The sequence below is a fragment of the Coloeus monedula genome (genome assembly GCF_965178545.1).
Source record: "Coloeus monedula genome assembly, chromosome: 3".
Classification (NCBI taxonomy): Eukaryota; Metazoa; Chordata; class Aves; order Passeriformes; family Corvidae; genus Coloeus; species Coloeus monedula.
In genome coordinates this window covers 47481934-47626112 of record NC_138783.1, presented here as the reverse complement: position 1 = coordinate 47626112, position 144179 = coordinate 47481934, and the positions used below count along the sequence as shown (strand labels likewise).

Genomic DNA, 144179 nt, shown 5'->3' with positions numbered 1-144179 from the left:
GCTGCACTATGTTCTTTATATTGCTGTCAGAGAACTGTAAAAAGTAATTTCTTCATATTAAATTATGTATAAATGCACAGGTTTTTTTACTATAAAGAAAATGCATGAATGATGTTAAGCAACAGAGTTCTTTAAGAAGCCTTTTTGAATGCCAGAAGAGTAAACAAGGATTCCTAAATGATATTTAACCCATTATGTCATCAAATCCAAAAGCATTCAGAAAAGAGAGAAAATACTGTAATCTCCTCTTCACGCACCTTTCAAAATCTCCACACCACTTGGACGGTTCTGAATATAAAATGGCGACTTCATTTGCAACTGGCTATTTATTATTTAGTATACAGTCTATATAGCTGTGCATTCCTTTATAATACATGAAGGAAGCTTTTAATTAGTAAAGTAGGGAAGATTTGGCCCTTTAGACAGCCGTGCTTGAGGGCATTTGAAGAGCCTTGTGGAACTGCAGTTTCTGAAGCCTTGCGGATGCTATTCGCAGCTACCACTTAGGGATTGTTCCTCAGAGAGAGCAGTTACCCCTGAACACAGTAAAGTGTTTGTGTACAAATGGAAATGACATACTGGAGCATTCCATGCTGGTGACAGTGCAGGTCATTCCCTTTGTTAAAAAGATTAAATAAAAATCACTTTCCAGCTGCCTTACACAAGTCCTGGTGCACTCTTCCAGCTTCCAAAGAGAAGATAAATGGACCATCTTTTCAAAACAATGTCTTCGAAATTATGTGTAACACCTGATATCATCAGTTTTGCAGCTATCTTTGGAAGCTTCTCTGGTTAGCAGCAAACTAAAGAGATAAGCAAACACGTACTAGGATCTGCGTCGTTGCTTGGAAACAATCAGTTTGGGAATGGCATAATCCTATTAGTCTGAGGAAGACCAAAATTTTAATAGACTTCATGCAATTCAGATGCAAACTCTTCCTCTCAAATCAAATTTTACTACACATGTAACAGCTTTCCCCTTTTTTTCCCCCCTCCCTACTAAAGGGCATACAAAATGCCTCATAGCATTGCAGCAATGAATAACGATGTGCTAAACCTTTATTGATTTGCTTGGCCTTCTCATAGACTCCCCACTCCCAAAACATATGCACTGAATTACACACTCATGTTTGCAGTATTAAAAATGCATTACATTCAAAAGAGAAGACTGGAGAACTTAAAGGACTGCTAATGGAATACAGAGGTCCATATTATTCAAGCTGGGCTTGGCGCAAGAGCACATCTGGGTGCACAGGAGGGATGCTGACACCACAGTTTTAGGCAAGACAATCAGTTGGCACGTCTGATTAGAGTCCTGCTATTGGGAATGGCGAAACACAGGGATCTTCTGTGACTGAGACAGAGCAGGGGCTCACTTACTGTCCTACTCTTTCTCTGCTGAGTACGGAAGGAGCCTCACTACCTGAAAAGATCATTGAAGTTGAGCAGAGCCTCAGGCCTACTCTGATGTAGTTTCAGCTGTCTCAGGAGTCAAATTGATACCCTGGGACTGCTGCAGCTCAGGGAAGCCCCGTGCTCATGCTGTGGTGCCAGCATGGAGGGTCCTGACTCCTTTCCTCAGCTCCAGGATGTAGACAGTTCTAGTGATGACTCATGAAGACAACTTTCCAAATTCTAAGTGATGCAGAGCATCAAGAAAGAAATAGAGGTTGAAGTCTATAGTCTTGCATAGCTACATTTCCAATTTCAGGAGTACAGAACTAGGCATCGAAATCCATCTTTATTCAGAGGAGTTCTCATTTATATGCTGAACTACCTTCCACTTCAGTGGAGCAGAAACTTGTGTAAAGTGTACCATTACACACAATGCTTTCCCAGTGAAATTACTGCCTGCCTCATGGTGGTGGCTGCTGGCTTCAACCCAGCCAAGAAGGAGAGTTATCTAACCTTAGTGTGCCAGTGTGAAATTCACCTATTGGCTGTAGGCAGCTCCTCAACAGATACCAGGATCAGAGCCACTACAACCACCCAGATTCATCCACACAAAGGATGGGAGCAGCCTTACCAACAGACCTGCTTTTTCACCCCAAAACACTTTTCTCTGAGGCAGGGTTGAGACTTGCAGGGCAGGAATAATGCTGAGATACTACTGATGTTGCCTGGACTGAACTCCATTATCTCAGGCTGTCAAGCAATCTTGCACTTTTGATATTAAAAGCATGAATTGCAAAAGTACAAATGGGAGATGATTCTCAAAAGGCATTTTTATAGCCAGCAGAAAGCTTCATGCCAATTGCTTAAAAAGGCTTTGAAAGTTTTCCAAGACAGCACAACGCAGGCCCAGATCACTCCTACTGGTTTAGCTTCATAATTGCCTTCTCTTTCAATACTTATTTTTGTCTTCAGCTGAGTGTCTCCTACCCTGCTGCCCGAGTCCTCTCTCACTGCCAGTATCCTTCAGAAAGGGATGAACAGAGCTTCCTTTCCCACACCACAAATGTGGCCTGGCTGTGCTGCAGATTGCCATGGGCAGAAGCACAAGGTGCACTTACCCAGCTGTGCCCAAAAATATTTCCAAAATTGCCAGCATGAAGTATGAGGAAGAAAGTCCAGCTCTAAGGTGCAGCACAGCTGACTGCCAACTCCTAAAACCTGGAGTGATCCCGCAGCATCTGGCAGTTTCTACTTGGCCAACACAACACTCACAAAGCTTAACCTATTCTGTCACCAAGAATTACACAACCAGCTGAGAAGTGGAACTGTTTGTGTTTCAGCCAGCCCCTCCAAGTACTGAGTTTTACTGAGACAGGTTTCTGCAAGTAACTTGAATAAAAGGTCATACTCTAAGCTCTAACACTCATTCAGTGTGGAGGTTCCCAGGAGCCTTTCTTCACCTGCATAATGTCTGTCTTCAGCCAGCCCTGGAGGTCCCATGAATTTTAAATGCAGCTTTTGGATCAGAATTTTTCTAACCTTCTTTGCTGCCATTTCAGCACATGTTGCAGAAGAGCTAGTCTGACCTGAGCTCTCTGAGACTATCCTAGACTGTTCTGCTGGTCTATACCTCCTGGGCACTTTCCACCTTGAGATCTCCAGTGGTGCTGTCCTCCCTCCTACATCCAGGCACTGAGAAAATTTTGAGCTAGCTGCTTCAGAAATGCAAATCAATGGATAGTAACCTTTTCTCACTTGTGTTCCTTAACTACTTTTTATGTTAGTAAGAAATCTTTCTTTTTTCTTGTATTTTCTACACTTTCAGCACTTTAATGATTAGCCCACTTCTTATTTCTTGCTCTTTGGATTTTTTAATATATTGTTAATGATCAAGTTTTTATCTTGGAAAGATTTCTTGGGTTCTTCAGTGTATAGCCACAAGATTCCTCCTTATTAATATGTTATTGTTAGCTGTCTGTTATGTATGTGGGGTAGAGCTGTTTGTGCAGCTGGCTGATCTTGATGGTCGTCTTTTGCTGGGAAGACATCAACACGAGAGTGATGGTGTCAAAGTAGCTCAGCCCCCATTTTTATTTTCTTCTCTAAATTTCCTGGCCACAATCTGCAACAGCCTTTCTACTCTGCAGTGTTCCCCCCCCCCCCACCCTTCCAGTCCCCACCCCATAACTGCATGGAGTAAGGGGGGTCTTTCAACTCCACATGTGATCTGAGCTCTTTCTACTTTTCTTGACCCTGCAGGAAGCCTGGGTTTGGGATGGCTGTGGATGCTGTTCATATGGAAATGACTTCAGCAATCACAGAAGGTTCTTTGGGGTATCAGGGGCCACCATGGGGAGCAGAGGCTGACATCAGCAAGGGGAGGTGGGTGAGCCAGTGGCATGGAGTCAGCCAGGTGAAAAGGGGGACAGCCAGGGAGGTGAGCTTCGTAGTACCAAAGGAATAACGTGTCCAGTAAGGCTGGAGGCAGCAGATCGTGGCAGAAGGCGAATGTGCACGTGCTGAGGGGTGAAGAGCTTGCCCTATTTGTCACAAAGCACGACAGACGGGATGAAGGATGAGTCACAAGTGCTAAGCTTCGCTGAGAGGCTTAAACATTTCAAGCACGAGCACCCATAACCCTGTAACCACAGCACTGCCGCTGCTCATAATGGGCCCTTACGTGCAGTGCTGAGTTTCCAAGGTCTCAGGGCTGAGGTTCACTAGCCCTTTTTTGTCTGAACTTTCCTTCATCTGCCTAGAGCTTCCTTTCAAACACGGTTAGCTGTATCTGCTTTTTTTTTTTTTTTATTTTCCCCCCTAATGACCAGGCGGCTATGCTTGATTAGTTTTCCTTTTGCTTGTCTTTGCAGCTATAACCATAATGTTTACATTGACAGTAGCAACAAAGAGCTCTTCCATGCAGAATGAAGCTTTCATGTCTAAACACAGTGAAGTGGTGTAGAGGAAGGCAGGATGATAAGAAAAAGGGCAGAGTCTGACATGGAAGAGCCCAGGGCTGTAAACAACTCACCAATGGTCAGTTACAGAAATGATCTGGGAGCTGCACATTTCAGGGGTAGCAAACAGCGAAGAACAAGTATCTAACATAAGTAAGATACAGTTGCAATGTAGAGCAGCAAATCAAGGTGTGAACCAAATCAGCAAATTTACAGAAATAATCCCAACTGGCTCCTAAGAGGAGGAGGAAGACACTATCAACCTGACATGTACATAGGGGTGCTGTTGCCCCTTATCCCCTTGGTATGAAGCCATCAATCTGAGCACCCAGAAGGGCAGTGGGAGGGGTTGCAAAACACTGGAAGAAGGACCAGACACTAGGAGTGGATATAACCATTTTAGCTGTCCATAACAAGATTTTGAGCTTAACACGTTCAATAAATCCCCGATACTTTGGGGACTGAGGGAATTACTGATTTCTCTCTCTGTTAACAGCTACACACACCAGGCACCTGAAGGCACTAATATTCTCACCATTTTCCCAGAGCAATGTGAGTAAGAGTGGGAAAGAGATGCTCAGCAGTTGCAGAGCATCCATTATGGTCGCTCAGCTGGAGTAGCAGTTTCACTGAGGCCCTACAAAACCTCCCTCCTACAAAGGATTTCTAATTCCTGTAAGAAACCTTACTTTTTCCCATGGCTCTGCAGTGCATGCAGATAATTCCCATCAGCTCCTAACAGCTCTATGCTATGTGTTTTAATGTGCTTTTCTGAGTATGACAGAACAAGGTCCTGAAAACTGTGAGATCATCCCCAGTACCTTTGGTTTTGCACTGTAGCAAAGGTAACACTGTATTGAGATGGTTTTTAGCCAAGCACCACAGAGCAGAAGAAATTCCCAGCTGAATGGGCTGTGTAGGATCCATTATCCCTGTTCCTTGCCCACAGAGGCAGACTCAGCTCTTAACTGTTCTGGTTTTATGGTCATTTTGCCTGAGGAGAGCAATTTAAAGCAGGTGCAGCATCACCAAGAAATGAGGCCAGTGACCTGGAGTTTCAAAAGGATTTGAGCATCTAGATACAAGTATAACCTTGCTGAAAATACCCCACACTCCTCGTGATACTCCTCCCTCTACTACTGGCTACTTGGAATAGTTTTTCCCCTGGTTATTTCAGCCCTTCCAACATTTGATAAAAATTTCGAGATCTCTGATGAAATTGATTAATTTAGGAGACAAAATGCCAGCATTTCCTTCTATAATCACTGAGATAATCCACTGAATTTCCAAAGCTGCTACCTGAAAATCTCACTCAATATCAGCAGCTCCAGTGGGAATTCAGTGCCTCTGCGAGTCCAAAAATGAACAAAACCAGAGGCTAAAGACAAACTGCAGAGGGTATTGGTGAAAGAAATGGAAGAATAATTTTCTGAGAGATGTGACATTCCCTGGAGAAAAAGCTGTCCAATCTGGCTGCTGTATAGGTTTTTAGGTTGCTTTTGAGAAACAAAAATTCTAATTATGAATATGTACAAAAAAAAGTTTTCATTGGCAAATTATTCTAAATTTATGCTAAAGGATTTATGCTAAATCCTTTGCAGAAAAAGTGAATTAAAAAGGAATCTGAGTGGGAAAAGGACTGTGCTTGGGTCAGGAGATCAATCCCCTATGCACAGTGTATATGCCTTTACAATGTGCATGCATTTTCCCTGTGTTTTCCAACTTTCTTTCTGCCCTTTAATTTAAGGTTGCCTGTTCTGATAGTAAATGTCTCACAGCTGCAGAAAGGAAGTCGCAGACAGCCTGTAATTTACTGCCAAGCATCACTCTGAAGAAGTTTGCAATTTGTGATAATGGTAGTGTTCCTTCAAGTCTGTTCTCATAGCTCATCCTTCATTACACACAACGCTTTACAAAGCCTTCTGTGTTTAGCAGCATTAGCCCCTCAAGCAAGAGATTACAGTAAGAATATTTAAAATTTTATTACTGCAGCTTTTTTCCCAAGTCCCTTGTGGCAGTAAGTACAAGGTATGAGTGGGTGGTGCCAGGAAAAATTGTCCTTGTTTGTGTCAGGCAACAAATAAACCCCACATCTATAATACAACTTGACATAATAAACCGTCAATGCAATTAGCCCTTGGATTAGTAATTTTATAATTCAGCTGTTCAGCAATGACTCGAACCTGTTGTATGCCATCTTTCAAGTAACGATATAAATAGCTTTAGCAAGCAAAAGAGACACCTGCAATTTATTGCTTCCAAACACACTTTTCCATTCCAGATATCTGATCCTTTTCCTGATAAAACTGAAGATGATCTGAATTAAATGGATGGGCTTTACTCAAAGCAGTCGGAGGCTCAGCCAGGAGTGTATAATCTGTGTCAGCCCTGGATGGACTGGGGAGGTGCACCTTTGCCCCACAACAGGCCATTTCTCTGGTAAAGAATTTGCATTTTACTGCTTTCCCAGGCAAGAAAAGCATCATCTCTTGCCTCTAAGGAGGGGTGTGGGTGTGCACAGAGAACCACTGCACAGAATCACACAGGCAACATTCAAAGCAGACAGATTTGCTGTTTCTTCAGGTTAAAGCTTTGGTTAGCTTCGAATTATGATACTGGTCAAATCCACATAGGATTCAGATTGGTGAACCCCAAATTTATTTTGATGTGTGATATTGGTCTAGTTGAGTTTTCCCATCAATGGCTCTCTCCAGACACATTAGTTGGTGTCACCACGGGCATCCCGAGGCCCTCTGCTGCAGAGCCACCATTCACAGACCACATGCAATTGCCCAGGATCTGTGACACTGCACTTGGCTCACAGATTATTCTGCATTATATCACTACCCAATGCATCCTCTTGAGTGCTACAGTTAAATGGCTAAGCTTTTCCTCTTCTGTGTTCCAGTATGATTTTTTCTTTTCCCCAACCAGGATATACATTTCCTCTAGAGAAATCATATCCAGTGCCTTTTGAGGAGTCTCTGGTTTACCTTGTTTATAAACCCACTTTATACCATAGCTGAAACCCCACTGCCTTATATCCCATGTCTTCCTTTTCATCTTAATATGATGAGAAAGAGGGAATCATGCAAGCAAGATCTTCATCTACTCCATGGGGAACTGAACCAAAACATGGCCTATGTTCAGCCAAGGAAAGTTTTTCTGACTCTGGTAATATACATCAAAAGAAAACAGAAACAGGAATGTGAATGAACCACCTTTTTCCTACCAATCATTAGCTATATTTAATTGAACACCACGTAAATAAATTTTGTACTCAGATAATTTCTTTGAGTGGAATGAACTCAAACTAGGCAGTCAAGTTGATATCGTATTTGCCAATTTAGATTTATTTTTCAAGACCAAATTTTGTCAGGTTTTGTAAAGCTAATGTATCCCTAATGATGTTAAATGTAGAGGTGATATAATTAGCAGGTAGTTCATAGTTAATCAATATTATAAAGATCTCCAAATCCTTTGGTGGATAGATCATCATATATGGTTTTAAATAAAAGTACAAGTAAGATTGGTTGAGAAAAAGTCATATTTTCAGAGCAATTCTTTGGATGCTTTTTTTTTCAAAATTTCAAAAAGCATTTTTTCAAAATACTGTCTTGTTCTGACAAGATGAGAAATTCAGCTGCAGAAAAAAGAAACTACAAGACTGCATTGTGAGAGGGCTGAAAAAAATCTACAGACAGAAAATGCTTCCTTTGCTTTCTGACTTCTTACAGAAATCTGTAGCCTCTGCCAGTGATTTTTGTGTGATTCATCAGGAGTAAATCTCGCAGAAGTTTTACCCAGGCTCTGACTCACTGCAATGTAACAGAAGTAAGAAGTGTCCTCTGTATAATTTTTTCCTCTTTTTGTATGAATATTTGCCTACTAAAGCAATTTCTTATGTACAATATGCTTTCCTGTACCTCTAGCATATCGTAACATAGAACTTTGATTTCTACAGGAGGTGGTACCTTTGGTTTTCAGGGGTTGGTGGCACATGCAGCTGTGTAGGTATGACGCATCTTTGGGCAGCAAAGTCTGTCTTGGCAGCCCTTATATTCTAGGTATTGCCCAGATTTCCTCAGTTAACAAAGAGCTCCATAGCAGCAGAGAACCCCAGAAGACGTCATGAAACCTATATGAACAACACATTGAACACCAGTTGCAGAATAATTACTGTCATCTCTGAATGGCTGGCCACATGCAGTCTGACCAGCAAGCTGTGACTTCCATCTCCTCTGCGACTGAGCACGATTAGACGGGGTGATACTTCAGGCTGGCTGTTAACAGTGGGAGACATTTCAGTGACTAGTCCCTAGAGGAGAAGAGAGGCTGGGAAAGATGTTGCTTCTCCTTGCTGAGGACAGTTTACCACCAGAAATCAGCATTAAGATACCAGCCCTAAGAGTAGCCTTTTCCAGATATTATGTGAGTTCTTAGGGACCTGATTGCATCTCGGGGAGAAGACTCCCTCACATCTCTCCTCTCCTTGTTGATGTGTTTCTGATACCTGCAGATTAGCAAGTCACCCTCACCAGGCCCCTCTGAGCCCACCCCAAGAGTAAACACAGACACTGCTGGTAAGACAAAGCCCCATTTACCCACCAAGAGATAAGTTCAGGTTTTTGTTAGATGACTGCAAACTAAATTGCCAGCAAAGCATAAATAGAGTTTTAATCTCAGCCCTGCAACACAATGTGTCTGTTTGCTTAGGCTGTCTTACCTAAAACATATCACTGCTCTCAGAAGAAAGGGCTGAGGGCACCATCCCACCATCACAGTGCCGAGCTCTGCCATCCAGAAGCAGAGACCTCTTCCCCAGTGTGGAGCTGTTTATAGACCTTAGGACTGGAGTTGGAGGTAAAAAAGCAAATGCTGAGAAGGATATTTAGGAGTCAGACTATGGACTACCTTAAATATACACATAGTGTCTTTTCCCTGGTCTCAAGACAAGATAATGTAATACATTGCTATAACATCATATGTCCTATAACTGATCACAGGGGGAAAAAATGCTGAAACTCATATATTTTGCTGTCTACTTGCAGCCCAGATGCCCATTTAAGTACTTCCTTATTTCTATCCTTCTCCCTCTGGCAAATGTCACAATCATCACAACAGAGCTTCTGAAGGCCTTATTTTCCTCTGAGAGCATGAAGTAATGCAAATAATATCAATGGGGCTGTGGCTAGAAAGTTTCACAAGGGAGGAGAATTAAGCCAGTTGAATAAACATGGATCAGCTTTGGCTATCACCTCAGGGTGAAATCTCTAGGTCACTTTGGCTGAAAATGACAGTATGAAATGGGTCAGACGTTCAGGCCTTGGCTCCCCATTTTCCGGGCCCTAAAGTCAGTCTTCACAGACAAAGCAAGCAGGGAATGTTTTCCTGCTGACCCACTGGAGTTAATGGGCTCGGGTGGGGGGGGCACAGGAGAGTGATGGAGCCTGTGGAAAGAAGGATGGGGACAAACCACGCTCAGGGAGGACAGAGAGGGGGCAGAAAAGGAGCAGAGCATTGTTGCAGCCACGGTGAGCTCCTGCAGCACCATCCTACTGCACCCCAGTTCTCTGCACAGTCGACAGAGAGGAATAATAGTATTTTGAAAAGGCTGGATTTAAGAGAGACAATAAATTTCCTGACTGACACCGCCCTGGTAAATGTGTGTAAATTCCCTTGGATAACATGCCACTCGGAGAATTACAGGCTGTGAGTGCTTGGGTAAGTTTTACTGCTTTGGTTTCAGTAGGCTGGCTAATGGATGTGAAATTCCCTCCCAGCTCCTTGTTTGAGCACTATGTCCACAATTTAAAAGCACTCAATTGTTTACCTCCATGTCAGCTAAAGAAAGAGGCTACATGGGCTGTATGTTATGTTATACTCCTGGATGGAGCTAGAGGGATACCAGAAAGCCCACTTCAGCAGCAAAGATGTAACCTTAAGTGAAAAAAGACACAGGAAACCTTCTCCAGAAAAACAACAATAACAAAACTAAACCAAAAAACAAAACACATGAGCTTTGAGCACCAGGAAGAATAAAGTCCTAATTCTGCAAAGATATTATCAGCAGCCACTGCAGCACCTATTATTTCTATTCATAAGCTCCCTCCCATATCTTTGTCTCTTTTACTACATCGGTTTCAGGCTACTGAGAAATTCCTTGGTTCCCAAATCAGGCTGAAACCACTGTAACCCCTGGATGCACTTGAAAGCAGCTGATTCTGATTTGTTTTTTGCTCTATTATCTCACATTTCCTCCTTTGACCTCTTGAAGAGATACCATTCAAACACTCTGAAAAGAAGCTCTGACTTGCTAGTTAAATAAACTTTCAAACAAAAGGCATGCATAATTAGATTGCCCAAATTTGTGCAGTAGCAGGAGCCTTATTAACAGAAAGCAACCCTAGAAAGACAGCTTTTTCTTAACCAAACCAGAATTACAGTGCTCTGAGGCTGAAATGCTGAGAACACTTGGACAGTACTTACCTACTGCAGTCTTGTAGATGACATAATGCTGTTAATTAATGGACTCCAGAGAGTCTCTTTTGTTTGTCTTTGTCTACAAGCTCATTTAAGTAAAAACGTTTCCCTCGCTGACTTGAACTCTCTTTTAGGGGCCAATTCTGCATTGCATTTGCAGATGAACAGCCAGCACATAAACACAGTAAAATAGCTGTATGGCAAAAAAGGGCCATGGGGAGTTTTTCTCCATCCCAGCGAGCTCAGCTCATCTGGAAGGATTCCAGTGGCCTTGCACAGGCACAGAGTTGTGCCTTTTGAAGGTTGAAGAGTGTGCTTGATTCTGATCTTTCATCCCTGCAGACACACAGCTTTGGTGTATTCTGGGTGAAAGCTGTGGGTGCACAAAAGGAGAAGTAAACCTGCCTTTATAGTCAAGGCAGTCTCTGGCTTTTGAGGACAATTTTACTTCTCTTAAAGCAGACATCGGCTTAGGTACGTTGGATGCTTGGCAAAGGATGCGAAGGATGTGTCTATGCTGTTGTTCTGATTTGGACCACACGTGACCTTTAGAAAAAATTAGTCTCCTGATCAGCTCCATGGAGCTTCCCATGGATCCTGAGAACATCCAAAACACTCCTCCCAGGATCCTTCTCTATAATTTAGGGGGAGCTTCAGGCAATCAAACAATTGTCAAATTTCAAAGCTTGACAAAGCAGCTGTTTCCCGCCCAGAAGGTGATACTCTGTTCTTCCTGAGCAACAGCCCCAAAGTCTGATCGATGAAGTCTGACCAGGACATTAAAGGAAAACCTGGTCAGGGTGGCAGTGGCAGATGAGGGGAGGATGGATTTAAGCCCTCATGAACTTCTTGGATCTCGAGCAAGTGCAGAGCTGACTGTTTCCTCATGGAGATGTGATGAAGCCCAGGGTCACCAGAGCCCCAGTCCAGCTGATAGACTATTGAGCACCTCCCGTCATTCCTTAATTGGACCAAGGGCACAGCTTGGAAGGGGAATTCGAGCACTACAGCTTGGTGAGGAAGTATTGATTTCTCTTTCTCTTTTATTTCTGGTTAGACATTTGTCACCCAATCCTATTTTTTTCTTGGAAAAGAGATACTCAATGGATAGTCCTCTGGAAGCTACAAGGAAAATATTTTCATAAAAAGAAAATTAATTTATTTGGGCTCAAAACATCACTGGAAATTAATGTGCATCTAATAAGAAGTTCAATGTCCAAAGGCAATGATGTTGAATTTTGGTGTTTTGTTTTGTTTGGTTTGGTTTTTTTATCTGTGTGGGTATTGTGGAGGTCCTCCTTCTCCTTCTTTGTCAGAGGGAGAGGGGATCTACATGAGTGCTCTGCCTGCCTGCACCAAAGGCTCAATCACCCTCTTGTCCTCCATTAAAATGATTCAACTTTCTGTAAAAAGACAAAGCAGGGCCTGCTCAAAAGCAGGCTCTGCTGCCCCTTACTGATGCATGTTGCTCTGGGCCAGTCCTTTACAGGGTTTGGAACAGTAGTTCCATCTTGGCCATGTGCCTTGGAAAACAATGGGTTTCTGGGAGAGAAATGTGGAGCTGCTGTCAGCTCCCAAATAGCCCTAGCCATGTCTCACGTTCTCCTGGCTCTTCGGTGAGCCCCTTGGACACATCCATGTGGTTGCTGCTTTCATGTGCACTGACTGCAGCACCTTAATGTGGGGAACAACTCTTCATTTGATATTTGTACAGATTTTCGCAGGATGATGTTTAGGGTAGCTTGGTTTGGGGTTTTTGTGTTTTGTTGTTTGTTGGGGGTTTTTTTGATTATTTGCTTGGGGGTTTGGTTTTGTTTTGGGGTGTTTTTTGGTTTTTTTTTTTGTTGTTTCAGAAGCTACCCTAGAAAGAAATACAAAAAGAAATACAAGAAGAAAGCAGAAGATTATGTTAATACAAGCTCTTCAGAAAAGCTATTGTCCTTTGGTAAAATGTCTAACATAAAGCAGTTCTGACCTAGGTAGGTGCTCACCAGAGGAACAGGGTGATCCTACCTTTTGGAAACTGGTAGGCTGCTCACTCAGCCACTTTCTCTAGCAGCAAACTAGGAATGGAGCTGCCTTGGTGCTTATGGCTTTCAGCTCTAGAGACCAGCTGCTCACAACTCTGACTTCCTGGCCGTAAAGGGAAGGCAAGAAATCTATAAATTTGCCTTCGCTCCCCTGAGCAAATCTGCTACCAGTTTTGGTGCAGCGATCTCGACTTTGTGCTTCGACGTGATGCCCTCAGAGATCTGGGAGAGGGGATCCTTCTCTCTCCTGCCAGTGCTCAATGTTAAGCTGAAGGGCTGCAATATGATCACTGCCACATCTCTCACTGTCCAGGACCTGCTGCATGCTATAACCTACCAACACAAGATTCTTGGGACGGGAATGTGGGGGAGACCAAAGCTACCAGAGACCTGCTCCACTCTCTTCTCACAGTCCCACCCTCGAGTGTTTCCCTGCTCCCATCCCTCTTGCTGGAGACCAACCCACAGGCTTTACCCTGGCAAGAGATTTTCTGGCTTGGTACATGCCCGGTGACTTCCTCTGGCATCTCTTGAGTCCCTGTGGTCCATCTGCCTCCCACGAAAGCCTGGCAGCCCAAAACCTCTGGCTCAGCAAAGATGCTGAGGGGATTCCACCGTAGCCTCTCCTAGCAGGCTGCTCTCTTCCCTCTGCCCTCTCCCTAATGCCTTGGGAGGCCATGCACGTTCTGTGGAGCCAAGCAGCCAACAGCAACCTCAAGTAAGATTTTTTGTGGCTTGAAAGCATTTGCTGGAAGCACCAGGATGCAGAAGGAGTAGAGAAGTAGTGTTGGACACTTCAGTCTGTTCTTCGGCCATCACAGGAACTTCTGAACTTGGCACAGTTCAGGCCCTTTCCAGCTTCAAACAGTCTTGGCAAAAACAATGTCTGCCACTAGGGAGATTGCTGTGGACTGGAAGAAAGAGGCAGTTAATGTAATTCTGCTCCTTAACCTCCTGTGACAAGGCTTGGAGAGAAGGAAGGAAGGAAAAAAAAGGTGTGATGGGAAGAGGAGGAGGAGGTGGGAAATATCTCAGCACTTTAATGAAGACTTTTCAAAATGTCTCGCACCTTGTCCCTGAATTCAAATCTCTTCCAGAAATGAACACCAAGGAGCGTGGTGCTGTTTTCTAGGCAGCCAGGGTGATAATGCAAGATACCCACACTGGTACGTATGTTTTGGTTGATGTGGGTTTTCCCTTCTTTTGTTGAAGTTCAAAAAGCATGGTTCAAAAGGTCTAAGTTTGCATTTCAGACCTTGGGAAAAAACTTTCTTCCCTTGGAGAAGGAAGGCTGGTTTTGCAACAAAATTAGTATTTTTCTTCTGTGGGGCTAGAAACTGACTTTACAGAGAACAGTATTTAAACAGTTTGGCTAGAAGAGATTGCAGCCCTTTTTGTGTTGCAACACACTGGAATACCTGAAATTATCCTTCAGTTACAGCAGCCTTTCCAAGACCTATTGACAACCTCCCGGGATAAACCCATGGAAAGGACACCACACTCCCGAGGCGCAGGATCCTGAGATGTCCCCTTCTTCTCTTCTCTGCCAGAGCTCTGTGCCCACCATGGCCCATCTTTTCCACTGCCACCCACTACTCAGGGCGGGGCTACAGGTCTCCCAGAAAATCCACAGGGAATCATCTCCCTCTTATGGTGCGATCCCGTACTACACTTGGGTACGCCTCTTCCAGCTCCTCGGTGTTCGCTGGAGCGGGCAGGGGAACAAGCAGGAGACATGGCAAGAAAACCATAGCAAGAGTGATCCAACATGGGGATGGTCTGGAAGCTGGAAGAGGGGATAACTGCTAGGGGAGGAAAATGAGGACAGGAGGGTGATGACGAGGTTGACCAGACTCTGAGGGAAATGGGAGGAGGTGATCGCCCGCGGCTGCTGAGGACGGAACCAGAGATGCAGAGCTCCCAGACAGTCCGTTCCACACCAAATCTAAAAGTATTCCTTTGCCCCGAAGGCTGTGCTGGGGCATGAGGTCGCTCCTTACAGGTAAGGGAGCGACACAGGCCTGGTTGCCCATCGGACAGGGGAGCGCTCACCTGGCAGCACTCGGTGCTAAGGAGGCTGGAGGCATTGCCGTCACCAGCCCATCTAAACTCTCACAAATTCCGTACATCTCTTCTCGGCAGAGCTGCTCTACCTGGCAGAGCTTGCAAGGCTCTCTCTGGAAGGGGGGCTGTGGCTGGGATCAGGGAGGGCAGGAGCCAGGGAGGCTGCTGTGCCCGCAGTCCCAGCTCACAGCCCCGCTCTGCCCCGCCGTGATCACCAAGGCAGACCTTGCACATCTCCATCTGATGCCTGTGCAGGGAAGAAGTCAACTAAGCTTGCCAGAACAATCCTTGTAGCTGCAGGGAATGTCAGGAAGGCTGGGTCAGCGCTGGCCCGTGGAGAGGAAGCTGCCTGTCCAGGAAGCACAGCAGCTCCCTGCTGGCCAGGAAAGCAGCTCTCCTCCTGCACCACCTGGAGGGAAGCTGGCCTGTGCCCGGGTTCTGCCTAGGGCTCCTTTCCCAAAAGACAGGGCTGCCCGTGTGCTCTGAAGATGCAAGCCCAGAGCCTCCAGCAGAGCAGTCCCAGACCAGTCAGGCACAGAGGCTGATCCTGGTTTCCACTATCAATCTGATAAATGGGAAACTGTAGGAACCCAGAGTGACGAGAATATTTCTCTGCCTGTTTTTAAGGGTTTTTACCCCCCTGGACAACACTGGTATAGCTTTAAACCTTGGAAAAAATTACCAACAGTCAGACAACAACTAGAAAATACAGTGGTGTGAATTAGGTGATAGACTACTATGTAAGATTGTCATAGGGTGAAAGATTTAGAGGTTTAGGCTTCTCTTTGTAGTAAATAGATTAGAGTAAAAAATATCAAAATGGAGGATTGCTGTTGCTCTCTAGACCTTCTTCTCCTTCTTCTAACACTCCATATTCTACAGTAAAAGCAGTTTGGATTGATTGGATAGAAAATTCTGCAGTTCCTAGTCATGTTACTGAATAATTGGTAAGAAAGTGAAAATAATGTATGTTTTTAGTAACTATTGGTTAAAATGCCTTTAAAAGACTGTGTAAATCTTGATAATCAGGCTTTTCTCACTCTCACTCCTACTTTGCCTCTTTCCATGCTGTACCTGGGTCACGCTAGTGGCTCAGTTCCTCTGATAAGACTTAATAAACAACTATCTGGAAGCATTGAAACTACAGAAGACGCCTCGCTTTATCTTTTAAACTCCTTGCAAGGACTTTCAGCAAATTCTCTCCCATCAGGAGAGACTCAATTTATGGCACAATAAAGTGTCAGGAAATCTTCATGGAACAATTGCTGCTCTGTCCGTGCATCAGTCTTCAATGAGGAATGCAAGATCTTCCCCGTGTTCAGGTGGCTGTGTTGTTTGCAGAGCTCAGGGCAACTGAGAACTCACTTAATTATGAATATTCAGAGAGAAAAGCCAACCGAGGTTAACAAGAATTCACAGTGAAACTGGCTACATTAATTTAAAAACCAAGCTGTCCCGTTTGCTCTTCACACTCTGTGATTTTCATAGACCTCTCCAGGGCTTGACTGATTACTTTTAAGCTAGACTGTGTCCAGCTGACACAAGCAGCACTCAAAAATGTAGTTCAAGGATGGTGCTCCACTCACAAATGTAGCTCAAGCGTGGTGCTCAGCAGCACTCCAGGGGCAGGTGCCACACACAGGCGCCAGGGCCTCACCCATGTGGGGCACATCCTCATTACAGCCCATGACAGAGGCACTGCCCCTCCACAGAGCTCCTCTCTGCTTGCCACATCCCAACCACATCTCCCACAGCTCAGCTAATCTGACACTCGTTAAATACACTTAACAGCCAGGTGCTCATCCTTTAAGATGGATCTGAGAGGTATCCAGGGGTTGCTTCTGCTTCCAAGCAGTGCTGCTGGCTGGGGCTGGATTTCACAGGCTGTTCCTGGGCCCAGTCCTTGTCTATTTTGCCTGTGGATTAAATCATCTTGATGCACTGCAGCAGGAGTTAAGGGGGAAAGCCAAACACAGTTGAACCTGGGTTTATATTTTGGCTTTGCTCATCCCTTCACAATCCTGAAGAGTGGCCAAGTGCCTAAGTGCTGTTCATTTTGTTAGGTACATTCTTAAGCGTGAAGGCTCCTTGCTCAACAAATCAGCAATGAAGCTAATGAATCTCAAGGTGAATTCCAATACACATGAGGTCTTCTATTTACGAGTTTTCCCACTTTTTGCAAAAATGAAAGCTGCAGTTCTGATGTAATGGCATGAATTTAGAGGCCAGGAATAGCAGCCTAGCTTCCAACTTCCCACTAACACAGGGAGTGGGTGGGATATAACTCACTTCCAATCTGCCCAGGTACCTTCCCTCTAGTTCTGCCAGGAGACACTGCACGTAGACAGTGCTGCTGCACCAGTCATGTTGCTCTCTAGGTGAAATCCCTGGACCCAGAGACCTGCTGATCCCCACAAAACCAAGGCAGAAAGCAGGAGATAGGTGTCTGTAAACCCTGGATCCTCGTTTTCAAGGATTTCTCCAGGCTCCCAGTTCTGCTCAATAAATGACCAACAATCACTGCAGCATGTGTCCTGCAGGAGAAAGATCCCTTGCAACCTACTATTCCCTGCCTGCCCTTCACGTGGAGTTAAAACAGGACCTCTCATTAGCCTCTCGTCTATTTTGGTTTAACAGGGTACATCTTTAATAACACTGAAATTACAGGGAAAATGGAAAAAAAAATCTGAAAATTTATTTGGTACTCTGGAGTAACAGTCTCCAAGTAATGCTACCTCCAGATAAAATGGATGAAAATAAAACAAGAGATTATGGAATTGAATGAATAATCATGGTACGGCAAACAGAGGTAGACACGTCCTACTGAAGTTGTAATTTAGCATGGAAAGTGGAGGGAAAAAGAAGAGCAGGAAGGATACCTACTGCTAGGGGAGGTGGTGATGGAGAGGGAAGAAAAACATCTGTAGAGAGATTTGTGAAAATCACCAAGTGTTTGTTTTGTTCACAGCCAATGACCTATTCGTGCTCCCAGTGCACAGATGTATGGGAGGTCCCTGTCACATCTGGAGGGAGCATTTGGATTATTAAGGTTTCCTTGTGTGACCAACTCCTCCCCAGTGGGCTTTTAACGAGCTGCCGTGACAGAAGCTGCATGTGGCACGCTGGGGCTGCCAGTGGCAAGCTGCCTCTCCCAGCGCTGGCCGCCTCGGGCTGTGACAGCAGCCACGTGGCACTGCTCCTGGCCACTGTCTGGGTGGTATTTCATTCCATGTAAATTACACTTACTACAAGTGAATGAGCAGTTTGAAATTCACAGAGTCATAACTGGAAGGCCAAGGGGCCATTGCCATCAGCTGTCCAACCTCCTGTACAAGTGGCCATAAAACCGCAGCCAGGAGCTCCTGCATCCAGCCTGGCAATTTGTACCCGAGCAGGAGTGAATCTGTGAGAAAGACACTCTGTCTTCATTAAAATCCTGATGTGTGTCATAAATCCTGGCTGAGAGCTCCTAAAGGCTAATTACCCTCACAGAATTCATACCTTATTCTTGCTTTGGGTTTGCTGCTGCTCACAGGGTTCCTTACCTGCATTACTTCCTGGGCTCCCCTCCAAAAACCAAACTTCATATTTCATTGTACTGATGACTGACAGCCTTGGAGACCAATGCTGTTCATGGACTAGACTCACAAATTGCCGTGAGCAAACAAGGGGCATGGGCCCTGGGATCACCCACCCAAAGTATTCAGGACATTCATCACATATATTTTACACAAACAGTTCCCTGAGTCCTCATCTGAAAGGGCTCAGCAGGTGCTTGTGTCCCCAGCAAGGGCGTACAGGGAAAAGCAAGAAAGAGAGGGTGAGCTGAGAGGACTGACCCAGAGCTGATTAAGGAGAAGGCCGGTGGCAGTGTGACGAGCCTCACAGGGGACTGAGGACTGAAAGAAACAACTAAAAAAAGAACACATTTTGGGATGCACTGGGTGCTGAGGGAAAGATGAAGAAAAGGGGTTTGAAACAGAGGTGCCAGGTGGGGGGAGACATCTGTGCCAGGTGTGGGGCTGGACTGAAGGCCAGGAAGCTGCTCTCAGGCACCGTGCTGGGAACAGGCAGCTGGATGAGGCAGCTGCCAGTCACCGAGGCACAGGGGAGCGGGGCAGGGCAGGGGAGCAGAGAGTTTCTCCACGTTCGCACCAGGCAGAACCTGACCTCCCATTCCCATGGCAACCCCAGCCCGGCTGTGTCGCAGGGAGGCAGATGAAGGCATTAATTTCCCAGCAAAGCCATCTCAGACCCTCGGCACGCGCGAGGCAGCCGCCTTCGGGTTGCTGGGGGAACCGTAACTTTTTAATCACACTGCATTAAGGGTTTTATTACTCTGCATATTTATGAGGGTTGGCTTATTCAGATCCAGAGAGAGAGAGGGGGGGAGAAAGAGAGATTTGCTATTTTTACTGTGTCTTTCAGATTACCCCAGACTTTTCCCTCCATGGATGCTGGTGCAGGTGACCAGGGTACCACTGTTGAGGGCAGATGGGATGCAAAATAGTTACAGTGTGTGCAAGCAACACAGCAAGCAGAGATGCTAAACAGAGAACAGCAAAGTATGTGAAGGAAGGAGATCACTGAGGTGGTAGATCAGTGCCTAATATAATACATCATATTTCTGTGGCTTCTGAGTGAAAAGGTGACTGGGACAAATTTTAGCAGGATGTTTTACATAAATAGCAGCTACAAACATATCAACAACCAAAAAGAATGACAACCAAAGGGGAAAAAAAAGCAGCTCAATTAGCTACTTTATGGAAAGACTGAGGAACAAATACAACCCAGAAGAGAAGTTTTTCTGCTCTCCAGGGCCTTTGCACATTCCTGTTATTCCCACTCCTGGCCTGTACAGTTTTGCTCAAAAACCTATTTGGAAAGCTTTTGGAAAAACATCAACATTAGTCTTTGTTTGAACCAGCTGGAAAAAATGAGCTTTCCTAAACACTTGGAAAGGCACAAGAGTGACTGACCTAAAGAAACCCTTGGAGGTTGTCCTGGACTCAAGGCCCAGACAGACTTGTTTCCTCAGATGTAGCTGCAGTGCTTTAACATGTCCCTCCAAACTTTAACCCCACAGACTTGCGTATATTTAGCTTCTTGCTGAGCCACTTGGCCCAATGGACTGGCTGGAATGGGTGGTGTGGGATGCCAGGGTCAGGCATCTCCTTCAGCCCTGGCAAGGACCAAGAGAGGTGCTGTGAGGCTGCGTGCAGCCCACACAGGGTGAGTGCTCTGGCTGCCCCTGCCAAACCTTACAAACAGATGAGCTCATACCAAGCAAAGTCCCTTCTGAAAGTAGCAGGAAACACCTGTCAGCTTTGTGACACATGCTTTGGAAAATCCCTTCCAGTGCTCCAGTCATCCCAAGCTCCATCCCAGACAAGCTGAGCAGCTGGCCGCGCCTCAGCCCAGGCTGCTGCTGCCAGCCCCATCTGTGGCAATGATGTGTCAGGATAGAATCAAGATCTATAGCTCCCTTCCTGTGCTGGCTGCTAGGTCTTTGAAGAGGACTGTGGGCACCAGAAACAGGGTGTCTGCAGGGGGTAAGAGCTGGTTTGTTTATTCCAATGCAATAATTACTGGAAGAGAAGTCAAAAACAGGAGCTAGTAGCATGTGTACCACAGTGGGTTGCACAGATTGGGGTGCTCCCACTGCTCATGTTTGTCCTTTCCTCCATCTGCTCTCCTTTCTGTCTCTGCCAACTATTCTACAGCTCCCTAGGCCCTTCCCACTCCCTCCAGCAATGCCCAAGCTCTTGGTGGTACCGGCACCAGGAGCTGTGGTAGCAGCAGCAGGTGCCCCAGGGGTTCTGGCACCTTTCTCTCTCATCTCCTCCTCTAACCCTGCCAGCTCAGTGTCTCCTCTCACTTTGCTCCAGGGCTGATTTTCAAATTTTTGAAGATTTTGGGCTTTGACTGTCAGGCGATGACCAGGCAAATGCACTCCATATCAAAAGGCTCCAGCTGTGCTGGGCGAGTGGCCACGCTGCAGGATTGAGGGGGCTGAGCACAGCATGTTTGCCAGGCTGCAGCCACAGAGTGACCTTCATGTGGTGGCTCAGGGACAGCTGCCCCCACTGTGTGAGACTGCTTGTCATAGAGAAGCAGTCACCCTCGGTCAGACCAAATGCCCATCTGACCCCACAGCTTGTCCCTACCAGCCGCAGATGCCATGGGAGGAGGGTGAGGACAGGCTGAACCCACTGTAGCACCTTCCCAACCTCTCCTCCCCAGCCCTGGGAATCCAAGGGACCTCCTGGGCCACGGTTAGTGTCTCTGTAGGCAAGAGTTTAAATTATTTTCCTTCCTATGACTTTTTCCTGCCACGTTTTGAAGCTGTGGCTGGCTCGCATGGCAGAGCCCCACTGCATAAAGACATGCGGTGTGAAAGCACCTCTCTGTTTTGAAGCTGCTGCCTCCTGCTTTTGCTTCATGCCTCCAAGGTGTTGGCTGGGAAAAGGCAATGGATGGCCATGGCCTATTTGCTGTTCCCAGGCCTCTTCTATCACCTTTTTGGCTGAAAACCACCACATTTTCCCTGCTATTGCAACTGCTCTACACTTTCAACTAGGAACAGTCCCTGGCTGTCTGGGGCGGGCTGTGGGGCAGAGGCTGAGAGCCCATTCCTGGCCCAGGCTGGCACCTGGATCTGCACACAGCGAGCCACCAGTGCTGGGCTGCCACACAGCCGTGCTGGCCACAGTGCCAGGCCAGGGACAACACACACCTCATCCCAAAACCCTTTGTGCAGTCACTGTCAATGCTGTGATGCCTTTATTTCTCAGTGCCCTTTTCTTCTCCATACAGCCAATAACTTAGTAGCACAGAAGATATTTTTAGAGCTAACTTAGAAGTGCTTCAGGTCTGCAATTGGGTGACTCAGCTGCCAGTGCTATTTACTTTAGTTTTACAATCAAACTGGGCAATTACAGCTCTGAACCGCTATTTAGAGACCACCTTTCCTTGTCATGCTGTCAGAGTCTGCACGCAGCACTGTCTGTAAAGCACTTCGCACATCCAAGTACGTGTCTGAAGGTTTTCTAAAGCAGATGGAGAATAAAGCCCTGGGCTGTCACACCTCTTTCCTCTGTCTGCTTGTAAAACCACCTTCCTGTGCCCTTCCTAACACCACCTCATTGCCAGAGGATCTGGCACGCTCTGCTGGGGATGCTCCCCAAGATGACAGCTTGCAAAGGATTGCTGCAGGATTTGGGTCACGGCCGGAGCATGAGGTGGCATTTTCTCCTTAATGAAAGTCTCTCTCACAGCTTTTTCCTTTCAGAGGAAGAAATCTTTGCAGCTCACAGAGCCATTTGTACTGGTTTAATGATGCTCAAGACATTTATCCTAGGGGACAGTTCTGCCTGAGCTCCCTGTTTACTTCAAACTCATTTATTTATAACAACCTTTCCTCCAGTTCTTGAATCCTTCACCTGCATGAACATCTCCTGTAGATCATCTTTATTGAATACAGTTAAGTGTAGCTCATGGGGTTATTGAATTACAGGCATGAACTTAGCAAAATGAGATAAATCACTCACATATTAGCCTCTCTCTATTAAACACATCTCACCCAGAGGCATTTTTCCACAAAACAGTTACTATATATCAAGCATTTGAATATTTGAAGCAGCTAAGGCAGGCTTCTCCCAGCAAGAAGGCACACAACGGGAATGTAGCAGCCCTCTCTGAAGGATGTTTTACTGCCTAAAATATTTATTTGAAATAGCACCCTCTATGTGAGGCTTGAACAGTAAGAGCCTGAGAGCTGCATTTGCTCTGATTCCTATCAGATTCTCTTCCATGCAACGTGGCACTAAGCGGACATGAGCGCTGGCCACCACCTAGCCATGACATCCACCTCTGCCCAGCCCCTGGCACAGCAGGGACAGGGCCCTCCCTGGGCTCGCTCCCCAATGTGCTCCTGCCAGGCACCAGCAAATCACCAGCTCGAGGACATTTTGTCTTCTTCGAGAGAGTGGAGCTTGATTTGGGCAGGAGCAGCACTTGGAAACGTTGATGCCATGTGGGAATGGAAAGGGGACTCAGCTGTGGGCTCAGCCCCTGGCATGGCAGGTGAGCAGCAGCTCCTGGTACTGCCCAGCCCCAAATCACACCACTGCTCGCCTACCCTGCAGCACCCTTGCATTCATGCCACTCCAAAGTATCTCCAGAACATTGGTTTGCTTTTCTCTCTCAGTAGTTTTCATTCTGGACACCTCTTAACTTCTCTTACCATGGCCTCAGCTTTGGTATTTTCACAGTCCACGACATATCCATGTCTATCCTTCCCTGCTTTGTGGTTTGACAAGTCTCCGTTTTTTTTGCGGGTTTTTCCCCTTCCCTGTCTGACTTGGAAGCCTGAGGCGGTGTGGTGATGGTTTATTTGGGAGATCCTCATCCCCAACTGCATCTGCTCCAAGCCATTGATGCTGCAAGATTTTCAGATGAAAAGATTGACTGAAATACCAAGAAGGAAAAAAATATATATACATATATACAATAATCTGCCCTGATACATCACCATGAAGATCAATAACGTCTCAGGACAGGCCATGCTCTGCATCGTTGCTCCTTTTGCACAGGATTTTGTTCTGAATAGCTTTGGATATTAATTAACATTTTATAAATAATTAGCATAATCAATATTTTAATTCCTGGCATTATTAAGAATTACACAAGGAATGTTAAGGATCAACAAAGTTGTACTTGTAACCTCATGGAGCATAAACCACCCTGTTTAAATATTACTATTTAAGGTACTGCTCTCAAGGAAAGTAATTTTTACAATCAATTAATGAGGTTTCCAGCCAGTGAAAATGTTTTGCAGTGTGGATGTTTAACCCTTTTCCCTGGAAATGCATTTAGTTAAGGAATAAACTGCAGATTCAGTAACAGTGATGACATCTCTATATTCCAGTGTCCTCTGGGGAGGACAGGGGTGCTTTTCTGCCCCATTTTGCAACATTCTGTAAAAAAACACAGTGGAGACAAAAGCTGCACCACCCCTCCCCCTGCCTGTGGCCCTGCACCCTTCAGGACCCCCCTCAAATGCACTGAACCCCACAAGCAGCACTTGTGGCTGCAGCACCCCTGGGCTGTGCTCAGTGGGATCAGTCACTGCCTGTGGGCACGTGTGTACAACGTGCTGGAACCACACCAGGGGGGAACTCCTCTTTCATGGCCTTTTGTTCCAACTGCAGGTTTGTTATACCCACTTTGTCTTCCAAATCCAGATTCCAGTTTGGTTTTTCCTCATTCCTTTGAGGTATGTGCATGTTGCTGGTTTATGGACACCGCATGGTGCAGCATAGGTTACTTCATTAAAACACAAACCTCTGGGATACCATTCCTTCTTGTTCCCAGTGAACTGGATTCCATACTTTTTATTCTGTTAAAAAAAACCCCAAACAAACAAATAGACAAATATGACAGACAAGCTTTCTTGATAATGTTCTATGTTGATCCATTTTCCCTGCCTTCTTTCCTGGTGGAAGCTAAAATCACTCTTAGAGCCAACTCCCGCTCTCTAATATTTAAACCAAAATGATCCATCTCCTGTAAACACAACCCAGCGTTTTTTTCATTAGAGCAGTGGCTTGGCACCTGTGTCACCAACTTCCCCCGTGACTGTGTTCATTGTTCACACACTTGGGGTGCTTCACTCATTGAAATTTTGTGGGCAAGGGCACAGCAATAAATCCCCAGGGGCTGGAGACAGGATTGCAGATCGCAGCAGACACTCGAAGCACTGTGAGCAACAGGTGCTGTGTGAGGCAGCTTCAGGCCATGAGCTGGTCTCCCCTTCAGCCCATTAGAACTGTCTTAGAGTGCCCACACACTCTGCAACTTTTCCGTCGGAGAAAAGGTGTTTTTCCAGCAGATTGTCCCTTCTGACAGTGGGTCCCCTCAGCATCTCGAGCTATCCATGTCCTGCTGAGCCCCAGGGCACAGACCAGCCAGCCTGACTGACCAGCGCCTGGCTGCCTGCAGCCACCACCCTCCCTCCTCCCCTCAAACAAGTCCAGCACTGCCTGAGCCTCCTGGGGAGCTGGAGAAGCGTGTGATTGCAAGTGACAGCCTCACCTCTTCACCCATGGAGCGAGGGCTGGATGAGATCTGATCAAGCAGCTGCTCATCAGCCCCGGGCTTCCTCTGCCCATCACTCTGGAGGCACAGGCTGCTCTGTGTCAGAAGTCCCTGCAGGGCTCTCCCAGCAAGCTCGCCAAAGACCCTGAGGGGATTTTCAAACCAGCTGGTTTTGTCTGGTGTGCAAGTAAATTGCATGGCTGTATTACATACCTGCATGGCTGGTAGGAGTGGAACATACTTTAGGAGTTTATACAGGCCTTTCCTGGGCTGGGACATCATACTACCTTCATTTGTTCTTGATCTGAAAGCAAGGTGAGGCAGAGAGCCAGAGCAAAGCCTGAAGCCTGTGCAGAGGACATTAGGAGTGCCCAAGCTGTGTACAAGCTGTCTGCACTGAGCTGAGCTCGAGGCACACCACCCGCCCCCCCCCCCCCCCCCCAGTGATCATTGTTGGCACCCAAATGCAGGATTTATCCCCAAAGAATCCTTCTCCACAGTTTGCTGGGTATCTCCATATTCTAATCTACAGGAGCACGTGGCTGAAGCAGGTGTGAAGCATGCCAAACAATACATCCTACTGTCTCCCCTGCCCAGTTAAGGGCACGAATTCACTATGCTGGAGCTTGGCTGTTGTAGGAAGCTTCACAGGTCCCTAAGTATACTTGAGAAACACTATAAACAGAAGCAGAAATTTAATTTTAAAAGCTGATCAATAAGAGCAGCTCTTAGCACACCTGGCCAGCATCTTGTGGGAAGACCAGACAAATACTAAAGGCAACTCTGCATAAACAAATGTAGGCCATGGTCAGATTTTGGCACAGCAGGTCAGAGAAGGAATGAGCTCCCATGAAAGACAGGGATGCTCTTTACACCTCAGGGCAAGACAATCCCTCTTGGCCTTCTCACAGAGTGCCTTTGGGACAGGTGTAACCATGGTCCTTCATAAGCATCTACACAAGGCTTTTCACCTCTATCTCAGCACTCCTGTAAGCACTGTCCATACACAAATCCCTACTTCATCTCCCTCCCTCCCTCGGTCAGCCAGCTGCCTCCCATATGCACCTAACGGGGTGTCAGAGAGGCTGCTGCTCTTCACACACCGTGGGTGACACACTGTACAGATTCAAAGCTCCCACAAACATTAAACAAAGGCTTGCTCCAAGGATATGGCAGCCTTCCCACATCCCCGGCTGAGCAAACGGAAACACTTCCCAAAAGCCATGCCTTAAAGGCTGTCCTTGGTGTTCCGTGGGCTCAGGGCTATGTGCCAAGATGTGCTGAGCAGCTTAAGTAATAGCCCTTTCACCTGCTCCCCTGGCTCGGGGGACTACCCAGCCCACCTACGCAGGAGCAGAAATGCAAAGGGATAGTTAAACTCAGGGATAATTAAACTCCATGAGAGCCAACGAAAGGCACCCTAATTCTGGCAGGCTGAAAAGTACTTTTCAACATCTTGTGACATGGGAGCTTTCAGAGCAGTGATGGAACTCATCCAGATTCCCATCCTGGGCTGGAGCTCGTGTCCATCACCTCAGAGCAATGGCTTTATTAACATCAGTGCCAGTGCCCAGCTCTCCAGCACAGCATCCCTGCAAATACAGTTCCCTGGAGACGGCTCCTGCCATCACTGAAAGCCTGCCTGAAATCCTTGAGGAGGAACTTATCACAGGAGACCTGGTGGAAACAGCAGCAGCTTTGTTTCTGTTTTGCTTTCAAAGGGTAAGCACCTTTTTCTCTCTCTATCCTACTGCTGGAGCAGTTTGTACATCCCATCATTCAGATGTCTGACAAATTATTTCACAGTGCTCTTTATCCATAGCTGTGACAAGCAAATTACACTGAATCAGGCTCATCTACCTTGGTCTCCAGGGACACTAGATACTAAACTGTCTCGGAAGCACTCAGAAGCAGCCTGAAGCACTGCCACCACTCAGCCTGAAGGAGGATGCTGGGATAGCTGCCCTTCTCAACAAAAAAAGGCTGAGCTATTCAGGGGAGGAACTAAAATAGGGTATAGGGAACACCACATTACTCATTCCTTCTCCAGAAATGAGGCTCATTTTAACCATGGCAACAATATTTACTCCAAATGGTAGGTCTGCGACTTCACCACTGGCTCCAAGAAATACTCCATGTCTTTCGTTCCTGATACACAGTAAGTCCTATTGATGCCTTAGGTTTTAACTTTTATATTTTTCAAATCCTGTACTGCCTAGTTGAGGCGGCTGGTGTGGGGTCTGTAGCTCTGACCCAGGAAGCTGTGACCAGTCCAGAGAGATGGTCCCGTGAGGAACTGTCTTCCCAGGGCCCAGTGTCTTCCCTCAGCCATAGCCGGAGTGCCCGTGCAGAGGCTGTCAGCTCTTTAGTGATTCCAGCTCGTGATTTCAGCTCCTGCTCTGCGGGGCACCCTCCAGGCCAGACCAGGAGGAGAGAGACAAAGAGACCCGTGTAGCAGTTCCACATGGGGCAGCTTCATTAGTCCGCACCCCGCGAAGGGGACACCAGGGGCGGGCAGCTCTCTGTCTCGCAGGGGCAGGGGGCTAGCTTTTATAGGGATACAGGGGTGGGTGTCAGAGGGCAAAGGCCAGTGGGTTACAAAGGATCTGCATAGGGTCTCCCAGAGGATTCTGGGTCTGCCTTCTTCTCACCATAACTGAAAAGTGGCTGCCTTTCCAGGGGAGTTCTGCTGGGAGGTTATGCAATCTCCTTATCTCAGCAGGCCTCCCTCCAGGGCAGGGGCTGGGCATACCCCACACCGAGTGTGTAACTCTGAAGTTTCTTGTAGCCTGTTAACTGCTGTTGTCTCATGCTAGGTAGACATAACAAAGCCTCTCCAAGCTTGCTCTCCAAGGACAACCAGATTGTCCTAAGCCCAAAATGTGTAAACTAGGAGGGGGGCAAACTTGGGATAATTACATCATTAACTGAAGTTTTAACTGGAGCATTAACCCTGATACGCAAATGAACCAAACTTATAAAAGGGTGAAGAACCCGTGACCCAGGGTCCATCTTGGGTGTAGCCTTTTGACTGCCCAGGGTGTTATCTTTGAAGGCCCTTCAAATAAATACCTACTATTATTCTCTTATTCTTGTCTAGTCTCTGTTTTAGGTGGCCACCTCAGGCATCACTAGGAGCTCCTGCAGGCTCCATTACCGCACTTGGCTGCGGCCAAACTGCCTAACCCTGCCCATAAAATCATCAACAGCCACCACACATGAAAAGCAGAGATCACAGCTTGCCTTTCAGTGAAGCCAGAAGAGTTTGTCCAGCAGTGGCTTCAGAATGAAGGCATCATAGAATATCCTGAGTTGGAAGGGACTCACAAGGATCATCAAAGTGCAACTCCTGGCCCTGTACAGGATAACAAAAATCCCAGAACATGATTGAGAGCATTACCTAAGTGCTTGACCTCCGGCAGGCTTGGTGCCATGGCCATTTCCCTGGGGAGCCTGTTCCACTGTCCAGCCACCCTCTGGGTAAAGTTATCCAGCCTAAACATCCCCTGAAAAAAAGAATCTAGAAGAAAACCTGAACACTGGCCTACCCCTCAGCTGGGCTTTGCTTGGGCACTGCCATGGGCAAACTGCAGTGAATGCACTGAGTATTTTCCTATTTATACACACACAGGGAAGAACAGGACAGAACCAGTCTTCTGGTTCTTCCCTCTAGGAAGGTGGGACTGCTCCTCCCACCACTAATGCTGAAACCCTCTTCAAAAGGGATCAGTGCAAAAGTTATTTATTTCTTCTTAAAGCAGCTGGGTCTTTATTTGGTATGTTAAATGCAGAGCTGCCACAGGCCAGGCTTGCTGAGAATGCCAAGGTTAAGGTGCAACTGCATATTTATCCTCACGATCAAGTTAAGCTTGTAGCCCATTTCCAACATAAGCCTACTCTAGCAAAACAATTTGTCCTTTAATCACAGCAACAAAGGCTCCCAGACTCTAGCTATTTTAAATTAACTCAGATGGGTCCAGATAATTGTTGGTGAATAAGGAAAAGCTTTGAAGTTCTTGAATCCAGTAACAAAAGCTGAGCCATGCGAGGAAAGAAGCACGGCTCGCACGCTGGCTGCCATCTCCTCAAAGGAATTTGTAACTCTTCTATTAAACCCTTCTCAAAGGTGCTTTCTTCCTCCCCTCTCTGTAACCCTCATGTAGAAGCCCTATCAAAAGCATAACAGGATTAATGTTATTTTATACAGTTCAGGCAAGTAATTTAGAGCCTTGCCCTCAGTATTCCTAAAGTCGGTATTAAAAAACTTGTCTGATGCAGAAGATCTCTTATAATTATCATGCATATGATGTGATTGACCTTATCTGCAATACAGAATCATACCCTGTCTTGAAGGTAGTAGAGGTTATACCAAGCATTGAAAAACTTTTTCTTTCCAAAGTCCTAGAGGAAGAAACCTCAAGTACCTCCCAACAAATGACCAGCTGACTGAGACATCAGTACAAGTCAAATATTAAGATATGACTTCCCTGTAGGATCTGTATGTTGATGTAACCTGCAATACATCTACTAAAAATGAAAATACGAGTGAATGAAATTGAGAGTAGTAGGCTATTCAAAACTAAATGCAGAATATAATTTAGTTTTATTGTAATTAGTTGATAAGCTGCCTCTTAATCTCAAATATATTCTTAATAAGAAAATTAAATTCAAGCATAAACTAATGTCAAGAGCACCTTTTGTCAGCTGGATGCATTTCCTTTTGCAAAAATGAAATTAAAGCAAGCCGGCTACTACTGTCTCAACTGGAGACATCACAATATAGTGGTATCAAATAAAAGTCTGCTGTCACATGAATAATATTATCTATCATGCATTAATATGAATATGCATCAATAGGAAACAAAAATCTGGGCCAAGAGCAATTTAGCAAAAAAAAAAAAAAAGTTACTCTTGGCACCATGTGAGTACCTGGGAACAGTGTGGAGATAGTGAACAGGCAAGCGTAAAGCCTATATATAAATTAAGGATAAAAACTAAAAATGCTTTCACTTGAAAAGCAAACCGTGAAGTTTAAGGCACTCCCACCTGTATATTCATTTGTTCCAGAAACCAAGGAAAGACAGATTTTGACACCTCTTATGTCAAAATAACGAGGGCATCGTACGGTATCATAAAAGCAGCATAAATTCTGCACTCAGAGTTTCTTCTTTAGTTTAAAGTCCCCTGAATACTTGAACCTGTGCTCCATCCACTCAGATGGTTTTATCTTCACCTCAAATATGGTTTGCCTCTCAGGCTGGCTAACAATTTGGTTTTTGTTTTGCCCCCCATCGGCATCTCAGTGCATTTGGATGAATCACACCAGTTGATATTCACACTACATGAAGCACCTGCAGAAAAAAAATCCTGCGTGTATTACATATATTTATGTCAAAATCATGGTGTGGTACTACCTACCAAAATAAGAATGAGCTACAGAAACCTCAGAAGAACTATCCAGACAGGAATGCCTCTGGATTTTGTAGATGAAGAGGAGTTGTCTGATCTAGGGAATGTTGCTAGTAGTAAACCCACTTTTAAAGTATCTCCAGCTGATCAGCTACATGGACAGAATAAGAGTAATGACATTTTTTCTGCTGTTTAAAGGAAAAATCATCCTTCTCACCAGTTAACAGAAGCCTGCCTTGCAAGAAAAATTTCCGCTGGATGCTGTTTCTCAGGACACAACCTGATCCAGATGTATGGATGGGGGAGCAGGGTGTTTTCACTGATAAAAAGGAATACAGGCAAAAGTCATATGCAGATTTATGAAAAATAAATTTATTACATAACACCTTGTTTTAACAATGTTTGATTTTTTTTTTACTCAGAATACTTGTGTCATTCATGTAAAATAGTTTGATACAGTACATTGTATGTAAGTTTTTCCTCATAAATTCTAAGGCTCTCCTAACACCTTGTTCCTCTGCAGTAGGAATGGCACCCCTAAACAACGTGCGAACATTAAAAAAAAAAAAAATTAACTGAATAAAATTTAAAATCCACTACACCAAGCTGGTTCTCAAAAATCATGACAAAATATCTGAATGGATGCCGCACCTTTTTAGGAAATATCATTCATGCTTTTTTAATCCCAAAGCATGCTCACAAATCATTAACACCAACAGGAAAAAAATAAAACACTGTCTATGACAATCATTTTAGTTTGTTTGCTGAACCAAACATGTTTATATCAATGACAACATACTTATTTTACTATCAAATAGCAGCTTTAATACCAGTCAAGTCATAGATTTCAAAACAAAAACAAAAACTTACGTTGGAAATAAATCTTTGGGACGTTTGTAATTGCTGGGGAAAAAATGCAAACGCTTTCATGTTCTTAAAAAAATCTCATCGTAGCAATCGTGTCGGTCATGAAACATTGATCTAGGTGGAAAATGAACCAACCCACAAAAGTCACTAAAAATAAACGTCTATCAAAACTGTCTGAGAGATGGTTAGTTTGCTTTTTTGCCATGGTAACATATACTGTATGTTTCAAGTACCAGTTCAAAGATGTCGTGTACTATTGGTCAGATAAAGTTGTTACATCAAGAGAATTCACCACATACGACAACAAAAATGCTTGCCCCTAGCACATTTCACAGCTTCAACTGCTACAGACTGTCACTGAAAAAAATGCATCGGTCAGTCTGAACCATGTCAAGTAAACTACAGAAGTAGCATATCCACAACACAAACTGTGCTAGCAACTTTCTTTTCAAGTCTAACCCCAAAACCAGGTACAACGTGGGAGCCCCCACTCGGCCCTGTGGCAGGGGATGGGTCGTGGCGGTCGGACAGGTGGGAGGTGTGGTTGTACAGTACATTCTCTGGCCCAAGCCGGGCTCCTGGCACGCAGCCGTGCGGCCGGTCCTGCAGCATTAGCGACGGCGCAGCAACGGCACCGGGTGCAGCTCAGTACCGGTGCGTCTGGTGCGAGTACTGCGGCGGCTGCTGGGAGGTAGCTGAGTATCCCATGCTGCTCTGTGGCTGCGATGTGCTTGGTCCAGGGTTGGGGTAGGCAGCATGGGGGTTGGAACGCTGCAGGGAGGAAAGCACAGACACACGACCCTTTGTAACACGGACATCGCGAGACAACTGCACCTACTGACTCGTTTCTTCACGAGGCACCCAGCGCACACGGCCTCAAAGCAGCTGCACTTCCAGGCTTCGTTTCACTTACTCTGTTTACAGCAGGTAACCGGCATCAGGAATAGCAGACCAGAAAGTGACAGCTGCCAGCCTTCTGTTATCCACTCTAATGGCCTCCTGTGAATCTTCACCCATCACAGTCATACCTCCAGCCAACCCTCCAGATGGCTACAATGCACCTGCACATGACACTGGGCTACCACCACTCATGGAAGTGGTCTTCTCCACTTGCTCCCTTCTCCTACCAAGAGGGTAGGCTGGGGTGGAGGTCCAGACAAGGCATCTTACTGCCGATGAGCCACTCTGCCTTATTCTGGAGATCGTAGAGCATATACTTGCCACCCTTTTGTGTGACCTAGGAGTACAGGCTGAGAGCACTGTGACTGGGCTAAGGGGTCATCTATCAGCAGCATTAAATACTTGAAGGAGAGTTTAAAGACAACAGCAACATGTTCCTCAGTGGAACCATATATTTCAGGGAAAAATGTCTTTAGATTGTGGCTTGGGAGGTTCAGGTGGGACACTGGAGAAGGGACCACTAAGGGACCAGTACAGCACTGGAAGAATCTGCCCATAGAGTCTGTGAGGTCTCTGTTTATGAAGGTTTTTAAGACTCAGCTGAACAAAGCCATGCTAACCCAAGTGAGTCAGAACTAGCAACAGCCCTGCTCCCAGTGGGAGACTGAGCTAGATGGTTTCTAGAGGTCCCTTTCAACCAGAACTCCCACAATTATTTATTGAGTGGAGCATCCATCATTACAAGAAGCTCTCAGCAAACCAGCAACTGCCTACTTCAATCTTAACCTGGAAGTTATTATTTACTGATCATGTGTTATAAAGGAAAGAAGGACTGCCTATGAGATTTGCAATCTAAGTATGTGACCCCTTAGTAGCATCGAACATCATTAAATTAACAGTGCATTACTGTGCTGGTTTACATTCATGTTAAGGTTTACATGCCCTCACAAACTTGGCAGTATTTAGAAACTGTGTCACTTCTGAATTCTTGGTATCACAGGACATATGTTTTTTAGGAAAACTTCTAGAAAAGTTCTGGAAACTTCTCTAAAGTGACTATTCCAGGACTAGGGTATTGCTACTGAGACCTGAATAGCAAAAATTGTGGTGAACCAATGCCCTGAGAAAGTAAAATATTAAGTGACAATATAAAGCAAAAAAACCCTTTTTTTTCCTTGCTGTACAGCACTTGGAAGAGAAGCTATACCCAGGATGCTGAGACGATGGCAGAAATAAAAAAAGGCCTACTCTACTTGTTAACACACTCCTAAGACTGAGCTAACATGTCTAGAGAAAAGAGGCAGAAATGGCTGGACCAGCACTTAGTATCAGTACGAACAAACCAGCACTGCTGAATGGCACCATTAGCACAGTGACTGAACTTTGTGACATTTGCCTTCAGCCCTCAGAGAAAGACTAAGTCACTCATCAACAGAAGGGTCACAGCTCTGAGTCACCCTTCTCCATGTTACAAATACAGGATGTACTTCAGAGGGCAAAAATCTTGAATGTTGGTTTTGCCCACGTGTGGCTCCTGTATGTAGGAAGCCATCACAAGTTTAACCACTTAAAACTGACCATTCATTTCAGTAGTGAAACACTCTCTGCATCCTGACTTCTAAAACAGATCTTATTTTAAGACAGAGGCAATGAAAAATCAGTTTCTTTCATGACACCAAAGCAACAAATGGCTTTTGTTTAAGAACAAAAGTAAATATCCAATCCTTTCTAAATACCATTAAGCACCCAGAGGGTTATCACAAGCAAAAGCTCAGAGTAGTGGAATTGCTCCAGCCTGTTTAATCACACTGCCTTTGGGAGTGTCACATTGCAGATTTAAACAAGGAGGCAAGGAAGTCTGTGTGCCATGTGCCTACTATTTTTATGCGTGGCAGAAAAGGATACAAGGTCAATGTGCCCTGCAGAGAGTAATTTGACTTCTGAGTGAATGTAGAAACTGTCTTAGTGTGCCTTGCCCAGGAGATGGCAATCCTTCTTCACAAGCCTTTTATGGGGAATTTGAGCAAATCAAATGAAGAACAAAGGAACAGGTGTTTGATTAAAACAGAAGGCTGTATTGTAATGTTTGTTTGCCATCTCCTCAAACGGCTGGATCAGAAGCAAAAAATGTGAGGAATTTTTTTCAGGGAGACCTGAAACCATCAGTAGGAAACTCTTAACTGCTTTTGTTCTAGTGCTAGCAAGTTCAGGTCTCCTCTCTTTGATTATCATGTTTTCCAGACACCTAAATCAGAAAAAAAATCTACTGACTGCCTCTTTGCAAGGTAGGAGGAAGAAGATATTTTTTCTTTGAAAACCAGGTATTTCCCCTCCTGGAGAGACAGCAAAAAGATTGGTCAAAAGTAGTCAAGTCACCAGTAAGAGCTCCTGAGACAGAAAAGCAGCAGTTGTCATTATCTTAAGGGAAAAGTATTCTGAAATTATATTTGTCAACAAGGGCTGCCCCCAGCTGTAATTCCAGGATGGATATCTGAGAGTACAAAAATTTTGATGAGCATGAGCTGAAAGCAAACCAATGCCAACTCCAGCTGAGCAATTTGAGTCCTCTGATTTGACAGCCAGCAAACTTCAGCTCTGGCTCACAGAACTACGAGCTGAAGTTTGTTCCAAATGCCACGATGCAGCAGCAAAATGAGGTGAAGGGCATGCAAATAGGGCACGTAAATGGGGCTCCCTGACACTGTACACACAACCTCTGGCATCAACCTCCTTAGACGTGTGACTCCACCGGAGGGCAAGATTAAGAAAGCTACAGTTGCATTTGCCTTCTGCTCTGTGTGTGTGTTTTTAAGAAGTGGTAGGAAGAGCCAATTAAAAGGCCAAAACAGCAATCGACTGCAGCTTGCCAAATTGAAAGGGATGAAACTCCTCTAAGAGTGCTTGTGACGGATAATCCTACTAAAAGAAAGATGACATTTATACTTAGAGGCACCCCACCCTGCAGAACTGTAGTTAAGGCTCACCACTGTCTCAAACAGCTCTAAAAATGTATCTTGTTCAAGGAGAATGACTTGCAAACTGATGTGTTATTGATGTCCTGGGAAAAACTGAACAAAGGCACTTGGGGACTATATGAAGGAGCTCACAATAAAGCTCTTGAAAATGATCTCATTTTACATTTTCATGGTACTTTCAAGTTTTGGCCAATGCTGAGAGTACACAGATTTAGGTAAGGATGAGTGTAATGTCTCCAGGCAGCTTCTGAGGCTATCTGGTACTCTGAGGAACAAACTCTGAAATGCAAGACTTCAAAGCCCACTGGTGGTTCATGGAGAAGCTGTATCAAACTGAAAGGCAAGTTGACAGAAGCAGCTTTACTCCGTTTCTTAACTCTCCCTACGTTTTGCTACATAAGCCCAGCTAAGTGGGTTTCCATTATCAGGGTCTCACATTTAGATATTAATCTTTAAATTAACTGAAAACATTGCCAGTAGTTTCCAACTTCCCCATCTTTTGATTTCATCCAAGACTGTCTGCCAACTGGCTGCCTGTACTGTGCATTCCATGTGAATCAGTATGCAATAGTTCCTGCAGGCTAACATTTCCAGCAGCATGCCTCCTCTTGAAATCTTCTATTCCCTACGCTTCCAAAAATCTGCTATTCTCTAACTGCTCCTGTGAATCATCTGAAGTCTTCCCTGCTCCTCTTCTGTAATTTCTTAGCTTGTATTAACTAAAGCTTGTCCTTAACTCTCTCCTCCCCAGTCTCCAGTAGTAGCCTCATCCAAACCCAAAACCTCAGGTATCATTCCTTGGGATGACTAAGATATTCTTATACTCCAGGCTCTGATTTTTTAACGTCTGACCACAAGTGCAAACGTGGGAAATTTTCATGTTTTCCTCAAGTTTCTTTTCCCAACGTGTCTCCTCATCTTCCTCATTCATTCACTGCCACCACTTCACCTATCTTCAGATCTGTAATATTTGGCTTACTCAACCTGGAATCTCCCTTGGTCTTCAAAAGAAAGATTATGACAGCATCATGCCAAGTCTTTGTCATCCAAAATACTGTTTCCACATCCATTTACCCAACTAAAATACTTGTTCAGATTCTTATTTCACAGCTTTTTTACTGCAGTATCCTCTACCTCCTACAATTACAGGCTTCTTCAAGCAAGAAATGGCATTTTCAGGTGATACAGAGCACAGCATAACAGGCTCCTAATAACCATTAGCATTCCCTAATATGAAGGTAATAATTAGTAACTCTAATGATGTCTCATCTTTATTTCCTTACTGCTAACCTAAAGAGCATCAGGATATCAGCAAACCATCAACTAAATACATCTGAAAAAAAATTCGAAAGATGCCAAAAAGTAACTGTTAATACAGTGACATTTACAAAATTACTTTTTTAGTTTGAAGAAACAGTGCTCTAAACATGAAAAACAAATACACAGTATGTGAATAAAACAAAATACCTGATAGTCTGAGGTCATAATAAGTCCACCTGAGGTAGTGGTAGGAGGAACAACTCTCACTTTTTTCAGTGGGGGTCCCTGTGTGTGACTGTTGTCTTGGTTCCCTGGATGACCAGTTCCATTAGTATGGTTATTGCCCTGCTGCTGCTGCTGGTTCTTCTCAATTGTTTAAACACAAAGAAAAATTTCAACTCAAAAGCAGTACATGATAGAACATGAAATCAGGAAATAGTGTAAAAGCCAGTGAAACATGATGATACTGTTCTTCTAGTACTTACTTTGTCTCCTTTATCATCTGGTTCTTCTTCTGTTAAAAATTCTCGTTTTGGGTAAGGGATTTGACAACCTGCAAAAACACTGTCCCCCAAAAAAGTCTATTTATCACTGTATTAGAACAGAAGGGTTAGACCTGTAAGATTCCCACTTCACCCATGCTAGTTTCAAGTTGCCTGAGCCATCACTTAATACCTGTAACTAATGGAGAAGTTTTCCCTGTCTGACTATCACCATATTCTAAGCTTAGTAAAAACATATTCACATTCAATTTTAATGTTCAGTTGACTCTTATACACTAACTTAAGCTTATAAAAAAAATAAATTTTTTGTTGGTTAGAAAGGTACATCACCTGCTAGGTATCTGCAAGGGCACAAAGAGCTATCTTACTACAGCTATTGTGTAATTCACAATCTCAGGATTAACTAAAAGTATTCCTGGAAGCTTCACTGACTATTAATAAAACCACCTGGAAAAAAAATTTAAAAGTAACTAGAAATTTCACCTGTCAATTCATATCTCACCGTCTACATGGATTCACTACTGCTACTGAAAGCTAATATTTACCTGCCCTTCATCAGTAGAATGTATTTATAATAAAGTCTCTGTACACCGGTTAGCAATACTCATTGTGTATTCACATTAAAATGTCAACCTAAATTTGAGAAAAAAGCCAAACACCATTCTAAAAGCAGTTTCTGCAACAATCATTCACATGACTTTAAATCACAGAGACAGGTCAGGAGATGCTATAAATAATTCCGTGGGTTTTAGTGAAATAATTTCATTTTTAATTAATTCCTTATAAGTATACATATTTTATAAATTCTTCCCTACAGAAGGGTAGAAAATCACACACAGGATGTACTAATAGCTTTCCTAAAAGGGTGTACAGTCATGCTCTCGGCCTAGTCTTTTGGAAGAGGGGCTTAATTTTTAATGAAATCATTCATTGTCCATACATTTTCTCCCTTTTGTAAACCTGCCTGTGCAAACAAAAAAGAGGAGTGTCTACAGAAAATGGATTTAAGTTGTTAAGGATGACAGCACAGAGACACAGAGTTGACTTTCCCCACCCACTGAATTTACAACAAAGGCTAAGACAAAAATGTAAACTAATTAGAGACTGTCATCTGGCATTCTGGAGCAGAGAAGTGGACCTGCGGGCACTTAGCAGTTGTCTACCAAGATCTGTAGCATGCATAATCAACCTGTCAGTGAGTAACAAGATTAGTGCTGCAACTAATAGGATCAAAGTTCCATAAAGCAAGAGAATTAATAAAAATACTACTTAATTTTAAAAACCACGAATGGCATTTTACTGGTTATAGCTTTATTCGGTTGTTAGACAGTATTTAGCTCAATATTCACAAACATACTTAGGGCAGAGAGAAAGCACAGTTCTAAAGCATCTCTGAATGCACTGATAGGTTAATAAACTGACCACTTACTCAGATGTGGGAAGAGGATCTTCCAAGAAGTAAGGATCCTGCATAGCCTGTTCTGAGGTAATTCTCTTTATTGGATCCATAGTGAGCAATTTCTGAAGCTGAAAAAAAAAAGAAGGTAAAAACCTTTACATTACCAAAATCATTTATAGAAACTTCACTGTATTCCTGAAAGACAAGATGATACAAATGTGTCTGAACTCAAAAGCCTAACCATAAATGGCATAACCACACTCTTCTTTCCTGTTAAAATAGCAACTTCATTTCCTATCAAAGAACACCTATTTTCACTTGCAAAGCTCAGGACACTCAGTTCCGGTCACAAGTGTGGTACCAAAACATTCGGAAAGTTTCCACAATGTACTAGCAACTTTAATCAGGAAATAATTTGCGCTGGAAGGGCCTTTTCAAGGTCAGTCAGCCCAACCACCTGCCATGGGCAGGGACACCTTTAACTACACCAGGTTACTCAGAGCCCTGTCCAGCCTGACCTTGAACACTTCCAATGAAGGGGCATCCAGAACTTTGTGTAACCTGTTCCAGTGCCTCACCATTCTCTGAATAAAGAATTTCTTCCTAATATCCAATCTAAATCTACCTTCTTTGAGTAATAAAGCCATTCTCTCTTGTTCTATCAAAAAAATGCTCCTCTCCAGCTTTCCTGGAGACCCCCTTCCAAGTACTGAAAGGTGCTCGAAGGTCTCCTGGGAGCCTTCTCTTCTCCAGGCTGAACAAACCCTGCTCTCTCAGCCTGTCTTCAGAGCAGAGGTGCTCCAGACCTCTAAGCACCTTTATGGCCCTCCTCTGGACACAGCATCCCAGGTGGCGTCTTGTGAACTAGGAACAGCAGACCATAAGGATTTTATTTAGCTCTAGTGCTGAGCTGCAGTGATGCATTCTTAAACTATGTGTTTCTCATTCAAAAAGTCTGGTGTACATGCATATACTTCTCTCCAGCAGCTGTGTGGAATGCAGCTGTGCTGGACAAGCAACATGAGATAACCTGTGAGTTTTCATGTTTCACCAATACAACACAGTGCCCAAGGCAAAACTACACCATGACATACTGTCAGAGACAATGGTCTTTAAAAGAAATGCTTCACTTCCAACCTGTAGTGGGGTTTTTAAAAATTGTGGATCTAACAAGAAACTACATATGTAAATAATATTAATTTAAATTTCCTGTTCATACTTTTTACAGGATTCATACATTCACCTTTTTAAAAAGATCCAGTGTCATGATCTAAGTCTGAACTGGTCATCTCCTTTCACTAGCTACTAAGTGAGCATTCATAACCACAGTGCAAATCTCCACACCTCAAAAGCTGAAGTTAAGAAAGTACATTTCCCCCCTCAGCCTTCCGTTTTGACGGCATGGTTAAGAACGTGGTAACTATGATTACCACCATCAGTACAGTTTTGTTTTTCAAATCATCCACAAGGACTCACAGTAAGTTATTTCAGCTCTCTGAGTCTACATTAAGTTTTTATAGAATAGCATGCTGAATGAGCCAGAAAAGGCAAAACATGACAAAGAACTGCCAACACACTAAAAAACACAAATAAAAAGCACTGCAAGATTCTAGCATAATTTCTGGTGACTGGATTCTAGAGCTGTCCATCACATGCTGACAAGACTTGGTCCTGATCAGCCACACAAAAAAGAAATCACAAATGATTGTGCAACCATTATCCACCCAGGGGATCAAAACTTTGGTTCTGCCCCCTTGTACAGGTGCCACACAGAAGTGAACCTTCCTCTTATTATTACAAGTATTTTTTATTTTAAAAACTGCTTGATGTAAAGATCACCTGGCTAAATGACACAATAAAAATGCAGTAAACTTCAAACATCATCAATGAATGGGACAATCACTACAGTTCATATGGACCAAACTAACCACGTGGAAGATCAAGAATCACTAAATTAACCAGAAACAGCAGCTGTTTTCCATTCTCTAGGGTGTAAGTAAGTACGAAAAAAAAAATCAAGAATGTGGAAGTGGGAAAACAGTAAGCTGCAAAAGCAGGAAAGAGCCAAAGTTTTCTTAAGTTAACACATCAGTTCTGTATGTGAAAAGGGACCGTGTACATGAATGTCTGTAAAGAGGAGAAAAAAAACTGGTTCATTCAAGTTGGGAAATCAAAGCATTTTATTTTTGTCACTGACAACAATCTCTGGATTTATATATTTTAAGACCGTAGATTATAAACAGCGTTTTTAATCTGTTCTGATGCAGAGAGTAAGAGGAAAAGATACTTGTATCTTAATAGTTGTGAAAGGGTAAGATCTTGGAATACCTCTGGAAGAACTGGTAACCAAGAAATTCACTGAACTTGTTCAGACTTTGCTGTAGAGGCCCAAGGCATTCATCTGCAGTTGAGTTTAGCCTCAAACAACAAGAGCAGAAACCTAAGGCACATTCAAATTTTGGCAGCTCATGAACAGTATTTTAAGATGTTATTCTGGAAAGCTCAGGTTTTTTAAATAGGTTCCAGTGAACTGTTCTGACAGACAGCAGTGAGCAGAAAACTGAGAAAATTCTATTACAGCTAATGAACTTCACAGTACTTCTCTCACATCCAGATCTATGGGAGGTACAAAAGAACACAGCTACATCCACACTACTGAATACCCTGACTGCTTTTTAGCTCCCTTGACACTGACTGACACCATCCAAATTGCACAAAGCTCCCTCTCTTGCCATCAGCTGTGTTGAGTGAAGGTGGGTGAAGTACCACTTGAGGAATATGTTCAGTCTGGGGTCCACATCCACACTCCCCTTCTGATCCTGCTGTTCAGCACTAACAGATGTAACCAAGGATGGAAGTGTGCCAGTGGTCTGGTAAAGGACAGCATTCCTTGACTCTGCATTTTAATGCAACCACTGCTTTTTGGTACAAACATGCTGAACACGTTCACACAGTTACAATCCCCTTGTGCTACAGAGAGAAGAGAAAATCCTGCAGTAAGTGTTTCAAACTATTTTCATCTGACCATTTTATGTCTAGTTTTGTTGCTCCATTGAAAACAATTTCTAATCTTGCAAGACAGAGAACACATGAGAAATTTCAGATTGGTTTGGACAGAGCATGCACAGCTTGTACGAGAAGCTAGCTCATTCAGAGAAAGTCTTACTATGGGCCTCCCTCAGAGAGGATTGGTCTCCTTGCTTACGTACACATCTCTAGTTAATTTCACCAACTTTTAACTTCAGAGAGCAGAGACACTTCACAGTAAATGACGCCGAACAGTACAGCTGCAATCATTACCTGATTCAGCTGGTTGTACTTTGGGGTTTAATCTGAACCTTAAATATATGCTCTATTTTAGACTGGCTGAAGTATAACTTATCTGCTTGAAAACCCCCATTCAAACCTGCTCAAGCAGTATGCCACAAGAAAAATACTGCATCAGATCTGGTCTGACTGAAGGATAAATTCCAGAATTTATATGGAGGGAAGAGTATGGAATAGAAAAGAGACAGCTGCTTAAAAACCCCTTGTGTCTGATCATCTGGGAAGGTACAGCTTCCGATGACTTGAGCAAAAGCCACGTGGCCCTCAGACACCCAGGCCTCTCCATCATCTTCTCCCTTCTTTCCAATTTATTCTTCTCACCTCCAAGAAGAAAAATCTTCTCCTTTTCCTCCCTCACTCCCATCGACCTCCCAAATAATCTATTTACTTTATCATTTGAGCCTGAAAACATTTAATCTGAGTAGGAAACATCAGGATAAGGAGGATGAACATTCAGAAAGACTAGACACCCTTAAACTCTTTCTTCTCCATACATAAATACATATATAGGCTGTCTTGTAGCAACTTAAATGTTCTTTATAACACGGACAAAAAGGCTCAGTACTGTAATTTCTGAAACAACAAGACAAGCACTTCCAGGGCTGAGCTAGTGCATAATTTTTACTGGAGTCTTCATAAAATGTTACACATTCTAGAGAGGAAAAAATTGTTGTAAGGGCTCTACGAAGTATTCATAAGAAAGCTACAAAGATTAGTGAACTAGGAAGACTATAAAAATTTTCCAAACTACATGTCCAAGTCTTAAGTCAATTTTCTTTTTAAGTCTGTAAGATGCAAACTTGTATCGTATCATAGCATGGTTTGGGTTGGAAGGTACCTTAATGACCATCTTGTTCCAACACCCCTGCAGTGGGCAGGAGCACCTTCCCGGTTGGTCCAAGTCCCATCCAACCTGGTCTTTAAACTCTTCCAGGGACGGGGCATCCAGAACTTCCCTGTGCAACCTGTCCCAAGTGCGTCACTATCCTCACAGTCAATAATTTCTTCCTAATATACAATCCAACTCTAGCTTCTTTCAGCTCAAATCCATTACCCCATGTCCTATCACTGCTTGTCCTTGCAACAAGTGTCTACAAATGCTCCCTTTACATATTGAAAGTCTGCTCTAAGGTCTCTTCAAAAGCTTAAAAATGAATATGCAAAAAAAAAAAAAAAATCAGGCATATAGGAATTTTTTAGAAGCAAAAAAATAAGCTATTGAAAGTATGCAAAGCAGCAAAATGGCTACGGGTTGCAGCAAAACTGCAAATATAACTACAGGCTAACATGACCTAAACAAAAAAACTTCAAAATTACTTGATACTGAACCTAATCCAGTGAATGACACTCAGAATCATTTCATCAATGTGAGAAGGTAAAGTGATTTTGCAATTTTCAGATTGCAGAGTTCAGTTATTCCTAACTTTATTTATAAAGTAAAGTTAGTTACAGTGGACTTGACATCAGCTCAACTCTTACTTCAAACATCTGTAAATTATACAAGGGATTTGATTTTTTATGTATGCACAAACTTACCAAGTGGAATGCCTTACTATCCGGTTTAACTTTATGTTTTTCCATATATTTGATAAGGCTGCAGTTGGTATACCTAGAACAGGAAAAAAAAAATTTATTTCTAATATGCAAATCATTGATACTGTAAAACTTCCTTAGTAGCCACAAAACATATTAATAAGAACAGCTTAGTCTCCCTGCAAATCCAGTAAGAAGGGAAAAACTACAACTACCAACACCAGAGACTGCTTGAAAATCAGAACTGCAGAAAGGCATGTTTCCCTCATATCCTTATAAAAGCACATCACATTCACACAAAAAGCACACTTTTAACTCACATGCAGACAGTAAACTATCAACTGGATTTGAACTGCCTGTTAGCAATTTTACTATTACACTGTTTGATTCTGTATATTTCTCATGACAGTAGAGATAAATACTGAGCCCATCTAAACACTCTCCTGCAACCTCCAGTTTGCTACAAAAGCATTCATGAATTTACTTTTTTGGAAGAGAAACTAAAAAAAAAAAGGTTTCTAAATGGTTACAATAGCATGGCAGGTGCAAGAAAGGTATGTAACTGTACAGCACAGAAATCATGCAACAGGGTGGCATTTTAAGTGCACGTATTAGCCTGTGGCAATGTGACAGCAAAGCTGAAGGGTATTTTCTTCTTTAGTCTTCATAAGCTACCCTAGACACCAAACCTGACAATTATACCCACTGTTTGCTGGAAATGGTGCAAGGTTACCAGACCCCTTTCATGCAGCTATTACAGCATATCACTGCCAGTACCACAGGTTTGGGAACAGCTGTGCTTTAACACACTGTGCTTTGCAAACTTCAGAGCTGCGTGGGGTCTCACTGGCATCACCTGTTTCATACCTGCTACCTTACCCTTTACAGGCTCTCTGGCTACTCTTCTGAGCCACATCACCTCAACAGGCCAAGTTCACCACACAGAAACAACTTTGTTTTTCATTTTGCACAATCTTAAGTCATAACAATTTCCTGGTCCTTGTTTGGCATCTACATAAAAAACAATCTGACCTACAAAAAACTTAAGAGTAGGAAAGAGATATAAAATATGCTTGCTTAAGCAAGCTCATCTGAGACTTACGTGTTTCTCCGGAAATCTTTCATTAAGGTTGAATGTTCAGGCATCTTTTTTATGTCTTCCCAGTCTTTATCTGCAAAGCAGTATTAATTATTTTTTTCCCTTTCTCTCTGAGTAAAACAAAGCATTTCCAAGTATCTCCACAGCCTTGATTTTTTTTCTTTTTTAATTCTGCTTCTCCAACCTTGCAGTTACTTAGGTCTTCGTACTCTTTGGTTCCTATTCCTTCATCACCTCCTCACAATAAATCATACCAACACCTCAGAGGTTCCAGCTGTGTGCTGATTAATTCAAGAACTTGAAAAAACCAGATGCTAGCTACAGTGCCCACTAAACAACGCTGAAGAAAAACACATCAGGCCTTGTGCCTGAACCCATCAGGACTGTTATTTAATTTATTTAGACACAGCTGTGATCTCAGGACAGGAGTACACAAGACTCCAGCAAACCCTGTTTCTTCCTAAGGGATTCTCTGTGCTGACAGCACTTTTAGTTACAGAAAAATGCCCACAGATACTTCTGTAAAGTAAGAAATACTGCTAGCCAACAAAAAGTTAAGAAAAAGTAAAGTCTGCGTGCTCAAATTAAAGAAAAATTCATCTCAATGTAGACCAAGGCCGAAATGGATTTAAAAATAAAACAAAAAACTCACTCCCAGCACCTAGCCTCGAATGTCTTAAGCTCCAACTCTTGAAAAGGCTCTGTGGGCAAGTAATTTGGTTCAATTCAAATCTTTACTAAGTCTGATCACAACTGCAGAACACTGAGTTTAAAAGCATTAAATAAACAAAGAAATAAATCAGAGATAATTATTTAATTGTTACTTAGTTAAGCAAAATATTCTCCTCTTTCCTATCCCAGAGACATGTGAAACTGTTTCAGATATGGCAAGTGTCAATTAAAATGCAAAAAATATCGCTCTAATTGAATGAAAAGCATTCCTTGGTAAGAACCTAAGACCTCCAAAGGTCAAATGCAGACCATCAGAAAGGATTCATTAAACCAATCAGAAAACCAAAGTAAGACTATGATCTTTTTATGTAAGCTGTAAAAAACCAATGTAAAACCCAAATGAAGTAAGAACAGCATAAAAGGGTAAAATTCTAGTTCAAAAGCAGAAGAGGACAGTACTGCTTAAAGAAGCAAAACTAAGGACACAATATGCAAAGGCAACATTTCCGTGAATCTCGTACAACAGTACAGAAGCAATGAAGTACATACACACAAAAAAATAGTCAAAGGCAAAAAGAAGAGCATGTTTAATAACAGAATTCTAGAACCACACAAACATACAGACCACAAAATTAGTGTGAAAGGAAGAGGCAAGTTCAGAAAAACAATAAAGGAAAACATAATTAACAGTGAATGGACAACAGCAGAAACACAAGGAGTGAGGAGAAAGATAAACAAAAAGCAAAAATAAGGCCCCTTTGACTCCGACTCCTGCGATCATGTGAACACTACAAGACAAAGTATTAACTGAAGCAAGGCAGCTTGCAGAAAAACAAGATATGATCAACACTGAAGGGAAAATGCAGCAGGTGATGTCCACACAGCAATTTGTTTTGGTTCATGCAAGCAGTTCTTTCTTCCAGTTTAGAATAAAGAAATTTTCTCTATACCACCAGCCTTCCACCGGGGGGAAAAAAATTCAGTACCCTCTATTACTTCCAAATGCTATGTTTAATTTAGCATGAGTTAAACAAATGCATAATATTCACTAAAAGTATATCGTTTTGCTTGGTTTCATAAATCATCAGTTGCCTTCCAAATCAATAATCAGTACTGATGAAATGCTGAAATAGTCCTTCTCATTTTTAATCATCCACCATTAAATACAATCTTTTAAAATAATAAAGCATTGGTACACATATACACAAAGATAACCCTATCATTAATAAAAGGGCAAATACCTAATTTGACCACTAGATTCTAGATTTGTAACTCATTAAATAAAGATTGTGTTTGAACAGCTTTGTTGCTTTGATCAGCTGCCACCTTCATATGCAAAGAAAGCAATACAGATATCTTTCTTTGAACAGTGGTGATAAAAAATACAGAATGTACCTGCAGGAAATCCCATTACATTGAATATTCTGTCCAGCTGGTCATGGTGATAAGGATTACTAGTTTTGATATCTTCTTGTCGACAATGGAATATTGGCTCTGATGTTAGCAGCTCTGCAAATATACACCCTATGGCCCAAATATCTTTAAAAAAAGGAGAACAGAAATAAAAAAAAAACAAAACAAAACAACAAATGAATCTTTCCAAAAGCATCTGGATGAGGTAGAATGTTAGTGTTTAGCTTATCAAGAGATAAGGTCCCTGCATTGAAAACTTCAAGTTTCTATTGTAGAAGTGCAGTACTTGTCAACTTTTTCTATTAGCTATGGATTGAGGTACCCAACTCAGTAACTACACAGGAGCTGCGACAGTATCATACAAGTTTTTGTGGGGTTTTTAAGTGTAGCTACCATTTAACATTGTAAAAAAGTTATTTGGTCAAGAAAAAAAGTGAAGAAAACTATTGGGGTGACTGTCAACGCACAAAACACAAACAAAGAAAAGCCAACCAGCATCTTGCCCATTCACTGCCACACTGTCCTGACCAAGAAATGTTCAACTGCTGATCAGCCAAGTTTGAGTAGTATTAAATGACCCCAAAAATACAGATTGAAAAGTAGTGGTATTGGAATAAACCAAATGCTATCTATAATACCCTGAAAGAGAGTAACAAGCAAATTGCTTGAAGCCCACATACCTCACAACTTTTTCATAATATTTATTGAAAAAAAAAAAAAAATTAAAACCCCACAACCTTTCTTTTAACTGTTGCTTTCCTATCTTATAATCAGATAGCCTGAATTTTCCCAGCTGTTTTCTCCATTTTTTTCTAGTATATACAAATGCAATTTTTAACTCAAAATAATGCTAGATTGAGCCTTGAATGAACAAGGTCATAAACAAGGACAAAAGCAAATAATGCAGACAGCATAACCCCACTACTCAGTGTTTTTACACAGTCATTTTTTTATCTGCACTGAAAAAATTATGTACGAAAGGCAATGACTGCCCATGCAGTTTCACACACTGCAATCAGAAGAAATGCCAGTAAAGTGAGGGAAGATGCAAATACAAAAAATTAAGCAGTTTAAAGGAACATATAAAAAATGTATCTGATCTATAAAAGAAACACAGTATTAACAGAAAAGTAAACAAGAATACATTTAAGGCATAAACATGAGAACTGCTGACAGAAACACTGATATGATCTTAAAAAAAAAAAAAAAACAAACCAAGAAAACAAGAAGATTGAGTTCTGAGGAAGCCTTTCAGGTTACAGAAACAACAATACAGTATGCTGACCTACAACCTCTCTGTCTGTGCAAAGCAAGTGGAGTAGCTGCTGGGGAAGTTATTTCCTCCCAAAATTGGTTTCCAGCCTCTAACACATCTTTTAAACCAGCCAGCAAGAGAAAAACCTCCCAGTCCTTTCCCCTACAGTCTCTGTCCCTTCCATAGCAAAGCTGATCAATCCAGTAAAGATGAATCTCCCTCCAGTCCGCGGCTGAGCTGTTCCCCCTGTTCTACAGCCCACAACAGCTCTGGCCATCCGTCATCTGTCTTTGAAAAAGACACAGAGAGGCTAAAATGCAGCTTACTTTTACAGCTTAGCTTCAGTGCAGCCACTATATTCTCCACTCTGTACATTCCTTATTTCATGTATTTATTACACTAGGTAATAACCTCTGCAATAAAATTAATGCACTGTGCCTCACAGTCATCCTAATATGAATTCTACTAGCAGTTCAAAGCTGCTTCCATATTTTTTATTGCCTCTAACAGCATTTATGAAAGTCTTGTGTGAAAGCCACAAACTAAGACTGCATGCAGGGCATTTGGAGCCAAAACCCAGTAATAGATTTCATTTCTATATATAGCCTGAGATCACAGTAAACTAAACAATTTGTCAAAGATGTACGTTTCTTCAAGAAACAAGTAATGCACCTTTAACTCAGCTACTATCCTCTGAAAAATTTATCAAAGCTTTAATATTTGGGTACAGTTACATAAAGAACAAAATAGTACATTTTTGTCCAATTTACTTACCAATAGCTTTGGTATAATGCCTTGCTCCAAGAAGCAACTCTGGAGCTCGATACCAGAAGGTTACAACTACTGGATCCAAGTCTGCTAAAGGCTTCAGAGGTGAATTAAATAATCGGGCAAAGCCCATGTCAGCTGCAAAATTCAAAGAGAGATGCTTTAAAATTTGAGGGAAACTAACAATTTTCTTTTCTTTTTTTTTTTTTTTTTTGAACAAACTGATTGAGTTTACTTGTTAGCACTATCATCGATCCTAAGTAAAATGCAAAGGCGGACTGTAGCAGATATGAACTCTGAGCAGATTTCCTTTCTGTAGAAGTTACTGGATGGCATCACCTATGAAGTATATCATTATAAATCATTGCTAACATGAGTCATTTACAACAAAGAATTAACCATTGTTCTGAAGAAGTGCATCAACTCCTCAGGACACTGGTAAATCCTGACTCATTTTACCTGATGTTCTCTGGTAAAATACTCCCATTATCACAGGATGTTTTTTCACAAAGCAGCAATTTTTAGTGAGCAAAATGCAGAGTCTGCAAAGGTTAGAATGATTTATAATACATACGTGCACATGACAAAAGCTCCCTCCTCATGAAGTTAGCTGTAGCAAGAGTCCCTTCACACAAAAAACAGCAACTAAGCCTATAGCATCTGCCTCCCTGCTGATTTTCTATCAAGGTGCATTTCCAGTATCAATATACCAGTACTAAATACCATTCAGGCTAAGATTTTAAAGTTTTGGTTGTGGGCATTATAGAATTAAAAACTGCTTTTTAGAATTGGTACTATACAACTGCCTAGAAAGTTGTCTGAACTACTAAATATAAGTCATACAGAAAAAAATGGGCAGAGACTAAAATATGCAGCTTCTCCCCCCAGATTGCTTTTCTGACCCAGCAACCCCCAAATCCCAAGACAGAGTGACCCTATCATCTAGGGATATTCACATGCTGAGAAAGACTTGAATGAAATGAGATGAATAGCCACCCTGAGGAAAAAGGACCTACATGCTATAGCTCACTGAGGGAAAACTGCAGTGTAAATATGGGTCTCTAACTTGACTACACAATCCTTAATTATTTTTTTCATATGCATTCCTATTTATGACTGCTTTAATGCATTTAAAAAGAGAAACATTTTACAGTTTTCTACATTAAAATATCAGTTACTCAAAATTGGTCAAGTCACTAATAACTATGAATAGTAAGGAAAATTGTTGGCAGAAAGTGAATTTATGACCCAAAATTACACAGAAAGCCTATAAAAATTATTTTAAGTTAAATACCAGTTATGTATTTTTTAGAAAAATTAGTTACACTGGAAAAGTGGAAGCCCTTGGTATGTGTATAACTTCTGCATTCTTTTACTGCTGTGGCAATCTTAAGAAAATAAGAAAAAAAAAAATCTACATTTTGATAACACACTTAGAAATCCAAGGTTCCCCTCCCTCTTTCCCCACTGGGAATGGATGGCTCAGAGGACCGGTGGCCCAATACAGAATCTTTCACCTGTCCATTAAGAGAGTCTGATTTAATTTAGTTGTTTACTAAGTTATTCTCAAATTAATTCAAAACTATAAATTAAGAAATAAATGGGTGGTCTGTGTGCAATTACTAGCAAGTAGTTGTGTACAGCGAATATCACCACCACTGTCAAAAGTGAGTCCAGAGGATGATCTACATTCTCTGTTTTGGAAGCAACCCTCCATGAAGAGTAAGGTAATATGAAGAAATTTTCCCTTCTGTTGTCCGTGCTGTACCTGTTTTCTATGCAGACCTCAATCCCTGTCAACCTTAGAGCTCAGAAAGGCATTAAAAACTTTCAGAGCAGGATCTGCAGAAGCATTCAACCTTGGCCCATCGCTCCCTGGATTCCAAAGGGCAAGGGAAGGCCTAGAGCAGCACCGAACGCTCCAAGAAAATCCTACCCTGAAGCATTATACTAGTGATTAACAATATAGTTCAGATAAACAAAACAGTAAGAGAACAGAGCAACAATGCAGAAGAATAATCTCATAAAAGAAAGCCAGAGGGAAGTGAAATAGATGAACTAGCTTTAAAAAACCCTTCCAAATGGGGCTGCATTACCATAACAAATGTAAGCAGGCTGTGCATTAGTAGTCTGCTATTACAACACTGCCATGATAATGCACAGCCTAGTACAGTTTATTATTGTTAGACTACTGTTAATTTTTATTTATGTAGTTAGTTTAAAATAATTGAACTTCTACAAATTATCCTCTCACTGCAAATAGTAACTCCCACCAGAAAATGTTACAATAGTGTGGAAGTGTTGGGTCCTTTCTAATCTGGTACACCTCAGGCTAAGCATTTAGCACTAGCTCTCACTCAGCATTTTGGATGGATTTCTTTGTTCTCTGGACTTTAAAGATCCCTTGTGTTTATCTCCAAGGGATCTGCCTATTCTTTCAAGAATATTTTGTAGGCTAAATGCCATCTTTGATTCCTATAATATTTAAGGTTTGTAGCAATGAGTAGTTCCCTATTTAGATTTTTATAAGCAGCAGCAAGATGTCATGGCATTAGAGGTAAATGGAGGAACTTTTAAAATCCCATTTTTCTCCTCCTTCCTCCTAGGTAGCTGTCATCTTTAACCCCACATCAAAATCCCCCATCCCACACAAACACCCACTTAAGCAAAATATAATGACATTTTCCACTTTTTATTGATGAGGCTACAGCATTTCATTGTCAGAACTGGTACATGGGGCTAATATGATGAAGCCAGTCACTCAGAAAACAGCATTTAGGCAATGTGCCCAGGCACATACTGGTATTACAGTGACTACTTTAGGTGGTACAACTGCACCTTCAGAACATTCTAACTTAAATGCTACACTGGGACTTATCAAAGATATAAACATACCAATTTTTACTCTTCCTCGCTCAGGACCTTCACCCATAACTAAAATATTAGCAGGTTTCTGTGGAAAAAAAAATAAATATACAATACATATACCACGATAAACCTAAACATTAGTCTCTGAAAAGTTAGTTAAGCTTTGTTTTGCCAGTTTTAAATCAACTTCGTTTTGATAAAAATGACAAGTTTCTCTATCACAGTAATGCTGTGCAAGGACCCAGACACAGGCTCTCCCTGACTGCATCTTCCTCACGTTTCTTCTCGGCGTGGCTGTGCTCCAGCACCACATTCCCTACTGACACCCTGGTGTCTGTCCTCAACACATGTGAGCTGGCAGCCACTGAGTCGCTGGGATTTCTATCCAAATTGCCCTAGATCCTTTCAGTGGGAGTGGGAGGCAGTCCCACTGCTGCCCACCACCCCCAACACAGGGATGGGAAGCCAGCTCTACACCATGTTTTCCCCAGGGTCATTATGCACATTTACAGACACATTGTACATAAAAAATACACAAGTGAGATACAGATGAAACATTATCATTATCACTTGATACTGGAGAGAAAACTCATCTAAATTATTCCTATTTACAAGTGTTTACCAATTCACACAGCTGCAAAACTGGAAAGCATTGCCTTTATGTTATTTTTCTGTCTTCCCTTTGTTTGTTTTATTATGGAGGCAAGTTAAAGAACTGAGCTAGAGTTTGGCTGGTTAGAAACATGACAACTCACTTCATAATCCTCTATTTTCTGCTGTCCTGTTTCCCATAGTCCATTCTCAGCATCTGTAGTCAGAGGATTTCTCAATTCCTAACACAGTTTATATAATGAAACCTGCAGTGCTTATTTTAAGGGAAAAAAGTAAAGAAACTCACAACTAAAGCTGATAATGTATGCCAGACTTGTTCTCAAATGGAGTGATTTAGATACCCATTCATTCTGTAAATCCTGGACAAAACAGGGACTCCTATTCAGTTGTGACCTGTAAGATTATAATAAGGCTGAGTTACAGCTCTTGCTTTGCTTTTCCAGTTTAAATTGATCTGAAGATAAAGAGTACCCCAGCAAAACAGTTTAGACTACCTAAAAGTTAACATAGTAAATCCTAATATCTTAATGTGATGTCTTAAACACGTTCTAGGATATTCTCAAGCCTTTCCGGATCTATCAGGCTCTAATGTAAACACATGCAAAGAGGCAGAAGACCACAATTCAATATCAACCTAGAAGTAATTCTTATTGTGTAAAAGAAGGTACAAAAAAATTACTAATCCAGCAAAAAATTTCCTTGAGAAATTAAATTACTGTTGTTTACAAAAGGCTACAAAATGGATTTCTGAAACTCCACAATCCATGGACAAGATATGTAAAAAGAATCTGAGGTGTTTCAGTTCTGAGAACAGGTTAAGGATGGAGGATGTTATCAAAATTTAAGATATATTCCACTGTCTTTCCAACAGCAGTAAGAACAGATCCAACTTGTGCTGTATTAGCTCTGTGATTTCCAGAATTGTCCCCCATAGCACCACCACCCCTTTTTGTTTTGTTTTTTGTTTTTTTTTTTTTTTAATAAAGGCATACGCTTCAGGTAAGTATTGCTTCAACGTTAAGAAATGCAGTATGTGGGCACACAGCTCTCAAAGCATTCCATTTAGATTGCTTCTACAAAAATCCTAAAAATAAACAAGCAGCATACATCTTTAAATTCAGAGTCAGTGCTGAACTTTATGGCAATTCAATCTGCTAGGTATAAAAACCACATCATTTCACCACAGAAATCTTTCTATTGCTACACAGTGACTCAAAGAACAAATCCACATCTTTTACAAAATCTGCTTCAATATATATGGGGTGTTAACAAGCTACACACCTAATTATTATGTTTTCAGTAGCATTAACAATACATTACACAGGCACTAAAATTTTTCAGATATATTATAATACACGGATATAACATATAAAGTACCATTTTTCCCCTGCAAATTCACAGGTTGATAATATTCTACAAAAATGCTTTTAACATCCTCATGATATTTTCACCTTAAAATATTCTACTGTTTGGATTTTGGTAAGGACAAGAAGCCCTCTTCACAAAGACTGCTTTATACCAGATGACTAATCAGCACAGCACTGGGGAACAATTCCTGCACCAAAGATCATCTAACCTAAGTTCAAGGCAGGTAGAGATGAGACGAGAAAGCACAATAGGACAGTACTAGTTAGCAAAGTAAGTATCAACAGCTTGATTCACACTCAGATTTCAGAAGGTACAGAACACATTTAACAATAGAGACAATTTAGAAATCTGTGTAGGAGTCTTCTAAAGCCGCAAAATAAAAGAAAAAATCCCTCGGTGTGGAATACTCCATTCACCTTTTTCTAAAGTCAAAGGCCCTTCACTGAAACAGCTCTGTTTGGAACAGAAGATTCTTCCTACAGACAAAAATATTTATATAGTCACATCGCTGTAAAAATACAACATCACAACTCAAAAAAATAATAAATTTAAATTAAATGTCTTATTCTGGAGGCTTCCATTTCTAAAATGATTGTACGCATAGACTGGAACAACGTTTTTAGTTCAAAAAACTTTCCAAACAATGAAATTTAAATTCAATAGGCGGATATCTACCGGAAATCAGTATAGGGATAGTACTGGTATACCTAAAGCATATGTATTTTGAAGAATCCCTGAAAAACACTGAACTCCACTAACAAAAGTCAATACATGGGTTGGGAATTATTGTTAGGTATTTTTTAATCAAGTCCACTATCTGGAGAAAAAAAAACCCAAAAACTCCCCAGATTTGTCTTTTTGGGCAACTCATTACACATTAGAAACTTATTTGCAAAAAAAAAAAAAAAAAAAGCAGTCATTAGAAACAGAAGGGAGAAATCTGGATAACCATTAGTTTAATTTGTTAATTTTCAATTTAATTCTAATTATCCAGAAGAAATTGAAGTTGAAACTGCTTATTCAAATCACTTGGGCTGAGCAAGTGAAGCAAAATCTTTCAGCAGTTCTTATACTGTGTTCTGAAAACACTCTACTTTAAGGCAGCTATATTTTTTTTATAACTACAAATTATCAACTTAAAGTCCCTGATTTTTGTACTAATAAAGGCATAATTACTTTTGCCATTCAGTAAAATAATTTGTGCATGCCAGACAAATGCAAATAAGAAACCTGTTATGATCCTAAACCAAATGTGAAGAACCATGCAGTGATGTACAGCTGAGTATTTCAGAGACCAACACAAGTGTCTGGCAATTCTGTAGAACTAAATTCAAGAAAAATCACCCTTCTCCTCCCAAATCCACCTCAGCAGCAGGGGGAGAATTCATTCTCATGAAAGAATGACCTTGTGACCATGGCACAGCACTAAATCTTATCTTGTCCTATATTTGGCTTTGTAGGACTCCTTCTTATGATTCCTGGACAAGTCCTAATCTTGTGCATTTAATCACTATTACAGTTGAAAAGAGAATAAAGATCCTCACTGAAATATTTTTAGGCACTTCTAATTTAACAATTATTTGCAAAGTGCAAAAAGAAATCCTAAAAAGCAGGCTAATTTCCAACAAGGGAGGTAAAAACCCAGAGAGGTTCACAGATCTGTGAAGAACTTGAGACAGTCACCTTCACCCATCTGCCTGATTTCACACAATACTGCTCGTGTTCACTCTGATCCTGAAGTCTCTGGTGATCAAGGCTGCACAATTCCCGTGCAATCTTCTCTCTTTCATTCTTCTCCATCGCAGTGTCTTTCCTTTCCTTCTAACACAACAGACAAGGTTAGTCCCATTGCCGCTTCTGTTCTTCAGCAGCAGAAGGCACAGAAACCACTGCAAGAACTTTACACTTCCTGGGACAAACATCTCTCTTCAGTCCTATCACCTAGATTAAAAAAAACCCCAAAAACTCTCTCCTGCTCTGTTTCCTAGTAGGCTATTTTTTTTCCTGCATCTGTGATCATTCTTGCTGATTCCCTCTAGCTGTTCTGCCTTGGGCCACCCATTTCTTTGAACTCAAGTGTTCCAAATTACACACTGCTCCTGCTGAGGCTTCACTAATGCTAAATGCAGTGGAGGGATTGTTTTACATGCCTTGCGCAGCATCTTCCACTTTATATGATCCCAGCATGGTATCCTACCTCACTCTGTAAGGCTATTGATTCATGTTAAGGTTACCAGCCACACATATTCTTCACATCTTTTCGGCAGGACTACTACTTTGAATGAACACTGCAGTCACATATGGCTTCTTAACATACACGGAAAATGTTGTGTTCTTTCACAGAGGGGAAACTAGACTTCAGAACTTATCTGAATTGCTGTTTTGAAGGCAAAAACACAAACAAAATGAAAATTATACCAGTCTATGTCTTCATGAGATGTGACAAAAAAAGTCATTCCTGCTGCTCAGAGCAAGTTATTGATAAGAGCAGGAAACGATTATTTATTTCATGTTTGTATACTAGATGTCTGGAAATAATAGGACATTGTCTCATGCTCCAGGTAAAGTATTTTGGTGTTGGGCCCTCCTTTCACTAAGCTCTACTCACCAAAGCAGTGAGGAACAAACTGGGCATTTTTAGACAGCTTAGACATTGCAATTTTTGATACTTAGTACTTTTAGCATCAAACTAGGTCTGCAGGAACTATTATTCCATATATGTTTTGCTCCTAGTCTGTTTCTGAAATCACCAGTTTTCAAAGACTGATTTTAAACATAGGTATCAGTGAGTAACCTAAACTCCTCTGAATTACCTATTATGGTATTATAATGTGGATGCTACCTCCTCCCCATGTTATTAACTTTTTGCAACATTTCTATGTATAATAATGAACAGACTCATACCCTTTACACCTCCTTTTTAATGCACCTTTTAATAAGGTTTTAGTATAATCCTAACCAATTTTCATTCGGATAATCCAATACTCAAGAGTTTGGCTCCTAAAACATTACTCAGTAGAGGATTCACAGTGATTGTTAGCCACTGCTATTTGTGCATCATTAATGTTTGTGCCACCAAATTACAGACCTGGCCGTGCCATCCATTTCTACCTATGATGAGCCATGATAATTTATAAGAATGTAACACTGGTTTTCAATTTAAAAAAACCAGCAGTTTAACTTTAAAAGAACAATACTTAGCAAAGGGCTTTTATCCCTAAATTATGTTGCTTTTGCAACCATGACCTCAACAATGATTCTATTATGATTTATAGTGAACAACTTCTTTAGACTTCAAAGTATCATATCAAACAATATAGGAACAGATTTAAAAACACAACCCCACAATCATACAAAGCCATAACTGAACTTCAACAGTATGTGAGCAAACGCCTGGGAAGCATGAAACACAAGTTAGAAATCACTTGCTCTGAAGAAAAAAACAAAAAGGTTTTGAAAGACAACTGCAAGGGCTTAACAAGTTGCAGCCTATTCAGAAGAGCACTTCTGTGGCAAAACGGTAAAAATTGTAACATCCTGATGTAGTTTATCAGGTTAGGTCCTCCAACAAGAAAAGCTGTGCAGCAAAACCTACTAGCCCTTCAGCTTGGCTTGAATTCACACGCCATGTCAAGGTCTATGACTCACAAAAGATGCAATGTTAATGCTTCTTCTGGCACATCTCTAACAACCTTGTTGACCTTCAAGCAGTCATAACCTACACCAAAACATTTCCTTATTATCAAGGTGGGATGCTCCCTTATTGCATTCTCAGGGACTGGAACTGTCTTTTTGCAACATTTTATGGTTAGAAAAAATAATTGCATTTTCATTCCAAAATAATTCCATTTTCTTTCCACTTTGAACAAATTGACTACTTCAATGCTAAATAGTACTCCAGCACAATAGCAGTGTCAGTATAACCTTATTCAAATGATAGTATCAGCACTTTTCTGAAGTTAACTTCTTTCCTTGAATTCAAAGATGTGCATTCACAATCAAGACAATTTTTGTTGCATCTACTAACTGATCAGGGCTTTAAAATATATTATAATCAAAAGACCAAGACAAACACTGTTGAAAACAATGGCCCCACAGAACGCAAGAATTAAATCTAAACATTAAAATATTCTTTTTGATTAGAAAACACATGAATTGTAACAAGCACTGGAAAATTAAGAAAGCCTATTTTAATCTAATACTTCCGGCTAATTATCTTCTTATAAAGAACATCTCAGCACTCTTTAAAATAAATAAATTGAGCATCTAAATAAAATTCTCATTAAAACTAGGAGCCATTAAAATTACCAGTAACAGCCAAACAAAAACAAACCCCTAAATTATCAAAGCACACGTGTCCAAAAGTTTTAAAAGTACAGGAAGTATTTGGATAGGATAGAAAATAGAGGGATGCTGTATCTATGCCAATGGGGCCTTCTGCTAGTTACCATCAACCATATTTTATCTCTGTTTCAGCCTGATGAAAGCTGTTGGTCTAACTATTATGTTTTTATGCTCTGAACACACTCCAAAAATTTCCTTTCACTGCTGTCACTCAATTACTGCCAACTTGGGGCAATGTAACTTATTAAAGGCTTGCACACTGCCTAATACACAGACTTTTCTCTCTTCCACTGGAACTGAATTCAAGCTGAATAAAAAAAATTAATTACACTTTCCAGGCCAACTCTTTCACTCCCTAAAAATGTACGTCGGGACAAGCTGCAGGGTGTGACTTTCTGTACTAAGCCTCCAAGCAAGGAAAGGTGAGTATCATAGGCAAAAATATTATTATAGCAGGAAAATCTACCATGTCCAATATCATTGACACATCATTCAAAAGTGTAGTAACTAACTTAATTCATTAAAATGAACAGTCTTGAAGAAATACATTTCCTGTGGGTTTTACTACAGCAGCAAGTACCCTGTCCAAAGGTTAGGATGACTCTGGATGCTGTGGGCACATCAGAGCAGGATCAAATGCAAGAGGAGAGCTCCGAAACTGGTTTTTAGGTACTATGTTATCCCATATATAATTCCACCTCCCTTTTAAATTCAAAGTTCTGCCTCACAAGTAAGGATTTGGAATGTGTAATAAAAACCCGAGTACCATTTTTGCTCAGTAGTTTTGTTGGAGCAGTTTCCGCAGGGTGACAGGCAGTACAGTACAGCAGTACTGTAATCTCATACATACCAAAACTTTCACACAAAGGCAGAAAATTGCCTTACTGTACTCTTTGGTTTGCATGCAGTTGTGCTAACCCTTGCCATTTCCTTTAAAAGCCCTATTTTGCTGTTATTTTTCATTTAAGTAACACTTCCATATCACCCTACTTGTATGGATTAATTGTCAACTCCTCCCTGTTCTGGATTAAGAAAAAGTACCACAGGTGAAAAGCCCACATAATTTACTACTATGCACTTTCCAGTGGTTGCATGGGCTTTGCTTGTATTTACCTGTTAGAGCACTTTGTGCACAGAACAAATACAGTATTTCAAACTATACCCCAAATACCTTGTTTTGTGTCACTCATGTTCAGAGTAAGACAGATGAAGTCAGGAGTTCATAAAGAACAAGCTTTTACACGGGATAACTGTGTCCTATTCACAAGTTTATCTTAAAATAACTCCTCAGATAAGAATTACTCAAAGGCCTGTTTTCTTATCATCTTTTCCTCTACATCATGAATATAGATCATTCATACAGAACATAGCCTTTTCTTTGTACAGCAGACTGGAGTGAAAACACTTATTATGGCTATTTCCTGTATTTTGACCAATCCATACTCTTATCTTTCACAGTATTTTATACTGTGATAACTTTTCCACAACCTAACAAGGTATTTAGCAGTAAAAAATCCAACAAACTAAAGTGCAAACTGCATTTAAGTGTTTCCAAAATCATACCCTAGGGTTTTTACTAAATCCTACTGCAGGATTTTTCTTGACTAAACTTACTTTAAAGGTACATTTGAGATCAAAGAGATTCTGGTCCTCCATACTTCTCTCTGGTCAGAACCACAAGGTATGCTGGTATTTTTTTCACCCGACTACTGCAGCTCATCACCTTTATGGCAGGAATTAGATCTGAAGTTTCTAGCATGCCTTTCCTCTGTAGAACTCTTACCTCTAGTTGTATTTACATATATGGATATGAGAGTTCCTGCAGTCAGTTTGGTGTAACTACTGCATGGCAATGCACTGAGATGACCGAGTTTGCCTTCAAACAGTGAAGGATTACTTACATTACTCTTTCCAGCACCAGAATCAGGTATCTGGCCATCTTGGAAAGCCAGCACATGAAAAAACAAGTTAGTAACAAAAGAACGAATTTATAGCTACAGAAAAGAAAGAAATCTAATAGTCTGCCCATCAGCCGATATATTTTCATCCCCCAGTGTGCAATATATAGATATACGCAGATAGATACAAGTAATCATCTACAAATTATATTCCTCAATTTATTACTTAAATTACACCATTCTACTTCAGTTATCGATTTACTTAAATTACCTGGATTTTTAAAAAGTCAAAATATTTCTAAGCTTGGAAAAAGGCAACAGAAGTATTTCAGCATTTAGCCCTGGCTGAACTATCAATACATTTCTCGCAGAACACATGCCCTCCTCTGTTTGACATTCGCTTTTCATGACATTGAAAGAAATGGTCTGTTTTGATACCACATCTTTTTACCAAAGGTACCTGAAAAATGCTAACAGATACAAAGGTTACTTGAGGAAACTAGCAAAGAACCAGCATGTCCAGGTAAGCTTTGTATCCTTAAGCAACCACACAGAATCAACAGACCAACATAAGCTTTTTTTTTTAATTGTAAAACATGCAACACAACTTGCATTTTTTAAACTATTTTTTCCTAGAGATTGTAGAAGCCATGCTATCATTTTGTGTATCTACAACTCTAAAGTACCACTTTGTTTCCAGTTTAGAAGTCAGTATGCAATATGAAGACACATGTATTTCTGGTGCTGTAATTAAATGTATATTCCAACAGACAAGGACAAACTTCCCAAACGCACAGAAAAGGCCTGAATTGGTTTCACATCCTGTAAGGTAAAGATGCAAACAGTTATACAGATCAGTTCTGAAACATTCTATTTGAAGGGCTCCAGGGAAATAAGGAGAAAAGGAAACAAAACCAGTTCTGTTCACATTTACAGCATTTGTAGCCATACAAAGAAAACCTCCAAGTTACTTTTGGATTCAAAATCCGAGTTTCCCTTTTGCAACAGTTTTCACTGCCTGTTAACTGGTCCAAGATTGCCAGTTAGAATTATTCCATGTACAATGATGTAGAAATGTCAGGAAAAAAATAGTCTGCTTCCATTGCTTCTTGTGTCTGACAGTTCTGCAGCAGATAAGGCGAAAATATCTCACTAAAACATCAATAATCATGTAATGCAATTTCATGCCTACAAATTCTCATCTGTGTTGCACTTGTCTGCCCCTAACATATCTGGTGGTACTTCAATAAGCAGTCTTACTTTTTCCATTTATTTTCTGTACCTTGTACTTCTTTCATTTAGAAGTCTACAATGATTTCAGAATGCCAGCTTCAGAAACTTTACCTGCACTTCCTCTAGGCAATAACAGTGTCTGAGTACTTGTGCCTAAGTTTGGTCATATTATTGGCTTGGTAAATTAGCAAAGCTCCCCTTATAATACATATATTGCTTCACCTTGACTTTCCCTTTAAACTTTGGACAGAGATTGTATTTACTCTAGTTTCAAAACAAGATATATTCATTAATAGAGAAAAAAATTGTCATCAGTATTACTGCCAGTTTTAAACATGAAGGTTGTGAGACTTGGGTTTTATCACTGCACAGGATTAATTATTTTGAGAATTGTTTATGGAAAAGAAATACTGAACTAAAAAGAAGAAAAACTAAATTTAGGTTCCACCAGACAAAAGATAAGTGAGTACCCCAGACACACTGATATAGTCAGACCTTTAGGAAACACCTAACAAAGATAATGAAAGGCTACAAAAAATTACAGATAGGGTTGGGCTTGACAATCAAGCAAATGGGGCTTTAAATAAAGGCAGCAGTCTGAGACACAGATTTGAAAATCCTGTACCTGGAATAGATATTTCTGACCTTTCCTTTCACCCCTAGTTTCATTTATATCAAGCAAATAAATGAGCTTTTCACTTGCAATCAAAAAAATATCCATCAAATCTTCCCCTATTTAGCACTCCATCTTGTTATAAATTGGAATCTAAATTTATGTGGTAAAAGATTATCAAATACCTTTTAGGACTGATTTAGCATTTTTGTTAAACACCAGTTCTTAGATAAAAATTTTTAAGTGTTATCTGTTGATCTCACAGGCTGCATAAATCTTGGGAGTCTGTACTATTCTTTCACAACCCTTACTTACAACTTGTTAAATGGCCTTACATTTTCTTTTAAGTCCTAAGATTACAGATGATCAAACTGTAAAAAGCTATGAAAGATTACATTCAGATTCAAAAATTGCTTGAAGGGACACAGCCTGTGAATTAAAAAAAATAAAATCTTTTTACTTTCTTTAAAGATTGCCAATTTCCAAAATCATCAGGAAGTCTTGCAGTGAAGGCCCAAATACAACTGGAAGAATAGACTGAGAATTTTAATTTGTATTTTCCATTTGATGTCAGTACTTAGCACCTTCAGCACAGAATAAAAGATACAGGGCTAATCCAAGAGAGGTCTAAAAATACAAATCTCTGTAAAATTTTAATCCTATAGAATTGACAGTTTTTTAATATCTTAATGCTTGGGTATCTCTTTCTAGAGATACTGCCATGACACAAATGTTTCATACCAAAGTCTGTAACAACTGATGATCCAGTAGAAGTATATCTTTCATTTTTTGACCACACAGCTTCTAAAAAGATTTTCAGGAATACATCACCTTTTCCCTCAGGAAAAGAAAATGGTACCATGTCATAACTCTCATCATACTGCAGTCAAGATACATTGCAAAAATGTCCTGCTGCAGTTCAAAGATTGGGTATTTCACTGCTTCCTTCGCATTGTTCCTTATTCCTTAGGAGCTATTTGATCTTTCATATTCATCTCACACCTGCTCCCACATAGGCATCCCTTGCACTTGGCATCTCTTGATTCATCATGAGCTGGATTTTAGACTTTGAAAGAGCATTAATTGAATTTTTCAAGACAAATCAAATGGTGAAGATAAAATACATTCACAGAATGGCTGAGGCTGGAAGGCATCACTGGAAATCATCTGTCAGCTTGTTGAGGGTGTGCTCTGTCTCATTGTTCAGGTTACCAATGGTGATGTTAAAACAGCACTTAACTCAGAATCAGCCCTTGGGACACTCCACCAGTGAATGGTGGCCAGCTTAACTTTCTGGCACTGATCAGAATTCTTTCAGCTCTTCAACTCATCCAGCTGTCGATCCCCTTCACTGTGCACTTCCTGGTGTGTACTTCATTAGCTTGCCTACAAGGATGGATGGGATGCAGAGTTGAAAGCCTTACTAAAGCAGGTAACATCAACCGCTGTTATCCCATCCATCGCACCAGTCTTTGAAGGCTTTCAAGTTGGCCAAGCACAATATTCCCTTCATAAAAATCCATGCTGACTACTCTCAATCACTTTGGTATCTTCCAAATGTTTGAAAATGTCTTCCAGGAGGATGTGATCCATCACCTTTCCAGTGATCGAGGTGAGAGTAACTGGAATGTAATTTCCCAGACTCTCCTTGAAGGCTGGAGTGACATTTGCTTTCTTCCCCTCAGGAACGTCCCCTGATGGCTCTGACCTTTCAAAGAGTGGTCTCACAATTATTTGCATATATGAATATGAAGCACATTATTTTATATATCTCTACAGGCTTCTCTATGGTGAACTCAAAGATCTCTCCCTGCTTTTCTAACTAGAAGGCTGGTAGCGCTGCAACAATATGCTCTATTACTACCTTTAAATCTGCATTTGTACAAAATTGACAGACATTACCCAGTCAAAAGTTTGACCTAACAGGCTGTTTTCTTCAGGTTTTTTTGGGTTGCTTCTATTGTTTGTTTTTTTTTATCACTGCTATGAGCACCACCTACTAAAATTTTGCAGTCTCTTTTGATCACGTCTACATTTTCATTACTTACTGGTTTGAAAGTTTAATCTAGTACACTAAGAAAGTGCTCAGAAAGGCAGGCAAGGGAGTAGTCATGCTCCCTGTAAACAGAAACATTAAGAAACACTAAATAATATTATTTTTAGCTATGGAATATTTAGAACTATAGTACAGCACAACTCACAGGAAAGCATGTAATTATAAGCATATGCAACAAAATAAAGTTCTGCCAGACACATTGTTCTTTTGTGATCTCATTAAAGTACACACCTAATGAAAAACACCTTGGAAACAAAAATCTTGGGAAATGGAACAGCTGACAACCAGAAGAGTGATTGGGTTTGGAATGCTGGGTTTTTTTTTTTCCTCCTCTGAAAGCAAATCATCAGCAAGCCATTATAATACTTTTTGGGAAATAACACCTGTCACTTGTTGATCTACTTGGAGTACAAAATCACCCTGGATTTTAAAGCTGCAAACTTATTTCTAGTAATGTGCACTACTACTACTTTCTTCTTTTCAAGAATTTAGGTTCACTCCTTCAAATGACCACAGCTTTGGAAGCTTTACACAAGGACAAAAGGGCATTCCTGTATTTCTGAAGTAATCCTTAAATATTGACAGGGAGACATCCTTGGATTCTGAAGTTCTAATGAGGAACATGGTAAATTGCCAAGGTAAAAGTTCCATATATTTAACTTTGCCTAAAGCACACATTTAATTGATTCACTTTACAGAGCCTGGAGTTACTAAGATCCTGTCTACAAAAAAAGACTCTTGCCGTGGCTTTTCCTCATTCATTGTTAAAAGAACATCTTTAATGTTCTCACTAATCCCAAAGCTGGTAGCAGGTATCCTTGGGAAGAGCCCAGTCAGAAAGCCATGTGCCAACTGTATTAAAGCCTGACTGCCTCAAAGCTTATTAAAAGCCAGTGCTCATCCCAGAGCAGCCCTTTAGCTGAGCTGTACACTAGAAGCGCCTTCACTAGACTGCACCGGCACCAGTGCCAGTCTGCAAATGCTCACAAACACAGTGACACAATCCCAGACTAACCAGGACATGGATGTTATTGACAAAGGCTAGGAGACTCTTAATTCCTTTGGCAAGAGACAGGAGGAGGAGAATGGGAAGCAGAAGCCCAGCACTCTGTTCCCCACTTCCATACCTCACTTGCCAAGTGTCAATTCATATGTTCAACACCCACTCACACCATGCACAAAGAAATGGGCCAGGGAATGTAGTCTGAAGATTTAGGAACAAAAATAATTTTATACTAGTGTCCCAGCTGCAGTACTACAAGACATATGAGATTTCCTCTAGGTTTTTTTGTTTGGGTTTTTTTGGGGGTGGCAGTGGTATGCTTTTAAGCACTGCTGCACCATGGAAGTATTTTAAATAGCTTTGATGCCAACTCCATTATTAATGTAAATTGCAGACTAATCTTTCTTACTGTCACCACACAGAAGCTGTGGAGGGGTGCTCACCTCTTACCTGAGACTGGATCCTGACTGTGTAGACAGGACTACTACCAAAAAAATTAAACAGAAATGCACTTCCAAACGCTAACAGGCATGGCTTAAAAGTTACTGTACCATGCACAGGCACCTCTATTTTAAGCCCATTACTTGAAAAAGCATGCTGCAAAGTGCATCCTGTCTTTTCCCTTGCTGTTGTGGTTGCATATTGATGAAAACAGATCTATGGCAAATCTTCTGCTTATGCTTATTTTTAGTGTGGAATAAGAACCTTGAGTAAAGGAGGAAGTCCAATAGCTGCATATTATAAAGTGGAAAAAAATACTCAGAAAAGAAGTCAGCAAAATGCAGTATGTTTCAAGCATGCTTGATAACTAAATTCAAAATATTATTAAAACTATAATTGATGCACTTTACAGTAATTATATGAAGTGTTCTTATTTCCTTCCTGCTATAGTCAGAGTATGAATAAACAATCTGCTTTCAATTGCTCTCAGCCATGAAATTTTAAAAAGCTGAAGAATACGCAAGTCAAATAAGAAATTTTAAAAGGGCTGGCATTTATTTGTTGAAAACTTTAACTGGTATGTTTCAAAGACTTATGGAAAAGCCAACTACTCAAGCACAGTAGTATTCAAGGCAGTATTCAAAGGTAAATACAATCAACATCTCCCCTGCTCTGATGGAAATGGTGAATCGGCTTTCATGTACCCAGTGAAAGAAAAACAAACAGAGTCAAGTATTTAAGTTACTGAGAAGATTTGCACACATTTCCTTTGTAAAAGACTCATCATGACTACAAAACCCACAATAGACAATTATTGTCTTCCAACAGATTTTACTGTTTCATACAGAATACAGTCACTTGATACAAACCTTACATGAGTTGAGATTCCTTGATTCCAACATTGTGAAGACAAATTTCAGTCTAAGTTAATGTGATTTTAATAGCCACCAAATTTTACTGCCTGGCTTGTAGATGCTAACAGGAAAGGAGTTGCTTTATGCCACATTTTGTTTCTGGTTAGAGAAGTCAAAATCCTAAAAAACCTCCAAAAAACTACCTACGTGAAAGCTAACTTCACTAAGACATCTTAAAAAAAAAAAACACCAAAAAAACCCCAACAGGAAACCAACCCAAACCCATAAAACTGCACTTAGAGGGAAGATAATTATACAGATAATTCATACCCATTAAAAAAAATCCTTATCCTATGAGAGAATAACAGATTTTTCTGCCAAGTACTATACTCTTTAGCTTCATACCACCCCCAAGCACCATCACTCTTATAATAGTGTATGACATGAAAGCAAGCATGTTACTTAAGCAGCTTTGTGGGTGTATCTAAATCCAGGAAAACATAAAACATCTAGAAACTACAGCAATACCTATCATTTTAAAGGCACAGTAGGAAAAACATAGTAAATCTGTCCAGCCATCCAATCTGGAGTTAAAATTGGTGATTTAACACTGATATTCCTGACGAAAAACGTTACAGGTATCCTGGAATAGAAAATCACATCTAAGCATTAATGTCAGTTATTCTGCTTTGAATCAGAATACATGTGTTAGTGGAGTCCCAATTCTCAAGCTTAACACATAGGCCCCTCCCTTCCCAAGACAAAACACTAAGTAGAATCCCTTCTGTTTCTCAGGTTATTTCCAGACCCTGATAAAAGAAAGCAAGCATTGGCAGGTACAATTCTGTCATTTGTTCTGCATGAAACATGTGCCTTCTGAATTCAGCTCAAACTGGAGAGTTTCAAAATAACAAGTCTGAAGGTTTGCATGGACAAGGTGGCACAGGCAGCCCCTGTACTGCTCTTACAGGATTCTCACCAACACAGCTTGACAAGGTTCCGGTGGAAAGACCTCTCATTCTCTGCCTCAAGCTTTTGGTCTCTTCCTCAGATTATCAAAAGATAGCCAATTGTGATGGGTGGATTATCTGCTGGAAGAAAACTTCATGCTGAACTGAGACCACCAACTCATTTCAGAGAAAATAAGATGGCAGTAGTTTTTTTTGCAGTTGCCAACTTAAACTGTATTTGAGCTACAGACCTAGATGTGAAAGGCTCTGTAATAAATTACCAATCTCCTGAGCCATCCAGTTAACAACATGCACGATTTTCTTTTAAGTATAATTTTAAGTTCATAAATTTTCCAAAACCGTAGAAAGTAAAACATCAGAAAAATTTAGATGCTTGATGACAAATCATTTGCTTCCTGTATGCCTCTTAAAAATATAACAGAGTTGTCTAAGTAGTAACATGCACTATGTATTTTTATATTATGTTTAGCTCCAGTATTTCCTGAGTCATGACAAAGCCACCAGAATCTTTTTGATTTTTTTCCCCTCAGTGCTGAGGCTTTGGTTCTATTTCTAAAACCAGGAACAAATTAAAACCATCCATAAAGTCACTGCAATAAAGCAAAGTTTCCTTGCATTTCAGTTCTGAAAATGCTATTTATCAGAGGTATACCTTTTTCCTTCAGTTTACATGGAGACACTGGCATTCTGTAAAAGCACTTATCAGGCATGAAAATAGATGACAAATAAGTAGTCCTTGACCACATTTCCAGGAACACTATTAAAGCTATTTCAAAGATAAAAGGTGACTCTGGAGGAGTAGTAAAGAAGCCAGACTTATTTCACCAAACATGGAATATCACTGGTAATACTGACTCATAGGAATGAAAGGTCATAGGAATGATACCTCTAATCACTGAAATTTCACTCGTGCATGAGAATATTGTACATAGGCGGTACACTCAGAAGTAAATTGAAAAAAAGAATGCTATCCAAGAATAGGAACTACAGACAAGTGGATCAGGGAAACTAGCCAATTTCAAGACAACAGACAAAAAAGACCACTTAGATGTGGGCATATTTTGAAGGCAAATATATGAGAATTGGTGAGATTCACCAGTTGAAAAGAATTTGCTGGTTAAAGACACTAACCCAGGTTAAAAATGTTTTCCTTATATTGTAGTTTGGATACACATTAGTTTACTTGCAGAAATCATCTTAAGTTGTCATGGCTATACTGCTGGTAGATTATAAACATTAGGAGAAAATCAGGGCTTTCAAAAGTTACTTTCCGACATTAAACTGATAATTTCAGAAAAAACCTTTTTTCAGCCATTCTTACAGCCAATCATTCTCCCCCACCTATACCAAAGCTGTATTTAGTTATTTATCTTGCCTGCAGTGATACTACTAGAGGCATTTTCCATACCTCAATGTGCCTGTTATTTAAATGAACCCATTTAAAATAGTTTATTTAGAAAATCAAAAAACAAAACCAGCCATCTGATACACCTGCTCTCATAAGCATATCAGATCACAGCCAGCTTCAAAACTTCACTCTACTAATCAAGGCTGTCTTACTGCAGTATAAAAATACGTATTAGTACATGCTCTTAGCACAAAGGTTTTTGCTTCCCAGTGGTTTTCCATTAAAAAAAAAAACAACAATCCTTGCCCTCAATCATCATCCCAGTGCTAAAACCCATTGCAGATCCACTTACCAAATCCCTGTGTAACACCCAGTTAGCATGCAGGTAGTGAATACCATCTAGGATCTGATACAACAGCGACTTCACCATTCCCCGAGGTAACTGAACTGGTTTCTTGTTTGCTTTAGAAGCCCTGTGAAACTTGATTATATGCTGTAAAGAGGAAAAAAGAAATGAAAATAAAAGAAGTGCAATGTTTACACAACAAGATTGCCATCAACTCCTTACACAGACTTCTTCAGGTTTTTTCAACCTTTCATGATTCGTTTTCCAAACTAAAAAATTAATACTGTACTAGGCAAAGTGATCACTGTCCCAAAGCAATCTCTCAAAAATTAAATTGGTAGTTTTACCCCAGCAGACAGCTAAGCCCTGCAAAGTATGAAGAATACAAAACCAATATGACCATCAACACCAATTTCCTTGTAGATCACTGATCTTGAAAGTTTTAGAGGCATTTTCATTTGGGGAGTCTTTGTTAAGACAGGCTGATATCCTGTACATCACAGAATTACAAGTGTATTACCTCCTACATTATTTCACTTTTAGGTCTTCTCCTACAGTAATAATGACTGTAACATTCGAGACCTAATGCCAAGCAGAAATTTTTGCAAACTGTATTAGGAATTCTATACATTTAAATCAGAAGCCCAGATTTATTCCTTCTTTATTTACTATACCCTTACAGCACAGTACTCTCAAAACAGAAGCTGTTGACAGATCAAGTCTACAAATCTATCCATCTGAAAGTAAGCCACCAAGTCAGACACAAAAAAAGAACCTTTAGCAATTCTAAGTTTATACACAAGCAATGATGTCTGGCACCAAGAAGGAGCCCAAAAGGACGTGTTGTCTTAGCACTCAAGTCCCAGGTGTCACTAAGTTCAACAGCAAGGTGTGCCACAGTCATGGTAACCATTTCCAGGTTTGCCTCCTTCAAACAGCCCAGATCTTGTCTACCAAAACCTGGCACCAAACTTCTATCATGTGCTCTTCCTACGTTGATGACCCCTCATATTCCAGGTGCCGGCCAAGTAACCCAACTACCTAACACCCTTTGGCAAACTGCCTTTCCTCTCCTGCTGCAGCCCAGCTCCATACAGCCTGTCCTCCCTTGCTTCAGGCAGCAAGCATGGCTTTCCTGTGAGCAACAGGCACATTTCTGCCCTGACAATGGTAAAAATGGAGATGCACAGAGCAAAGAAGCATTGATGAAAAGGTGACAGTCCCTGCACCATCAGCCAAGCACCACATGCACAAGCATCCCTCAGCCTGAGCCACATGCTTCACCTCCTCTCACCTCCCACTTCCACCAACTCCAAAACAAGTGTTATTTTCACACAGTGGACAGAGAGAAGTGAATCTTCAGAGACAGACAGAAAAACAGATGGTTGTCCTAGACTTTTTTTTGTTCCTGCTCTAATACACTCTGTATTATCTGGCCCTTTCCCAGTCTTACTTGAGACCTGCTGTGCTAAACACAGAGCTGGAGCACTTGATCCATAGCTGGCTCTCTGGGGGACAGGGGAAGCCCAGTTACAGCAACTAAGTCCCTCACATCCCAACACAGTGAACATCCAGGAGCTGGTACAGCTGGGGAATTCTGGAGTTCATACAGGTAGATGCATGTAAGCATAAAGGTCAAAATTGAGGGTCATTCCTAAGTTACTTATGTACAAACCAGTGTTTCATTAACAGAAATGCTTCTGTGGTGATTTAGGTTAAGCACAAAGCAATGCAGAAATGTATAAATACAAACAAGGACAAGTCATTGTCAATCATCCTAACAAATATGAAGCCTTGTAGCACATTTTGAAACAAAAAACCCCTCAGACGTTCTTAAACCTCTGTAGCTTAGCATATCATTAATATGCGGGAGCAGTGAGGAGTGCTCTTAGTTTTCCCTCATACTAAAATGAAAACAAAACAAAACAACTTCACTCCCTCAAGATGTTGTTTCTGTTTATCAGCCTTTAGAATGTCTCAACATTTCAGCTGTTGGTAACTTTTTAATCTCCAATTTTATTTTGGTAACAAAACCTCAATACCAAGTATCAGAACTTCCAAGACATTTAACTGTAAGAAAATATCTTTCATTTAGCTTAACAGAAAGAAAACTGACACACTAGGTTTTTAGGCAAATGCTACAGAATAATTCCCAACTACAAGGAACACCATTTTCCAAAGAAATTAGTTTTACTTTGGTTTGTGCTAAGTGACATGCTGATGAAAAAACAACTCATGACATACTGTGCAATTCTCACAGGTACACATTCATAAAAATTTCCACCGTGTTCTAAATTGTTTCTGTTGCACTCTTGGATGCAAATCTTAGCATCTTTTAAGATTAGTATTTGTAGCATTGAGGGCAATGCTCCAAATCTGTGTCAGCATTAATTTGAGGCACACACACCTTTTTTCAGGGAGGTCAAGGCTACATTATATTTTTCAGTTTTTACCATGTTACTTTATTTTTTCCAAGCATTCCAAATGGATATTAAGCTTACAAATATTCGAGTTAACACAGGAATACAGTATATATCTTAAAACAAATTTACTTTGCCTGCAAGAGGTTTATATTTTAAAGCTGTATCTTGCAATGAGGAATAAATAGCTTTCCTCCCAAATACACAGAATTTCTGCAGACGAGTTGAGTAAAAATTCTTCCCACTGAAATATATGAATTAAATATACAGTGTCACTACTCTCATTTCATGCATGCATGGATGATAATGCAACTAAAACTCTGAACTGTCCTATTCAGAAAATAAGTTTGTCATTTTTCAAAGGCAATTCACTTGCATAATCAATTACATCTTCCTGCACCCTACTGTAGCTGTAATGGGGGTTTATATCTACATTTAAGTAGACTTCTAGCTACTGAGAGCTCATTTCTGCAGATTTTTATCTTTTTCAAGAGATCACAGGTTAGCTGTCCATTGCTTTTCCTTTAGTACTGAAAATGCTTCCAACAAACATGTAGGAAATAGCTATACTGTGTTTTAAAAATGATGTGTCTCCCCTGACCTCGTCCCTTTGCTGCAACTAAAACTCTAAGCCTGGTACCTACAAACAATTCACCTTACCCAGAGGTCATGCTCAGCGTAGTCAAAGAGAAGCCACACTTTCCTATCAGCATGAGAAAGGAACACCTTTTGCAGAGAAATGACATTTGGATGCTTGAGCTCCCGCAGCAACTGCAAAAGAAAAAGTCCACAACAGTTATATCCATACATCCAGAGCTGGGATACTTACAACACAAGCAACAAAAGTTGAAATCTGCAAGCCATAGAAACCCACATTTTTTCATGAAAGAACCAGTCATTAGTTTCAAACCAAACCTGAAAGCGGGTCATAACCCCCTCAGGGCATTCACTTCCTACTCATGCTCTAAAAGCTGAAGTCTATGTAAAACCTCACTATTATCCAGGACCAAGATGACTCTGCAAACAGCCAGCTGTGGCATCTGCCCTTTCACATAGGCTGTAATCTTCAACAGTCCCATTTGGGGTACTCCATTTCCTCCTCACTCCCAATTACTGCAGTCATTTGAGACTGAATTGGATGGCTCATGTAGAGCTGTCAATGCAGTCAGCTAAACCAAGGTGTGGGTTTGTAAGGTGGGCTCTGCTGATCTACAAGGTCACAACTCTATACAGAAGAGGGTCCAGATTTTTGCCACAACATAGATTACAGCAGTTAGTACATTCACAGAAGCCACCCACAGAAAAACACCCACTTCAAGAGAAAACTATTCTGGATGCATAAAGGCTGGTGAAAGGTAACCTGGTACAGAGCTCTTGAGCTGAAACAAATCAGGCTTCTAACAGCGGAGACAGCCCTGGCAAAGGGACACACCAAGAACTTCTTTCAGCAGCAGTGAGCCGCTAAACCAGCTCAGCTGCTCCAGAAACTATAGTTTTGACCCCACCAAAAGGGGAACAGATGAGATACAGCACAACAACTGAAAACAGACAGCATCAGTCTATTTGAGCTTTACTGGTCATGTTACAATCATACTGTACTCACTCCATTGCTAAGGAAGAAACAAAAGCTTTGTCTAAGCAAACTTGGGACTACCCAAAACTAGTCAAATGCTTGCCAGTTCAGTGTGCCAAAAATGATGACTTTTATTAAAATGATTTTTATTAAATGAATGGTTAGGGCTTTTTCTTTTTTTTAAAAAAGCCAAGGGAAAATTAAAGGACTCTTTGAATACAGAACTTACTTCTGAAACAATCTATTTTCAAAAAAATATAATTTTTCCACTACACAACAGAGGAAACAAAAAAAATCATTCCTTTCTATTAATACCTTTGTCACATGTGCTAAAATTTTACTGCTACTGAGACAGGAAAATGGAAGCGTATATCTGTGTTCGTTTCCTTCTCTCCTATTTCATTTGAGACAGACTCGCATTATGAGTCACTGACCAGTCAGTGAGGCATTTCTTGAGTAAAAAACCTATATCCCACAGAGCTTTTACCTTAAGTATGAGCCCAAACAGGGACACAGTGTAGAGGAGACAAAACAATAGAAATCAATGCAGAAGGCGATAGAGTTTGAGCCTAGTAAAACTAAGATTTGTAAAAGCAGCACATCGAGGCACTTTAAGGCAGGATCCACAAGAAGTATGGAATTCTTTAAATGCCTGTAATTCCTGCAAAGCATAAGATCAGTATGGGAAAAACCAAAAAATGCTTATTTGCACTTTTTTATCAATTACAGGTGGGGACAGCCTGTGGTAATTTAACCACAGCTAGCAGCTAAACTCCACAGAGCCACTTGCTCATCCCTCTCAGGAAGCCATGAATGGAAGAACAAAAAAGCCAGAAAATTTGTGAGTGAGGTAAGACAGTTTAGTAAGTGAAGGAAAGAGGAATTAAACATCACACCCACAACAAAACAAGAGAAGCAGTGCAAAGGCAATCACATATAACTTCCCACAAGAAGACTGATGCCCAGCCAGTCTCCAAACAAAGGCTACGTCTCCAAAGGGAAGAGGGGCAGGGGTGGGAAACGGAGAAAGCCGGAACACTGTCAGCAATAGCCAAAGCACTGGTGGCTTATCAACATTGCTTTAGTCACAAATTCAACACACTCAATCATACAAGCTGAGGTGGAGATTAACTGCATGCCAGACAGGCACAGCACAGCATCAAAGACCAGCCTCTCAATGGTGAATGATGTTGCAGGTTTAATGATAAACTATTTTTCTATAAGGACTGGCACAATGTTTCTTTAATCAGCAAAAATTCACACACTAAACTTATGCTAAAGATTTTAATTACCTCTACGAGAAGATTACATGACAGTTCAGCAACTATGTGTCCATACCAAAATATTATATTTCCTGTGGTCTGATGGACACATCTGTACCAAATAAAACAAACTATTCCTTAATGAGAGACACAGATACTAGTCAGAGCTCTAAAAAATAATGTAATGTTCCTTTTTGTCCTTTCTGATCCCATTTTAAGTCTGTCCTACTCCTTATTCCCCAGGTAGCAGCTGTCACCTACTAAAAAAATCCAACCTCTTCACATCAAACGTGATTCAGCTTGGAGAACACACAGAGAACTACTACCAAAGCTGGACACAAATATGAGAAACTTTAAGTAATGCAGCAGAAGGATTCCCTGTCTGTATAGCAAGGCAACATAGACAGAATTCTCCTTTGTTTGTTCCAGAGGCAGTCAATACTGCAGACTTTGAGATTCACAGCATTCCTTGCTTTTTTCCTCCCCCATCCACCTTGATCACTCTCCTTCCTGCCTTTTATTTTTCCTCTAAACACCCCAGCAGTCCACTCAAATACCCCAAAAGCCCACTATCCTCCTCAAAAATCCATAGCAACCTGCTTTCCTTCTCATCAGTTACAACATCCCAGCTGACACTCGCCAAGAACACACCTGAGAAGTTCCTTTTGCAGCCCATCACCATTGTGTTAGGAGTTCTGGCCTTTGTTACTGCCACTGACAGCAGCTGTTACTGTTTGCACATCTGTGTACTCAGTTTATCATTCTTGCTAGTTTCTGCCTTTGCCTTTTGTGCTGAATAGCTGTTAAATCCACATTTTTTCAGTCTGCCTAAAAGACCTGATGGGTTCAGTCAAAGCCAGACAGCCACAAGCAACCCAGTGAATAAGACGGCTAACATACATCAGTAAAACCATCAGAATAAGGAAATGATTGCTCAGTGGTGACAGATGATTCCTGAATCACTGTCTTGGAAAGGCTGAAACACAGTGACAAATGCAAACTCTGTCTGAAGTATCTGAAAGAGCTCATGCAGATGATAACACATCACATGGGCTGTAAAGAGCATTTTCAGCAACCTCAGTCTCCACGAACCAGGCCTCTCTAGCCATAAACCACATGCCTTTCCTACCAGATGACTTGACTTGTGTCCAGCAGCTGACAGAGTTCAAAGAAAGACAGTTCAGACAAAGTAGACTGCAAGAAACGTGCTTTGAGTATCAGTATGATGTCTACTAATGATAAAGGCTGTTTTTTGGCCTAATGACTGTTATCTAACTGCTTCTGTCTATTCTAGTTCAGTTCTGTAGAACACAAAGAGAAAGCAGACAAAAATGATGTGTTTGGCTCTTAGTAAACTACCTTCCTTTTCATTTGCATATAACATGATGATTCAAATCTATTTCCTCAACCAAATCTATTTCCTAACATCAGTTAGTCTGGGTACCACTTCATAAAGAAAGGAGATCCAACAGACCTTCAAAGAAACAGAAATCAGCAAATGATTAAAATGCCAATATATCTGTTTTGACATGAGGGTTAGAAGCCCATTTTGCCCCTGGCTGGTCTTGCCCTTGCTTTCATATTGTTTGAGATCCAGCAAGGGAAACAGCATCCCTGTGTGCAGGTCCTGGGCTCACACTAAGGTCCCTCTATTTCCCTCTTGAAATGAAGAAATGCTCATTCTACAGCCATGGGATAGCTGAGGGACAGTAAATCAAAGCATCCCAATGATTCATAAAATTGTTAAATTGCTTCATGAACAAGGACAAAGTGAAGTAAAACAGGATGTTATTAAATAATCAACAGCAGCACTAAAGGAAGCAGGAAAACTGCAGCATGACTAAGGCCAATCTTTTCTTGCACTAACAACAATTATCTTTCACATAAAATATGAGCTGAAGTCAGCACAATTTTTTATGAACACGACCTGCTTCCTCCGGTGATATTCCCACATTTCCCGTAAAGCTCTCCACCACAACACTTCTCATGAGCCCAGACACCACACTCCTCATGTAAGTGAGGATTTCTAGCTCTACTGCAAATGCCATTTCACCCCCGCCCTTGATGCTTGCTAATCTTTGTGGTCCATGGGGAATGTTAACCTGCAAGATGTAGCCCTGCAATACTACCATGCATACTTCTGTAATTCAAGTTGCACAGGGGACATTAAGATCAGTTAGTTATCAGGAAAACTTATTTCACCAAAATGCTTGTTAAGCACTGGAACAGGATGCCCAAGGAAATGGTTGTGCTGCCATCTCTGGAGGTATTTAAAAGACACAGATGTGCTGTTACTGAGGGACATGGCTTAGTGCTGGGTTAATGGGTGGACTTGATACACATCTTTCCAAACCCAAATGGTTCTAAAATCCTATAATGGAGCACAACTGTTAGAGCAATTTGCCAGGTAATCTGGCCTAGAAGGAGCTTCCCCTATGTCAGGACATTTGCTATTTTAGAAAAAGCAGCTTCTTCCTCTGACCACCTTCCTTTAAGTGCCATGCAGCACGTTTCTCCCAAGCCTTAGGATAGTCAGAAAACTGGCTACACACAAAGCGATTGACAGTATCAACCAAACATTCATTTAAGCAAAAGTCACTATTGCATTATCTGGCTAGTTTGATGGCATAAATTCAAACTCTAATCATCACCTCATGCTTCAAGAAGGCTCACATCAGTTTCACCAAGGGATCCAGCAACAGACATCATATATTAACAGTCATGCCATGGCCTTACAATGGAAAAATGGGTAAGCAGGGACTCAAAATACAAAGCAGATAGCAGTTGATGCAGAGAGGCAACTTTCAGACTGGAAGGTGAATGACAAATTTTACTCATCCTGTAACAAGTAAGGTGCCAGTGGAATTACTGCTACAACAGGTGAGTATAAGCAGCAATAAGACATTACCTGAAACACTATGCATAATTCTGGCCCATTCAGGGAAGATTAATTCCAACTGCAACAGGGCAAAGAAAGCCCAAGCCCACACCCAGAGGAAGGGAGAGCCTAATGCTCAAAGAAAACGAGCAAGCCAAGCCAAAATGCTTATAGCCTGCCAAAACAAAGCAGAGAAGAAACAGTCTCTATCTCTCTCTTTAAAATGAGAGCAGAAAAGAAGAGCTATTTTAACTGACAATATTATGATAAGTACAAATGGGTACAAATTAGTCATGATTAATTTTGGCTTAGAGGCTGAATAATGTTCATAGAGTCATTACTAGAATGAGATTCAGAAACTGCCTTCAGAGATCTCTTTTCCTTACAAGTTTAACTTGTAGCTTGCTAGATTTTTTTAAGGTACCATTTGCTTGTCTGCAAGAGCAGGAGTAGGATATGACAACTCCAGAGATGTCACCCAATTCTAAGCCACAAAAATTTGTAAAAAAATTTCCAGCCACTATTCTTAGTTTCCTATGAAACAGTGGAGCTCTACTCAAGTACTTTAAACTTGTTATATAAACTAACCCCCCAATTTTATTATACAACTGCTCAAATCCCAGGCTGGTTTAGCTGCTATGAAGCAGGTTCAAGATCTGTTCACTTCAGTGTAAATACAATTTTAGTTTTACACTCTCACGAGTCAGACATTCCACAGTACTAAAAAAGAACAGAATACCTGCTGAAAGTACATGCTGTTTTCCTTTCAGAAGTGTTCAAATAAAAGCTTACAAAGGCATTGTAACTGCTCACTCTAAGAATTTATTATGAAGCTGACAACACATTTTCGAAGCTCCAGTTCTTCAGACAAAGCAACAATTTCACAAGGTTGTATATTTTATTCTTTTGATTTTTTTAAAGTCCTAAATGCGCAAAAAAGAAGGCTGGCAACACAAAATGTCTAGAGGAAAAAAACCCCACATTTCTTTTTAGCTTCCACAATTTCTAAAATAAATTAGTCTTATGTGATGTTACATGCAAGTCAATATTTATTAGCATCTTCTAATTCCAAACACATTTGAAGTATTAGAAGAGATGTTATTAAATGTTCTCTGAAAGTAAGGAGGTGGGTGAAGTACCCAGAGGAGATAGGTACTGGATGTCAAGCTTGGACAAATTCTGCTGTTCACAGAAAACATTATGATTCCTAAGGATTCTAATTACATTTAGTCGGTATCTTTGTCCCACTGTCACAGAACTAAAAATAGTGCTACCCTCCCTTTAGACAAAATCTCTCAAGAATATTGTTTTCAGATCAGTAATGTAGCTTGTACTCAGTCACAACTTATATTTTGCATACCATGTTAGTATTAAACTAGAGCATTTGAGAATCATTTAACATGCCAAAAAGAGTCAAACATCAAATTCCTCCGTACTTTGTCACCTTTCACTACATGGAAAGATTGCCAAGAAACCATAACATGCCCTCTGACATGAGGAAGACATGCAGTCATCTAAGTGATTTCTGTGTTTGGTCTTTCTTGTGGGCAACTGTTAGCCTGGAAGGAACATGACAGCCCCCATAACCTGAGGAACCTACACCCAACTGTTGTTCATTGCCACACAGCTGGTTCAGAATCTCTTCAGGCAAGCTCACTGGGAGAGTAATTTGTTCCTTGCCAAAGGAAGGAAGGTGTTGAAGAGAGTAAATCCTAGTGTCACCCAGTTTCGGCTTCTGCCTCATGGGGTTCCTCTGGTTGCTGCAGAGCTCACAGTCAGACTGGCTATGAAAGAGCCCTTACACTCTTCTTCCAACCCTTCCACTGGCAGAGGGAAGAGAGACCTGATAGCCACATGGTGACACACTGTTGTCACCCAGGGCACGGAAGGCCCAGTGTGTGAAAAGGACCAATTACTCTCCAGAGGAGCCTCCTCCACCAAGTTCAACTCAGGCAAGACCACTCACCAACAGCAGCTCCCTTCTTACTTGCCATGGGGGCCAGGCCTGCTGCTCTGCCTCTGTCTCTACCTCAGCCACCCTCCAGCCCAGCTGAAAGCCGTAAGGACAGTGCAGATACAGAGGTGAGCAGGCCTGCTGCAGAGCCTCTCCCTTTCAAGTGAGTTATGTGAAGCACCAGCACATCCAAAGGATGGCTCAACTCTGCTTGCTCACTCCACAAACTAACAAAACTGCTCATTTGCCCTTCAGTGAAGATGAACATCCTACAGTCACATTTTCACTAGATCCAACACCAAGGACATCACCTTTTATGATAACAGCCTGCACTTGTTATAACGGGAAACATAAAATCCTAGGAATGCCTCCAAGGCAGACCTAAAGAGTGAAAACAACCAGAGAAGCCAGCTGCTTATTGTTCTGTAGTTTTCTGTTTCATCCCCAGCAGCCTCAAGGCTGTTCTAACTCGCACAAACTGGATATGGTGTTTAAAGGACACAACACAGACGGGAGACAGGCAGAGCACAGCACTGTCCACCCCAGATCTGCTTTGTCACATTCAGCATTTCCATCAACAAAAGCATCTGCTACCACAGCTAGCACTTCCTCTTCAGGGCCAAGTCAAAAATTAATGTTATTGGGTATTTCTGTTGACCTAACCAGGCACAAATAAACAGATTACATGGAAAATGGGTAAAAAGAAAAAACAACAAAGAAAACCAAAACAAAACCCTTACAGCTCCCTCAACTAAACAAAACAAAAAACAAACAAAAATCCCAAACAAAACCTCAACCTAAGCAACTCCTCACTAGCCAAAGGAAGCATATGCAAGCAAAGTACTTGCAAACCTGCTAAAACTGAATGAAAAATGATAATCAACACAAAACATGTCAGCAAGTCACTTGGTTGCTTCAAAACCTAAGACTCCTGTATAGGAAACTGCCCAAGCCAAAATCCTGAAGCTCTATTTAAAGCCTGGTTAACTACTCCAGATTTCTACAGCCTTAAAGAATTCTCCTGCTTTGCGAACTGTGAAATAGCATTTGCTGCACTATTCCAGGTGGATACGGTTTAATGACTTTCTTCCACGTGATTAAATCAGAAGACGAGAAATCAATCATTTGGGCTTGTATAATCTGCATATTTTTATACAAATCTTCTCACCATTCTATCCCTCTGCTCTCCCACCTAACACAAATTCAACTCTTGGCATGCTGAATGTGCAGTTTTCAGTGCCTGCTTAAATCCTCAGAACTGAAACTGCAGATCACAAAACAGATACCCAGCACAGCAGGCAGTGCACAGATCTGCAGAGAACAAGATATGAGCAGCCAAACATTCAGTTAAAATTCTGAAAGAGGCAGGATTCACAAATGTTTACCATAGTAGATGAATGGGGCAACGATAAGGAAAAATACAACTCTTCAACTAGCTTGATATGAAACATACTGATTCAATTAGCACAGTAACTGTTAACTCCACCAAGTAAACAAATGGTTGAAGAAAATCAAAATTAAAATAACTGAAGAAAAAAACCCTGAACAAATAACTTATTTAAACTGAGTTATATACTGAGCTCATCCCATAACTGATTTGGCTGTCTGAAATCAGGTCTCTAACCTAGTTCCAACCTTTCCCTGCAACTGATGAATTTCAATAGTTACTTTATTTTTCTTACACTGTTCTTGAACTTAGGTGTCTGCATCAAACAGATGTCTTAAAAGAGTAAGTTATGGGCATTTTTAATATAAAAGTTACTCAATACTCCAAAACTGAAGTAAGTCATCATAAGACAAAAGCCATGGCAGAGCTGTAAAAACAAGAGTTTCACTGGGATTTATATCAAACTACATTCTTCCAAGATTGTCACAGAGTAGAATATACAAGCTTCAGCTCCCCAGAGAAACTGAAATGGGTACAGCTCAAAGGCAAATCAAATCATCCAAGTTCCTCTTAACACCACCATGCTCTCCAAATGCATTAATTTGGGTAGTCCAGAACACACTGTAACAAAGTCTGGCACACAGCCTTGACTTTTTAAGTACAAAACCAAATCATTTTATTAGTTATATGCACAGACGACAGGGTACAACACTGCTGACTAACTCAGTAGCACTTTCACACATTACATATACTCACATCACCAATATAAACACTATGATTATTATCATCAATTTGATTAATTTCCATATGATATTCATTTTGCTTCTTTTACAATATTAATTGATAGAAGGGTGGAAAAAAGTCTATTTTAAACAGAATTAAAATAAACAACACCTTTCCTGGGGAAAAAAAATTCTCCTGTTCACTTCAAACAGCAACATCAAGAGAACGGCAAAACCAAATTCAAACCTCAAAGTCCATGGTGAATTATCAATTCAACTGCAGGAAAACTCGACCACAGTATTAGAAGTCGCAAGCCTGGAAGCATAACCAGAAGCAAAGCCAACTATAGCTCAAGAAATGCTGCTTCAGGTTTCTCTTCCTATCCCTATGCCTGCTTTTGGGCCCCACTCCCCTCTTTGCTCTGATACCTGCTTTCTTGGCATCTTTGGTATTTGCACTATGTTCCCTCCTCCCCTCCCCAACCTTGTCCCACGTGGGTCCTGCGCTGTACTGCTGTTCTCTACAAAAGGCGCATGCTGCAGCAGCTCAGAGCATGGAGGAAGCCCCCCTGCTGCTCGCTCCTTTTCCATCAATACTGGGGCCCAAGAGGAATGAGGCCAAATCCTTCCTGCCTGTCAGCCAAGTTAACGATTCTCGTAATACACAGAAATTGAGTTAGGGTCCTACATAGAGCAGAGACACTTCCCTAACACCGGCCAGGCTTCTCCTGCCAAGTTCAAGCAGAACAAACTCTTCAAACCTTTTTAGGCGAATCACTGCAGAAAGACAACAACTCATCCCAAATCCCCCTGAAATGGTAGCTGACATTTCCTAAAATCATTCAGCCTGAGTAACAGCATTTGGAAAACTTCTGCCCAAATGGCCGAAAGCAGCAAAATTTAAGACCCTGTTTTCTGCTCCTTTAGTTCAGAGTGGATGTCTACAATAGCAGAAGGCTCAGATTTCACCATTGGACAAAAAGAACATCTCCTAGAGAATATTCTTTGTGTTTCATGTTTTTCACCTCAGTTCAAGGACTAACATTTTTGCTGTCATGAAGCCAACTGGAATTTGACTAAGTGAGAAAGCCTAGTACTCACTTCAGTCAATCAAAATGAAATTTAGGGTAAAGTTTTACACTCTTGAGGAAGATGGACTGAAACTATTCCCTTCCCACACACACCCTTAAGTTATGTGCTTTTCCTTTTAGTAAGCAATTTCATTTGAAACATTTTAAGAACAATGAACCCAAGCAGCAGTAAAACATAAGAACATACAACAGGTAAGCTTCATAATACCGGTTTTTCCAGTGTTTCTTCTCAAGCTTCTCACAAACTATAACAAGACTACATTATTCACCAGCTTCTAACAACAAGAAATATACAAATATAAACCTGAAAAACTGAAGAAAATGTCTGAATAGCATTCATGGCTGTATTACAGCCTCCAAGGCAACAACTGTGTCAGTTTAGTTTGAAATCTTCACTCAAACAGAAGTTAAAATGTTTTAATAATTGTAAGCCAATAAGAACTAATTTCTTTAGGAAGAGAACTGAAGTACTAAAAGTCAGACCAAATGTGTAATTTAAGTCACTAACTCCAATCATCTTTTTAAACTGCTGCATCTAAATATAATCTGCCCTGAGGCAGGTAGTAAATTGCAACTTAAAAACACTGTCAATTTTAGACAGCAAACATAACAGGTACATAAAATCTTCCATGACATTTGTACTTACTTTATACCCCCTATGATAAAGATATAGCACCCACAGTAGAAGAACATGACTGAGCAAACAGAACCCAGGATGCATGCAAATTAATACTTTTAGTAAGTTTGCTTGCTAGTAAAAAGAACTGTTACTTACTGCTATTTCTCTGCATGCAGACATGGAAATTCCAGTACCTTCTATCTGTTTTAAAGCATAATCTTTATCATCTTTCCTGTGAAGAGAAAAAGAAGTTTGGTTTGGTTTTTTTTTAATTGCACCATGAATTCAATGTGAGCTCTTCAGTACCATTCAGAGATGAGTTTCTAATGAATACGAATTATGCATCTTATTTTCTTTTCATTCTTTACTAGTTAAATGTCTGGACACCCAGCTAAACTGTAAGCTAACCATAGCACCTTGATAAAGTTAAAATACAAGTCTGCTCTCACTACACTGAGATGATTTTAAAACTTTCTTTTTAAAATGCAATGATTAACACTTCTTCCACTTCTTCCTTCTCTTATTAAAAAGAAAACAAAGTAAACAATTAGCACATACTAGAAATAAGCCTCGCTAGGGCTTTATCTCACACAAATTATTACTCTGGGACACAGTAAGTCTCACCCACATTTTAATGAATTCTTGAGTAACCCAGAACCAATGCCACATTAAAACATCTTTTCTTCCCCCTAGATACCAAACTGCACCTTAAAATTCTGTTCCTACCAAGGTAATAGAACTGCCAAGATTAATAAAAAAAACTCCACCAGATGTTAGAGCAATCTGAAGAATCCAGAAGTGGATTCCTGTGGAAGGCGTCCCCGTCCCTGACATTGGAGCTAGAACTAGATGACCCTGAAAGCCCCTTCCAATCCAACCCATTTTATGATTCTATGAAAAGTTTGCTTGGCTTCAAACATATGTAACACTTAATACCGTGACCTCCCTGTACTTTGACCAGTATGTAGCTTAGAATCACTTGTTTCACAAGCAAGCCTATTAGTAATTTCAGTTACCAAAAGCAAAATCAGGAAGAGATACACTGCAGCAAAAGAAGACACTGAACTCTTGCCCATTCCCAGCCTCAAAGACTCAAAACTTTTAAGAAATGGAGTGCCTGTCCTTCCCACCTGTGGGCAGGCACGCACAGAACTCCTGGGGGGCATGACACGTAACAGCATTGCCTTCAATATCTGGAGCACTTGTATAGCCTCAAACCTCTAAGTTACATAACAAGCCTTATTCATTTTTAATGAATCCAGATTTCCCAGCCATGAAGAGCCACCCTAAAAAAAAATGCAATTCAAACATCCTTAAGGCAAATAAAACTAAGCTGTAGCTAAGGATTGGGAACAAATACACTTTTTTCCAGTTTCTTCCAGCTCTCACAATTTGCAAATCTCTGAATTGCTTTATTCCTACCCAAAATACACACTTTCCCGTATTAATCACCACCTAGGGAAGAGAGAAGAAAGTGGGAAATTAATGGACAAAATCTGAACACAGATAATGAGTAGAAAGAACAAACAGCAAGTGGACAAGAGAAGATTTCAGCAACAGAGGAATTACATGGATGCAGCAAGGTAAAAGACAAGAAAATACACAGCATTTGACACAAAAAAGGGGAAAAAAAGAATAGGGGAAGGCAATGATAGAAGGCATTAAGAAGTTTCCGTATAATAAAACCCTAAAACTTGCCAGCCTGGAAGAGAAAGAGACAATGCTGAGCACAAACTCTTATGTGGCCAAAACAAGGTGTTACACAATACCCCAGAGTACACACCTGTTCACACCTTAAACGAAAACAAGTTGCATGCAGCCCAAAACCAAGAAACTATTATGATACTAAGCACATAATTGAACTGTGCAACTCATGATGTATGAATATTACAGGGATCAAAAGCATAAACAAATTTAAGACCAAATTACACAATTTGATCTTTTGGTGATCTTTGGTAATTTGATTTTAAGATCAAATTACACAAACTCACGGTAGATAAGGGAGTTATGGACCACTCCATGAGCAGCTTCTGAACAACCCCAACCTGCTTTCCAGCACAGAGATTTCCAGTGCTGCTGATACAAAAAGATCAAATTTTCTCAGCAAAAAATTGTTTTACCCTCTATCTGCCTTAGCTAGCAATGGCTAGCTATCCAGCTGTTACTGGACAGAAATATGAAGCAGAACGAACTGGATTAGAGGTTATTCTCATTGCCCTGTGTGCTCATCTACTTAATTTTGAGGTGTTTGGAGAGATCTCTATTTCAAGAGAAGCTCTACCACACAGCTGCTACTGTTACGTGCATTACCACTGACAAAATAGGGAGCAAAACGGGTCAGACTAAAGGTTATTCTCATTGCCCTGTTGCTTACCTGCTTAGATGTCAAGGTATTTGAAGGACAAGTCAGTATACAAGCCAGTGTAAGTACTACCAACTGGCGATACTACAAGCACTTCTGGTACCACTGTCTACAATGAAGCCTGCCATACATTTAAGATGGCACAACTGTTTTTAATTGGTCAAATTTTTGCCAAATTAAATCTGTACTAAAATTTTCCATACCAGATGGTAGACCTCTGGAAATTTTTAAAAAACAGAAACCCCTCAGCTGTTTCCTAGAACAAAACTGGAAGAGCACTCTTTCAGCTGTGTGTGTTAACTCTTTCACAATCAGGGCTTTGATGCTGAAATTCAACAAGGAGGCTTAAAGAACATAGCATTTGGTCTCTTCAGAGCAATGGATGAAGCCTCTGAAAATTAATCTTCTCACATTAAAGGCCACTTTAAGAGCTGAAATCCAGAGCTTCAATGCCCAATCGTGCTCTGCCCTTACAGTGACCCAAGGCTGTAGGGAACGAACTGTTCCCTCCTTTGCTCTGCCCAGGTGCTGCATGTGGGAACCCAGACCAAGTGGCCTCTGCTGGATCCCCAGCCTACCCAAGCAGTCTAGAAGAAATATAAGCATGGCAAAAAGAAGGAAAATAAATTAAGTTTAGGGATAAAGCACATTCTTAGCACCACGTGACACTCCACTCCAGAATGAGGAAAAAAATATACCAAAGGCTTCTAAGACTTAAATTTTCTGAATTGTGCTGGCACAGTTGAGATACAAAGTAATACACCAATTTCTAACCCACTCCTAACATCTGTTCTACGCTGAGGCTGCTAAAACACCATGGTTACCCCATTACACCAGAAGTACCAGCTTTTCCATTTACAGAAGTAAGAATATCCTACTTTTACCTTTAAGGCAAGTGATATTTTCATTGTAAAACCGAGTGTAATTCTTTGGGAACGAAGGGAACTGGGAGAATACTTTTTAAATGGAACAGTAACAGTTTACAGGAGTGCCAAACACAATGACCAAGCTTATTTTACAAAACTTAAGACAATATTTTGCCAATAGTCTATTTAGAATCATGGCGCAGCCCAAGGCTGCTCCGTGATTTGGAGCAATTTCCTTCTCTGAAGATGAGAGACATTTGAAGACAAAGAGATATTCAACAACAAAACAGAAAAAAAAGCAGAAAGAAAAAAAAAAGGGGGGGGGATGGGGGGAAAGGGGGAAAGCCCTGTTTATAAACATCTTCCACAGCCAATTGTGAGTAACAAAATGGGCCACTCAGCAGGTTGCATTTTAAGGGCACAGTAAGACTCAGTTCAACTAAATTTCTTCCTTCTAACAGAGGTCATGTTCAGAAAATCTGTTCTCTTTCTCTGCTGCCTGGAATTAAACATTAAGTAACTTCAGCAGCTCTTCCACCTATCAGTTGGCTTAGAAAAGCTGGTCAATCTGCAAACTTACTTTTGTACCAATTTATTCTTACTTTCCTGCACTTAAGAAAGCTGGTATCTTCAACACTGTGGTGCTCCCCACTAGTAACATGCTGCATGAGAGCAGCAAGAATAAGAAAACTGACTTTGTACACTGCTGCTAGCAACAGCAGTGCTTACTGTAGTCATGAGCAAACTACATAACCTTGTGGAAAATCCTCAGAGGGGCAACACTAACATCTGAGTCATAAACTTGAAAAAGATGGTTACCTGCAACACCACTTCCAGCAGATATTAATGACAACAACAACAACAACAACAAAAACCCTACTAAATTACCATCAAAAAGTATAAAAGGCATTGCTCTTACAGGTTGAATAAACTAAAACAAAAAAATTGCCATCTGTAAGAGCTTCAAGTTTTCTATTATAATGCTGCTTCTAAGCACTGTAGTTTTTTAAGTTCTACTGAATTTGGAAGTACAAAGGCATCATAAGAAATATTCAGCATCCGGGGTAAAAAAAAAAACCTTTAAAAATGCCCACAATAAGTAAAAGAAAGGAGACCTATTACATAAAAGGCAGATTAAAAAAATAGTTCTGTTATTTCATCTCACATACCATAAATTTTGAAGAAATGTATTGACACAACATTACAATATATCCTTTATTTGGATCATTAGAACATTTCAAAATTCATATGAGTAATAAATACAGCAGAATAAAGTAACAAATCCTTTTAATCAGTGATGATAATTCTAAATTTACACTGCAGTTAAAAATCTCAAATTCAAAATTAACTGTGACAATGTAGGAATAGCTTTGTCTATGAAGGGGATGTAAAATGTGACTGCAGTTAAATATTTGAGGGAAATAGGCTCTGGAATTTTCAACTACCAAAAGAAACTGTAAATGCAGTATCTCTTCCACAGAAAACTCTAAGGAATCTCTTAACTGTTTATGCCTCTTATTCCCTAAAAAATAAAAAAACCTGATAATGAAAGATAATCCTACCAATAAAACACGTGTAGGATTTCTTTTATTTCTACATATTCAATTATGAAATTCAAACACAACAGCAAATTACAACATTTGGGAGACTTGGCATTTTCATTTTGTTGCATCATCCCCTGCCTCTTCTCCCAAGACACAGCACTGGTATTTTTTGGTTTTGTTTCTAAATAAATGAAAATCATTCTAGTCATACAAGAGATCCAATGAAGTCTACAGGAAGTAGTAATTCAGTTCTTGGGAACCATATGAATGCACAAATGCAGTTTTTGAAGCTGCAAGATTTAATAAATTTTATACTAAATGTCCATGCTATAGCCACAACAAACATTTAAATACACATCAAAAGAACGCGTAATTTTCTAGAAAGTGCAGCAAGATGAGGGCAGACCTAGTACCCATTCAAATGATGACTTCCAAGAATAGAATTATATGTCTCCTCTTCAAACGCCACATTCATGGCACCAAATAATCTTGCCAGAGTAAGTCCAGGAGTTCTATTTATTTTACGTTTTGTACATATTAACTACCAACCCAGAAAATAAGTATGTTGGAGAACCAAGGGCCAAAGGACATGAGAGGCTGAGGTCCTGAGTGCCTTCTTGGCATTGGCTTTCACATCACAACTTTCACAACTACACATTCCCAATGCTAGTAGCACAGTCCTGGTGAAAAGAAGTAGAGGAAAACCAAATTAGGGACGATGTCAACAAATTGGACACACTCAAGTCCATGTGACCATGTGGGCTGCATTCAAGGGTGCTTAACGGCGCTGGCAAATATCACTGCAAAGCCACTCTGTCATCTGCAAAAGGTCATGGTGCTCACTGGCAGATTCCTGATGATTAGAAAAGGGCAAATATCCGGACCCTCTTGGAGAAGGGCAAAAAGGTTCAGTGATATTATAGGCCAACCAGCTTAATCTCAGTCCATGAAAAGGTTACGCAGCAAACCCGCCCTGGAAGCTATTTTCAGTCCCATAAAGGAAAACAAATGGCTGGGAACAACTAGCAAGGATTTTCCAAGTGTAAGTTGTGTCTTACCAACCTGAGTGTCCCATACAATGAGAGGAACAGCTCTATGGACAGTGAAAAAGCACTGGATGTTACCTCGACCTTAGCAAAGCTTCTGACGTGATCTCTTCACACACAGAGCCAAATTAGAGAGCCTGGACAGCAAGCAGCTGCGTGAGGCTGAGCTGCTGGGGTTAAACCTCAACAAGCACATAACCTGTCTTTATAACTGAAGAATGCAGTGAAATTTAAGTGTAATAAAGGTTATTGTCACAACAGCTGAGACTGAGAAAAGTTTCAAATTGTCAAAACATTTAAATGTACGGAACCCACAGGTTATCACTGCATACATTTCAATGTACAACGCTGAACAGGTAAAACTCTGCAGAATGAGATGTAACAGTTCTGTGAGGATAGAGGGTAACAGTCAAATAGCAAAAAATACGTGCATCAGCAGAAAATAAATTGTATAGGAAAAAAATGGACACTAACTACTTGGTACGATGGCTGAGAAATCGCACTATAAGCACCTGACTTTCCAGAAACACATTTAGGTCAAAACTTTTGTCAAACTAATTAGCACACAGAGCAAGTCTCATCACTGACCCTGCATCTTCAGGTAAACCTAAAATAAAGAACAAAATCTTATAAATCATTCTCTCAAAAATATCTGAGCTAACAGTGAGGCAATGATAACCATTACATCATCTTATAATTTCCTTTTTGCAAAACCTGCTAGTTTTCATACATCAAAATGTTTTCCAGTGATGTTGACAAAAAGAACTGAAAAATACCAATGAGGTTTTGCACAATAGCTTGCTTCAAGTCAATAGGTGGCTGCTGAAACAACCCCATCTTCATTCCCACACACGCTCCTGTCCTTTGCACTGGAGCCCAGGCACTCATTTTCTCATGGAGATGAGTTTGTTCAGGGCTTGTTCTGAGCTTATTCAGAAAGGTATTTCCAGATTTTTCTCTGGTACACTTTCTGCCCCATTAGTAAGTTGAAGTGGCCTGCTGAGTGCTCAGATGAACACCAGAGTTATCTAAAACCAAAAAGCAGACACAGCAGAAGTACAGCAGTTCCTGTCCACATTTAAGATGAAGTCAGATTATCTTCTAACCAGTACTTCATTTCCACATCAGCTGGATGCAATACATCCACATTTGCCAGAAGGCTGCAGCTAAGTGCAGCACCCCCCGCAGAAGTAATTACGATCACTGGAAAAATTCACCGTAGCTAAAGCCACATATTTTTCAAAATATGGAAACAATATAAGCTAAAATTATGTTCTTCTCTTATAGCTGTTTAAGAAGGACTTGAAAGTTATTTTACTTTTACTGATGCTCTATGCATATTATACATACAAATTTCCAAAATTTGATTATTCTACAAATACTTAATTTTACGAGGGCCACTCACGGGTTCTGTGTTGTGAGCACATTTCAGTTGAACTGGCTAAAATAAGTAGGATGTACCAAATCAGAAGATAAACATTAGCTCAAACTACTGCTTCTTCATTTGACTGAACTTAAATACATTTTGAAAAATGAAGTAGTTCTATAACATGCACTAAACCTACAGGAAATAGGTAAACATTATCTTCTCTATCATAAACTGTGTGTTACACAACCAAAGCATGACTATTTAAAATGAAGTTCAGATTTATTCAAGCCCAGAGTATTTAAATGTATTTACAACCAGCTTAAAGTTTATTCCATCATAAATTCTAGCTTGTTTCTTTCAAGGAAGAAATCTGCCAAAAATGAGATAAAATCCCAGATTCTGTCATGAAAGCCTCTTACGTATTAATATATGAGGAAGGATTATGAATAATACAACCCAGTCAGAAAATCTGTGAATCTGATCTATTTTGTTAAGGATTTCAGCTAAAAAGACTAGTTCACAACTCTTCTCTCCTCTACAAAGTTACCTGCGCAAAGAGAACATGAGAATAAAGGAACATCTCTTTCCAGGAAGAGAAGGGAATAAAGTGCAACTGGTACTAGTTAATCTGCAGATGAGAACAAATTCAGTTCAAATTAGTGTGACTTCTTACATATTTGTCCCTGCCACGAAACGCAGCACCTTCCACCCATTCTAATACAGATGCCAACATCAGGACCTCTTTACAGTGTCACATGCTCTCAAGAGTGCTCACCCCCAAAGGGGAGATTTCAGACTGCTTCCCTATTCCTATAGAAATAAATGTTATTTATTTCTTCAACTTCAAATGTGAGATACATGAAAAAATATGAATAAAAATGCATAGAAGCATGTTTAAAAAAAAAAAGTAGTGAACAACTGTCTAGAATCCCCTAGAGCTGAATGAAGCCTCTGAACAATATAGCACCCCTGAAAAACTTGCACATTGCAAAACTCAGAAAAGTTGACAGAAATTTCATATTTCATTTTAATTACCTGCTGTTGTTCTCTCATTTCTCTTATTTTTTTTTCAGAGATGTAACAAAAATATGCGCCTTAGTGCCAGGCAGTGAATATCTTCCAAGTCTGTCAATAAGTTCTAGCTGAACTAAAATTTAACTCGAGGTCTATCACAGAAAGATCATATTAAAAATGTAAACATTAAACAATCTAGCAGAAGAAAAAAAATTAAGACTTCTCTCTAAGGCAACATTTCAGTAAATTTGCATGGTACGGGTTGGTTTTTTCCCCCTTTTAAAGACATGTACACAACACACAGAAAAAGCAGAGGTGAAAGACAGCTTATTCAAAAGCAGGGAAAAGAAATAGTTTGTCCTTTTCACTGCTGCTATTAGTCCCCTGCTGCCCCCCCATACAGCTCATCCTGAAGGAAAAGTAATGCTTCAGAATGACTGAGTCTTGTTAACACTTTAATATGCAATTCAAAATGTGTGCTTTAAAAAATGAAAAAGAAAATCCTTTACAAAAGGATAGAAGCGTGTAAGGTGCACAGTTTGTGACTAAAGCTGGTTTCATAGACTCAGATCTAATTTTACAAGAGGTCATGTGAAAATAAAAACCCTTATTACTCACCACAATGCTAACAAAAAGAAATTAGTGCAGGGGAAAAAGCACTAACAGAACTGAATTTATTAAAGGTCTAGCTAAGGCATCAATATTTTTTCCATTCCCAAAATACTTAGGAGGACATGACAAGATTGCTGGGCCAGAACAGCATCATTATTTTTATCAGATAGCAAGGCTTATGCTGAGAATATTTTCTACTTCAAAATAAATCCTCCAATAATCAGAGCTTTTAGTGAGTAAAGAAAAGGTCATTTCCAAAGCTGGAAAAACCATCAACAGCAAGCCAATAAACACTAGGGCTTCTGAGACGGCTGATGTGGTGAATGGCAATTACTGATTCACTTTTTTCCTTTTGTTCTTAGATTTATTTTTTTTTAATTAACAACTTTTGCCACAACATGTAGTTTGGCAAGAAGTTCAAAGCAACCAAATAAATTCAATAATGCACTACACATGTGGTTCTTCTCATCTAAGAATTTGCTGCTGTGAAAAGGAAAGTCTTCTCTCAACATCTCTGCCTTGCTGCTCCCAGCCAAAAAATCCCCTCCCTTTATGCCAGCTCTGATCTGTGAGATCTCCATGACATGATTCATCTCCTGCATTTCCCTAAGTGTTATCTACTTCTAAAAAAGAAGTTAGCTAATGTTAAGTGAGTTAACTAACATGACTTAACTAATTCTGTCAGTTTATAGCAGGGTAAGATGAGTATCAAAACCAGCACTAACAAAGTATGTGGTAAGAGCAAAAGACAGCAAAGGAACGAGCAGAGAATAAAGATGGAGATGGAGGAGAAAAAGCAGGATAACACTCACTTTACACCCTATTTTCTAGTGGTGGTAAAACCACAGGGAGTACCACAGGGAGTATGGCTGTCCATAATTCAAAACACAGGAAAAAAGCAAAAAACAAAAACCAAAAAAAGACAGTCTTGCCCCTTGCCCTGCAATTAACTCCAGCACAAAATTTCCACAGAGGAAAGAATTCCTGGGATTTTATTATCTTTTCCTCTCTTAACACATAAAACTGTAATTTGACAGCCAGCCTAAAACCTAAGTTTTAAACCCACACAATTATGAAGATCATTCCTATGAGATTAGTTGATGGGCAGTAGACCCCACTCCAGACTCAAAGCTCCATGGTGCTTTACTAAATGTCATGGAAGTCTTACCAGTACTTTTATAGGAAGCAAAACATGAAGTGCCTAAACTAATAATCTCTAAAGGAAAAGATTGCTATATTTCATCTGCACTTTCCTTCTCATCTCAGATTGCTCTTAAGTCACCTCAGTATTTGTACCACTTCAGAAACTAGAAGCTGTGTAAAGAAAACACAGCACTTCAAAGCACCAACAACAAACTGGGAAAAGCACAGGTCTACACTCCCAAAAACCAAAATTTCAGTGAGTAACTTCTATTCTTGGTCCATTTTTCTTCAGTAGTCAAATCTATGACATTATCTGGAAGAAGCAACATATTCCTTGCTTTAAAAAAACTTCCTAAGCCTTTGAAGTCACAACTTTGCCTAACAGTCACAAACTTACTACTGCAGGAGCTGCAAGTTCCCAGATTGTATTTGCTTATTTATTTGCCCTTAATGGAAATTCTTTCAGAAAGAAATTTATCCAGTCACTGAACAAATGTTTCCTATCTTCTCAAGACACTCAGGATTTTAGAGACACTGCCTGTCCCTTGCTCTCACAGACAGAAGAGTCCTTGTCCATGCAAATTACTGAAGTTTTCACACAGACACCACTCTGCATTCCTGAGTATTGCTGTTGGTCCTCTGTAGGTCTAGTATATCCTGCCTGTGATCAAGGAATTAGAAGCACCTACAATACTGAAAATAAGACTTAGAGCAACAATGCCACTGTGCTTTGTGCTCCACTTCATTGCTAGTAAGTTCTGTGAGTCTCTCTGCTTTTTAGAAATTGGTTGCATTGAATGGGCACTTTCACAAAAGTGTCATTATAAACTCCACAACTGTTTTCTTAAATAATAAATTTTTGTGTGTGTAAAGAAAGGACCATTTTCCCAAACAAATGTGTTATTGGAAGACCTGTGATACTGAGGGTAAAGCCCTCACAATCAGTCCTTGCCTTCATTATCCCACATAATACACATCAGCTTCTGAAGAAAGCTTCTCCCCAACTATTTATGACAAGTGATTTCCAAACAGAACTGAGCAGCACAGACTCCTGAGAGATACCACTAATGACCTCTCACCATTATTTCACATCTCTAACTTCTCCATCCAGAGAAGGATCATCTCTAAGCTCAGCTTCAGTCCCTGGTAGGGAACTTAACAGAATGCCTTTTGGAAATATAATTAGATTACATCAACTGCATTGTCTTAGCCTGTATATTAACTCCATTGGTGGATTTTAATAGACTTATGAAGTGCTGAATGTGTATTGTAAGGCTGTTTTCTCTTCATCTCAGCACCGATCATGTATCCACTATCTCTGCTTTTAACTCTTACCAGTTAGTAGTTTCCACTTTTCCTTTCAAAAATTTATCTCACCACTGCCCTTTTCCTGTCTTTCATAACTGGGACCATTTAAAGCACAGAGTTATACTTTCTGGTTAGAAATCTGCTCCTTCCAATGTGCAAAGACGTCTCACCTTGACGACTGCTCTTCACTTCATGAACACTGAAGTTTGAGACAGATCCCTCAGTCATTGTCTTCACCACCAATCCTTCAAGTTCTTTCACAATGTCTACATTCACTTAGCCTCTATTTCTTTATTCATCCTTCACAGAAGACATTATTTTTCAAAGAACATATCCTCATTCCCAAGGGCTTCCTTTACTCTACTACTTCAGCATGTCACATTTTTCAAATTGATGGGTTTAGAGTACCTACTCACCCTCGCCTCACTGAGAGCCCAGCAAAGCTTCAAAAACAGTTCCCAGGCAGCTTGCATCATTTCACCTTCCTGGCTATGTTTTAGCTTTGAGAGGCCATCTCCTCCCGTCACCACCCCCCATATTTTCTTTTTTAAGTGAAGCGGTATTTCAAGCAGGTTTTGCTTTAACCATGTATAGGTTCAGCATCCCACAGAAGCAAAGAACAAACCATGTTTGTCACAGGCAGCCCTCAGGAGTATCAGTATGAATCTACTCTTCCACCCTACTGTAGGCCAAGTTCCAAGTTGATTCTCTGTGCATGCTCTATCTGTTTCACTAAGTAACTACTTGCTATCACGAAGCTTTGTCGTGACATTCCTCCCTGACCAAAAGCACCCACCTAAATTAAATGAGCCTAACGAGCCGTTCATTACTGTATTCTCTGCTTTGGAGCCTCGCTGATCCAACACGGCACAGGCAAACAAGTCAGGCAGATGTAAATGCAGTCCTAATGATATTTTCCCCCTGCGCTTACATTCTACCCACAGAGCTTTCCGTGTTGCAATAGCTAGTCTTTTTGTTCAGTCTTTTGGTATCTGACAATCATCTGGCAGAGTCACATAAGCTTCCAGTTGAGCTTTTATAAAATGGAACTAATGTAACAGTGAATGGCACTGTTAGCACATTTACTTGCAAGGGGTTGTTTTGTCTAACCCTGCTTAAACAGGATTGAAGTTCACCCAAAAAGAAGCGAGAGATTTTGAAAGCCAAGGTATTCAAGTACAAAAAGTTAGATAAGATTCAAATTACACTCAGGGACAAGTTTGCTGCCTTGATGTTTTCAAGTCCCCCCAGGTAAAGCTTGCTCCAGTTGCTTTTATTAAGCTCCATACCTTGCATAGAAGTTCTGTGAGAAAACACAGTTGATGAAACCTGACTTTCCAAGGCTTCGTTGTGGGATTATCCAGTATCTGAATGCAAGCTGTAATTGGAAGTACACCTGCAGTTAGGGCTCCCCACTCACAGGGTAAGGCTATGCCTCTCACAGAAAACATATTTTGGCCAGAAACACGAAGTTGAATCAAGGGTTTGCTGCAATTCAGATCCTTTTGTATTTCAAGTTCTCAGCTGCACTTATTATTCACACGGACAGTAATGAATTGAGTCTTCATTTTTAGAGCAACTCTCAAGTGTCCTTTATTCAAATGTCAACATCTTGTATGCAAGGTGCTACAAGCACACAGCACAGCTTTCCCAGAAAAACAGGCAGATTGTTTCAGTGACCTTTAGTTGTGTTCTTGCCTGTTCACAAAACGTGCATTTTTTTACAAAGATAATTTTAATTTTTGATGTTTAGCCTAGCATCTGTAGTTGAGAAAATCATTATGTTCAAGAGAACATTCTGTCCTTTAAAAAGTACCTGCAACTTTAATCCTGGCTTGTATTTCTTTTCCTGCAAATTCTAAACTGATTGCAAAATATACTTTGCCATACTACCACTTAACACTCAAGGAAGTTAAGACACAGTTGAACAGAAACTCTTCTCTGAACAACAGTACCTTTTTTTTATTATTCACATATAAATTTACAAGGACTCTCTGGCATCCCAATATTCCTATGATTAAGTCAGTCTTTCACTAGGATATGCAAAAACAATGTTCAATAGGGCAACATCAGTAGAACTCTCCACTTTAAAAAAAGCAAAATATTAAAATCGTCTATCTAGCACCTTTCCTATATAAGCTTCTAAGGACTTCATATGCTTTTGTACAAAATTCAATATATTTATTCATAAAATCATAGAATGGTTTGGGTTGGAAGGCACCTTAAAGATCATCCAGTGATTTCCAAATTCAAGCAGCTATCTCTCAAATGGGAAGCCTCAATACATAGAAGTTAGCAACTCATTCACAAGTAGCCTAACAAAAAATTGTAACTATGAATAAAGCTAGGGCTGTAATCCCAAATGTGCTATTATGGGGCTTGACAAGGTCTCAGAAACCATTTGTTGAGCCTTGGAGGAGACAAGAGAGAACAGCAGGCTAGCCAGCCAGAACACAAAACCCTCCTGAATGGTTATCAGCCCGCACGTAGCAGTAACACGCAGCATTACTTGCCAAGCTCACAAAGAAAAGATGGGGGATGGCGGGGGGGAGAGGAGCGTGAGAGGTACAGCACTGGTACGATGAAGCCTGAAACTGAAACTTTATTCCCATCCATTCACACAGCACAGGCTTCTCTACTCTAAACTCAAGACTGCTTTCCAGTGGAAGGCTACCAGAAAGGAAAGCAAGACTTTTATTAGCGAAGTATCTTGATGCTCCCGCCTCACCTTCATTATTTGAACATACTTAGATACATTTTAGCTGTTCTGAACCTTGAAGAACAATTCCAAGACTTTAACTAAGAGAGAAGGATGAACTGATTATCATCCTCTACATAAAATCACAATCTAGAACTGAGTATTTTATCGTATTATAAAACTGCTGGCTTTGTTAATATTTTAAACAAATATAAAAGAAAGAGAGTTAGTTACATAGTGATTAAACATAATCTTCATATTCTTGCTCAGATTCAAAATGAGAATTCTGAATGCTTCCCTTCAGCACGGGCCCTCTAGTCATACTGCAAATGTTTAAGATCTGGCAGTTCCTCTTCCCCAACAAAGGTCCAGAAAACAAAATATTTTAACCTCAAATAATCTGAGCTAAACAAATCTAAGATTCTTCATGGCAGCAGACTGGCATAAGGCATGCAGATTATTACCTCTGTACAATACATTACGTACCTCATCCTAAGAGGCAACCCCAGCTGCACGTGTACTTCCAATTTGAACTTGCATTTAGACAGTGGATAATTCCACAATAAAGCAAACACCCTTGGGAAGGAGAACAAATAAATCAGGTTTCATAAATGCCATCACATTTCTACTGTGCAAGGTAAAAGCTGCAAACAGAACTAGCACAGCCCATGTGAATTTAAGACAGCAAGGCTGCACATCCATCATCAATCTTCCAGTATCTCAAAAGCAGCTAGAACCTCATGTATCTTAATGGAGGGACTCTGTACAGACAAGAAATTCTTTGGCGTTTTAGCAGTTTAAGAAATATAGAGGTTATTCATATGCATAGCTATAAAATTAATATTTTTTATCTTATGGTTAAGACATGTCCTGATGGTTTTGGAGAAATACTTGAAAGCTGTATTTTCCACAGAACCATTATCACATGAAGAGACCACAAACAATTTTGCTTAAAATCAGCAAAAAGGTTAGGAAATCTGGATATTCATCTGCTACAGGTTATTCTTTTAGAATCTGCAAAGGCCAGTCAAGGTCCTGCAAAAGCATGAAGGGTGTTAAAACCTCATCACACTCATCCCTCAGTGCAAGGGAGATGCCACTCCTCTTTTTTTTTTTTTGTTAAAAATCCCACAAAAAAACTTTATCAGAGATGAGGAAACACTTTCTCAGAATCTGCTCTCAACCTGTGGACTGAAGAACTGCTACTGCATGGCCAAGTACATGCCCACTGAGCACTTATCACTTGCTTATCCACCTGAACTTTTGTTTTCAAAGTACTTTTCTTCAAATGTACAAAATTACAAAATTAGATCCTTCCTTAATTCTACCATTTTATTCCTGATTTCAGATATCAAATGTAAGGGGCTCCTTCTAGGCCAAGCCCAGGTTGTTTTCCGTAATATCTATTCAAATTCTTGCAACTCAGTAGCGGAAACAAGAGCTGCAAGATCTGTCATCCTGGTCCAGAAGACCCCAGGACCCTGACTCACCTCTCCCACCCCACTCATCCTCTGAGACAGAAACCCAACCCTACTCCACAGTGGTCACTGATCACACCCACAAAAGTTGCAGCTCCATTTTTCTCCCTGCCTTCAGACCATTTGTTAACACAACACTGCCACAGTCCACACCTAGCCTAGCTGTAAAAGAAGATGCTTTCCCATGCAGAGGTACACTGCCCAAGCTCTGAGCTCCTGAACTCTGCAGAGCTTCCACACCACCTCCACCTCTTCTTTCACCTTCTCCTGAGGAGCAGTTTAGCTCCAGGTTCATCTCCCCTCCCTTCACAATGCATTTTTTCAGTGTACCCAACAACCACACATCTTAACCTAAATGATTCTATGATAAATAGGGAGTTTTCTTATGTATGTAGAAGTCTAGAGGGAAAAGAACTATTCAAAAACTTCAACTGTCTGTCTGTAACTGAAGCCATTATAAATTTTTTTTTAATTATTTTTTTTTATACTTCCCAAGAAGAAGACACTACCAGACCATGCAATTATTTATGATCCTCACTTCACCTACCCCTAATCAGCAGTACTCTCTAACAGCACCATTGCAACAAGTAATTATCACATCTTTGCTGCTTCCAAGGCAGCCATGAAAGGAAGACAGAGAAGTCTACTTATCACTCCCATTACAGACTCTTGTAGGAAAATTCAGATTAATATGACACTTCAAAATGAAAGGCTTATCCTCTGGAACTAAGAGCCAGAGGCAACCTCCCAAAACAGGCTATATGGCAAAAATATAGACATGGCAAACATTTTATCGTAAGACAAAAATACTAGCACACCAGGCAAATGGCAGAGACCAAAGATAGCACTCTTGGTCAGCACAGAACAAAGGAGATTCTGTGAGATGCATGAAGTATCTCCTTTTGGGGCTGGAGCCCATGATCTCTGCTAAAAAAAAGATACCGGCTGCCAGTTGGTAAGACCAACATCCATGATTTTGCTTTCTTCTTCTCACTAAACTAATTTTATGTTTAAATCTAAATAAAAACCAAAAGGCAACTACACTATTCTGGAACCAGAGCTGCACATGAAAGTATTAACTACAGTGGAGGTGGGAAGACACAGTCCACACCAGCAGCCTGTGCAATGCCTCACATCCTCAGTTCATCTAAACACAGCAGTTCGGTGTCCACCCCACATAACCACAATTCCACAAGGATAAGGATCCATAGCAGAAGGAATTCAGTTTCAAAGAAAGCTGACAGACAAATGAAAAAAATAACTGAAACAAATCAGTATTTTGTTAGAAGGTGCTGCTACTCAGACCTTTGCAATTCATGTCCTGCTTTTCATTGTCCTGCCACTTGTCCATGGAAAAATTACTCTGGTGAAAGACAGAAGCATCTAGGTATTAACTGGCTACTCAGAACGATCTGCTTCTATAAGTATTTCAGGCACACCAATGAATGGCTTATAAGTCAGTAAAGTTCAATGAAGAGCCAGATTTTTACAACCTCCTTGATACAGTGGCACAACAATCACTTTTTAATGACACAATGAACATATCTGGGCTGTAATTTGAAGGTCTTGTGAAGTGCCTATTGGCAAGTTGGTTGTTGCTGCACACTGTTGGGAGTACAACCCTGCCATACACAAATCCAAGCCGCTCTACCGTCATAGGTTTCATCTGTAGTTTTCAAATTTCAGCCAGACTAAAAGTCTATTCGTAAGAATGAAGAAATTTTTCTGTTTCTGCTACAGTAGTCTGCAAATTGCAGCTCTTCAGATTGCAGTGGTAATAAATGACATTTCCACTGTTTTGTGGTCGGTTATTTTTAACAACCAAACAAACAAAAAAAAAAACTTCGAAAATACTTTTAAAACAGAAAAATCAAAGAATACCCAAGATCTAGAGTAAACATACTACCTCAATGTCATTTGGCCAAAAGCAGTGCTCTCTGACTACATGTACCTTCTGTATAATCAGCAACCTCAAAAACTGTCCCTTATTCTCTCATGGGAAATCATGTACAGCAGTACATGCCCCCATTATTTACATATATTACTGTAATTTATAAATCCAGAATGAAATTACATTGAGAACTTTGGCATTTTTCTTTGTTGTTTTGCAACACTACCTTCACAGCCTCTTCTCTGTACTTGTCATAGGCTTCAGGTAGGAAGGAAACACTAACTCACCTTTGCTGCGGGGTATGAAAATAAATCAACACGTCTGTGACAAGGTAACAAAAGATCACACCAAATAAAGTCCAAAGGCCAAAGCAGGACTCACTCAACCACATGACCTTAAAAACCTATAAAGCCTGAAGCCATGTAACCGGGTGAGAAGGGAAGGAAGAAGAGGGAAGACAGTTAAAAGTGTGGTTGACTAGAAAAATGTAAGAGTGCAAGACTTTATGCAATATAGCATGCCTACCTCATTATGTAGATATAGTTTAATTAGGACCTTTGTAACTACTGTGGTGAAGGATCCAAAAGAGACTCAGGGCATATATTTTAAGAAGATAATACCACATATTACATACATAAATAAAGTCTGTGGCATTTAGAAATTCCACATCATTCTTGACAGGAGTCAGAAGCCAAAGGCTTGCACGCCGGCTCTACGGCTCTCACCACCTGCCTGCAAATCTCTACCAACTGCTTCGGGTCAAAACAGTTGAAATAACACACAAACATTCAGCCAAAAACAACAACAAAATCACCACCCTCACATCTATTAAACTGAGAGAAGACAAGAGTTCTTTGTAAATTTCTAGTGAAAACTAATAGCATGACTGCCATGATATAACTCCTGTAAAGGCCTGATACAGAACTAATCAAGAAGCTTGAAGTTCAGTCCTACTGTTTCACTCCTTGCCAAGTAAAATTCTGATTCATTACATCTACCTGTGGCACTCCTAAACTCTCTGTACCTCTCACTAAATATCAGTTTGATATAGACCTTGACGAAATAAGTGATTGCTTATCCGATGTAACTCAATCAATAAATATCCACAAACACAGACAAATTGGAACTAATCTGCTAACCACGTTATGAAGGGCCAGAAAGTGGTTTAGTGTAAAAAAAACAACCAACCACCAAAACTCAGAATTCCTGAAATAAACAAAAGCAGGCTCTTCTGCATGCATCGCAGAGCTTGGCCTGATCTCCGAGCGAGCAGCTTAACTTCTACAGTCACAACAGTCAGAAGTGACTGGTTTTGATAACATTACAGAACAGACACTATGCTCTTATCTCTTCCCTTTGACAACCGGTTATGCAGTTTATCTATAATGTATTAAAACATTTTCTTTCGTTTTCCAAAAACATTTCAGATCATCCATCTTCAAACACTGTGAAACAAGAATAACACAAAAATCTCGCGCATTACCCAATCCATTCATTATTTTATGTAACTTAAACAGTTCTGCCTTCTCTGTTTTCCAAGATAAATACTCCTCATCCCTTCAGTTTCTCTTTAAACAAGAGCTTTTGAGAGAGAATCAAAATTCTTGCAATCTCCTTTTAACTGATCTGTAGAAACTATGATATATCATATTAGAGATTAAGCAACCCAATAACTTACTGGACATCTACTGTATTTCCACCATTTTGTTTCTTTTACAACTCATACACCCTCAAGGAAAAATCTACAGACCCTCAAGGAAAAAAAAAAAGTAGATTAGATTTGACTGTTTGAAGCATGCAAGATATATTTTCATAATGCCAATTACAATGTGCCAGTAGGTTCAAATTAAACAATCTGTTCCCCCACTTACACAGAACTGTAAAAGCTGAAATTACAAAAAATTCCAATTCCACTTGTGTTTGGGACCAATATCACTTCTCACAGTTCTTGACAATAGCTAGGAGAGCACTAGTTTGCTTAGTGTTGGTTTCCCACCAACAGTCTCACCACTCAAGTCTCTTTCCAAGAGATTAGGAAAAGCTTTCAGTGAAGCACTGGGGGACATTTCTAGAGTTCCAGACCTTCAGCTATGTAATTTTTTTGCTGTTGTAATTAAAAAGTTAGATACTGCCTAACAGGGACATTCAATAGTTTCTTATTCTCATCCAAACCACATCCGATAAACAGGAAAAATGATTCTTTGGAAACACTCCAAATTGCCACTGAAACAGTCAGCTTTGCTCCACGGAACAGGCTTCTCACTCAGATTTCTGACTGTGGCTGTATCACAAAAAGGGAGAGAAGAGCAAAGAAAGCAGTGGAAGACCAATCCCATTAAACTTGGGCACACTGCTTTGACGTTAGCACATGCTCAGCACATGGTGCCAGCCACAGGAGGGGCTGTACCTGGTGTGCTGCACAAGCTGGGCAGCCAGGCTTGCATGAGAGACCCCAGCGTCCTGCCACCTCAGTCTGCCCATACCTGGCATTTGGCTCCTAGTGAGCTTCAAAGAAGAGAAAAAAAGTAAAAACCAATAAATCTGCATGCTAGTTCACCAAACAAAAACTGCTGGTATATTTTCCAAGTCCAGCATAAATCAAATAGGTAGGTTTAATATCTGGGTTGAATAGCATTCGTGAGGGAGCACGCAAAGCAGCTTTTATGCAGGAAATAACTGACATTTTTTGGACAAAAAAAAAAAGTAAACTATCCTACCAACTCTAGAGATGAGCAACAGTTCCTTTATCTGAAGGCTGATGCTCAACATGCCATGCCTGTGCTCCCTTCCCAGTGTCTGCCATTAAGAGTCAAATGCCTCCTCATACACCTTTCTGCTATAAAAATAAACCCCATCAATTCACAGACTTTGTTCTAAGCAGGTTTTAGAGCCCATTGCAGGTACTGCACTGATGAGAAAGACACCATCATTCAATAAAAAGCCAGGAAGATTCAACCACATAGGCAGACCACAAACCTAAAATAAAAGGGATTAAAATAAAAACTTGAAAATACCATTTTGCTGCAGGCAGTGCACCAGACAGAGCTCAATTATGATGGCTGACATTGTCACTCAGCTGATTCGGTGTTCAGTTGGGTCAAGTTTGGCAGCTAATATGTGAGAAACCCCCATGGAGCTGTACCTGGTGATCCTCTGAGACGGACCAGTAGAGACCCCAAGCCTCACCCTGTGGCAAAGGGCGCTTCAGGGCTGGACTGGCTTTTTTTTGGAGCAAGGCACAAAACCCTGGTTACACCCTCATTTGGTCACGAGTGCACATACTGCAGGACATCTCTCCCTCATTAGAAGGATTCTCACTCCAAGATTCCTGAAGAACTGTCCTCCACAACATTCCTGTGTAGTTCCAATGATGCAATTAACTTCCTAGAACTAGGATACACAGCTGCTATCTAGTTTTCAATTGCCTTACTGCACCTCAGAGGCAGCAGTAAAACCTGTAAAGCAGTAAAATAAAAAAAAGAAATGAAGACTGCAGTTGTACTACAGACACTGCTCCTAGTATTCTTGAACTGGGTTTTATCACCAAGGGCCTTAGAAGATACATTTGCACAAACCCAATTACTAAAATTCAGTTCTTTTTTGTGATCCTTCTATCCCTTAGACATCCATACTAGAAGATGTCATTTAAGAAAAAGCTGAACCAATATTGTTAACAAAGTATTTGCAGTCCTGCAGCCCACTCTTGAAAGTGCTCTAAAAATTACCATGTGTATCTTAAAATACTTGTGCTATTTCAATTAAGAATTAGAATCATGCAACAAAGTTTAAAGGACACTTGCAAGCTCACGGGAAATGTAAAAAAGAAGATTTGAGCTGTAGAGATACCAGAAGCAGCTAAAAAAATTATTGACCCATCACTACTTACCATCTGAGGAATACTAAAACAATGCAAGAATATTATTTCAATATATGCATGTACTAATACACAAACACCGAACGCTGCTGCAGGTACTCCCCACCACAAGACATAACATCCATACATTACCACAGCTTCAGGAAAACTAAATGTTGTTACACATTTGCTTCTTTGATTTAATTGATTCCCTCCGGATAAAGGGATGTAAATGAAACCTTCAATCCTAATTCCACCCTTGTAATTTAAGATCACATACGTACAAATATATTACAAGCTACAAAAGCATCTATGGATGTTTCTATCTTACATATTTTAGTGACTGTCCAAGGGCAATTACACAGCATATTTAGAAGAAAAAGTTTACAGAAATCAGGCAAATGGGAAGTATTATGGAAAGGGATTGGTAACAAAGCACTAAATGAACAACAAAGCAAAGAAAAAATGAGACAATATACATTGCTCATCTTTTTTTTTACCCCAAACTTTAATCAAATACCATACCTTGATTTCCCCACTCACCAACAAGAGTGAGGATTTAAAACCATCTTTGAGTAACTACCCATTTTTAAAGCAAACAATTCCATTTTTTTCCTGAAATTTCTCAAAATGGCACTACCACCAGCATTTTTAAACACTCTCTCCCAGACAACATCAAGCAGACCGATGATTTCACTAGAAATGCTTCAGCACTATGACATGCTGAATTCCCTACACGTTGCTGCAGTCCAACATGCTGAACAGCTGCAAAGAGCCTGACATAAACATTAGAAATGTAGCCATATCTTTCAGCATCTCGATTTATTTTTTGTATTATTATGTACAAGATCTCTGTATGAGCACAGAAACCAGGGCTGGCTGTATCAGCAGCGTTGGCACTGGTGTACAAGGAGGCTTGAGGTAACAGCTTATTGCACGGAGAACTGGTTTTTTCCTCTTGCCCTCCCAGAATAGAAAGAATTCATGCAAGATAAAGAATTTTTCCTATGAACAGTTGGAAGGATCCAAATACAAAAGTTATGGAAAAAGGTAGTTACCTGACTCCTACCATCAAACAAAATCCAGGCTGAAGTAACTGCAATTAATATCAGCATGTTATATCAGCATGTGTTGTAAGACACAGACAAGACAAGGTGCAACCATTTCTATTACAACTGTTCTCTAGATAATAGCCAGAGCACTTCCTTCTAGAATCAAAAGCTTATGTAAACCCAACCAGATCGTATTTTGGCCATGACTGACCACCGCCTGCTTTAAAAGTTTATTTATTCAACATAAAAATAGCCAGACTTTTAAAATGCACCTTATTTGAACGACAGCATACAGAGCACCACTGCGGTGAGACTTTAACAGAAAGACTGGATGTAATTGAAAATTTAGGACCTGCTACAGGAACAACCCGTGCCTCTCCTGTTTCTCCTGCTCCCTACTTCCTATTGTTCCGCTGTTCAGCAAGTGATGCCGTGTCACGGACGAGGGAAACCTAAATGACAGTTTCATTAGGTCTTTCTTTAAAACGTTTATGCCAAGAAATTAATTTACTCAGGTCTATACCGAGAACGGGTCATACACAAAAAATGGTTTAAAGCATTCTAAAGCCCCGAAGGCACGAGAAGCAGCCAGCAAGACGACCCAAAATGGTGACTACAAGTAATAAATCATATCAAAAAAAGGGCATTGTTAAAAAACCACACCAAACAACAACAACAAAAAAAACCCGTCTATGAAGCCGATGGTCAGGCTGAACAGTTGTAAGCGGCCACTGATTCACTCACAACGAGAATCCATTAAGGAAAGGGTTTTCCTCGAGCACAAAATTTGTTTCTCCAAGCCCACCAGTACCGAAACACGACTCCGGCACTGCGCTGAGGGGCTGGGGACGCTCGGCGCGACCCACGGGGAACCAGGCGCCGGCCGGCCGGGATAACGCGGGGCTCACCGGGCGGGGATCGGCAGGGCCGGAGATGGCATTAACGCGGGGAGCGGGGGGGCCACACGAGCCCATGGGGCAGCAGGCGGCAGGGGAAGGAGGGCGCGGGCGGGCCGGGGGTCCCGTGGGGAGCCGCGCCGCTCGCTCACTCACCCGTCCTTGCGCTTGGCTTTGTAGACGTGCCCGTAGGTGCCCCTGCCCACCTTGCAGCCCTCGTACTCGAAGAGGTCCTCCACCCGCTCGCGCTCCCCGGTCAGCTTCACCTTGAAGTCATAGTCCATCTTGGGCGCCCGCCGCGACCCGCCGCCGCCCCCGGCAGCCGCGCCCCGCCCCGCCGCACACACCGGGCGGCGGCAGCAGCAGCAGGAGGAGGAGAAGGAGGAGGAGGCCCCCGCGCCGCCCCGCGGAACATCCAGCGGCGGGGCTGCTCCCTTCGCTCCGAGCCCCGACCCCCGGCGCTCCCTCCCTCCCTCCCTCTCTTCGCTCCGCGCCAGGAGCGGCACCGCCGCCGGTCCCCGGGCGGGCTCTCGGGGCCGCGCCCGCGCGCGCTGCCGCAAACGGACGTCGCAAACCGCGGGCACCTCCCCGGCCGCGGGCAGCGCACCACGTGGAAGGGCCCGTCCCGGCGTGCCTTGCGGGCGCAGCCGCACGCCGGGAGGTGTAGTACAGGCGGAGGGAGGGAAGCCGAGCCGCACTGTATGCTGGGAGCTGTAGTTCTGGGCAGGGCACCGGGGGCGGGGGGCCCACCATCAGCAGCGACCGCGACCAGCGAGGGGTCCCATCGCGGGGCCTTGGCTAAGGTGAATATTCCGGTCCCCGGCTCGATCCAGGCTGGAGAGGGCAAGCGCGGTTGGTTCGTGCTGCTGTGAGCATCTGTTAGCATCTTTGTAATTAAGATAATTCCACGACTGTGAACACGGACGAAATCACAGAATCACAGAGTATTTTAAGTTGGAAGGGATCCATCAGGTTCATCAAGTCAAACTCCTGGCCCTACACAGGACCGTCCCCAAGAGTCACACTGTGTGCCTGAGAGCATTGTCCAAACACTTCCTGAGCTCTGTCAGGCTGGTGCAGTGACCACTTCCCTGGGGAGCCTGTTCCAGTGCCAAACCACCCTCTGGTGGTTGAAGCTCTGGGTGAAGAACTTTTTTCTAATAATCAGTCTAAACCTCCCCTAACACAAATTCAGGCCATTCCCTCGGGTCCTGTCACTGGTCACCACAGGGAAGAGATCAGTTCCTGCTCCCCTTTCTTCCTCCATGAGGAAGTTGTGACTGCAATGAGGTTTCCCCCTCAGTCTCCTCTGCTCCAGGCTGAACAGACTAAGTGACTTCAGCCACTCCTTCACCATCTTGGTTGTCTTGCTTTGGGCACTTACTAAGAGCTTAATGTCTTTCTTATACTGTGGTGCCCAAAGCTGCTCTCAAGACATGTCACAGTGCTGACAAACCTTCTCTGTGTGGCTGCTGAGATCACTCGGGATGTAACACAAAAACTGTTACGTTTAGCAAGGCCCTTGTATGTGACCAGTAACTGGACATTTCCCGACTCCTCCCTTGGCTGACAGGGTTACCCACCCAACACAAAGCCGGTAATTTCCTAGAACAAACAGCTTGGAACTAAACTAAAGCTACAACAGTCTTTCTACTTACAGCCCAGCTTTGGCATTTTTAATTGTCATGTACATATGCTTCACGTTGCATGCCAAGAATGCAGCACATTGAGTAAACAAGTGGGCACTCAAATCCCCTAACTTAGAGACATCATAGAATGTGGGGGCTCCTAAAAGAAGAAGCAACATATTCTGGAATGGTCTGAAATCATCTCCGTTTTCATTTACAAATCTCCATTTTCATTTACACATTAGCACTGATCCCTGAAAATTTGGGATAGGGTTCTACCTGCCTCTCAAGCTGGAATCACTCAATCAGACTCATGTCAGATGCCCACAGTCGGACTTCCAGTATGTTGCTATGTAGTTGTTAGGGATATTATGTATGTTAAATAAAGCAAAGGCATGTGTTACAAAAAATAAGTGCAATTGAGAGAAGCAGCAAAATTACACTTTATTTGCCCAGCACTCAACTAAATTTTAGAAGAACATTGCCCAGCACATCACGACACCAATCAAACAGAAACAGGTCAGGGCAGCCCAGCAGCCCATAAAGATCAAACAGTCTGGAGGATGCCATCCACCTTGCAAAGTTCATCCACCTCAGCCCCATCTCTGCTTTCAGGGATGCCTGGCTTTGGGGACTTTCAGGGACAGTAAGGGACCAAGCTTGCATGGCCAAACCCACCATGTACAGCACCTCCTGCCTGCTCACTACCCTCAGTCCTATCAGCAAGGGTAGTAGCAATATCCACACTTCTGTAACTTTATACTCTTCTTTGCGTTATTTATCACTTTTTCGTGGAGGCAATGAACATCCAAACTCCTCCACACAGATCCAATCATTGCATGGTAACTAATGGCTGGGATTAGTCCGTCCTGAGCTGAAACATTGCAGGGTGTGGAAGACAAACAATGTCTGCTTAGAAAGAAAAGAGATCATGAAGGAAAACAAGAATAGACAATCCAGATTCGTTTTGTGACGACCTGTGCTATGTTTCACATTTGCATAAAACACTTGGAAAGAATTCCATACTTTGACACACTCTGAGAAGTCAAAACCACAACTGAGATAGCTTCTTTTCCAGATTGTTGGTCCTTTTGTAAGAATATTTACAAGTTTGCTTCAAATGTTTCTTTCCTTAGTTTTACTAATTTGAATTGTATGCCTTCCAGAATGAGTGTAGCTGTAAATCTGCTGCACCTTCACACTGTTTCCACTTCAGGTACTTGTATTGACTCCAGTGTTTGATTTTACCAATTCAGACATATGGTCCCTGACTCAAGAGAAATTTGAAATAGAAAGCACACTTTGGCTCTTTTTATAATGAGAAATAAATATTGACATTTCAAGGTCAATTTTTAGCTCTGTTTCATGGAAAGTTGCATACTTTCTGTACTTTATTTTAAGAATCTGTCACAATGTAATACAATTCCAAGGAAAAATTTCATTTTGGGGTCTGCTCTTCAAAAGACAGACAAAACCAGGATCTGGTATTCTTGACTCTCAGGTCCCCATCTCCACAGTGGCCCTTTCGATTGATAGGATTTCTTATCTCTTACTGCCTGTTTTTCATTCCCTTCTTTCATGGTCTCCCAGGAATCAGTTTTAAAGTATATGCTTAACACATCCTGCTGAAGTTGGATTTTTGGAGCTTTCCTCTTTCTCTTTTTTCCCCTGACATTCATGGTTTGCTTTATCATATCCTTCTGATCCAAGTTTGTGTAATTTCTAATATGTCCAGAATACACACCCTTTTGACTTTTTTTTTGTTTGACATTACCACACCTGTGAAGGATAGCTGAGTTCTCCACAGGAAAGCCGCTGTTGCCATGTCAGCACTGGTAATGTGCAGTGTGTTGGAGAGAGTTACCAAACTGAGCTGTTACCAGACAGGATAGTAGTCAAGGAAGGCTGACATCATTAAACATTTCTGAATGTATTTCAGGGAATTGTCTTTCAGGTGAAAGCCTGGATTGTCTGGGAAGAAGGTTGGATTGTCACAAGAAGCAGATGCTGTCATTTGGGCTATGGGAGCATCAATACTGAAAGCAAAGCTAGTTTTGGTAGGTGTTTGCATGCTTGTGGCAATGCTGTTGGTGCTAGAGTCAGAGTTTCTGAAGCAAAACTTATAGCTGGGGAATGTACAACAAACTACTTGCTCTTTGTTTTGCAGTCTCCAAAAATAGAATAAAAATACAGAGAAGTACATTTTTTATATTTTTGCTTTCTTTGTATTTTATAAGTAGATAACCTACAACACTCAATCACATCCCCATGCCATTAGAGTGTCTGCTCATTCCACTTACTAATTTGCCAAATTTGAATATACTTTTGCTTTTCAGAAAACTTTTCATGTAACAGTAGCTACCTGCTAAAATTTTCCCATACCCCCAAAGGGACATTCTTTAGTGGTGTGACTGAGATGTTCCCAGCTTGGTATTGACTGAAAAAGTGCCAGTCCTGTTAAGTGCTATACATCTTCCATTTTTTGTTTAGTCCAGGGAAAGCTAAAGGCAAGTGGTGGCGCTTTTTTCTTTTCTATATGTAAAGAAAAACTGTCATACTTGCACAGTCTGGGTATTTTTCAGAAACCTTGCAGTTTTTTACCTGCAGATGAGTGAGCTGAATAGTAGCAGCACTTAAAAACGCAATTTACTTAATGCCAGTAAGTAGAGTACTGATTCTACAAACAGTGTAAAGCAATGTGTTGGGTTTGGGTTTTTTTAAAATTATTTTCCATTCAACTATATTTTACTATAAAGTTGATCAACTTGATCTAATAAAGCATCCCAGATTCTGGCTGGAGTGCAAGCGCTTTGGATCCAGGTGCTGTATAGGAGAGTTGTGCTTGCATTCAGTGAAACATCTGTTTGCCAGACTTGGGACCACCTACAGTAACAATCAGCCTGCGTTATGATCCTGACAGAGATTCAGTTGTCACCATCCCTGGAGGTATTTAAAAAGACATGCAGATGTGGCACCTGGGGACACGGTTTAGTGTTGGACTTGGTCGTGCTGGGTTAATGGTTCGGACTGGATTTTAAAAGTCTTTTCCAAACTAAGTGATTCTAGGATTCTGCCTCTTCAAACCTTGAAAATTCAGACTATGAACTCATGGTTACTTTTCTTACTGAGGAGAGCCTTGCCTGAGGGGAAAGAAACCCTGCAATTAAATATTAGTTTGTATTCGTTCATGTAATCATAGAAATATTCAGGTTGGAAGGGACCTCTGGATGATATCTAGGACAATATCCTGCTCAGAGAAGGGCTACTCCTAAATTCAGGTTGCTTGAGGGTTTGTCCACTCAAGCATCTATGGAGGGAGATTCCACAGCCTCTCTGGACCTGACTATCCTCCAGGTGAAATTTTCTGTCCTTCTCTCAATACAAATCCTGCCTCTGTCTTTCCAGTAAGTTCCCTGTCAGTACTGGCAGGCTGCCCATTCTTCCAGCTTCAAGACGCCCTAGGGCCCACAGCCTCTCTCACATGCAAAGTGCTCCAGCCCCTCAGTGCTCTCAGCAGAATTCACTCCAATTTGTCAGGAATTTTCCATATCAGGATTGTTCTACTGGAGACCCCCAAACTGGGCATCATATTCCACATACAGGCAAACAAGAGCCATGTAAAGGGAAGTAATCACTTCCCAGTCATGTCCTGATAATCATTTTTCTGTGTTTACAGGATCACAGAATGGGCCAGCTTGGACAGTACCACAGTGGGTCATCTGGTCCAACCTCCTGGCTCAAGCAGGGTCCCCTAGAGCACGTTAACTAAGGTTGTGTCCCAACAACTTTTTGAATATCTCCAGGGAAGGAGACTCCACAACATCTCTCAGCAGTCTGTTCCAGTGCTCAGTCATCTGCACAGTGAGGAAGTTCTTGTTCATGTTCAGGTGGAATGTCCTGTGCATTGGTTTCTGCCCATCACCCATTGTCCTATTGCTCAGCACCACCAAAAAGAGCCTGGCCCCATCCTTTTGACACATTATATACATTGATAAGATCCTTTCTCAGCCTTCTCTTCTCCAAGCTAATGGCTGCTGGGGTGAAATCTTGATCCTCTTTAACCACTGCCACCAGGATGCTCCAACATTTCCAGCAGAGACAGTCAGTAAAGCTCCCATTCAGGATTGTCCCAGAGGGCTGGTCACTCCTAGATGGAGGACTGCATTTGTCGTCATTGAACTTCATGAGGTTGCTGATGTCCCATTCCTCCAGCCTGTCCAAGTTCCTCTCAAGCAAATCAACTTCATGTCACCGTTGTGGTGTCACCTGGACATACTAAGATCCAATTTTAAAAGCCCGATTATGCGGCCCTGCCTTACTTATATCAAACAATAAAATATAATAGAACAGAGCTACTTTCTAAAGAACTTAAAAGACTGAACGATCACATTAAATCCAGGTTCTCAGATTCTTTGTTATTACAAAACTTAATAATTGCCTGAGGTTTGCTGCCCTCCACAGGCTATTTTTGTTATAGTTGCAAAGAGAGTATTTCAGTGTGGAAAGCATTGCTACAATGCAATAATATTCTAAGAAAGATCTACTCCTGTCATTTTGTATTAACAACACAGCATAAAATGAACAAGTACTTTACTTAGTTATAGCGTGCTGTTGTGAAATATCACTATGAACAGGACATGAACACCAAATTCTGCATTGGAGAACAGGTCAGTGGAAAATAAACTAATTCAGTGCCAGGTTTTGGTATGGAAATACACGTTTATTCACCCATCTAAATAATAACTTCCTTCTGGATGAACAGTCTGTATGTGGGCTTGATACTAGAGAAGATGTAGTGTTTGATTGGGGAACAATGATTACTAAAACCAGCACCAAAAATAGTTGTGGGAAGAAACTGAATTTTCAAGGGATCCATGCACTACTATATACATATGTACACACACCTATATATATATATATATATATATATATATAGTCTGACTTCTATTATGAAAGTAAAATTGATCTTCAGGAAGGACATATTTTAACTGCCTCAGGCAAGGTGAATCATAATAGAATACTAATTATTTATACTCTGGCAAGGCACATGAAAAACAAAGAAGTTACCATTTTCTGAATGCAGTGGGCAAGGAGTAGTTCCTGATCTGGCTTCGTTGATAAGAATGCATCCCAGCCGTGAGTTTGTCTCATGGAAACCATCTAATGGCAGAACAGGAATGTAAAGTACCACCAAATCTAAACATAACGCTTGTGTAAACTCTTTCCCTTAAGCAGAATAAAGAAATCCTGGGTGTGGTGTGAAAGTATCTTCCTAGGAAGCGGCCCTGAGCCCTTCCTACCACCTCATTCATTACTGGGGTCGTGTTCCTTTGTATCGAGACCAGTTGCACGGAAAATACGCAAACTCTGTTTATTTCTGCAAGCCAGTTTGAACACAAGGAGCAGTTTGGATATGAGAGGGATGAGGTGCTTTTCCATAGAAGAACCCTTCTGGCGCAATCCCTTCATTTTGCCGGTTCGGAGAGTTTGTGCAAGATGTGAAACGCGCTCCGCTGTCACAGCGTGGCAGCTTCCAGCGCGTGTAGAGACAGATCTGCCCAGGCAACTGCGGGACAGCGAGTTTGTGGGTGCCCTCAGTGCATCCGCAACTAGAACGCGCAAAATTCTGTGAGAGGTTCCGCACCTCGCGTGGGAGAACTTCTGCCTAAGGCTCTCCAAATGGAAATTACTAAAATCACGGCTTGAGACAGGTGACGGCACCGAGCAATTAATTTTCTGAACGTTTTAGAAAAAGTTCAGTGGGAGATTCCTGCAGAAGGAAACGTAAACAGAAAGAAAATAAAAGAAAGGGAGGCAAGGTCACGGAAAAAGGAAAAGCGTCCCATCTAAAGCCGCAGGAGGCCTGGCAAGGAAGCAGCAGAGAGAACACCGACTCCAAAATGTCATTCCTTATGTAAGTTATTACACGGTGCCAACACGCGTGCGCGCGAGGGGGCGGGGCTCCAGGTGGGGCCCGCCCCTCACTCGCGAGCGGAACCTGCGCCTGCAGCGCTGGCAGCCACCCGGACCGCAATCGGTGCTGGAGCCGGCACCCGGACCGCAATTGGAGCTGGAGCGCGCCCTGCTCGCACACCCAGGGTCGGTGTCCCGGCGGAGGCGGCTCCTGCTGCCGCTGGGAGGGACGGGGCGCAGAGCGCGGCGCGGGGCTGAGCCGGCCGGTCAGCAGGCAGGGACGGGCTTTCGGGTCTCCCCGGCTGCGCTCTCGGCAGGCTTCCCCCCACCGGGGCAGGCGGCGGCATGGGTGCCTCCCCGGTTTGCCGCAGCGGGTGACGCGGCCCGCCGCGGGCAGGGCAGCCGTGGGCTCGGGCAGGGCGCGGGTCCGGCCGGAGCGGTCGGTGTCGGGGCCGGGCCGGGCAGCCCGGGGGGAGAGGCGCAGGAGGGCACGAGCTGCCAGGCGCTGCTGCGATTGGTCGGCGGCCGCGGGCCGGCCGGGGGATTGGGCGGGAGCCCCGTCAGTCACGGCGCTCCCGTCCCCCCGGCAACAGGCGGGGGGGCCGGGCAGGACCGGGCCCAAGGGCTCGCGGAGTCCCCGGAGCCCTCGTGGCTCCGCGGCCCGGGGGCACGGCCCGACCCCTGCCCTGCCCTGCCCTGGGGGGGGCCTGGCGCGGCACTGGCGTCTGCAGGCCCTGCTGCCGGCCTGGGGTGGGGGTGGGGCGGGCGGACAGTCTCAGGCCCTCGGCTTGGGTCGCTCTGGGTGTCCCGGGGGCTGTGTCTTCACTACCTTCTGACTCTCCCTTTTTCTCTCCTTCCGCCCTCCTTCCCCAGGCTTCGTGCGTGGGGGGCTTCTGGGTTTGGTTTGGGGGTTGTTTTTATTTTTTTTATTATTTTTTTTTTTTTATTCCCGAAGTCGGTGAGATCATCCTGCCTGGAGGCTGCGGTGTGACAGAAATGCTAAATAGCCCTCTGGCTCGAGGAGGCTTCCTCAGTTTAACTCCGTAGTCGCCTTGCAATCAGGTGGTAGTCTTTCAGAAAATGAGTACCTAATTGAACCGGGGGTAGTACTTCAGGGAAACAGGCTAAAACCTAAAAGCATAAGGTATATCTTAAAAAAATATTCGTAAACTTCAAGGAATAGTCCAGAGTAACCATGAATGGAGAACTAATGGAGTAAGTCTTAGGTTGAAAATTCTAGAAAACGTAAGCTGTTGGCATGTGGCCCCTACCTCTTTGCAAACGAAGAGTAATCCGAGTCATAAGTGGATTTCGATTTCAGTTTTTTGCATCTTAGTAGTTAATACCCTTCATCTTTTAAATACTCTGAAATATTCTAGTGCAAAGTACCTCATTTTTGATGCAGTTAATACCCTTCAACTTTCACAACTCTAAAACATTTTAGGTGTCAAAGTACTTCGTTTTGATGGCATTTGATAAGTAAGGATAGTAGTTGTCATCCATGGAGTTATGTTAAACAGATGGGACAACCGAACACTTCACACTTCTTACTGTTTCTAAGTGAGTCATTTAAGGAGTGTGACTAATCATCCTACCATACAGTTGTCAACAAAAGAGGGTTTTTTTTCCCTAACTACCTACAAAATCAAAGAGATTTCCAGATTTTCTGTGGATGATAGCTGAAAACTAAAGAACCTCTCTTTTGAACAACACTTTAAATTTAGGTTGAGGGGGACTACATGTGGTGGACTTCTTAAGAATATGTATCGCATTTTTTTTCTGTGCAGCAATACACTGATGTACCTGGGAAGTCGGTTGACTTGGTATGGTCATTGTCGAACCAGCAGCCACATGCTGTTTTAAGGCATTTGTCTAAATAACAACCTCAAGTGAAACTGAATTGATTTTAACAATCCCCTCCCCGCTGCACCTGTGTCAAGTTGTAAGTCACCTGGGAGAGAGGAACTTCAGTATTCAGTGCAGTATGGATTGGGGATTTTCATGGTAATAGTCATGATGGGTGTAGTCAAGGTAATGAACGTGCTAACTGAGGGGCTGGGGGTTGGGTGGGAACTGCTTTTGTTATGAGGAAATGGGGGTAGTGAGAGGAAGAGCTGGATGAGAAATTTGTGTTTAGAAGTGTGATATGAGAAGTGACCTGATTTGAACATACCCCTTGTGGGAAATCGAAGTCAGCAGTTATCTACAGCTTGTGAGGCTGAGCAAAGAGGGCAACAGTGATTTAAAAAAAAAAAATACGGGAATGAAAAATGTCTTGAAGGGAAGATACTCAGATTTAATTTATTTTGAGTTAGAGCGGGAAGAAAAGATTTTTAAATGCATCAAAATGTAGTTTTGGACACAGGAGGAAGATGATTGATTTGGAAGAAGTGTTTAGAAGTGCAGCTACCTGGGGCAGGGGCTGGTGGGGGGAAGTAACATGAGGTGTGGAAATAATGAAACCAAGGATACATCAAAATGGATCCCACAAAGAACATAAGAAAGGTATATTAAATGTATGCCAGCTTCTGCTGTTGACAAATACATTTTCTCATTTTTTGTATCTGTTTGCAGTATTGATAAAGATTGGCTTTTTTTTTTTCTGTATTTCTAATAGTCAGTTGATTTGGTCTGTTTGTTGTCTCATTACCTGTCCTGTGAAGACTAATTACTGATCAGGAGTGTGCTTAGAATGCTGTTTTCTGTGTTTTCCCCATAATTTAAACTTGAAGTGACTTTTATGTGTATGTGAATTGACAAAAAGCAAACAAACAGAAAAGAAAGGCATTTATCCACGTGCAAGCAGAACGATGCAGTGTGATTTGAGCTTTTTAGCCTGATGATCTCTTTAGAGAAGTGGTCTCTTTTGTCAGGTGTCTGCCTCAGCAGGTGCCTTTTGTTAAACAGGCAGCTCAATTGAAAGGACACTTTATCCTCTTTCAAATAGAGAGTGGAAGAACAGGTTTCCTTCAGAAAATAGAAAAGTTGAGGAGTGGTCTGAGCACTGATTTGCCCTGGATTGATTCCTAGCCAGAGAGAGGTGGTAATGACACAGAAAGCAATGGAGATGATGCCTCTTTGACAATGGAAGGTTATTCTTGCCTTCTAACAGTGTGGTCCCACTGGTTCAGTATTTGGTAAGTGATGAAGAACTGTGGCTAAAGCATGGCCCATCCCTTTTACACCCCTTTTCTGGAGATGAGTATCCCTTTGCTAGCTAGTCCTTGGATTAGAGAATGCAAGGAAAATATGCAAATAATGTAAGAATGTCAGAAGAGTCATTCCCCCAAAAATAAATCTGTAGGCTGTATGCTATGTGGGGGATATTACTGATGGAAATACTAAATACAGTCTTATGTTGGGGTTGTCACAAGTTTACACCGGGTAATTGCAGTCCAATAATCAGAGAACCATGTTTTTAACTATACTTCAGCTTTTAAAATACTCCACACTACTGTTGTATTTTACTTGGGAGAAAGGACATAAATTTTATGTTCATTCCTTTAACTTTCTAGAATATCCTTATTTAGCTAAAAAAAAAAATCTGTCATTACATTTTTATTTTAAAGTTGCCATACCAACCAGTATGCCCTTTCAGTGAGGAAGGGGGCTTGAAACTATTTTTCAGCAAGCTAGAAGTATTTACATGTTTGCATAATAAACTACACTGGTGTCTTGGCAAATAATGTGGAGCTTGGTTCACCTTAATCATCTTTAGCTATTAATAAACTAATTCATTTGAAAATGCTGGGAACGTTTTACTGTAAATTAGGTAAATTCTTCCTGTAATTCCTGTGCAGTCTAATCTTCTGGTTTTGTCCAGGACAGCTTGGCATTATCATTATGGATCGCTCCCGACACCGTGCAGGAAATGGCAATGAGCAGGCGCCTTCACGAGAGCGCAGCCACGGCGAAGGTGAGAGACAGCGGCAGCTGGAGCGCCTCAGCAGGGAGGAGGCCTATTACCAGTTCATTAACGAACTCAACGAGGAGGACTACAGGTTAATGAGGGACCGAAACCTGCTTGGCACTCCTGGTAAGATATGCATACCTTCAGTAGAAGAGGCGTAAGGTGGAGCAACACACCTGCTGTTAGGCACCAGGTGTGGTAGTGTGACTCAAGCAGCCTGACTTCTGTGGCTTTGCAGAAAGGAAAAAATCCTCCGTATGGAACAACAGTATAACACTTCACCTTTATACAAAGATGCTGCATTTGAGTGTCTAAACCCAGATAATTGACATTCAGTACACTACAGTATGTCTGTTGATATGTGGCAATTTTGGGGCCCTCTGAATTGTTGCTGGAAGCTGGCATACTCTTGACATATTCAGCATGTTTTTCTTCCACCCCACTACCTACTTCCTCTGATACCTGCATTATAATCTCACGTTAGTGTTGTTTTCTTTCTGGTTTCATCAGTTTTATCTGTCCTCTGAAGATTTTCATTCAAGATAGAAAATGTTATTTCTGCATGGCTGTGTTGAGGCAGTAATAGTGTCTTATCTAACAGTGTTATCAAAATGTAAATTAATTCAGGAGAAATAACAGCAGAAGAGTTGCAGCAACGTTTGGAGGGGGCTAAGGAGCGTCTGACATCACAGTCTGATCTGGATAACAGAGAAGGTGAAGGTAGAACGGGTGGAGGTAAACATTCTTCATTCATATATGTAGACACATAGTATGTGGTGCATAAATACAGTTCTGTAAAGATATGAGAGACTCATTTCTCTTGCTTTTTTTCAATGTGTCTCTGGGTATTGTTTAAAAGTAAGAGAGATTTCCTAATGCTACCAAACCAAACTTGAAATACTTGATGAAAACTTGTTTATGTTAATCACAAATTACTTGCTCTTTTTCCCCTCATTTTGCTTTGTTAGTAAATGTAATAGCACAAAAAATACTAATTTTTCAGTTCTTAGAGGTTTTTATCATGTATTAGAGCAGTTGGAAAGGAAGTTAATTGGAAAACAGTTAATCTCTTCACTGTTTTGCCACTTTTGTTGTTTCTTTTCCATTTGTTTTAGTCAAGCGAGGCTTGTGTTTTTTGCATTTAATGTCTTCAATTCCCCAGAAATACTGGCTTAATCATTTGGCCAGTTCTAGTCAGATTTAGGAGAAGAATTGGCAGCTCAGAAATTAAGGTATCAAAGTTCTTGGAGGTTTCCTGGACATTGAGAGATGATGGAGTAGGGAGAACTTAATCTGATCCCTTCAAGGGAAAAATCTTCACTGTGGTCATGACAACTGGTCTGATTTATACACATGGTTAGCCCTAACCACAACACTTGTATCTGTTCCTGAGCTTGTAGTTAGTGGAGGTTTGAAAATGGAGCTGTGGGTATTGTAATAGGAAGAGAGTATATTTGCACAAAAGGAGAAAATCTGTTCAAACCGTGCATCCTAGCTGGACACGTTCCTGTGTAAGCTGCTCTAGGTGACCCTGCCTTGGCAGCAGAGTTGAACTAGATTATTTCCAGAGGTCCCTTCCAACCTTAATGGTTCTGTGATTGTTTATTCTACTGCTTATAGATACAATTCTTTAAAATGTTTTCCAAAAGAAGACAAGACTTATTATTCTTTTCCCTGCTGTATCAAAATGAGTTGTTAAAATATTCCCTAGCTGATAACTTCAGCAAGGGGCAGGTATTTGACAAATACAACTATCTTTGGACCACCTGAATCAGAACACTGGCTCATAAGACGCCATCTGGGTGTATTCATTTCTCTGTGAGTGTGCTGGTGAGACAAAAATTCTAGGTTGAACTGGTGAGTTTTGCTGACATTTTTTCATAGAGAATATTTTTGTACATCAGCATAGCAAGGTAGGTGCCCTGCTACTGTATCGTGTCTGAAATTGGAGCCCAGCAAGTGAAGAGGATTTGGAGTAGAGAATTTGGAGTGCATTGTGCCATGCAGCTGTATCAATATTTGCAATTCTTTGTTTCTCTCAGATTCTGAAGTTCTTGGGGAAAACTCAAATGGCGACTCTTTGCTTGAATGGCTTAACACATTTCGTCGCACAGGAAATGCCACTCGCAGCGGACAGAGTGGGAACCAAACCTGGAGAGCTGTGAGTCGAACGAATCCAAACAGTGGGGAGTTTCGCTTTAGTCTTGAAATCAATATAAATCATGATCATAATAGTTTTGAAACAGCTGGGGAGGAGTACGTTGATATAGATGCTACCAGACTGTACGTAGAAAGAAGGCGTCAGCTAGTTGCCAGTTCAGTAGCCCCACGAACAAGGAGCATGGCTGCGAGAGAGGCAAACAACGAACCTGCAAGGACCAGGCTTTTAAGACGTGCCATGGCACTAAGGTCAGAAATAGTCTCTCATGCAGTCTCGCGGAGGCTCAGGAGCAGAACGAGGGAGCTGGCAGGCCAGACAAATAATAGTACACGAAATAATTCTGCGGCTGCTGGTGACCCAAGAGAAACAGCAGAAAGAGGTGCTTCTGCAGGAGTTAGAAGGGGTAGAGCTAGAACTAATGTCCGGATGAATACAAACCAAAGACTAGAAATTTTGCGGCTGAGGTCTACCTTAAGTAGTCGAAGCCGCTCCCCACTGCAAAGGCAAGATGATACTGCTCATTCTGAGGAACGTGGTCAGAGGCAGGATAGAGATGCACAGCAGGTTAACAGAAGTAGGAGACAAACAGCTCAGGCTTCTCCACAGCCTACTGAAGAGCAAGCAAGAGGTAACGCTCAGGCTCCTCAGCCTTCCTTAGCCCCGTCCTTAGGAATAACTTCGGAAGAGGAAGAATCTAGTAGGCCAGTAGCTGCTGTCAGAAGGCACCCGACAATTACACTAGATCTTCAGGTGAGAAGAATTCGTCCTGGAGAAAACAGAGACCGGGACAGCATTGCTAGTAGAACTCGTTCTAGAGTAGGAATGTCAGAAAACACTGTTACCTTTGAAAGTGACAGTGGGGGATTTCGGCGCACGATATCGCGATCAGAACGCGCGGGTATTCGGACCTACGTTAGCACTATACGGATACCTCTTCGTCGGATTTCAGAAACTGGGCTTGGGGAACCTTCATCAGTGGCTCTTCGATCAATCCTTAGACAGATAATGACAGGCTTTGGAGAACTGAGTTCTTTAATGGAAACTGAATCTAATTCAGAAGTACAAAGAGGCGGTCATCACTTAGCAGATGCACAGAATAACTCAAGCTCAGCAAACAGCAGTGTCCCAAGTGAGGTTTCGTCTAGAAATGGACATGCAGTGGAAGGCAGGAGGGGAAGAAATGGACAGAGGGGTGGTAGTCAACGCTCTGGGCGCAATCATGAGAGCCAAGATAACAGGCAGTCTCAAGATGCAAACAACCTAGTGGAGAACGGAACGCTGCCCATCCTTCGACTCGCCCATTTCTTCCTGCTGAATGAAGATGATGATGATGATCGCTTAAGAGGTTTAACCAAAGAGCAGATTGACAATCTTTCTACACGGAACTATGGGGATATTCACACTGAAAGCGAACGGAGTAAAACGTGCAGTGTTTGCATTAATGAATATGCAACAGGGAATAAACTAAGGCAGTTACCTTGTATGCATGAGTTTCATATTCATTGTATTGATCGCTGGCTTTCTGAAAACTCCACTTGCCCAATTTGTCGGCAGCCAGTTTTGGGGTCTAATGCCACAGATAATGGCTAGAATTGTTTGTACTGATCAGTACTCAAGGATCTGCTCCTGCTCTGTTTGTGATGAGCCAGATAAAATGCATTGACTTAGATAGGGGTCCATTTGGGGGGGGAGTTTTGTTAAATGTCTTTAAAAATTATAGGAAACTTATCTAAATCTAACAGTGTAAATACTATTTTTTCCAAGTGCAGGTCTAGGAGCACACATAGAACCAAATGATATTGGTAAAGTTTATATTTTTTTAGGTAATTTTGTTATGCTAAGCACTTTTGTAAATACAGAAATGCAATAGTTAATCAGTCCTGCTTAATGTATGTTTTTTAACATTGTAATGGACTCGCTTTATTTAGATTACAAATTGTTTCACACAGACCCACCACTGTGTTGAAAAATTAGTGGCTAAATAGCCATTTGTTAGCTTTTTGTTCTAAGAACAATTTCTTTTACGAAGAGTCTCTTGCTGGACATGTTTGCTGAAGATATTTAAGTTACTTGAAGTGCTCATTTTAATAGACTTTTTTTTAAAACATTGAAATATCCTTTCCAAAAACTTGCCAATTTGGTTCTATTTAAAAAATTCTATGGCAATTTTTGCATGTGGGTTTACACAGTTCTTAACATTGACGAGTTCTTATTCAGAAGTGGATGAGTTAGTGGCATTATGAAATGTACATAATTAAATGCTGTCTTGGACAATCTTTGTCTTTTCAATGCAGACAGCAATCAAATTGGTAATTCCAAGAGGGTGTGTCTTACTTGCTCAAAGAATAAATGAGCGCTGAGGAAGCCTTTTTACTCTTCCAAATTACTCAGTTGATATTCCTGGGGTTTTAACTGCCTTCGTTTAAAAAGGGGAAACATTTCCTTGACCATGATATTGTCTATAATATGCATGTTTTGGCATCCTACTCAGAAGAACAAAACAAAGGCTTGAAGTGCTTTTGTACAGAAATTTAAGGTACACATATAGTATTAGTCCTCTTGAAACATGCCTGAGGACTAAATGGCAAAAGACACTAAAAAGGACAAAATAAGCTTCCCTGAAAGTCCCCAGTATCTGTATAATTAGATATTAAACTTTATACCAATGACTTACACCAAAATAAAGTTGCAAGTTAAATAATTGAGGCTTTGTGTGAATTACTGTTGAGCCATATCCTGTAGATTAATAAGACTTACTGTTCTTGATATTCAGTCTCAGTTTTCACTTTATTCTTTCCCCACTTTTCCCCAGCTCTGTTCCTGGCCTGTTGTTATGGTACATAAAATCCCAGCACAAAGCACTCCAGGGGTTTCTGGGAGAAACTGAATGTTACAAAGCTCATCTTCTGAGCAACCTGCACCTCAGTCCCTAGAGAAAGGCAGAATTGTGCAATTATCTGGTGTGTGTATATTCTGAGCAGTAAAAAGAGTACTTGATGTGCACAGGTTCTACTGACTTTCTCTGCCTGTAGATAGTGGCTGTGACAAATGTGCTTCTGAGCCAGGTGCTTTAGTTAGAACATCTGCTCATTACATCCTTCAAGGGTAGCTATAAAATCCAGTGTGGGCTATTGGATGTCTACTTCAGTTCTGCAAGTGAAAAACTTGGGTCATAAATTTCACAGAAGGGCGTTTTTTCATTCCTAAAAGTAGTTCTAAGAAACTATTATGAGATTTAGATGATTTAAGGATATGATTAAGATCTCTTCTGATGTAATTTGTGCTGTTAACTACTGCAAACATTGCTGACCCCTCCCTTGAGCGCTTCCTTAGCTGCAATAAAGAGTGAGGAGATTTAAATGTGACTATCAGAGCTAGCTTATTTTTTTACTTTTTTTTCCTGTTACTTCTGTTACCTCCTGAGGCTGACAATATATAAATATATGTATATATGCCTTCTGCTGCTTCCTTGTTTCTTTATGACTTTCTTTTATATTTGAAATCTGCCCGATTGAAAAGACACATATGTAGAAACCTGCCTTTGGCTCACTATTGCCTTGCTGGTCAGGTTCTTCAAGGTCAGTTTTGGCTCTAATCTTTACAACTGCTACGCTAATGCACTAGAGGTAAAGGGAGGTTCTTTGTGCCTGCTTTCATTCAAGTGGGATTTTGCTGCAAGAGCACAATTTGGTACATGGTTCAAGATGAGATCATCTATGACAAGGTATGTTTAACTGAGCTGCTGAGCAGAATATGCCAAAGTACAGTGAGAGCTTTCTGTAGAAATAGTAGGCTATGGGATAAGAAACATGAAGCCTCCACTACAATACTCCTGTCCTACCACATGGAAGCTGTCAAGTATTTCCCCTCCATTTGAGAAGCATGTAATTTGTTACTCAGCTTTCTCAAGAAATTGCATTGATGGGACCAGTTAAATCTTAGTGATTCCGTTTGGTATTGGCTTTTGTTACCTCCATTTCTGTGATAAAATTTCAGTTCTCTGCCACCCCCACCCTCCAAACACTTTTTTTGCCTTGTCCTTTGGTGACATTAAGAAAAGTAATTTATTTATATGGAAATTAATAGGAAAATGTGGGCAGAATTTTTACAAATAAGTTTATTTAAAATGAAATATTAAATTGAGCTCAACTAGTAGCACTGATCTAGAGCCTGTAGAAAGCCTTAATGTGGAACATGACCCAGAGAGCTGCCTTGAACAACACCCCTGCAAAAATATAGAGAAATATCAGGCTGAATTAATAGGTTTTTCTGTGTCTTACCTGTGTGATGCTATCAATGACTTTCTAGCTGGTACTATGGACCTGTATGTCTCTGTAATAGTCTCTTCTTTAATAATATGACATAGAAGTGGATTCCCATGTTGCCAAATAACACACAATTAGCAACACATGCAAATTTGGAAATGTAAAAGGAGACAGTAAATGATAGCAGGTTATGTCCTGCCACTTCATGCTTTTGCCTTGATGGAAAATAACTATTCTGCTTTTAAAAGGAGATGCCACTTCCCCATGCCCAAGCTCCTGCTGAAGTAACCCTGCGCAGTCATTTGGTAACTACCAAGTGACTGGTCAGAGCCCAACCAGCCTGACCACTAGGCCAGTTAGGAATGATGTGGGGACGGGCAGGACATCCTGCAGCCGCGTGAGGAAGCGGTGGGCCAAGTTGGCAGTCAAGAGTGTGAAAGGTGATGTGGGCAGAAGAAATCTCTTAATGGAAGAGAGGTGCAGTGGACTCACTCCAGGTCTGTTCACACAAATAAAGCAGGCCCTACAGGCCAGTGTGGGGGGGCAGATACCTTACTTTCTCTAAGAAATCAGCATCTCAAGTGCCGGTCTGCAGAAATCGTGGGGAAGAAGCAGGAGGAATCAGGTCTGTTTGCAGTTCAAAGGCTCTGATCTTATCAGGATCACAGAGACCTGGTGGGATAGCTCACACAGAGTGCTGCAATGGATGGATACAGGCTCTTAAGGAAGGACAGCGATGGGGAGGAGCTGCCCTTTGTGGCGAGAGCAACAGGAATGTGTGAGCTCTGTCTCAGGATGGATGAGAAGCCAGCTGAGAGCCAGGTCACGAGTAGCAGGCAGACCAGCATGGTCACTGTTGTGGTAGCTGTCTGCAATAGGCCACCTGTTTGGAAGAAGAGGCAGGTGGGATCTTCAGACAAACAGTCCAGAAGATCTCTGCGTTATTGTTTCACAGAAAATAGTATGTATTCTTGCCAGTTTCCTTTCTTTCAATATCTACCCCTAAAAAGAGACACTGACATTAATTTCATTGTGGGTTGTAGGATTTACCAGTTCCTGAAATGGCTTTGAGACCTGACTCTCCTCTTGAATGGACTGACCATAGATCAGTGCAGTCTGCAGGATTTCAAGGGAGAGAGAGGGCAAATGTCAGAAAGCTCAGGATTACTGTTATCCAGTCGTATACCATGGTTATAACTGTGGAGCTGTGCATACCCAGCTGTGGTCAGAGCAGCATTCAGAACAAAAGACACTGCCAGAGATGAGTCTTTAAAATTAAAAATACAATTAGCTCTCCTGAGATCCTCTGCAGCTAATCTGATTTCAGCCTGCATGCAGAAAGCATCAGCAACAGGCAAGCACTGCCCAGCACACTGCAGACTTCCCTCAGCCTGCTCATGTTTACAGAGGGAATGGGGTTAGCCCGCCTTTTGGGCACACAAGGCACCTCAAAGCCAAATTTCTTCAGTTTCTTTTTTTTCTTTTGGGCTTACACTAGACTTTGACTAGTCTGAAAGAGACCTGGAGCAGGTTCACCAGATACTCAGTGCACGTTGCTCCTTGGCATTCACACTTACTCCAGAAGGTGTTTATTCCAGCACTAAATTTATCTTTAGTGTAATGTAAATTGCTTGAAGTGCAAAAGTGGAACATATACACACTAAAACAAAACAAATACAGCTTTGATTTTCTTTTACAGGTTGAAGAGCTAAAATGGGATATGTGGGATCACTTTGTCCCATTATTTTAAGCAGTCCTTTTGAAGGCCTAACTTCAGGCAATTGGGGTTCTTGTCCTGAGTAAAGTGGGACAGATAAAGTATATTGCTTGTACTTCCAATAAAAACACTTGATTTTTATGTTGAACATTTCCATCTCATCAGTAGTACTAAGACTTCAACTAGGCCAGTTCCATTGTGATGTATTTCCTTGCACAGTACTGGTTCTACAGTGCTGAGCATCTGACATACCTTACAGAGCCTGTGAGCTATTTTTGCAGTTCACACACATTTGAGCTACATTAGTAATGGCTCACCCTTTACCTTCAGGCATGCATGCACAAGAAAGCGTATCATGTTGCTATTTTAATACAGAGGTCTTGCCCTTTTCTGAGTGAGTAATGCAGGAATAGAGCACTTTGGCTGCTGGTACTATTTCTTTTACTGTGTTCTTAAGCACATTTTGCATACAGTTTATTCCATTTGTTCAATGTTAACAGCATACATATAAACACTGAAAGAGTAGGAATTGCCAGTATGTGTATGAGCATACAGTGAGGTTAATCTGCATATGTGTAGCAGTTAACTTGAATATACACAGTGAGAGTAAAGAATCATTTCAGCAAAAGGTCTCTTAAAATTTAGCCCTTCTCCCCCTTTATTTTAAGGCATCTCCAAGTACAGACTCCAATTTTTTTTTCTTGTTACGTGAATCTCAAACTGATTCTGGCCTCCCAGCTGATTTCAGTCACTGATTATTCCCCTGCATCCACTCTGCTCTGACATGAATCAAGTTATAGCTCCTTTCTCTGTGATCTAGGTTGTGAGATGTGAGTAATGCAATTTGAGGCATCCAAACTCCTAGAAAGTACCGTGATGAGATTCCTTCTCACTATGGCGGTGGTAGAATTAGGGAAGCCAGAACAACTTGAATAACCCGGACTATTTTGGACAGAAGCACGCTGAGAGCAAGAGTCTGTGCAGAGCCTCAGTGCACAGGGTCCCACAGCAGCCCATGGCGTATCCCTGTGCGCTGCCTGGACCAGCTCAATTCGGATGAAAGCTTCGGCTTCCAAGAGGAAGTGTCTCACAGCAGGAGAGGGCGCCAGACAACAAAGGAGCAAGTGGTGGCTTGGCGGTGCGTCTGGGGGCACAGACCTGCCTGTGAAGAGGAGGGTGACTTGCAGCAGGGCACCGTGTGACAACCCTCCCTTAAGGGGAAGGGAGCACTTCAGCTTCGAAAATGCTCATTGGTCGAAAGGAGCGACAAAAGTCCGAGGGTCCACAAACAGGGAGTTTTATTAGCAAATAACACACTTGATGTGGAAATTGGTATGCTAGTTCCAGACCTGCTGTATATGCCCATGGCACTGGATTTTGGTTAGAGGCATAGGGTGAAGGGAAAAGAAAAATTAGGCACATGGCAGTGGGTTTTGGATAAAGGGGCAGGGTGGGAGGGAAAAGGGAAATTAAAGAGGTTAACTAAAAAGGGAAATATTAATCTTAAAAAGGAAAAGAGAAAAGGAGAGGAAAAGAAAGAGGAAAAGAGAGATGAAAAGGCATCATCAGCCCTCGTTTCAGCATCAATCCAGCTGATAAGCGGTGATCCATTTGAGTCAGCCCAGCTGATGATATGTCTGGGCTCTGGGGGCACCACCTGGGCTTGGGAGTACCTTTTTATTGACAAGTTTCTCCACCCCAAAGACTGGTTTCTCATTTTCCATGTTAATTAATTATCATGCAGTCTGTTATTTTAGGCCTTTCTGGAAATGGGTCGGAGGGTTACAGGAGATTTTGGTGGTCCCAATCCCACCTTACAGACCATGTCTACTTCCTGCCAATCATTCCTGTGCTCTCCTGTACTGTGCTGTGGATCCTTCTCACAGAAAAGTGCTGCCCTATCTCCACCTGGCCCCCCTTCTCCAGCCAAAACTGGTTCTTTCTCACAGTGTGCTAGTACCAATAGTCCTTGGTTATTCCCAACAATTTCTTGTCTGTTATTACTAACAGTCCTTGGCTGGCTGCACAGCCATCCAGTCATCGATATTTGAGACACACATGAGCCCCTTATCTTAGGGGAACTGAGAGCTCAAAAGGATCTCCCTTTGGACCACTGTCCACAGGGTTGTAAGAGAGTGGAGTTTAGTCATAATTATTTTTCATACTGGCCACAATTCAAGTCGGTAACTTTCTTTGAAGGTTCGTCAACAGAAATATTATTCCACTTGGGTTGTTAGTCAGGCAAGAAAAATATGTTTCCAAGGCTGCTTGTTAAAAAACAAGTGCTCATTAGACAACACTATTTCCTGGGAACAGACAGCGTTTCTGATAAGCTGGAGAGGGGCTTAGTCCAGGTGCAGTTTGTCAAGGCCGAGACTTTATGGGCATTTCTCATACGATAGAGCAGCCTGAGCTGGGAGGGGGTGCGACTAAAGTCAGCTTCCCCGAGACTCTATACACCGGGAACCCGGGAGGCGGGGGGAGACACGCTGCTCCTCCCGCCGAGCCCCAGCTTCCCCTGAGAGGGAGGAAGAACGCAGGATGAGGGAAAAGCGGTTTCCCTTCGCGCTCCGCGGGGCCGGCGCTGCCCTGCGAGGGGGGGCAGGGCAGAAGCTCCTTGGACATTGCACCTGCGGCCTTTTTTTCTCTGGGTGTGGAAATACTAACGGGATCTTAAATGAATGCCAGTTCCGAAACAAAATGAATTAGGTCATTTGAAATAACGCCGAGGAAAGCCAGCAGCCAAGCGCGGTGACTGCGGCTCGACTCGCGGCACGGACGGGCCCCGGAGGAGGCGGCGCCTCCGGGCGCGGCCCGGCCCCGGGAGCTCTCCGAGGTGCTGCAGCGGCTCCCACGATCCTGTTTGGGGAACACGGCCCTCCCCAGGGCAGAGACAGCGCCAGGACATCCCGTCGCAGCACTGTTTCTCCAGATGCCCCGACGGAAGCCACCGCCGCTCCCTCTGCCTCCTCCGCCCTGGGGAAATGAGGATGATGGCACTGCCTCTCTGTAAGCTCCCTGGAGACGGGAGTCCAAGAAGCAGATTTCCAGCCGGCAGGAACTGCTCCCTCAGTTAGAGCTGGACGTGTTTCCTGAACAGCAGCAGGGCAGAGAGCAGTGATGCCTTAGGTTTTAACTTTTATATTTTTCAAATCCTGTACTGCTTAGTGTGTAACTCTGAAGCTTTGTGTGGCCTGTTAGCTGCTGTTCCTTCATGCTGGTTAGACATAACAAAACTCTCTAGGTTTGCTCTTCAAGGCCCCAAAATGTGTAAACGAAAAGCTTCTGAAGAGGGGGGCAAACTTGGGGTAATTACATCATTAACTGAGGTTATAATTGGAGAATTAACCCTGATACACAAATGAACCAAACTTATAAAAGGGTGAAGAACCCGTGACCCAGGGTCCATCTTGGGTGTAGCCTTTTGACTGCCCAGGGTGTACCTTTGAAGGCCCTCCAAATAAATACCTACTATTATTCTCTTATTCTTGTCTAGTCTCTGTTTTAGGTGGCCACCTCAGGCATCAGCAGCAACCCTTTTATCCTAGTCTGCCAAAGTAATGTGAACAAGCAGAGCTGTGAGTGCTAGTCTCTAGGGTATGCATAGAATCACAGAATCATAGAATGCTTTGGGTTGGAAAGGGCCTTAAATCCAACCCCCCTGCCATGGGCAGGGCACCTTCCACTAGACCAAGTTGCTCAGACCCCCATTCCAACCTGGCCCTGAGCACCTCCAGGGATGGGGCATCCACAGTTTCTCTGGGCAGCCTGTTCCAGTGCCTCACTACCTTCACTGCAAAGAGCTTCCTTTATTTTTTACTTACTCTGTGTTGTACACAGCACTTGATTTTTTTTTCTTTTTGTATCAAAGTATTTTAAGCAAAATCTAAGTCACAGATAAACTATATACTGAACTCCATTATTTCCAGTCATATGGTGCCTTGGCCATAGTAGTTGGTTCAAAACATATTTCAGAATATTTACACACTTCCTCTAGAGTATGGTTTACCTTAACAAATATGTCCATTCTCTCAAGCTTCTTAGTCTTTCTGAGAACATCTCCTTGGGACTAACTTTTGCTTTTCTGCATTTGTTTACAACTGTACAAAGTGAGTGCCACCAAATCAGTATGGCAGCATTTTATGCCTGCCTTGGATTCCCTTTGCACCAATCTCATTGATTACAAAGCCCGAGAATATTGGACTCACATTAGCCAGCAACCTAGCTGTGGGTCAGAGAAGTGAATCAAAATCATGAAAATGCACCTCAGGCATTTTGAGAACTATTTACATTCTGGAAATCAATCTTATCTTAAAGCACTTCCTATGAAGACGGCTGAGAGGGCTGTTCAGCCTGGAGATAGAAGGCTCCAGGGAGACCTTATAGCACCTTCCAGTACCTGAAGGGGGCTGACCAGAGAGCTGGGGAGGGACTTGTTACAGGGACAGGAGTGGCAGGGCAAGGGGGAATGACTTTAAACTGACAGAGGGCAGGTTTAGATTAGATATTGGGAAGGAATTCTTTACCGTGATGGTGGTGAGGCACTGGAACAGGTTGCTCAGAGAAGCTGTGGATGCCCCATCCCTGGAAGTGCTCAAGGCCAGGTTGGACAGGGTTCTTAGCAACCTGGTCTAGTGGAAGGTGTCTCTGCCCATGGCAGGGGGTTGGGACGAGGTGATCTGTAAGGTCCCTTCCAACCCAAGCCATTTTATTATTTTATCGATGCCTTTTCTTGGTCTTAAAATCAAGAGTCATACACGGTTAGAAGGGGAAAAGGGATTTTACCTTGGTATTTATTTTAAGGATCCTTAGGTGTACACATCCAGGTCATATGCATCGAGATGCACCCCGCCGAGTCTATCTCTGTGTCTGTCCCGCCCCCCCCCCCCCCCATTGGGTATAACATTATAGATTCTACTAACCAGCATATCCACCAAAGATTCCCCAATGAGAGGCCCAAGCGAGCCCCCCTCCCCAAGGAACCCCCGCCCCCGGATGGCTCCATCCCGGTTCACAGAATATGCTCTGGAGAGGACCCCGGGGTCCGGGGCTCACCAACCCCCAACCCCCAGCCACAAAGCCTCCAAAATGTTCAGTCTCCCAGCCCGACAAACAAGTCCAAGAATGTAGGCAAAAAGCACCAGGAATACAGAAGCCGCAAAAAGGCACAACAGGGGCATAAAAGAAAAGGCAAAAATCCTCATGGCATCACTATGATTTCTTCGTTAAACTTTAAATTTCTTCAGTATTATTCTTCTTTGCTTAAGAATACATTATTTTTCTTCATTACTAGCTAATTGCTAACTTGGGTCCATATAAGTTAAGGTCCAAACTATGGTCTACTGTACCATATGTCTTTCCTGTGCAAAGCATTTGTAAGGGTTATTCTACACAGAGCTTTCCATCAATTTCCAGCCTGACGAATTCTTTCTGTTGACGCCATTGCTGTGGAATAAAAACTACTGGTTCCAATTTAGCTTACTGCATTTCAAATATATCTTTAAAACCATACAAACTTGGAGTTATTCTGGTAAAGTAGAACTGTACTGCAAGCACAGTTTGTCTCCTGAACTAACTTGCAGGTATGAAGAAGTTGTCATAACAAGTTCTTAGTCTTGAGTATACTAGAAAAAATACATTATTTTTCTATTCAGTTTCACTATTTTCTTTATTTATTGTCACAAGTGCCAAAATAGAATGGGTTCAGTATTTTTAAGTTCTTCAGTAATTTTCAGGCAAATCACAGATCACCTCCTGCTATGAGTACAAATTTCAGTTTCCAGCATATCAATATGATTATTGTACTCATCGCAATTTTATTTACATGTGTCTTTTTTCAAAAACCTGAAAAACCTGAATGGCATGTAAATAATCAAGTTGCCAACATTTCCAAATTTTTAATCTTTTTTCTCCCATTGCACTTATAGGTAATGGTTTACCCTCCCCCTCCACCCCTCTCCCATGCACCCACTGAATGTGCAATTCATCATATTTTTTTTCCACCTTCAAGTTAAATCTGTGGGTATGGTTAACTGTAAGAGGAGTGTTATTGTTAAGCCCCTTCTGCTCTATAAAGTATAGGAGACTCCAGCTCCCTTAGGAGATTTTGGGTGGGCCATGCATGCATTGCCACATGTCCACATATTTATGGTCACATCCTGTATCTGTCTATAGATAGCAGCATCTCTGCAAAGAAGATCCTTAAGTTATTTCACTTATTTTCCTGAGCTGAATGATGCCAAGCACACTTTCTCTATCAATATAGAAACAGCAAGTCCTGACTTTTTGACTTTTTTTTTTGACCTTTTAAAAAATTTCATGATGAGTGACAGACACCTCCCCTGTAGCTCAGCATATTATCTGCATCATGCTCATTTTGATCCTGTGCATGTAAACAAGGACAAAGCACCACAGCACAAAGATTTGGTTTAAGAGCAAGAGAGTCTATTATGTTGTTTTTCTTTTATTTTTTTTTTAAGACAAGCAGAGTTAGACAAGCAGAACTTACATGCAATTACTCTCATCCTGTAGCCTAATACACCACTGCTGGCAGGAGGCCACAGGCTTTGTACTGACTTTGCAAGGCCTCGGGACTGAGCCTCATTTTGCCTGAGCTTTTATTGACCTGTCTGTGGCTTTCTTTTACTTAGTTGCAACACCAATGTCTCTAATGGGTAGGTAGCTATGTCTAACTGTTTTACTTTTGTTTAACTTTGTATGGCGCCACTGTGGCTTTTATATGGAGAGTGACAAGAAGTTCTACTGTGGAGAATGAGATATTTGTAACTAACATAATGATGTATAACATCTTTTATAACTAACATAATGATGGGTAACATAATAATATATAGCGGAATACAGGCCTGGTATGACAGCAGAGTCCCCTGAGAGTGGTCCCCTAGGACACTGTAGAAGAGGCATGGGATGATAAAAAAAGGAGCACAGCCTTGGCAGTAGAGAACTTGCAGCTACAAAGAGCTCATCAGTAGTCAGCTAAAGCAGTGCAGACCTGGGAAGTGGACAAAGAGAGTTGAGGGATTACACAAAGAACAAATATGTAACATACATAAATGGCATCCCATATAATACAATTGGATGTAAAGTGGAGCAGTAGACAAATGGATAAAGAGCAAGGTGTGAAGTCATTTTAAAAACCACACAAAAATAGCCCCATAACAGTTCTTTGCTTTTCTCAGCAAAGAATTTGTTGGGAAGACACCGATGACTAGCTACAGCCCCAACACCCACTGCTTTACAAAGGCCAGCACTGTTGACCATTGGTCCCAGAGGGGCAGTGGAAGGGTAAGCACCACACCAAAAAAAAAGGCAGACAGGAGAGTATGTCTACAAAAAAGCAAAATGGTTTATTATTTCTGATTTTTTCTTTCAGAAGTAGTAGTATCATTCTTTAATTTCTTTTTTTCTTTCTTTTTCAGTAATAATTAGCTCTCACCTTCGATTAGACTATTACGTTATCCACTACACTAATAAATTCTGAGTAATGTGTGTTTCTTTCCTTTTTTTTTTCCCAGAACCAATCTCTGTGTATAACATTAGTAATTGGAGCAGAGGATGCATCTTTTTGGAAATTCGGGTTTAACAATCTCTCTCTAAGGTCCCAGACGGCATCTGGCACAGTCAAAAATAGAATAAAGATATCCTGTCTCCCAGTCTGGCACATTAACTACAGGACCATTCTTCCTGCCTTTGCTTTATTTATTACATTGAAATAATTATTATGCATACTGAGCTCTTTGAAAGTACATTGCTATAAATACTAGAAAAGTGAGCACATTGTAATTTGAAAAATACCAACTGCTTTTTTTTTGGTACATCATTCAAACCATGGAGCCATTATGACAGACCCCAGGGAATAATACTGCCGTGACTCATGGTCCGATAATACACAATTTAGTGCACATCAGCGCGATGACAAAGACAGGCACTGCATAAGAAAATGACAAAGGTGAGTCCTGCACAGCGGAATGAGCTGCTTCTTTCCTCAAAGCTCAGGGCTAACCCAGAGCTTGTCAGCTGGTTACTAATGAACGTGAGCTTTCAGAAACACAACCAACTGCTCTGGACTGCACACTTAGTTTTCCTGTAGGCCCCACTCTTAAGCCTGCTGAGCAGGACTCAAGTTCTTTCTCAGTTACCAAGATTATCCTGCACACTTGGTTTCCTTGGACACTTTTGCAGTCCACTTGCTCCCCTCAGCTTCCCATTAGACTGCAGTGTATAATTATATCCACTTGTGACTTGAGACAGATTTTGCAGACAGGTCTCCTCTGAGGCCCTCAGTCTGAGCAGGGGCAAAGATGTTTTGTTTCTTCCATGCCAGTAAGCTTTATTGAAATGCCTGGTCATTAATGCTCAGGGAGTGCCTTCCATGGGGATACAGCTCAGGCTTGTTGAGGTGTGGGCTGGGTAATTAAATCTCCTTGAGGTGCTCAAGCAGTCAAGTGAGTGAGTAGTCCTGGTAGCTGCAAGGCAGATGGTGTTCTAGCTGGCACACTCTTCGAGAACATTGAGTGCGCAGAGGTGAAAGTAAGTGCAGTGCATGTGAAGGAACAAGAGCACTCAGCTGCCACATGGGCTCCCAGGCTGACAGGGCTGATGGCTTACAGTCCACAATACTTTAAATGTACTGTAAGCACAGTTCACCTGAAGGCTAATTTCTGACGAAAAAGTAAACATGAATCCAGGAGCTGTCATTCATTTTTTGGTCCTTTTTTGGGAGCACTTTCTTTGACTTTGAGCTGACAGCTCGAACCCAAAGTGAACGTCACTTTAATTTGTCTACCAGCTAACAATATATGTGAAGTGATTCCCTGTTGCCCAGGAAATTCCTCCTGGTACAAAGATACTGACCACAACAGATAATAATTTGTGGAGAGGAGAAAGAGCAAGCTGAGGGAGAAAATGATGTTCATTAATATAACCAGCTCCATGTCATGATCTTAAAATGGGAAAGGCATGCTGGCATGCCAGCACTGGGCATTGCCCTTACTTGATGATTTCATCCACAAAGCTCTTGGGCCACTTCTCCAAGAGTGATAAAATCCATGAGTAAAAGCTTCTCACAGGCAAGAAACATCTGTGGCCAGCAGTCCCGTCCCAAAGCACACATCTCCACTGGGCTATGATGCATTCAGTTCAATCAGTGTAAAATGCCACAGTTCTGGACTACGTTGAGTTCAGGAAGTGCAAAGTGGTTTGTCAAAATAGTTCTATTTCTAACATTTCATGAAGTTGTAGCTGGAAAGTATCGCTTTCCATACTATATGTGAGGACACATACAGTGAGACAAGTACAGCGAGATTCATAGGTTTAGCATTATTTATGATCTTTGAAATAACACCCAAATTACCCATCATGTGTGCTACCCAACTCTACATGGTCAAGTAGTTTAGATACAGACCTGGGGATGTTTGTCAAAGACCTTTAAGATATGGAGACCATTTCTTATGCAGTAGATCTTCCAAAAAATCAATATATCCTTGTCCTGTGGTGATTCTGCCTCACTTAAACCATTCTATGTTGAAGTTCACCGGGTAGAGAAAGCAACCCCTTAAGATGTGGCAACTGCTGCTAGCTATGCCTGGTTAAGACCAGCATGTGTAAAGACTGAGAGGTGCTGTCTTAGCTATTTTTTTTTTCCTATTAAATTACATTTCCTCTTTGCTTGTCCTTAGTAGTTAAATTCTCATGGTTGCAAATGTTTTGCACAGAAAGGTGATGTGCTATAAGTGCTACATTGATTAATCTTTCCTCTATTTCTTTTTTTAGCTTCGATTTACCGGACATTTTGAGAAGCAACGGTATCTTTTGTGATGATGCTGGCAGCATGCCACAGTGATGAAAGATGCCCTTGTAACCGGAACAAAGAAGCCCGGTTAGGGATCCTGATCCCAGCGGGGGCTTTCTTGGGATGCTTTATGCGCCTAAAATGTCTAGTAAAATACTAGTTCCAGACAGACACCTCAAAACCCCCCACCAAACCCGGGCCCTGACTTCATGGCACCTTACGCAACGGCTCCCAGCGGGCGCACAGAGCCGCGAGCGGCTCCCCGGCAGGGCAGCTCCGAGCCCGGCCAGGGCTCAGCGCCTCGCCCGCCCCCGCAGCCCGGGCGCGGCGGTGCCGGCGGCCGCAGCGCGGCGTCTGCGTGCGGGGGGCCCATGGCCAGCGCGCCCCGGCCGGCCGCACCATGCCGAACAGGGCCGGCCTGGACACCGCGCTGAAGATGTCCCTGCGGCGGAAATCCTCCAAGATCCACTCCTCGGCCGGTGAGGAAAGGGCAAGGCGAGGCGGGCGGGAGCGGAGCGGGGAGGAGGCGCCGCGGCGGAGGAAGGCAGGCGCGGGGGGGAGGGAAAGGAAGGGAAGGGAAGGGAAGGGAAAGGAAAGGAAGGCAGCGGCGCCTCCATGGCGCGGCCGCCCGGCCCTGCCGGCCTCGGCGCTCGGGGGTCCCGCAGTGCCGCCCCCGCCCTCGGGGGCTCCTCTCGGCGAGGAGGTGCCGCGGGCCCCAGGGCGCAGCGCTGCCCGCCCGCTCCCGCGGCCCCAAGGACACCGCGCCCCTGCCTGCGGAGCCGGCCCGGCGCAGCTCCCCGCGCCCCATCCGCCCCGGCGCTGCCGCACCTCCCATCCATCCCACCGCGACCCCCAGGGCCCCCGGCACCCTCACCCCGCGGCGTGAACAGCCCGGAGCGGGCAAGGCATCCCCCTTTGTTGTCTTGGTTCTGGTAGTTTTTGACAGGAAAATTTCTTCTGGTTAGAGTGCAGTACTGCCGGTGCAGGGGAGACAGAGGTTTCCCCCACCAGGCCGGTCAGGGGCCACTGTCCCGTGATCAGGGGTGGGTAGAGCATCAGGCACTGCAGTGAGCCTGCGGAGAGGCAAATTACAAGGTTTCTTAAGAGGTTAATTTAGGAAACTGTTTTTCAACTAGTTCATAAAAAAATAGACAGAAGTGGAATACCTTGAAGGTAGAATTTTGCTTCCAAAGGACTTGCACTGACTTCTGTAGGACCAAGGTGCATTCAGATTTCAGCTCTGGTATGTTCTGCTTGGGCATAGGTAAAGCATCAGTGACATTGCCAGTGACTTACAGACACCCATTCCTGTGCAAAATGTTTAGGTGCCTAGTACAGTCTTTGTGGTGAGTAAAAGTAGTATAATGCTGCTTTAGCACTTTTTGTTTCAATGATAAATGTGCACATTTCCTGATGAACTCTGCTTTGGGTTAAGTCTCAGGGCACCTTGGAGAACATTTGCTGGATTGCTTTTGGATGATGCTGTATTTGAAGATGTCCTCCAGCCACTCGTGGCTGTTCAGCTCACTGAACCAGGCTAGAGCTAGCTGAAATGCGAAAGCCACCTTCCCTTCAGCTGCTCTGCACAACCTGGTCACTCTAGTAACATTTCCCTGTTTGGTCTCACTGCTCGGTAGCAAGGACAGAACTTCAGGGACTTCTCCATAGCTGCTGAAATAAGTAGGATGCTGAGCAAAGAGGTGTGTAATGCCTGCTCAGAGGAAATGGTAAGGTTTTAGGGTAGGATTTAGCATATTACCAGCTTTACTTCTCTTCAGCCTAAGCCGTTCAGATGAAACAGTTGCAGTTAAGCAGATTCCACTTTCCAGTGTTTGGGATTGTGTCCACTTCTGCAGTCCGATCTGAAACCTTGTCCTATGACAGGGAGGCTCCTTTCCCAGAGCTGCAGTGTGGCAGATCTTTCTGTGACTTAACATCTGGAATCCAAACCTAGGTTCCCTTCAGATACCGGATGCCTGGCACTTGGAGAATGTTTAGCTTCAGTGTGGCATACATAAGGAGTTATGCTTCAGCTTTTGTAAATCACAGAATCACACAGGATGGGTTGGAAGAGACGACAGAGGATCCAACCTTCCTCCTCAAGCAGTGTCATCCTAGAGCACATTGCATAGGGTTGTGTCCAGACAGTTCTTGAGTATGTCCAGTACTTGGTCACCCACAATCCACAGTTATACTTGTGGATCTAGGTGGTTAAGTTGCACCTCAGTCGTGCTGTAGGTGCTTGGGGCGCCCAGATTTTCTAGCTGGGATTTATGTGTACACAGCTTCAGACTTCTACATGTTCCCTGCATTTCACATAAGGAGAATCCAAATTAGGTGATACTTTGAAGAAAGATGGGGGTTGCTGGTTAGCATTAAGATCACTTCCTAGTGCTGGAACAATGTATTTCCTTGTCTCGAATATTTTTAAGGATAACAGGAGTAATATCTAGTATAGTTGGATATATAATGCCTATACAATTGCATAATAGAGGTTTGTGTAACTCACTACACAGACTTATTAAGGGATATGACTGTATTTGGTTTAGGACACCAGAGCCAGCTCTGGTGACTTAGGACAACCAGAACCAATCTCTCTGCCACCCAGAGAGAAAGTCCTGCCTTCCCCATTCCTGCGTATTCCCACTGCCTTGCTTGTGTCAACATTAGCCATCAGATGATTACCTGGTCACCTGGATCAGTGCTGATGTGGCTCACTACCAGCCTGTACAATCTGAATTCCATCAGGGAACAGGCACAGAAAGGCAGTAGCTCTGTTTTTCACAGCATCTTGTGGCTTGATATGCAGACCTGCTGTGTCTGGGGGCCAAACAGCTTCATGTGAGGGGCTCTAGGCTCTGTATGCTCAGCTGTAAAAGCACACATTTGGAGACTGAGCCACTGTCCACTGACAGGCAGTTCAGATGTGGATGTGTGGTGGCTCTGCAAAATCTCAAGACCCTTCTGAGCTGAATGGTGTGGAGGGGGAACCGGTCACCCTTTTGTCATCCTTAGTTAGGGTCAGACAACTGTCTCTATCCATTGCAGGTTTTTTGGCATCTGTGTATCAAAATGTTCTATCTCCTTTCCTTTTTAGAAGAGAAGAGCTTTCCTGCTTTAAAGTCTTTTAGTTTATTTGCTAGTTTTGTTACTTTTAAGGGAGTTTTGGTAACCAAAAGTATTATGTTTTAGTTTGGGTCACTGAGATTTATTTTCATGCCGTGTAAAGTATTTCAGTAGCTTACAGACATTCTTCTTTAGTCGAGAAGAACACTACCTCTGATGGTCTAACAATGTCTTTTTGTCTCAGATTTTCTACCCTCCTGCATTTGGTGGTGTGACTTCGGCGTGTGCTAATACAGCATGAAATGTAACTGGTATATGTGATAGAGTTTTAAACCTGCTTAACACCAGTACAAAGCACTTGCCAAAAAAGCAGGTGATGTGAAAAGGAGAATTTAGAGATGGGAGTCACCTTCTGCCACTCAGATGATCACTGCTCTTCTTTTTGATGCATTTGCTCATTAATCGATTTTTTTTTCTTTGTACAAGTAAATCTTTTTATTGCTGTAATGTTGTACCAACTGAGCTAAATTGATTAGATTTAAATTATTCTCAAAGTCTCTCACTCCTTACTGTTGTAACCACAGACATCAAAGACTAACTTGTTTTTCTCCTTCCTGCCTCCTTAAAATCACTAAAAATAAGAAACTGTCAATAAGACATTGGATGATTATACAATGGCATTTTTATTTTTAGGGAAAAAAATCGAATTTCAACTTTATAATGGATTAAAGGTACAACTGATCTTGATGTTATTTACTGTGGTTTTTTTCAACTGCTCAGTGATACACATCAGCAAGAAAAATATTTTTAGTGTAAAGGTAGTAACAGAATCTTCTCCCAGGACATGAGGAGCTGAAATATAAACATCATTTCATGGTATGAAACAATACTTCTTTTAAACATTTTCCATCTGTTTTTCCTGTGAAATATTTGCTTATAGTTTGTGCTGTGTTTTTGATCTTAGAGTCTTATTCCCTTCTTTGCAAAGGATCCATGCCTTCCATTTTTCAGAGAAATGTCTATGCAAGAACTTCTTTGGGCTATTTTTGTGCTGGGATATAATTACCATGATTGCAACTGTTGGGAAGTGTCATACAGAGCAGTTAAAACTCTACATAGGCACTTGTATTTTGCTCAAAGCATCTTTGAGCAAAGATGGTTAAGCATTGGAACAGGGTCCTCAGGGAAGTGGTTGGGTCACCATGCCTGGAAGTGTTCAAAAATTAGTAGACATGGCTCTTTGCTATAAGGTTTAGGGGGAATGGTGGTATTCAGTCAAAGGGTGGACCTGATGATCTAGGAGGTCTTTTCCAACCTTAATGATTCTTTGGTTTTATCTATAGTCATTTACAGGTTAGACATAATTCCTATAGATATATATAAAATGCACAGGAGCTATAGGTGAAATATGTAATCAGCTCTGCATGATTTACATCTGGCTGTTTCTGCTTCAAATAAGGTGTAATATGGTTTTGAGGAGGACAGGTTCAGGTGGTGTAAGAAGCACGGTGAAGGCTACAAAGCTTTAACCTTGAAGTTCACTCACATCACCTCTACTCACAGGATACCTACCTCCTATTTTGCAGGAGGATCAGCAGTTGCCTTGAATGCATTTTTAAGCAAACAACCCCTATGGAGGGGGTCAGCAAAGTGCTGAGCTAACAAATTCTTTAAATACTATTATTAAAACTGCTCAACTAAGAATAAAAGCCCTGTTCTGCTGAGAGAAATGTACCTGGCAGGAGTAGTGACAGTGGGGACTGAACACAGAGGTGTACTTCTCAGCAAATGCTTTAACTGGCCATTAGCATCACCAAGAGTTACTGAAACACTGAGCAAGATGATTGCAACCATAGCGTTGGCACACAGAAATTCTATTCTGTGATGAGAAACTTTTCCAAGTGAAGACTAAACTTCTACCAGTTTAGTGGCAGAAGTTACTACTGAATAGTCAGACTATTGTAGTCCACGTTTGTTCATGCACACACTCACACTGCCTGGTGGTAATTTGGTGTGTTACAGACCTCCCATTTCTTTTAATCCGTGTTTAACTGGCACATAGCGTAGTATAATGTGCAGCTTATTCAATCACATCAAAGGCCCGGTCCTATTTATGTAAACACCAGTGACAATTATGCCTTTTGACAAAGCACTCATCACAATAAACCCCATGTTTACATTACTATGTTTCTATAGTAGCACAAAGGGGAGTCTTCTCAAGCTGTGTGGGATCTTGCACAACTGTAAAGTGAGGTGGTGACAGTGACGGGGCTAACTGAAGGCCAACCTGAAATTCTGCCTGCCTTCGCTTAAAGCTTGTTTGGCTGTGAGAGTTAGTTTGCATTAGAATAGGAGGGAATTTAAAATACCTCTGCTTAGGTATTTAGAATTAGAAAAAGGTGATTTATGTACAGTTACTGTGGAGCAACCTCATAAATAACCAAGGTCCTAAGTAGAGTGGCAGAAGAAACATTTTTTTTCCCTCCCGTGATGGGAGAGGTGAGATCATAAATAAATCCATTAAAGATCAAACCACTCAGGTAATAAGGAATACAGTTATTTAGGAGTTAATTGGGGACATAAAATATTTAACTACCCTTCTGTTTCTAGGATTAAATTAAATTAATGTATTTAATAAAAACTTAAAGTTGCACTCTGCTGTATAGCCAATATATGAACTCTCTTATGTTATGCTGCTTGAGTATTCATAACTCCATTGCAAACCGACACATGTACTGTCTATTTATAGAAATTGTTTTATTCCTTCTCTGTGCCACTCTCTCCACAGGACTTTTGTTTCAGATTTTAGTTCTCTAGCAGTATCTGCTTTTAGTATACTTCCCTGTGCTGGGTGAGTCAGTGTTCTCATTTTCTGGGTAGACCTAAAAGCACTGCCCTACTAGTGTGATTTGGCAGAAATGCCACTGTGGTTCCATGAAGGATTAAATATATAACAGTAAAATGACTGCAAAGAAATCTTGGCTGTTCAGGGTCCTAGAATATCACCAAGATGATAAAACTGCTGTGTGTATTTCCTGAGTGAAACTCATTGGGTATAGAAAGAATAGTCATTTAGTATTGCATTTCCACTGCCACAAGGTTTGAGTGCAGTCTTGATCTCTGCCAGCTCTGCAGGGGTTTTTTAACATGGAAATCTATGTCTTCAGAAGTTGCTCTAAAGCATTCCCCTTCTTCCTTATCATTAACCCTTCTTCCCTCCTCAAGAAGTTTTGAGCTGATAGCTCCCATTGGCTCTAGATGGTATTTTGGATGATCATCTGAAAACTGATGTCAGCATCTAGAACTGATCACTCTCCAATCAGCATTCACAAGGCATTTTTATTGTAGTGAAGCCTTGCTGAGGGCCCTATGAACAACTGTGTCATCTATTCCTGCTCTTCTGGAAGGTTGTCAAGTGATGCTCTGTAGACTCCCTGCAGGGTGGTACTCTTGGCTGGTGTATTTCCCTTTGTCCAGTCTTGCTTGAGCTGTCAAGTATGGCCTTTAAATAATCTTTGAATCTGACAGAGCTGATTTGCTACTTGTGAAGCAATATCCTAAGCGCCTAAGTTAGCTTTATTACTGTGACAGGGGAGTGTTTCAGACTTACTTTCCCATACCATGTTGTATTGTGGCACATTTTAATTAAGTCTGTAGTAGTGTAAATACTACAGATGTTACAGACAGTATCTGTAGGCCCTGATTGCCAACATGTTCTTTTAAGGGCTAGTTAATCACAAAGTCTTTCTTGTACATATAGCTGGTAGAGCAGAGCGGCATGCTAGATTTTGAAAAGGCAGTTGAATATCTCTGCAGCAACATCTTTCTGCTTCTGGGGCAGCTCTTAAGTGTGGCTTGCCACAAATATTTTCCTTTCAGTCTCTTATCTTTCCTAGCTAAGCTAGTTAAGCCTTTTGGAGCAGTTGCAGGGATGTAAGACATGGCATCTGAGAGCTTTAGATAACTAATTCTCAGCTGGTACACTCAAAGGATAATTTGGGAAAGATCATTGACACTGTTGAAGATTGAGAAAAAAAATCAGATTTTACAAAGCTTGGAGTTTTATTTTTAGTGCAAAAAAAAAAAATTAATTAGCAATATTGAAAATGTATTATTTGAAGTTATTCCAGTATTTGTTAGGAAAGCTCTCAGATTTTTGATTAGCATTACTGCCAACTTTTCATAATGAATCCTGCCCACTACAAAAGTTCCTGGACAGTTTCTTTCCAACCCCAGGAATGTATAGATGCCTGGATGTTTCGAAGTTCCTGGCTTTCAGACCACTGGTTGAGTGGTAGTTACATGGCAATAATTCTAGATTCTTAGACACTTTTAATGTGGTTGCTGGAAGTGACAATGGAGCGAAAATACCTGAAAACAGAAGATGCAAAGTTTTGTATTTCAAACCAAGGTGAGATAAGGCAAAGCTGACATCTTGCAGATTTTAATGAGTGACCCAGTCCAACCACCTATTTGGACTCCTCACAGAAGTGACACAGTCCCCATAGTTACAATATCACATCCATGTACATGACATTCATAGCTGTCATTTCCTGACAGCTACAGGTATATTTACCCTTGTGGTGAGCACTAAAACCAGTTTAAATGAACACAAACATGAAATGTCAGTAAATTAGTCTCAATATTCTCATGTTGTGATGAAGATTCACAAGACATACTGCAGATTTTAAATATATTTCCACTGCTATCCCCCCTTCCATAGGGTATTTTTGTTAATTCTAGTTCTAATTATCAGTTTGAAAGCTCTTGCCTTGTGGTATAAGTGCAAAAAGAAGGTAAATGAGAGCTTGTCTTCTGCTGGACTAAAATGGGAGAGCCATGATTGTATCAGTTGATAATGGATCCAACAAGATGTGTCTGTTTTAGCTAAGGGTTTGGTTTGATGAACCTACCTTCTTTTAGAGTGTTGGAAATGAGGACTAGCACAAATGAGATTAGCATATCGGTTCTGTAAAGGAGAGAAGGCAGCCTGACATCTTGTTTAAAACTGACTGTGGGGTCTTGATTTTTAATTCATAATTTCTTGAATGCAGATGACCAAACCCATTCATTTGATTTTATTAAATAAGCAGGTAGTCAGAAAGAGTGAAAGGAAAGTGTTTATCTCCTTATAATAGCATCACACTGATTAATTTGGTACTTTGAACAGAAGGAGGGCTCAGGTGTTATCTCCTGTTAACCCAGCACTGTTCTGCCTATTTGTACAGAACACAGTAAAGGCATTCTAAGATCCCGTGCCTGTGAGATCTCAGAACATTCAACCCAATGCTTATACAAAGAATATATGAAACAAGTACTCCAGGCTTTCTTGTGCCTTTAAATACTCCAAGCATACCTCACCTTATTTAATAGAGGCTGGTTATTTGTAAATGGGAGACAAAAGATGCTGAAGGAATATCTGCAAAGTCAACATCAGCCATCATAACTCTGAAATAGATACAGAGGTTACATCTGCATTTGTCATGTCAGTTACACAGCTGGGAATCAGGATTTAACTGGGAAGCTTGAATCTGAAATCCAGATGACATTTACTCAACATTTCTGCATCACTGGGAAGGCTCAGCATAGTTACTGCTTCAGTGGTCCCATGGCTCTCTGTTTTTTATCAAAGTATTTTATTTACAAATCATGAAATTTGCTTGTTCTGTTTTTGAAAAGGTTTTAAACCCTACGAGTCTTCATTAGGGTAACAAAGCAGGGTGATCAGTCTTCGGGAGGAGAAAGGAGTGCCTAGAAAGATCTGAAATATCTGAGGAGAAAGAGTTCACTTCTTACAAAAAAAGCAAAAAATTTTGGGGGTCTGGGTCCCAAATTAAGACACTTCAGGAAAGTGTAAGTATTAGTAAATGACCATGCAAATGTGCAAAGGAACTCATTATTTTAGGGTTATTTTGGATCCACTCCATCTTGTGAAACTGGACATTGTCCTGGTTCCAGCTGGGATAGAGCAGTGAGCAGCTGCGTGGTACTTACTTTCCACCTGGGGTTAAACTACGATAGATTTTTTTCAGGTCTTTATATGTAGAGCCCCTATAATAGGAAGAATTAAAGATACATTTTCTGGAGAAGGTGAGCTTCCTACTGTGAGTTGTAATGTATGCTGTCACTAAAATTGTCTAGTAAACACAGATGAAGCTCTCCCTAGTGCCTTCCAGGTAGCCCTTCTGTCATGGGTCTCTTAGTTGGGACTGTGAACATGGTATCTTCCATACACAGCATCACCCCATTACCATTCCCTCTCTTGTGACAGAGTATCTCACAGGACGTGTGCAAAATCCAAAATCCTACAG

At 41.6% G+C, this 144179-nt stretch overlaps 2 protein-coding genes across 12 annotated transcripts; one reads left to right on the top strand and one right to left on the bottom strand.

Moving 5' to 3' along the window:
- Positions 1–30868: 30868 nt before the first annotated feature.
- On the bottom strand, positions 30869–105895 carry CDK8 (cyclin dependent kinase 8). Of its 3 annotated transcripts, none has more exons than XM_082277320.1 (13): positions 105557–105895; positions 82425–82500; positions 71443–71553; positions 68369–68509; positions 51303–51360; positions 48414–48545; positions 46367–46510; positions 44303–44372; positions 43204–43276; positions 38371–38468; positions 36924–37002; positions 36646–36804; positions 30869–32074 (listed from the first exon to the last, which is right to left on the bottom strand). In XM_082277320.1, the coding sequence occupies exons 1-13, from the start codon at positions 105682–105684 to the stop codon at positions 31949–31951; spliced, it is 1395 nt and encodes a 464-aa protein (XP_082133446.1). In that variant the 5' UTR covers positions 105685–105895; the 3' UTR covers positions 30869–31948. The 3 variants fall into 3 exon arrangements, with proteins under 3 accessions (XP_082133446.1, XP_082133447.1, XP_082133448.1); XM_082277321.1 differs by having other exon boundaries at positions 36646–36801; XM_082277322.1 differs by lacking the exons at positions 51303–51360; positions 71443–71553; positions 82425–82500; positions 105557–105895 and having other exon boundaries at positions 68369–68493.
- Positions 105896–113003: 7108 nt separating this feature from the next.
- Positions 113004–122407, top strand: RNF6 (ring finger protein 6). 9 transcript variants are annotated; one of them, XM_082278524.1, is made up of 6 exons: positions 113004–113127; positions 113897–114003; positions 114729–115446; positions 116765–116977; positions 117479–117586; positions 118894–122407. In XM_082278524.1, exons 3-6 carry the CDS (start codon positions 115398–115400, stop codon positions 120600–120602), a joined length of 2079 nt encoding a protein of 692 aa, XP_082134650.1. In that variant the 5' UTR covers positions 113004–113127; positions 113897–114003; positions 114729–115397; the 3' UTR covers positions 120603–122407. The 9 variants fall into 9 exon arrangements, with proteins under 9 accessions (XP_082134650.1, XP_082134648.1, XP_082134649.1 ...); XM_082278522.1 differs by lacking the exon at positions 113004–113127 and adding an exon at positions 113192–113207 and having other exon boundaries at positions 113897–115446; XM_082278523.1 differs by lacking the exon at positions 113004–113127 and having other exon boundaries at positions 113716–114883; positions 115295–115446.
- The last annotated feature ends 21772 nt before the right edge of the window (positions 122408–144179 follow it).

Excerpts from the sequence above, each read along its gene's own strand:
- CDK8 (XM_082277320.1), bottom strand. The coding sequence starts at position 105,684 with ATGGACTATGACTTCAAGGTGAAGCTGACCGGGGAGCGCGAGCGGGTG. Across the intron at positions 82,501-105,556 it reads AAAGCCAAGCGCAAGGACGG|GAAAGATGATAAAGATTATG; the intron begins GTGAGTGAGCGA and ends TTCTCTTCACAG. Across the intron at positions 38,469-43,203 it reads ATAGTAAGGCATTCCACTTG|CTTCAGAAATTGCTCACTAT; the intron begins GTAAGTTTGTGC and ends TTTTTTTTTCAG.
- RNF6 (XM_082278524.1), top strand. The coding sequence starts at position 115,398 with ATGAAACCAAGGATACATCAAAATGGATCCCACAAAGAACATAAGAAA. Across the intron at positions 116,978-117,478 it reads AAACCTGCTTGGCACTCCTG|GAGAAATAACAGCAGAAGAG; the intron begins GTAAGATATGCA and ends AAATTAATTCAG. Across the intron at positions 117,587-118,893 it reads TGAAGGTAGAACGGGTGGAG|ATTCTGAAGTTCTTGGGGAA; the intron begins GTAAACATTCTT and ends TGTTTCTCTCAG.